General features: G+C 44.3%; 8 protein-coding genes across 14 annotated transcripts in view; 1 reads left to right on the forward strand and 7 right to left on the reverse strand.

Moving 5' to 3' along the window:
- Positions 1–480, reverse strand: part of sh2b1 (SH2B adaptor protein 1) — a 9,064-nt gene extending 8,584 nt beyond the window's left edge. Inside the window, exons 1-2 of one of the 2 annotated variants that reach the window (XM_082530250.1) lie at positions 445–480; positions 291–366 (exon numbers count right to left, since the gene is read on the reverse strand). The gene's annotated coding sequence lies outside the window, so the exon portion shown is untranslated. Of the gene's footprint in view, positions 1–290 lie in introns of both variants that reach the window. The other variant, XM_082530249.1, reaches the window with a different exon arrangement.
- Positions 481–9,870: 9,390 nt separating this feature from the next.
- Positions 9,871–19,353, reverse strand: LOC309705223 (ceramide synthase-like). Of its 2 annotated transcripts, none has more exons than XM_082530884.1 (6): positions 19,159–19,353; positions 18,570–18,653; positions 16,512–16,737; positions 15,532–15,627; positions 12,702–12,811; positions 9,871–11,339 (listed from the first exon to the last, which is right to left on the reverse strand). In XM_082530884.1, exons 1-6 carry the CDS (start codon positions 19,275–19,277, stop codon positions 11,102–11,104), a joined length of 873 nt encoding a protein of 290 aa, XP_082387010.1. In that variant the 5' UTR covers positions 19,278–19,353; the 3' UTR covers positions 9,871–11,101. The 2 variants fall into 2 exon arrangements, with proteins under 2 accessions (XP_082387010.1, XP_082387011.1); XM_082530885.1 differs by having other exon boundaries at positions 16,512–16,649; positions 19,159–19,319.
- Positions 19,354–21,443: 2,090 nt separating this feature from the next.
- nlk1 (nemo-like kinase, type 1) lies at positions 21,444–37,947 on the reverse strand. Of its 3 annotated transcripts, none has more exons than XM_082529544.1 (12): positions 37,411–37,947; positions 36,512–36,919; positions 35,002–35,131; positions 34,859–34,914; positions 34,435–34,541; positions 33,530–33,615; positions 32,593–32,802; positions 32,099–32,200; positions 31,525–31,611; positions 28,374–28,572; positions 26,497–26,590; positions 21,444–25,725 (listed from the first exon to the last, which is right to left on the reverse strand). In XM_082529544.1, exons 2-12 carry the CDS (start codon positions 36,817–36,819, stop codon positions 25,677–25,679), a joined length of 1,428 nt encoding a protein of 475 aa, XP_082385670.1. In that variant the 5' UTR covers positions 36,820–36,919; positions 37,411–37,947; the 3' UTR covers positions 21,444–25,676. The 3 variants fall into 3 exon arrangements, with proteins under 3 accessions (XP_082385670.1, XP_082385671.1, XP_082385672.1); XM_082529545.1 differs by lacking the exon at positions 37,411–37,947 and adding an exon at positions 37,085–37,396; XM_082529546.1 differs by lacking the exon at positions 31,525–31,611.
- A 1,166-nt stretch (positions 37,948–39,113) lies between these two features.
- maza (MYC-associated zinc finger protein a (purine-binding transcription factor)) lies at positions 39,114–47,941 on the reverse strand. Its single transcript, XM_082529547.1, has 8 exons — positions 45,621–47,941; positions 43,838–43,988; positions 42,333–42,724; positions 41,788–42,044; positions 40,859–40,922; positions 40,496–40,667; positions 39,935–40,409; positions 39,114–39,830 (listed from the first exon to the last, which is right to left on the reverse strand). The coding sequence occupies exons 1-7, from the start codon at positions 45,651–45,653 to the stop codon at positions 40,084–40,086; spliced, it is 1,395 nt and encodes a 464-aa protein (XP_082385673.1). The 5' UTR covers positions 45,654–47,941; the 3' UTR covers positions 39,114–39,830; positions 39,935–40,083.
- A 94-nt stretch (positions 47,942–48,035) lies between these two features.
- cdipt (CDP-diacylglycerol--inositol 3-phosphatidyltransferase (phosphatidylinositol synthase)) lies at positions 48,036–52,797 on the reverse strand. Its single transcript, XM_082529548.1, has 6 exons — positions 52,635–52,797; positions 51,872–52,006; positions 51,154–51,307; positions 50,906–50,987; positions 50,739–50,820; positions 48,036–50,138 (listed from the first exon to the last, which is right to left on the reverse strand). Exons 1-6 carry the CDS (start codon positions 52,675–52,677, stop codon positions 49,996–49,998), a joined length of 639 nt encoding a protein of 212 aa, XP_082385674.1. The 5' UTR covers positions 52,678–52,797; the 3' UTR covers positions 48,036–49,995.
- Positions 52,798–55,436: 2,639 nt separating this feature from the next.
- taok2a (TAO kinase 2a) lies at positions 55,437–84,046 on the reverse strand. 3 transcript variants are annotated; one of them, XM_082529200.1, is made up of 20 exons: positions 83,540–84,046; positions 74,106–74,246; positions 69,026–69,097; positions 68,704–68,805; positions 68,169–68,214; positions 67,978–68,074; positions 67,743–67,856; positions 67,215–67,306; positions 67,049–67,142; positions 66,875–66,956; positions 66,622–66,792; positions 66,125–66,334; positions 65,913–66,041; positions 64,322–64,558; positions 63,987–64,115; positions 63,064–63,267; positions 62,742–62,981; positions 61,738–61,950; positions 60,401–60,583; positions 55,437–60,310 (listed from the first exon to the last, which is right to left on the reverse strand). In XM_082529200.1, exons 2-20 carry the CDS (start codon positions 74,235–74,237, stop codon positions 59,456–59,458), a joined length of 3,402 nt encoding a protein of 1,133 aa, XP_082385326.1. In that variant the 5' UTR covers positions 74,238–74,246; positions 83,540–84,046; the 3' UTR covers positions 55,437–59,455. The 3 variants fall into 3 exon arrangements, with proteins under 3 accessions (XP_082385326.1, XP_082385325.1, XP_082385324.1); XM_082529199.1 differs by having other exon boundaries at positions 61,729–61,950; XM_082529198.1 differs by having other exon boundaries at positions 61,573–61,950.
- A 1,691-nt stretch (positions 84,047–85,737) lies between these two features.
- LOC309704533 (heat shock 70 kDa protein 1) lies at positions 85,738–89,487 on the reverse strand. Its single transcript, XM_082529738.1, has 2 exons — positions 89,360–89,487; positions 85,738–88,571 (listed from the first exon to the last, which is right to left on the reverse strand). The coding sequence occupies exon 2, from the start codon at positions 88,546–88,548 to the stop codon at positions 86,626–86,628; it is 1,923 nt and encodes a 640-aa protein (XP_082385864.1). The 5' UTR covers positions 88,549–88,571; positions 89,360–89,487; the 3' UTR covers positions 85,738–86,625.
- Positions 89,488–96,286: 6,799 nt separating this feature from the next.
- Positions 96,287–104,348, forward strand: LOC309704537 (trypsin I-P1-like). The gene is made up of 6 exons (XM_082529742.1): positions 96,287–96,417; positions 99,836–99,856; positions 100,379–100,541; positions 100,631–100,896; positions 101,770–101,912; positions 102,494–104,348. The coding sequence occupies exons 1-6, from the start codon at positions 96,369–96,371 to the stop codon at positions 102,761–102,763; spliced, it is 912 nt and encodes a 303-aa protein (XP_082385868.1). The 5' UTR covers positions 96,287–96,368; the 3' UTR covers positions 102,764–104,348.
- Positions 104,349–109,137: the final 4,789 nt, after the last annotated feature.

Raw genomic sequence — 109,137 nt, forward strand, 5'->3', positions numbered from 1 at the left:
ACTAGCAGTGTGCTCATTCAGCTTCTTTAAAGACGTGCAACGTTAGCTGGCCACCGTTAGCCCCACAGACTCGACGTGCCCACGCACCTGCCCCTCAGTCGCGCCTGTGTTCAGTCAGCTGTTGCTGGTTTAAGTGGTCAGAGAGAGGACGACCACACACTGAATCATCCCACAGCAGTTGTAGCCAAACATTCCGCGAGCTAAGCTAACCGTTAGCCAGCTAGCTAGCTAGCTATTAATAAACCTAGCTATCAGTGTTTCCTGAGCACAGCGCGCGGCGTCTCGTGTACCTGCAGATCACAGTCCCGTGTCTCCATCCGTGTCTTTGGCTGAAGCTGGCACCATGCGTTTCATCTCTCCTCCTGCCTACATAACCGGACAAACTGCTTGTTATTATTGTTGCTGCTGCTCGTGCTGCTAAATATGAATATTGCTATGCCTTGCCTGGACCCGTTCTTCTCGCAGTGGCCTCAATCTCGCGATCGTTGGCAGGTCGAGGAGTGCAGCCTTTATATGACAGCAAAACAGCTGGACTCAATAATGATGATTATTTTCAACAACAACAACAACAACAACAACGTTATTGTAGTATATTAATACGTTAATTGTTCTAAATCGGAATTAGAAAAAAATAAAAAGCGATATTAAAACATTAGAAAATACACGAAATACAAACTCAATATTTTAAGACATCGATAAAACGTTATGGAAAAAAGCCAGTCTATTGAATTTATTTTGTGTATTTCTTTAAATAAAAAACTGCTCTACTAGTAAGAGGAAGATTTGCCATTTACTGTTACTGTAGAAGTGATATTACTATAAGAGTAATATCTATAACTATAATTTCCCCATATTTCTGAAAGACCTGAATCAATTACCCTGTAATTACTGACATATTGCCTCTGAGATTATCCCACAATATGCTTTTGATTTTCTGAATAGTTCCAAATTTAACATGAGAAAAACTGTACCTTTGACTCACCATACAGCCACTAGATTTTCATCAAACAGCTGATTAAAAAAAAAACGTATAAATAAACGTAAAAAGAAAAAATAAATCAACGTCTTGATGCATGCTCAATCATTCAGGTAAGGAAATCCCAAAAGGTTGATTCTGTTTATCTGCACGCAGCGTCACTGAAAACATTACATTACATCTTTTTCCTGCTGTTTTTAATCAAGTCTTATGAACACTAAGCAATAACTAGTCAATAATTTAAAGGAAAGCAGCAAATCTTCACATCTAAGACCTGAGAATAATTTGTTTCAGGCATCTTTTACAGTTTTTTCTGATTGCTTAAGCACATTTTTTGTAACTATTGGCTAATTTTGCAAAACTCTTCACACAAATAAGAAAACCTGTCACCCAATCATCAAAACATTGTAGTTCTCTTGCAAAAGCAAACACAGCTAGATTAACTCTTCACACCTTCGTAAAAATGGTGTTTCCGTATCAAACAGTACACACAAGCCATCATCTACTAAGCACACAATGCGCCAACTGCACACTGATGGTATGAATACAAAACACATCTGGCTTTTGCTTTCTCTGTGCACAAGGTAGGCTATGTCAGTTTGAGCTCATACTTCTGTCATAGATCCATAAGCATAGAGGGATCCAAACTTCAAGTACTGCTGTTTATTCAAACACATCAAAACAAACACAAGTGTTTATTTCCAAGTATAGGATTATTTGCAATCGCCATAATGACTCTATGGGTTACTTGGTCTGCAGTGAACATGCTTCCTCTGCCCCAGCATCTGGTCATCTAGCAATTCTGTAAAGTAACAATTTCAGTATTTTTACATCAATGGTATTGGTGTGTTTCTCATTGGCATATGGCAGTGCTACAGATCTTTGTGCGAAGTGACTGTACTCACCGATTCTCATTTCAAGATGTCCTTATGATGCTTGCTACAGTGTAGCGGCTCGAGTTAGGCTGGACCCGTTGGCCAGATACCCTCAGGGTCATTCCACGGTTGATGACATGGTCCACTATTGTAGCTCTGATGTTATCAGCAATTCTATTTCTTACTCTTCCTACCCTTCCTCTCCCCCCTCCTCATCTTCCTCTTGCTCCTCCTTGTCCTTGTCGTCCTCTTCATCCTACTTCTTCACCTCCACGTCCTCTTCCTCGGCCTCCTCTTCTCACTCTTCCTGCTCCCTCCATTGTACTCCGCACACACAGCTTACCTGTATTATAGTGCTTAGGCTGATTGCAAAGTGAACGAATTATCTAAGAAAGTTTTCACATGTGAAAGTGTGCCAGACAGTTGGCAAGTTAGTGTTAATGATAGCCATACATGTGTATACTTTTGCTAGGAGTGTGTTGGAAATTTGGTAATTGAGTGTTGTGCAGTGAATTGTGCCTACAGTTTTGCAAAGTGTGTGTTACAAAATTGCAAACTGAGTGCAAAGCAGTTTTTGTGCTTTTAGTTTTGCAAACTCAGTGAGTGGTTTTGCTATAAGTCTGAATAGTTTTAGAGATTGTGCTACAGGAATCACAGTTAGGGTTTAAGCATTCAGAAAAAACTGTATATTTCACTCTCACTTTATTGTTTTGGCATGTTTATGCCAGATAATGTATATATTGACAAATCAAAACATATGATTTTTTTCCAGTGCAAAGAACAAGTAAAAAAACATGAACATCAAATTTAAATCAGTATTTTTTTTATTATTATTATTCTTTTTTACATTGAAGACATTTGTGGCTTTAACAGCTTATATCATAAATAATAATCAAACTGGGGATCATCAGACCTCCAAAAACAAAACAAAACTACTAAAAAGTCTGTCTGTGTCCGTTTAGTGTCGTTGTGTGTCTGACTGCAGCCATGAAGCTCTTTGGAGTCGTGTGGTGTCGCTCTGTGGGCCTTTTACATTATTTTGTGCTAGTTCAGTGTTTTTATGATTTTCAGTTTCTTGTGCCCATCACTTCTCTTCATGGTAAATTTTCATCATGTTTTACTTATTTTGTGTCTTTTACATTTGTTTTTATCTATTTTCTGGTCTGTTTTCTCTTTTTTAGCCCTCTAGTATCTGTTGTGTCGTTTTACACTCCTTCATCTTTCTCTTATTTCTTTGTCTTTTTATGATGGTGTTTGGGTGGCAGGGTGTTATTACAGCATCACAGTGAGAAGGTTCTGGATTTGAATAGCTTCATGTTGGGCCTCCTTTTAGCCGGTTAGTTCTCCTGTACAGAACTTTGTGGTCGCTGTGCAGGTGCTGCAGGTTTTCTTTGGGCCATATTTGGTGTTGTCTGACAGTCACTGGAAGGACAATATAAGACCTAAGGCAGCAGACTCATCGAGCTCAGATGCAGCACTGCAGCGAATATGCTGCAGGCTGGATTGCAAACATCACAACACACCTGACTCTGTGAGGTGGACCGGCGGGGGAGCTGAGCATGAAGAGTCCTCCTGAGTCAGCGCTGTTTTGATCTTTACTTTGTGTCATCTTGGAAAAATAAAATACTAATAAAAAGTCTCTCTGTGTCCGTTTGTGTCTGTTTCTGATTATTTTATCAAATGTCATACAAAGAGTTGGTCAAGGTTCTGCGCACAATATCCATTTATGGTGTTAGAGGGAAAACTCACCAAGCCGTCATCTTCTGACTGGATTTATGTGAATGACGGGATTCACAAGTAAAATCTTGTGATTTTTAAAAGCAGGAGTAAAGTCTGTGCTTGTGGAATAATCCTGAAATCAGGATTTATGAGAACAAGAAAATATTGTTAGAATTACAAAAAGGTGGAGCTCTCTGGAGACTCAGGGAGCTTCTCCACCCCTCAGAACAAAATTCAGAGATATTTAAACTGGATTAAGTGACACGGAAACACTTCAGCTCCTGCTACTCAGAGATGTTGTTTAATTATAATATCTGTAGTTACCTTCCAGAGTAATCTTAGGCATGCTCCAGACTCGTCCTCCATGAACTGCCATAAATTACAGCATGAATAACAAGCAGGATATAGACCTGCAAAGCCCAGAGGGATGTGAGCACACTTACAGACGTCAGTGTTTTGTAGGTTTGCTGTTGAAGTGATGGTTCTCGGGCCTGTGGGTTTAGTCTTCCTGCATAAAATCACTTTTCCTGAAAGCTTTTTTGGCTCCTCGCTGCAGGTATGTCAGCTGTGTGACTGTGGTGAGTGTGCTCAGCCTGAAAGCTCTCATGCAGCAGGTGAAACATCTCTGACTGGGTCAAACTGGTGAAGCTGAGGTGTAAATATTTCCCCGAGTGCGGCTTTCCCAACTCTGTAAAGGCGGTGAGCGTGACGAGGCTGACGTCTCTGATGTTTGAGTTCATTTCCTGTCCTAATCTCTGAAACGTGTTCCAGCTGCTGTGTCTGTGTAGGCTGTTTTATTTACAAATGCTTTTCCACATCTCTGCACTGACCCGCTGACGGCCTTTCCACCTCCAGAGTCCAAACTGGGGTTAAACTGGTCCTGATGAAGGACACCAGGTCACCCTGCTCTTTTTTAAGGTTGTGACTTTAAAGACTTAAAAGACCAATGAGAGGGTTTTTTTCCTGCAGTCTGAGGTTCGAAGGTAACTTGGATTTTAAAAGGACAACAAACATGGTCACGTGACTGAACTGGGAGAACAGGATTTGTGTACAAAGAGCTGAATTGATGTAAGTTCTATGAATGCTGTGGTTTCTTTCTGGGAAAAAAATTAAACTACAACAAACAACAATTTTGCATTTTTTGTATTCATTTAACATGGATGACGTGTGAGGGGGCGGGGCTGAAACGTTTAATGAGAAACTGCTGAAGGGCTGAAAAATACTCCATTACAATTATTTGTTTCTCTGTGTTTAAAGATCTTTGAGACTGAATGATTAAATCTGATTTACATTCGTTTTAAAATGTTCAGCAGTCTGAGGGCAGAAACTGACCTTTACTCTCATTATGAAGATGCTTTTATTCCTTCATGTGAAAAAGTCTTAACAGTGTTTGTATTCATTTATTTGGGACAAGTAATAATGAGAGCATCGGTTCAAAGAGCAGGGAGGATACAGGACTCAGTCACAGCTGAGCTGGAGACCTCATCCCTGATTGGACCTTCAAGAAACAAACTGTTAGATGACCCCAAGTGAGACGATGAACCTGTGGTTAAATAATAAATATTCAATTACTGATGAGTCGTGATTTTAAAGTCCTGTCAGAAAAACGGATCCTCTTTGAAACGTTGAGTTATTAAAGGGGAAAATACAGCTGCTGGTTATAAGAAGAGAAATCCTCATTTTCTGTGTTTAGGTTAAAATAATTACGCTGGTAAATGAAACCTGTTATTAATCTTATTACTTTAAAATAATCTGCAGATTAAATCTAGCAAATGCCCTCTGCTAACCTGAAGTAAGACGTTGACCACCGGGGGGCAGCGGTTTCCTGATCAGGGGATCTGAACGAGTCTGCTGACACTGCTCCATCGTGTGGTTAATGTTGGTATTACATGACTGTAACCTGGCCCAAGTTGAGGTTCAGTCCACCTTAAATACAGATGTTTGGGGCATGAGGTCAGCCTCAGTTTATTTACAAGGTTTTAAACAGGAGTTTACAAAAGGATCAGTCAGTTCTCACAAGTTTAAACTGTTCAATAAAAAAATGTACAAGTACAACAAATATGAAGTACTGGGTGAAATGCAGAGCTGCAGAGAAACAGGACTGTCAGTGAAAATGTGACGTTTGTAACTTTAAATGTGAGCTGTGCTGCTGACCAACAATCTCTCAGCTGCTGAGGCCAAAGGTGCAGTTGTGTTTATCCACAGAACGATTTCTTCTGATTTCTGAGAACATTCGACTTTAAATCCGTCATGTTTATCTGACAGCACTGATTCAAAGAGGATCAACTGAAAATCAATAAATTGTCACAGTGATCAGTCATCTCGTTTCAGCCAAATCTTAATTTACATCATTTTATCCTATAATTTGTTTCCTTTCTTTCCAGCGATCATTTAAAACTGAGGTCAGGGTTGAAGCTCAGCTTCATATGTTGCTGAGTGACATGGTTTAAAGAGCAAAGCTGCCAGTCTGTCAGCTGGAAACGTCTTTTTGATCAAATAACCCGAGTAAAGGTGTTCGAGTTATTTCTGCTGAAAGCAGGAGCAGGGCTTCTGATGCTGAGGGTGTCGCCACTTTGAGGAAGACCTTTGGATGTTTGCCATGAGGAGCTGAGACGTGTCCTGCTGGTGTCTACTGAAACCAGAAAAACAAGCATCACAGATCGACAGGTGTTCAAATTCAGGATGTTCAGACTTGAACCCTCTTTTTTAAACTGTGTCTGTGCTTCGTGTTGACTGATTTCACGTTTCATCATTAATAACCAACGATGATTAATGATGAAACTGTGAAATCAGAGCAGCGATCATGTTATTAATGTGGGAGGCTCAAGAAACTGTGCGTGTAACTCGAACTCCTGTTTGTATGTTTACCTGAAGCTTCAGAGGTCAGCGTGAGTGGGCCGTGTCTGTCAGTGTGTGTCCCACTTTATTGTGCGTTGACGCTGTGATTGTTGTCGTCATCAACAACCTCCCGCGTGCTGATGTCTGATGGTTTCTGCGGTCGTTCACGCGCTGAGATCTACTGACCAGGGGGCTGGCTGTTACAGTTTTTTCTGAATGCTTAAACCCTAACTGTGATTCCTGTAGCACAATCTCTAAAACTATTCAGACTTATAGCAAAACCACTCACTGAGTTTGCAAAACTAAAAGCACAAAAACTGCTTTGCACTCAGTTTGCAATTTCGTAACACACACTTTGCAAAACTGTAGGCACAATTCACTGCACAACACTCAATTACCAAATTTCCAACACACTCCTAGCAAAAGTATACACATGTATGGCTATCATTAACACTAATTTGCCAACTGTCTGGCACACTTTCACATGTGAAAACTTTCTTAGATAATTCGTTCACTTTGCAATCAGCCTAAGCACTATAATACAGGTAAGCTGTGTGCGGAGTACAATGGAGGGAGCAGGAAGAGTGAGAAGAAGAGGAGGCCGAGGAAGAGGACGTGGAGGTGAAGAAGTAGGATGAAGAGGACGACAAGGACAAGGAGGAGCAAGAGGAAGACGAGGAGGGGGAGAGGAAGGGTAGGAAGAGTAAGAAATAGAATTGCTGATGACATCAGAGCTACAATAGTGGACCATGTCATCAACCGTGGAATGACCCTGAGGGTATCTGGCCAACGGGTCCAGCCTAACTCGACATAAGCTTCACTGGATGCAGCCTTGGTGAGCGCTCACACACAGGAATCACTGTAGCAAGCATCATAAGGACATCTTGAAATGAGAATCGGTGAGTACAGTCACTTCGCACAAAGATTTGTAGCACTGCCATATGCCAATGAGAAACACACCAATACCATTGATGTAAAAATACTGAAATTGTTACTTTACAGAATTGCTAGATGACCAGATGCTGGGGCAGAGGAAGCATGTTCACTGCAGACCAAGTAACCCATAGAGTCATTATGGCGATTGCAAATAATCCTATACTTGGAAATAAACACTTGTGTTTGTTTTGATGTGTTTGAATAAACAGCAGTACTTGAAGTTTGGATCCCTCTATGCTTATGGATCTATGACAGAAGTATGAGCTCAAACTGACATAGCCTACCTTGTGCACAGAGAAAGCAAAAGCCAGATGTGTTTTGTATTCATACCATCAGTGTGCAGTTGGCGCATTGTGTGCTTAGTAGATGATGGCTTGTGTGTACTGTTTGATACGGAAACACCATTTTTACGAAGGTGTGTAGAGTTAATCTAGCTGTGTTTGCTTTTGCAAGAGAACTACAATGTTTTGATTATTGGGTGACAGGTTTTCTTATTTGTGTGAAGAGTTTTGCAAAATTAGCCAATAGTTACAAAAAATGTGCTTAAGCAATCAGAAAAAACTGTAAATTTGCGCGGACAGGAAATGCAGAGGGGCTGATGATGTCACGTGAAGCTGCTGAACGCTGCCACCTGCTGTCTGTAAATGTCATTGCACCCACCTGCCCCACTGTGATGTGTCTTTGTCCTGTGAGCTCATGTCTCCTCCGACCGTGGAGCGACTGATGCTCCCGTGAGTCTGGTCATGTGACATGTTGTATTTCGTCACTTCCTGCTCCTTCGGTCGAACCTGCATCCTCACATCAGTCTGACTAAAGCTGAAGTTTCCACATCACGCATGAACCGAGGCCCCAGATTAGCGAAGCCGTTAGTCCCGATAATCTCAGAGCAGTGGTGGAGTGTAACTGAGTACATTTACTCGAGTTTAATAGACTTTATTGAAGTACTATGTTATGCTCTGATTCTACTCAACGGTATTTCTGCATTTAAATATGTGACTTGTACTCCACACCACTTTACTTCTTATGAAGCTGAATGATTCTCCGAGTGGTGCACGACTCATCCAGACCATTAGAGTGAAATCCACTGATTAATCAGTAAATATGATCCAATAATAATCCACTCTGCCTAATGAGTCATTTTACTTTAACGGTATTTGAAGCTCAAGCTGCGAGCTGAAATGTTTACATTTGTAACACAAAGGAGGCTGCGTTACAGTGATTCCTGTGTGTGAGCGCTCACCAAGGCTGCATCCAGTGAAGCTTATGTCAAGCAAAGCCTTCACACGCAGGTTTGAGTCCACGTCAAGTAAACGGGGCGTCATGAACAGGACTGCTGCTCTTAAGTTAAAAAGAAAACGAAGTACAGTTAGTTTGTCTAAGAACGTGTTTCTACTTCATCTGCCAAGATTTGAGAGAAGCAGCAGAAAGCGAATGCTCCAAGCTAAAGTAACAACACCAAGAACCAACGAAACAAATACAAAAGCAGCAAAAGATGACGAGAGAATCAAAAAGATCACGAGGAGAAAAATCGGCCACAAAGGAAACTTCAGAGGATGTGAAACAATTAAAGTGACAAACCAAACAACTACAACGAAGCTCCAAATGAACGAGTGAAAAACAGGCTGAAGGCCTGAAAAAAATAAAAGACACAAACGACAAGAAATAGATACAAACTTACATCAGAGACGAGATGAAGCTGCAAAAATGATCATGAAAAGATGAAAAATAACAGCAAACAGCTGCAAAGAAAGACAAAACAACTGAAGACGCACAAACACATCCTAGTGAAATGCAAACAACTAAGACTCAAGAAGACAAGAGACAAACTGAGAAGACGTGAATTGTCCAAAGGACGACAAAGACGTCCAGGCCTGCTAGAAAAGACCAGAATAACCACAGAGACGCAAACTGCTGATGATGACATAACTACGAGACTTTTATCAGGATGTATTAAACAAAACTGACTCAGAAATAAAGACGAGTAATTCCAATTTCATTTTATATATTATTATTATTATTATTATTATTATTATTATTATTATTATTATTATTATTATTTGTTTATTTCTAAGTTTGGTGATTAAAACAAACCTGAGATGTGCTTTGCTTTATGATTAGCATTAAATTTAAAATTCAAACAGAAAACTATAATTCCCAAACTTCCTGAAGTCTGAAGCACAAAACTGACACCTGTACAGGTAACTTCAACCTGCGACCTTTACAAAGGTTTATTTACAGAAATGAACTTTGTTAAAGAAATGAGTCTGATTTAGTAAATCCTGATGGACATTCAGATGTTCTTAATGAGATTTGTCTATAAACAATAAATAAATAAATGAATTTTAAAAAGCAGTCGTCATCCCCAGCAAGCTGGGGGGGGGGGGGGGGGGGGAGTGGCCAAAAAACAAACAAGTTAACTGTTGTCTCTGAGAAATACCTGGAAACTAAATAACAATGAAACATGGGTAAATGTCATTCTTGGTGCTTCATAAAGAGATGATCAGTGCAGAAAATTCATGTCAAATATTCAGTTTGAAGTCAAATTTATTAATTCAGGAAGATCTTTGATCAACATGTATTTTGTAGAAAGACATGAGAACAAACTATATGCTGCAAAAAAATCAGACACAAGATTCAAACGAGCCGACGTGAAACTGAGTCACGTGAGTGGATCAGAAAACAAACAAACATGCAGGCCTGTGGTTGTTGTTGTTTATTAAAAGGCCTCGGCACTGTCAAACACACACTGGTCAAAATGCTAATGAAGTCGTGAATCCTCAAGATGGTATTGTCAGCATAAACAGTGCAGATGATGTTGTACGCAGGAGCAGGAAGTCCTTTCTTCAGCTAAAAGTGACACAGAGGTGAGGGCGACTGTAAACACTTGAATAGCTTTGATGTTGGATATCGACGCAGGCTCTGTGGTGCTCGTGGGGGGAAAGGAAGAGCTATCATCAGCTTCAAAACTGACTTTGCAGAATGAAGCTGGACAATATTTACTGTTGGAAACAGTGGAAAAACTAAGGCACCTATTATAGAACCACTACAAACTTCAATGAACTTGACTTAACGAATATACGGAGGGCCAGTGTAGCTCACAGTGTGACCACAGGCTGAATGTCTACTCCTCTGCACCTACAAATATGCTATTTAATAGTCCCCCAAAATAATGATCAATAACCTGTTTGATAAATATGTAATACTTTGATTCCTTAATATATTCTTAATCAGTGGTTAGAAAATCTGGTGAAGCAGATTGGATCCTGACATGATCAATGTTCATGTGCAGAGTGAATAACAGTGGGCCTGATGTTGATCCCTGTGGGACTCCTTAAAATGAAGCTAATCCTAGAGGATGATTTCTGTTCCCTTTAAACCGATTATCATCATCTTCACACAAAACATTTCTACCTTTTTATATATAGTTTGATCTTTTGTCCTTACAGGTCGGGTACAGGTTTGCTCCTCGTATGATCTCGTAAACGTCAGTGTGATCGGTAAATCCTGATTCTTCTTGTGTGGTTTTACTACAAACAGCCGTCGTCTCCCGTCTGATTAAACTTGTTGACACTTCTAATGTTCATTTCCTCCTTTTTCCATTTAATAATGGATCTGCGTCTGTAAGCTTTTCTGTCACTACGTTCACTCCTTGGAACTTTTACCATAAACGAGAAGAAACACTCATCTGTTTGTAACAGTCACCGCCCCCCTGGTAATCTGATTGGCTCTGAAGGCAGACGTCACTGATCAGATTACATTACTCTCCTCTTCCTCCACCAGCTGTCTGATTGGTTGTGCAGCTGTTAGCTGGGCCCACATTGCCGTCGGCTTTAAGAATCGCAGGTGGTGAATTTGAGCGTTCGGTGAACAGGCGCAGAGCTCCTCTGCAGATCAGCGTGAACCAGTAAAGCTGAAGAGGCCAGAGCAGGGCCGTCCCCAGGTTACACTGCCATGGGGCCACCAGGGGCACCCGGTACATCGGCATCGATGCATACCTGAAACACAAGGCAGGGGGCGCTGTGATCAAAGTTACACTGACATTTTAATACTTTTTTTTATCAAACATTCCCTCGTGTCGAAGACGAATACTTAAAATTGTAAAACATCGAGAACTATTTTGAATGTTTCTGGTTGTGTCAGGTCATCATGGAGTTTTATAGCAGCGGCCTTATTTCTCTGAGGCCCCTCTGCTGGCTTCCAAAAGTTAGTCTGAACTATGAATCATGCAAAGCTGCGATGAGATGTGGCTCAGACATTCATGAACAACTCGAAGTCAGTTCAAACGCAAAAGATTTTAATACAAGAATAATTACACGACAGCGATTAGTCAACGAAGTAGAGTTCAGTTTCTCTGCAGTGTGACAACGAGTCATCTTAAAACATGTTTACGTTTTCTACATTAAGTCAAACGAGTCAAAGACAAGCAGAAAAAAGTTTTACATAAAAATATAATCTGTAAATTTCAAAGTTATTTGGAAGATTTGATCATTTATAAGATTTATAACTGGATAGAAAACAGATATTATTGGTTTTTGAGGTGAGCCAAACTGAAATATAAGTTAGACATTTAAAGAAAAATAAAATAAGTACTCTGATATTTTTAACCTTCAGAGAAAAAAGCAGCTAAAAAGTGTAAATCTTAACTTCTCACGACAGAAGAATCTTCAGTTTGTCTGATTCACAGTCACACAGCGTTCTGGATGTTTCTGAGGAGTCAGAAGATTCTCGCTCACAAAGATGAAAGATCAGAATCTTCTTTCACCGTCACGCTGCGGATGTTGTGGCTACAAGTTTTTACGTACTTGCACTGAACTACGTGTCCTTTGGGCCCGACGTCGAACACTGTAACGTGTTCGGCTCACGCGCCCTCAGCTCAGAGTAAACGGGCTCATTTTTTATTTGATTATGTTGAATTTTACAAATATCTTAAAATGAAGTCGAACTCATTTCATTTGATTTGCTACATAGTTTGGTTTTATAACACAAAGTAAAAGAAAGTTACGCTCAGCTCAGCCTCTGAAAGGAAGCAAACGTGGGTCGTGTTGCTGTTTGACAGTTTTTATGTGAAACCTGTTTTTCACTGAACACTGAGACACACACAAACCACGTCCACCTTTAAATTAACTGATAACTAAATGAGATATAAATCCTTATAGATCTGTAATGCTGGGTCATCTTTTCCACAATAAATCAATAAATGGCCAAGAAATATTTTTGTTTGTTTGTTTGTGTTGTTTTAGAAGACAAAGAGGAAAATCATTAAACAAATATTGATTCATTTTGGGGGCTTTTGTGTTTGCAGACAATCACTGTTGTTTTTGATCATTATTACAAAAGCAGAGGTGGGCGTGGCTTACCTGCCGTAGGCGTAGTACAGGTAAGGAAAGAGTAAGACCCGACAACCGAAGAAGGTGAGCAGCATGACGACGCCGTTCACTTTGTGCAGCAGCGTGTGCTGCTTCTTATACTGAAGACATCATCATCATCATCGTCATCATCATGAAGAGAAACGAGACAGAAAACAAATAATTCACTTTAACAAATAATGACAGGAGACGTCAAACGTTGGTTCTGATTAGAGCTGGAAATGTTTCAGTCAGAGTTAATTATGTAACTGCTGATCTAATACTTAACATTCTGTATGTGCTTGAAATGATTTTAGAAGTCAGAGCTTTCATTAAACCAGTGTACTTTATTAAATGTGAGCTTTTTAAAGTCTATTTGCACAGGTGATAGAACACAAACGATTAGAAATCTGTAAAATAGAAATAAAGACAAGAGCGCTGTGTGAGTAACTACAGTGTGTTTTCTGTATTTTCACGGTGAAAAAACTGACCAGTGTGTCTCGCTGGGACGTGATGTGTTGTCCAGCACGTTATTAGAATATGTTGGTTTGCCAACAGCAGCTGGAAACGACAGTATTTACATTTTATATTGAAAAATGAAAACGGTTCCGGTTTAAAGCTGCAGTTATTTAACCACCTGAACTCTTTCATGGCATGCTTTTGTAATTTCTCTGTGATATTTGGGCTGATTGGGACCTGATGATGTAAAAACAAAGAATTACCAGATTTTATTTTTTTTTACCTGATTTTTGTTTCTGAGAAAACTGGGATCCATGTATGAGGAGGTTTGTTTTAAATTTCGATAGAGCGGTGGCAGTATGCTGTCCTCACAGGTGGACATCGGGCCCTTGTAGAGACAAATTCTGTATTTTGGTCTAAATAACCCAAAATGTGACGTCCACATATGTGGTCCTAGGAGGTTAAAGTGTAGACGACAGAATAAAAATGCTTTAGTTTAAAAAAGAAAAGAAAAAAAGAGACTATTTTATCCCAAATCAATTTTAAATTATCTGCTCCACAAGCATGGAGAGAGTCCCAATGAGCATGTGCAGAGAAAGCACAGTGCTCAGCTTTTCCTGATGTTAGAAATTATGGAGATTATAGATTATAGTCCCCCTCAGGTTTCCCCAGAATCAGTCTAAACATCAGCAGACTCATGCTGCTGAGGGAGACGGTGGATGGAGGCATATGCACTTAAAAAAGCAGCGGATCAATTTAGTGTTTAGATTATTACACATTTGGTGCCAGGACAGAGATTATATAATCCAGAATAAACTCAAATGTGTTTCTGAAGTGGGTCAGGGAGACGATACACTACACATGCTCATGATTTTAATAGCCGTGCTGCAGAACAGAGAGAAATATAAAACATCCTCATCCTTGAACTTCTATACTTAGAAAACAAATAGTTTGCTCAGCGCTCCAAATGTGAAGGAAGCAAACGGGGTTCATGGTCAGACTGTCAGGGTGAGGACGAGGCGCCATCACAGCAACGCCCCCAGTTATAACCCGACACACTGACTGAGTGTGTAACTAAAACGTAGATTAATGAATCAATGAGTTAATTATTTAATGAATAAAAAACCAGCCTGGTTCTGCCGCAGGTTTCTTCCTGTTGAAAGAGAGTGTTTCCAAGCGCTTGCTCATAGGGGGTCATATGATTGTTGGGTCTTTACCCTAAAGCCCCCTGAGACGGCTGCTGTTGTGACTTGGTGCTATATAAATGAAATGAAATTGAAATGAATAGTCCAGTGTAGACTGGCGACCTGTCCAGGGTGTACCCTGCCTCTACAAACAGCTGGGATAGGCTCAGCCCCCCCGCGGCGAACGACAAGCGGACGAGAATGGGTGGATGGATAGTCCAGTGTGGCGGTAGAGAGACGAAAGAAAGAAGGAGAATGGAAGGACACCGAAAAGTGCTGAGAACAAATGATATACAAGTGACTAAACTAAAGAAATGCTCAAGCAGCCAGTGCAGCACGATGATGGCTGCTGGTCACTCAAACACGAGCCACCATTCGCCAATCTTTCACTCCTTCACATCTTCTAAAGGCAAAAAGGAGCCGGTTCATTTTCCACATCTGTGATTCTTTCCTGCCCATTTCCTTTGGGAAAGTTCTCCATGATGAACTCTGAATGTCCTTCTGGTTTCCAAGTCCTCTCTAAGGGCTCACACTTGTTTTCGCTTACGTTTGTATCAGAGGTGACCCGTCCCTCAGCCTCGTCCCTGTAGGAGCTGACTTTCCCTTCAGTGTCCGGCACCGTGGCTTCAGTGTCTTTTGCGTGGACGCCCTGATCTCTGACTCACCCTCCTGGGTCCTCATGTGCTCCGCTAATAAAAGCATCCGTGCTCGTGCTAGCGTCAGCTGCTTGTGGTTTTAGTGTCTCTTTAGAACGAGGAGTTTTCTGATTTTCTCGACTGAGCATCAAGGTTTCACATCCAAGCAGCAGCCTGCTTGTCTTAATGTTAACGTATAAAGTTGGTTTCTATTGGAACGTTTGACGTCATGTGTTTTCTTAAATCAATCAATAAATCTGTTTGATCTTTTTTTTTGGTAGTCCAGATCAATACTGAACACTGAATGAGGTTAGGTATCTGACACACACACACACACTTTCACTGACTAGCCGTGTACTCTAACCGTCAGAGATGAAAGCCTAACCATAACTAACTGTAACCCTGACACTAAAACCACATTTAAGCATCAAAAATGTCTTCAAACTCGTGGGAGCTGGTTTTGGTCCCCATAAGTATAGTAGACAACTCATAAAGATGTCTAAATATGCACACACACACACACACACACACACACAAGTAAAAGGTTGGAGGGAGGCGGATTACCTGGATCAGGACTTTCCCCAGAGAGACGGACGGGGTGCTGAGCTCAGCCAGAAACAAGACGCCCTGGAAGTAATCACCTTTACCCTGCCTCCACAGCTGACACACACACAGGAAGGAGAAACTGTAATTTAATGTACACATGTTTTACTATAATAACAGACTGTACAAAGACGATGGATGTAGCCACCATGATGTCACCCTCACACTGGAAACCCCGCAGTGTTAGCATTTTGGAGGTGATCACATTTGGACCACAGGGTCTCAAGAGCGCTAAGTTAGCAGCTAATTCTAGCTAGCTTGGTTATCATAAACTGTATGGGAGCATCACACAGATATTTGCCAATAACAGTCAAGTTACATCCGAATAAAATCTTAGAATTCCACCTAAACTGGAGCTCAGCCTCAGACGGTCTGTTAGTACAGCAGCCTCACAGCAGACGTATTCTCAGTCAGATCATTAAAAATGCTCCCAAAGGCCCCAACAGCTTAAACATGGTCTAGAGGTCCAGTTCAGGGACTTCAGTTAGCTGCAGATACAGCCAAAGAGGCCACGCCCCTAAACTTTAAGCCTTAATACGTTTTAAACAGTTTTTATAAAGGAGCAAATGATCTGTTGAGACTAAAGTTTTTCGTAGCACTCATTGCCACTCGCTGGGACCTCCAGTGGATGTCAGAGGAACTGCAGCTTTTGGCACTTCAGAGTTTGTTTGAACCTCAACAAGCTGAGTCCTACTTCCTGGGGGTTTTAGCTCCAAAATGACTCCATGTTTTATTCAGTAAGACCTGAAACCAGCGACTGCCACCATCAGTTCATCAGGAAAGTGTTCACTAAGCTCAGACAGATGAGCTGAAGGTTAATTTTCTCATAGACTTCTATTCATGAGTCGCCCAGAGAACAAATGCAAAGGTGTCCATCTTTGTGTACAGTCTATGATCAGGGTGGATGTGTCACTGTCAATGTTTGCTGTTGTCATAGTTACCAGAGAGGCGGGGAAGCAGAAGGTCACCATGAAGATGTGGTGCAGCACCATGAGGAACTCCCTGCGCAGGTAACCAATCACAGTGGCTCCCATCAACCCAACGCTTTGGCCCGCCTCCTCGTGACCTTTGACCTGCAGCTTGTGCCGGTAACACAGAAACATGGCGTAGATGTCGTAGGCAAAGTAAGGCGTGGCAAATAAGATGTAGGCATCAGTCAGCCAATGTCTGAGCAGAGAGGAGATGGAGAGAGGCTGAAGCAGCGTCATTACTTTGATCTCAGATTTAAGACATCAGGTTCATTTAGGCCAGAAACATCCAAGACACCGCCCTGTGCTCCAGTTTAACGTTATCTGACCCATACATCCACCCGGGCCTCCTCCCTGCACTCACTTCATGGCTCCAACACTTTGTCACCCGACTTCCTTTACTGCAGTAAGCATGGGCATCCACTAGTGGGCGCTGTCACACTGAAATGCAAGTAGAAGAAGCTGCAGTTCAGACATAAAATGTCTGAGCCTCTTTGGGCACCTTTTCCTCCGTCTTCTAAGCAGGTGTTCACAAATGAATAATTAAAACAATCATTTAGATCTGATTAGACTCCCAGACTCTAAAACAAACTGCACCTGCGTGTTCAGCTGTCCTTCTCTTCTTATTTCCAACTCTAGATTTTCTGTCTTGGAGTCTTCTAAAGCAGCTTTGCACGAATCACACTTAAAAGTAATCCTTCTTTGTCTCACACTGGAGCCTCTCAGGTCATCCTGAAACTAGTTTTTCCTCCCTGTGAGAGACCTGTCTTTTGATTGGCTGCCCCTCATACACAGCATGTGGGTGAGGCTTCTGTATTATCCCAACTTTGTGACATCACACTGATCCAACAGTTAGAAAAAAGAGCTTTTGTCATTACTGTGCATGCTGTAACGTGCGGTGGAGAGCGAATCAGCAACGGCTTCTGACTTTCCAGAAGTACTCATTTATTTAAAGTATCAAAAATAAAAGTACCACCTCTACCACACATTTCCTGAGAGCACACTAGCCCACGTACACACAGAAGAATCCATCGCAGAGAGACTGCGAAGAAGAACAAAATGGGGGCGCCGCCATGTGGCGACACACTGCATTACAACAGCAACTGTTACAATACACTGAGCTCATGGTCATGTTTAATATGAGCATCAGGAGCAACAGGAGATGTGATGGAAACAAGGAGAACAACATTTATTATGTGGCTCCATCCGTCCACTCCGACCTCCACCCTGCATGGACAACCAGCAGCACCTTTTCCAAAATCACCCTGATACTCCTGATACTCCTGATACGTGTGAGTGGATGAAAAGCTCAGCTGTGCAGGCAGGAGCCTGAAGGCTGAATTGTCAGAAGTGTATTGGAGGTTTTTAGGATACTTTTACTGTGGTAAAGCACTGAAACGCTTCCTTCTTTCCTATTTTTGAGGTAAAAATGTATTTTCTAAACTGAACTTGCTGCTGAGCTGTAGGTGTACGAACTCCCAGAGTTCCTTGCTGCTTGTGGAGCGTTGTGATTTGATAAGCAAATGCAGCTCAGACTCAGATTCAAACCTTTGCTCCACTTTGACTGGGAAATGAGAAACCAGCTGACCACCACGGCGCTCCGCTGTCGTCCCTCTGCTCCTGGACAGAGTTTCATTTCCCATCATGCTCAGCGTGCAGGATTAGTCTCAGACTGAAATAACCCTGCTGCTGCTGCACATTAGGCTCAGATTGTTAATGAGATTATCGGCTGAGCTTTGCTTCATACTGAATCCTCACACTGAGGCTGAGGGCTTTACCTTTTCTATGCAGCAGCAGAAAAAAAGCTTTAAATATATTTTTATTCCTGGATAAAATAATAATTTTCTTTGGGAGAATTCAGCTGAATGTTAAAATCAAAAATGTCTAAATTCAAAATAATCTGGGAGCAAATTTTGATGAGAAAAGAATACATAACAATGACACTGCTGATAAATGGACCACAAAGAGGGAAGGTTTAATTGTATGAAGGTAAAATGATGAAGAGACAATAAGAACCAGAGGAGTCCTCACCGGTCCTCGATGACGTCCCTGCAGGACGCGATGATGATGCATCCGGCTGAGGAGGCCATGATGGACTGGATGGATGACACCAGGCTGAGAACACAAGCAAGATAATAATCAAAGCAGCTGAAACAAGAGAAACAAACAGCTGAACTTTAACTGGACATGTGTCGTATGTTTGCGTAATGCATCTAAATCTTCAAAAAAAGAACTAAATAAAATAAAAGCTTCACATTTAGGTCTCATAAAGCATGCAAAGGCTCCAGCGAGGAGCTGTTTGAGGTGACAGCTTCCTTATTGTTGGAAAGTAAAACTAATACTCACATGGACACGTAAAGTCATTAAACCAGTTACAAACAGTGCAAAAGATACAACCACAGATACACAATAACTACAAAGAGACACAAAGTGATGAGGGACAGCAAACAAAAACAGTCTTGGTTCATCTGCAGCAGCTTCAGCTCACACACCGCCGGGTCAAACTGAGGTCAGGATAGGACTGGGACTCACTCACTTCTGGGGAGGTCATCCTCCGTAAGTCAAACTGCGTTTAAGAGAAAGACAAGTGTGATGTCCTCTGAAGTGTGTGTGTTCCTACCGTGTTGACACGACAGCGGCGTCCCCCTCGCTCCATCCCATCAGCTGTTTGAGAGCCTGTTTGGACAGGAGGAAGAGTCCTGGGAAGAAGACGGACCCGGCAGCCACGAGGCCCCACATGGCAACACACTTCTCAGAAGTGTGCACGTGTGTGTGTGTGTGGCTTTACTCTCCCGCTCCCGTGGATGTGGGAGGTTAGGAGAGCACGGGTTGGTAGGAGTGGTTTGGGGGAGGAGCCTCCTGCTGCCACCTGTCAGAGGTGTGGTGATGGGAGAGGATCTGCAGGCCGGGTCAGCAGAAAGCAGGTTCCCTCCAGCTTATTCATGTCATTTGATTATTTGCAAATCAGTGTGAAATACGAGCAACGCTTTATTCACAGGCGGGCCCTCATCTCGAGGAACGTCCTCGTAATCTGCTCAGAGTAACTAGGAGCACCAAGGGACATAAAAATACATTTCAAATTAAAAGTCAAGGCTGAGTTTGCCCCCACCACCGTGGGTGTGTGGGTTCCTCCCACAGTCACCTGCAGTTAGTGGGGTCAGGTTAACTGGTGCCTGTGAACGGTTGTTAGCTGGAGACCGGACCCCCGCCTCTCGCTCTGGATGGAAGTTTAAAGGAATTAAAGTATTACTAAGTTATTTTGCACATTTTGTAGTAAAAATAAATTTGGATTTGAATGTTTGCTTCTCTTATTTTGAGACTGAGTTCTCCATAGAAGTTAGATTTTCTGAATGTGATGCTTTCATCATCATTAATCAAAACTGAACTACAAGCTTGGACATCACTTTGTTTTATAGATAATAATGAAGAAATAGTTTTCTTTTCATTAGAAGTAAAACGATGTGAATTACATGTTGTGTACTCACAGGGAGATAAAGTCAGTTATTATAAATGAAAGTGTGCACGTCTTCATTTTGTGATGTTCATGTGAGAAGTTCTTAAACACCAGATGCAGATCAATCAAACAGCAGCAGCTGAACGAGTGATTTGACTTCATTAAAAACCATCAGTGCTGCAGTATTAAAACACTGCTGACACACAAACTGAAGCCAAATCTGAACCAATCTGACGTCCGTCTGCTGCGACTGTAGAAGCTCCAGCAGGAAATACAAACACGTTCCTGTTATCACCGTTTAATGAATGATGAAGCATTTAGTCATTTTTAACACTCTGATGCAAACTCTTTAGTTTGACATGAATGACTCCGACACCGGTGCAGGGCAGGTAGATGTAAAGCAGAGAGGGCGGAGCTTTCAGGGCTGTGGTATCGGCCTAAAGGTTAAAGTTCAAAGTCTGTTTCCCTGAGTTATCCCATATTTGTCTGAAGGAGCAGATAAGAGACTGGCAATGTTTAACTTTTTCTTATTTTAGTCGATTTGTGATGATTATGGATATACGAGCCTCAGTTATTCAACCATAACTGGGGCACAACAGGCCGAGCACGTTTAAGGAGTTTATAGCTGGCGCCGAGTAAAGTTCATGAAACTAGAAACGAGAGGCGATTTATTTTACTGCCAGACTTCTGTGGCTTCAACAGATGAATTCTTATATTATTAATGATTAATGCGAGCAGGTGAAAGGAGGAGAGAGTCAGAATAAATGAGTGTGAATCAGAGGGAGGCGAGGAAGGTGGAGGAGTTTAAATACCAGCCACCAGAGAGGTGGAGACGAGTGAGAGCTGATCTGTGGAGGAGAGCAGCAGGAGGGAAGGGAGGGTTTAAAGACCTGCTGGGGTGGTTCAGAGACGGAGGAGGCCGAGCTGAAGATGTTGGACAGCAGGGACAGGACCAGAAATGAGTCCATCAGAGGGACAGCTCAGTCAGGGAGGCTGGGACAGTCTGAGCGTGTGCAGAGGAGGGAGGATGAAGAGACCTCAGGGGAGGTTTGTGGATGATCCTCTGTGGCGCCACCTAAAGGAAGCAGGTCGTGACTACTTTGTGAATTTACACACACACACACACACACACACACACACACACACACACACAGCTCAAAACATTACAACAGGGGAAGGGAACTCCAGGCCTCGAGGGACGGTGTCCTGCAGGTTTTACACGTGTCCTCAACATGTCTCCAAGTTCTCCAGAGGCCTGGCAATGAACTAATCATATGATTCAGGTGTGCTGACCCAGGGTGAGATCTAAAACCTGCAGGCCTGGAGTCCCCCCCCCCCCGCTGTAAAGTGTTTCTTTAATTTTTTGGAGCAGTCACATGACTGAGGAAAGCCGACATGAGATCATGCGGTGGATGCAGCGCAGCTGAAATGAGCTGCAGAGGAAACACGAGCCAGAGTTTTATCCAGTGTCCATTTATTTGTGTATCTGTCATTCACTACTTTAACTCTAAACATTTTTTTAAGAAATTCAAGTATTTGTTGGGAACACAAGTCAAAAAAAACCAAAAACTTTGCTAAAACAAAGACAAAAACATCTTTTTAAAACATCATATTTAGAATAATCAACACATCAAGTTTCTTTTCATAGAAGAAAAACGAGTCTAATCTCTACAGCAGAGCAGCCGCCTCGCTCCGCTTCACCCGACGGCTGATCTGAGAACAGTGCAGGGAGGGAAAGACCAAACACGGGTCGCCTAAGCTGGAAGGACCGCTACGACCACGACGACAGAAACGAGGAAAGAGACGAGTCCGGAGGGAAAACGGCCGAGTGACCGCGCGTCTCTCTGAAGTCAGAGTTGCACTTTTAGTCGCTGCGAACATCTGCTGAACATCTGCAGGCTGGAGAAACGACCCATTCATCATCGACCTTTAACAGAAACTCACAGAAATAGGATTTGTGACCCAATCTGCAGCAGGAAACGTGCTGCATGATATTTACATCACATGATGGTCGCTTTGTTTACCTGCAAGCAACCCGAGGCTGCTCGGACCTGATTGGTCAATACAAACAAAAGTGTGAGTCTCTGGACGAGTGACAGGTTTACCTGACGAGCCTCACGATCACACCGCCAAAAATAAACTTCGTTTTTTAAGAACACAAAATTGTTTCCTTGACTTTTCTTTAAGTCTCCTAAACGGCCGTTTTCCACAGTTGTTATTGAGTTTACTGTAACAACCTGCAGACGTCTGCGGCGCTCAACGCTAACAAAGAAACGAACCAATCACACGACCTCCTGACGACGCTCCGGTGCCACCAATCTGTCCGTGCTCGTAATTTATAAGGAGGCCAAGAAAGAAGCTTCATGATGAACAATGTCGTCACACAGCCGAGCCTGTGCTGAGGAAAAGTTGGGCGTGAGGTGGAAGGAAACGCCTTCGAGGTTAAGGTCAAAGGTCTTCACACAGAATTCCTCTGCAGGACAAACCAACCAGCAGCAGCGTTCCGGTCATGTGACTGAAGTCAGACAGAGCTGTGCAGGGTTGTTGTTGTTGTTGTTGTGTAAACGTTCTCGTCTCCGGACTCGCATAAAAACAAAGAAAAACCCCAAAAAATCTAATTCGATCACAACAAACAAAAACAAAATAAAAGCCTGCTAATAAAATCACTTCCTAAAGATGAATTAAATAAAACGACCACAAAAGGTTTTCGTCATCTTCGACAAACTCAACCATTGCACAGCATTCAGACCCAAACGCTCTCCGCGGGGTAATAAATATACACATGCAGATATACAAGTCGCCCTCCGCGTTTCCACGGCGACGCAAGCTGAGGTTTCAGGGGTTCCAAGAAAGTTTAAAGAAACCAGGAGGGCGCAGGAGCGGCGCGGACGCCCGGCGCCGATCCCACCGAACCCAGGAAGCGAGGCACCGCGAGCTGTGGGTTCCCGCCGAGTCTTCACATCGCAAAGTTCGTGAAACGACCAAAAACAAACAAACTTGGGCTGCTTCGTCGACCCTCAGAGATCCTAAAAAGCTTCTTTGCAGTCACACGGCACTAAATAGGTGGGGGAGGGGCTGCCAATCTCCAATCAGAACCAGGCTGATGGATGACACGCCTGCTCAGCCACAGGTGTGATCACAGACGTCAACCTGCTGCTTCCTGATGCGATTTTTCCTTTTTCTTTACAACATGAGAAACTGAAATTATTCATCAACTACTGAGAACATCAGGATGATTAATCTGCTGATTTCACACACACAGTAAAATCTGCTTCCGTGTTAAACAGGCGCCTCTCGCGTGTGAAACAGCGGCTAAAGCGGCGTCTGCTTATTTTCAAGGTGAAACCTTCAGTTTAGCGCGTTACCAAAACCACCAGCGGGCCCCTCAGACTGAAGGCCTGCAGGCTTGCGACCAATCACACTTCAGGAGAGCCGTGAGCATCAGGCACCGCTGATCGTCGACGCTTCAACGTTTTTAATGGTTTTGAAGCTACAAACATACGACTCCGCTTCCTGTCTGCGGCCGACACAGGATGGAGCGGTACAAGATAAATCGGGAGCTTTTACTCTGAAAATCCTCGTGCATATTTTCGGTCTTGTTCCCACCGCAGGACCAAAAGCCTTTTGAGGAACTGGGATCATTTATCTGCGTTTCCTCCACAGGAGTCCAAACAAAGCCCAGAAACTCCCTTCAGCCACTTCCTGAAGATCCCAGCTCCGAATCCTCCATCTGATGTTTTTGTAATTCTCATTTTGGCCACAAGGAGACGACGAGCACACTGCATTTAAAAGATGGATGTTGCTGCTGCAGACGCCGTTTGGTTAGTGAAGTCCCGTTTTTCACTCGTGCTTTTAGGCGGGAACGATCTGACTGAAAACGGCACATCCCGCTGAGCCTCAGATCACCATGACAACCATAAACTACGAATCTCCTTCATGTTTTATTCAGACGAGAAGCTGAGACCACAAACAGGAAAATGTTCGCAGAGCGACGCGCTTCTCTACAACTAACCCTTCCTGCAGCTAGGAGTCGCCCCCTGCTGGCCATTAGGAAGAACGCAGGTTTAAGGCACTTCTGCAGCGCGTTTTACACCATGCACAAGTGCCATTTAGCGCAGCACTTCCTGCGGCTGAAAACAAGTGTTAGAAAGAAAAAACTAAAGAGGGAAGCTGGAAAGACTCATTTTCATCCTGACAAACACTTCAGATCACACTCAGGAAAAACAAATCTGAGCTTCCAGAGTTTAGTAAAGGAACTGAGTTCTCTCAGATTTAGACGTGGGAACCCGATTACAGGGCTGAAGGACGGTTCCTGGGTTCTTGGGACCTTTAGGCTCCTGGGTGGTGGAGGAAACGCACCGCTGCCGTCCCGTTAGCACACCGGGGTAACACCGCCGCCTCCTTTTGTGGTTTCACGCAGTTCATCTATGAGGACACCTGAGCCTCCGCCTGACACGGGAAAACACAAACAAAAAAAACAAAAAAAACCCAGCAGCATTTCACCCACAGCGTCCCGTCCACACCGACTCAGAGCGAGCACGAGGTAAAAGTCACTGAATCTGGAGGAATGATGGGGAAAGTGGTTTCATTTCCCCTCCAGTTTATTCTTTTTATAGAGGCTTTTATTTTTCCTTGGATTGAGGTAACCTGCCACGGTGGAGACACACCCCTGTCAAACACTCAATAAATTAAAAGAAAACGTCACCGTCACTTCCTCTTCCTGTTAGCGAGGGCGGAGGAGGCGAGCGGGGAAGTGTCAGAACACACGCTGAGACGGGAGGGAAAAGTCCGCATTAGGGGAGAAGCTGCCACATATCTGCAGATATCTCTTTCTGATCAGAACACCGCATCAGACGACTCAAAGCAGTCACAATTTCCTGTCGTCCTTTTCAAAATAAGAGTCTGCCACCACACAGCCTGGAGAAATGAAACTGAGGACGATGAATTCCTGATTAAACTCCTGCTGGACGAGGGAGAAGGGTGGTCAAACACAAGAACCGAACAGCTCGCTGGGGGGTTGGGGGGGGCAAAGGTAACCGTGTGTGCAGAAACACCTGTTGGTTAAAACCTGCTACATCTGTGAAATTGCATTATCATCACCACGCGGACGCCATGAAGACGCCGCGAGGTGAAAACACAGTGAGTGATGTGGTATTTATAAAGAAAGGAAACAAAGACCTTGGCGATGTTTGGCGGGCGATGTCATACCGACCAACCCATTACATTGTAGGCAGCCCCGCCCCCCACCGTGTTTATCGCCTTTTCGAATGAATCCGTATTGCACAGGGCTGGAATGACTTCAAACATCAACTAAGCATCGAATCTACCAAACAGTTAAAATCTTTAAAGTCTCTACGAACACATGAAAATCCAAATCCAGTCCACTTCCTGTGTCTCACGTCAGCAGCTTTTTTTTTTTTCTTTTTTTTTTTAAAGTTCAGCACCGAAAAACGCCGAGCGTCAGAAGTTTGGGTCGAATCACGGGGGAGGAAATATTTGAGGTTTTTCACGAGGTCCTGGTGTGGGCGGGTGTGACGGTCTCCTCCAGGTGAAGGGAAAAAAACAAAAAGGAAGAAGGAAGAAGAAGAAAAGATGACCCAAACTCTTCAGTGCTTTCAGATGCCACAGCCAATGAAATCCCCTCTCAAACTGCCGTCGCTCCTCGAGATGCAGAGGAGCGCCGTTCATCTCTCCTCCTTCCTGGACACCTTAGAGGAGTGCCACGCAGTGGACCTGTGGAAACAAAGACGGTGAGTGTTCACCAGGCCAGGGCGACGTCATAGTCCTCAAAGAGACAGACGCTCATTTTTCTGTTAGAGACAATACTGAGGTCACCTTATTCAATGTAATGTATACAGCACCAAACCACAACAGCAGCCTCCTCAAGGCGGTTTATATTGTAACCCCAACAATCAGACGGCCCCTACGAGCAAACACTTGGCAACAGTGGGAACAACAACAAAAAAAAAAACACTCCCTTTTAACAGGAAGAGAGCTCCAGTAGAATCAGGCTCAGATGTGGAGGAGAGATTAATAATTAGATGCAGAGGTGTATAAACAGGGATTAAGGAAGAAGTCTGAGGAGCTTGGAAAGAAAAGCGTCTGGACTTCTTTAAGTTGCTTGAAGACGTTTCACCTCTCATCCGAGAAGCTTCTTCAGTTCTAAGGTCAAATGGTGGAGGGTGGCAGGTTAAAGCCCTGTGGGAGTGCCCCCCCCCAAGAGGGTCAATGGGATCTGGGACTCTCCACCATTTGACCCTAGAACTGAAAAAGTGTTTAAGACTTAAAAGTTGAATGAAGAAAACGCCTGTATGAGCTGCACTCGGTGACAGTAGGAATAAAGAACTCCTAAACAGGAAGAGACCACAAACAGAGCCGGATCAGGCTTATCTTGTAGTTTTGCACCGAGTCTATGTTATCAGTTTCAGCACAAACGCATTGATTTTAACGTCGCCTTGTTTTCCTCAACCCACCCTGAAGTCCTGCCCTCCTCATCCTCCTCACCTGATGAAAGTCTTGAAGGCAGCACTCTGAGGATTGATGCACAGCGGCACCCGTTTGCCCTGCTGGTGCTCCGTGATGAAGCGATGGATCAACTCTGAGGACAGAAATGGGATCATCAGCCGCAATCAGTCGCAAACATCACAAAGGAAGCTTACAGCTGTAACCTCCAGTTATGGAGGACAAACTGCAAAAATCGTTATATATAAAAAAAACAAAACAAAAACCCCACAGTATACCACACACACCACAAAGAATAATAAAATATCTAAATTAAATACGGTATTATAGAAAAACAAATAATTTCAAGAGTTTCAAATCATCTCGATGATGATTTCACCAGGTTTAGACCTCCACACTCCACTTTCACAGTGAAGGCTACTGCTCTCTCTCAGAGTTAGTGTTTGTTTGTAGGGCTTTTATTATGAAAGGTAAAGAGGATGTTTGTCAAAGACTTGTTTGACTGTGCGACATCAATCACCTACTGCTGGGAAAATTAAAGTAAAAACCTGTAACAAACATTACGTGGCTACGGCTCGGCCATATTATACCGTTCACAGTACAACGCTACAACGTTGGGCAACGATAAGAAAATGAAATATCGCGATAGAATATGGGTAAAACGCTCATGCGCAGTGCCTTTGTTTGCGCACTGCGTGGTGTTTGTCCGTCAGATACACAAATTGTTTTGTAGAACATGCAAGCGGCCGTCGTTATTGCCGTATTTGTCAGACTACGGTGCTCGTAAATCTGGGAGTAATCTGGGTCCTAAACTCAGTTTACTTCAGGTCCTAAAGTCAAACGGCCACTGCAGCATCACTGAGAGTTAAACTGTCTAAATTCTTTCATCTTTAATAAAATGATCAGCGTTGCTGCTTTACCAGGTGTAACTATGAAGTTTAACATCCAGGCATCCATGAAAACAGAATTCATTACATTTAACGGAGTTAGACGTTAGCAGGAAGTTAGCGGAAGTTAGCTCGCTAATTACTTAAACACGCACACTTTACTTTTATAGCATGTTCTGACAGAGATTTCTGAAGCATTCAAACGTACAGCTCTGCTATCACTTCCAACATGAATGAAAGCAGAAAACTAAACAGCAGTGACGTTTGTAGGGTTACTGAAGTTGGACTAGCTGCTATATAACGATGTGCTACGTGATCGCTAGCTACACAGCTATGTTAGCATAGCATAAACAGTGAAGCTGCAGGATGAATGCTAACTTTCTTCCACCCGATTAAAGTTAACGTGAAGGTTCCTGATGGTTAGAGACAAATGCAATCGCATGGCAGGATGCTGTAAACGGACCAAACTTCAGTCAGGAGAACAACTGAGATAATCCATCCACAATACGAGGTTAGTCATTAATATACTGCAACAACATGGGAATAGAGCCGCTGTGATAGAATTCAGCATTAATGAATCAATGGTACACAAGTGGAGGAAGCAAGAAGAATGAGCTGAATAAAGTTTGATTTATCTGACTGCTTTGTTTTGCTTAATGTGCCTTATAATCCCGTGCAGCTTGTGGTCGGAAAAGTCCGTATTTGACTTTTTCATTTGGCACACTGCAGTTTAATGTTGCAAAGCTCCTCTTTTTAACTTCAGTGGATATTATACATGGTTAACTCAGGATATGTCAGCACATTTCTACTGGAGATGCCTTTGGTTAACTTTCATCAAGGAATTTGTATTTGCACTGTTAAATGTTGTTAGCCAATTATATCGTCAGTTATATCGTTTTCACAAATTTTCAAATATATATCGTGATGAATATTTTTGCCCATATCGCCCTAATCTATTCGTGACCCAGAGCGAGTCGCGCTTTCATGCTCAGACTGCCGCCAAAGGAAAGCATCACGGTGCCGCCGGCGTACCTTTCCCCTGCCACACTGACAGCAGGCTGTTCTCGTAGCTGTGGCTGAACGGACGCTCAGCGACCGGCTCAAAGTCCCGGGTGTAAACTCGCCCGCTGGGGACGGAGTAGCAGCACTGACACATGCAGGTGTGGTAACGCAGACGCCCTTCATCCAGGTAAGGGTGGGAGAGGGCGTCGCTGCCCGAAATCCTCTTGGCCTGAAGAGAAGAGCAGAGGAACAGTGAATAATTCTCCAGCTGACGGATTCAGGTGAGACCATACCACCATACCACCTTTATTTATAAAGCACTTTAACATAAAACCAGAGTTCACAAAGTGCTGTACATGCTAAAAGCATAAGTAAAGAAAATTAAAATGAGATAAGATAAAATAAATAACTAAAAAAAAAAACTAAAATAAATTAAAACATGTCAAAACAAATTAAGTCAACCCCTCTAATCAATGCCAAAGGCTTCAGCGAATAAATATGTTTTAAGAAGACTTTTAAATTCAGAGAGAGAAGAGGCCTGCCTAACATGCAAGGGTAGATCATTCCACAACTTTGGAGCAGCTACAGCAAAAGCACGATCACCTTTAAATTTATACTTAGTTTTCGGTACCTTAAGGAGCTGCTGATTGGCGGACCTAAGGGAACGGGGAGGTGTATATGGTTGTAGTAGCTCCGAGAGGTAAGGGGGGGGGGCCAGGCCATTAAGAGATTTAAAAGCAAATAAGAGAATTTTAAAAACAATCCTGAAATGTACAGGTAGCCAGTGGAGTGAAATTAAAATTGGGGTAATGTGCTCAAACTTTTTTGTTCCAGTTAAGAGACGTGCTGCAGCATTTTGCACAACCTGCAGGCGCCTAATGGACGCATCACTAACCCCAAAATAAAGTGCGTTACAATAATCCAGCCTAGAAGTAACAAAGGCATGGATTACTGTCTCAAAATGCTGTTTCGATAAGATAGCCAAAATAAAGCCTAATTCCCTCAAATGAAAAAAAGCTAGATCTTACAACAGCTCTGACCTGGCTTTCAAGTTTAAGATTTGCCTCTATTTTAACTCCCAGATTAGTGATGACTGGTTTAACATACTGTGCCAGTGAACCAAGATCTATAATAGTGGCCTCAGAAGCACCACCAAAAACCATCACTTCTGTTTTCTGTTCATTAAAATGTAAAAGGTTCAAAGCCATCCAAGTCCTTATTTCATCAAGGCATCTGAGCAGCGGGTCTACTGAGAAGCCATTTATCTTTTTAAGTGGGAAATAAATCTGGGAGTCATCGGCGTAGCAGTGGAAAGAAATCCCATGTTTCCTGAAAATAGACCCAAGGGGTCGGAGATCTAGAGAGAAAAGAAGCGGGCCTAAAACTGAACCCTGTGGGACCCCACATTGAAGAGAAGCAACAGAGGATACAAACTCCCCGAGTTTCACAGAGAAAGTTCGCTCTGCCAAATAGGATCTGAGCCACTGCAGTGCGGCACTCCGCATACCCACCAACTGCTCTAAACGGGAAATTAAAATATTATGATCCACTGTATCAAAAGCAGCAGTTAAATCTAACAGCACGATAATAACACAGTCACCTGAGTCATTTGCCAAAAACACATCATTAAAAACTCTTAAAAGGGCAGATTCGGTACTATGTAAAGCTTTAAAACCAGATTGGAAAACTTCTAAAATACCGTGTTCTTCTAGGAAGGACATTAATTGCTTGTAAACTACCTTTTCAAGAATCTTTGAGATAAAAGGCAGTTTGGAAATAGGTCTGTAATTCGCAATAATATCAGGATCAAGAGCAGGTTTCTTGAGTAGAGGCTGAATCACCGCATGTTTGAGATTGACAGGTACAACACCAGAGGACAAACTACTATTTACAATGGATTGTACAGCTGATGCTATAGTGAGAAAAACCTCTTTGAAAAATCAAGGAAGGAGAGCATCATAAGGGGAACCTGAGGGCTTCATGTGAGCAACCAACTCCTGCAGGCAGAGCAAGGAAACTGGCTCGAACCTGTCAAAGACAGCAGAGCTAGGGACAGGGGTAGAGCCCAAGTACTGAGCCCTGTGCAACACCCTCAAGGAAACTACCAGTCACACACATTCAGCCGGGTGTCACGTGAACATCTGTCCTGCTGGACTAAAACCAGCGCTCAGCTAACGAGTGACACCTGAGTTTGGCAGTGGATCAACAGCTGTGCTCGATCGTGTCACCACTTTCACGGAAAGGCCGTGCACGTGCTGCTTTTCATACAGCACAAATATCCACAGATACAAGGCGCAACCCGGGCACAGAGTTAAGGTCTCGGTGTGAGCAGAAGATTTAAAATGTCAGACGAGCTGCATTAAATCCACTCTGAGACGAAACGCTAACAAAACAAAAATCAGTCCAGTTCCTCGAATGAAAGGTGAAAATCTGCACTTCAAGCATCTGTTTGGTTTTTAAATCCACGGTGTTGAGAGAGACAACAGCTGTGACAAAAGCACAGCTGTGGAAACATCTGGGCTGCACCGCCCAGAGTTCCACCTTCTGGCTGCAGTAGTGAGTTACATCACAATGGATACTTATCAGTGGGACAGAAACCTTTTCTGTGCTGACGTCACCGAGTCGCCTCAGCTGTTACAGCTCAGCGATAACTGTCCAGGGTTTCATTTCCTCAGCAGTAAATATGATATCTGGTAACAGCAACAGTACGTGGCTCTCCTGAACCCCAAACTGTGACGAGGAAAAACCCTGAAGACCCATCAATCAGCTGGTGTTACTTACAAGTCCACAAGACCCGCTCACCAAATCACTCGCCAACGACTAAAAACCCAGAGATTTACCGCCGTCATGCTCGCTCTCTTCCGAGCTTCCTGCCAGGGTCGCCGACTCCTCTTCCTTCTTCTAACATCTAGAGACTCGTAGCCAATGGCGTGTGCCGCTCACCAAACTTACACCCTGAAAGAAGCGGCGAGGGCACCGAGCGGGAACGAAAGCCGAGCAGACCTCGCCGTTACAGGCGATGCGACTTAAAGCTGTTCGTTGGAGTAAAACAGCTGCAGCGTTAATTCAGACCGAGGTGTCCACGTTTGGGTCACAACAGCAAACATTAAACAGAACGAGCTGAAGGTCAGAAGACGACAGAGCGCCGGAGGAGCCGGACATCAGCTCAGCATCAACTCACCGGATCAAAGACCAGCATCCGGCAGAGGAGGTGCACGGCCTCGTGGGTCGCTCCGTCAGACAGCATGTAGAGCACCGACAGCGACGGCTGAGGACCAGAAACAGCACGAACAACAAGTCAGCACCGGAGACGCTGAGACGATCAACACAAAGAATGAATGCAGCAGAGTCACAGTCAACGTTTTTAAAACTTTAAGACTTCCTGGTTCAAGTGTTTGTGATCGTCTGCGGTACAAAAGTTTCAGACTTTTCAAAAACATGAATTGTGATTGTTTGTGCGAATGAGAGTCTGCAGCTGCAACGCAGCAGAACTTCAGGTCAGATCTGATCTTCCATCATCACTCTGTCCCACATTTCCCAGTAAACCCACCTCATTACCTGGCAGACATTTTGGATGTGTACCGTGTCTGTAAAGCGTTACACAACCACCACACGTTAGCGGGAGCTGCGGGGTGACCGAGTGGGCGGCTACTGTGAACACACGTGTGTAATAAAAGAAAGCAACGCGGCCTTCTTCCAGAGCAGAGAGCGGCGTGCTGCTGCTCAGCTCACGAGCACACCACGCAGTCACGTACCGGTTTGTGCGGCCCCCTCAGGATGTGGGCCCGGGCGCCCTCGCAGGCCGCTGCCAGGGCCGACAGAGGCGGCGTTCCCAGCAGGTCGGTGATCAGGTCCAGCTGCGACACAGAGACAGACCGCTTCACATCACAGAAGACCAGACAAAGGTTTGGATTTGTGGATCCTCAGAGCTGGAACAGCCGTGCCGCCATCTTTAATCCCACTTTCCGCGGCACGACTCAAACACGGATTCTACCTGAGCCGAGTCCACAGGTGAAACATTTTAACATGTTCATATAAACTGAAATCAAAGCTGAGAGGTGGATGTACATCAAAAGTTCAAAGGTCAAAGTTACGCATACATACCTGAACATCATCTTAGCCACACCTCTGAACTAACAGGAGGAGGAGCTAACCCTGTCACCTGACTGAACCTGTTATCAGCAGCTCTGCAGGTTTTTTTGTTTTTAAATGAATGTGTTGCCGGTTGCCGTGGCGCCCGGCGTCTCACCTGCTGAATGGGACTCTGAGCCTGGAAGAGGATGCGTCGCCCCAGCAGCTCGGCGAAGATGCAGCCCACCGACCACACGTCGATGGCCGAGCTGTAGTGCCGGCAGCCCATCAGCACCTCCGGCGCCCTGTAGTACTGAGTCACCACCTCCTGCGTCATGTGACGTGACGGGTCGGGCTCCTCCACACGCGCCAGGCCGAAGTCACAAATCTGAGCAAAATGGAAAAAACGTCAACAGCTCTATCCGAGTCACTCGAGCAAGCAGCTGATTGGTTTCCTCGTGTTTTGGAAAGGCGGCAACTTTTGTCCCTCCCACAGCGCAGCGTCAGGCCCAAACGCAGCAAAGACGTTTCAACACCACGAAAATCTGAGTAACTTCCCAACGAGTGGTTTCCTCAGACTCATCGGCTCCTCCTGCTTGGTGTAGCTACAAACGCCGCTGTGAGAGCATCGCCGTCTCTGAGCCTGGTACAGGTCGGAAAAGTATCTGTTGTATGTGTTAATTATTGCCACAACGATCGTGTTTTAAATAAAGCGCGCCTCGTTTTTGCCCTTAAAAAGCTCAAACAGACGCCCTCGTCCAGTCGCTAAACCCCGCCCCTTTTCCACTCCAGTTTCAGCTTTAACTGGTGATTTCATGAACGGGAGCCATGCGTCTCTCTGCACCACGCCTGCCACAGACTGGGGATCTGTGACCCCCCCGCCCCCCGCTTAAACAGCTGTGATAGGCTCCACCCCCTGGATCATCAGAAAACCGTTCCAACGTTTTAGCCGCCAGCACTGACCGCGGTGGTTTTGCAGGTGTCGATTTTGCATCTCGACCGTAACGCAGAGCAGCACAAGTTACCATGGCAATGTACTTGGTAACAAGCGAACCGCCTTCATAACCCCGGTAACCAGGCCTCGCGGCCTCTGATACAGGCGAGTGCGGCGTTACCTTGAGCAGGCAGTTGCTGTTGACCAGCAGGTTTCCGGGTTTGATGTCTCTGTGCAGGATCCCAGCGGAGTGCAGGTACTTCAAACCTGGACAGGAAACAGAGAGGAGGTCAGAGTTTTAAGCCTTCACCTGCTGAACCTCGATTCTGCACCGTCTGTATCGATATGCGCCGAGGTCGTCACCTTCATGGAGGAAAGAGTTAAAGTCGTCCTCCTGGTGAGCGACGACAACGTTTAAATCAGCGGTCCCCGCCGTCCGGTTTATGCCCAACAACATTTTCACAGGCCGGCCTTTAAGGTGTCGCAGATAAATACAACAAAATCAAACCGGCACCAAAAGAAGATTTATTCATAACGCAGGAAAGACCCGGAGAAACCGAGTGAACGATAGAAACGAGCCTCAACTCTCGCGGCCCGGGACTGGTCCGTGGTCCGGGGACCGCTGGTCTAAACCACCAGCATCACTGTGACGACTTCTTTCACTCTCCTCCGTTTCTGCTATTCTGCTTCCATCTCGAGACATCACACGTCACCGACCCGCCCGGCGAGGTGACGAAGACAACTAACTCCCAGAACTACAGCAGGAAACTCACTTCCTCCAGTGAAGTTTAAAATTTCATTACTAATCTGAGATTTAAAGGGAAAGATGGAGCCTGCAGTAGGACACGCTGCTCGCTGCAGCTTATGAGACCGTCACAGGAAAGTAAACAAAGCGAGGCAGCGAGACTGAACGACTGTTTAAATATAGGCCGAGACATTCGGAGGCGGATGATGATCGGCAGCTTTGCCTCTTCAGGAGAAAGATGGACGTGTGCGTTTGAAGCCGGCGGTGTATTTAAATCTCGTACTGAACGCGATCATGTCGCTCGGCCCGTGTGGCGGCGGGACGCGAAAGAGCCGGCTCACCTCGGAGGATCTGGTAGAGGAAGACCTTGATGTGGTCCGTGGTGAGCGGCTGAGGAGACACGATCACTTTGTGGAGGTCGCTCTGCATCAGCTCTGTTATCACGTAGCTGCGGGGCGGTGAGCAGTCAAGGAAAAAAAATAAAATGCACACGCTCACACACGGACCGACCTCCGCCTACACGAGCACGACGCATCGCCCAGCACCGGCCTCCGAGGCGGGGGAGCGCCGGGGCCGCTCAGTGAAAAGTGCCGATGTAACATTTTTTAGAAATGATGCACATTAAATATTCATCAGCAGCCTCGTGCTTCACATCTGCGAGGAGCTGGATTTAGACCGGACACCGGCGGCTAAATTAAGCGAGTTAAAGGAGGACGTGAGGGAGAACTAATGAGGAGAAACTGGGACAGAAGGACTGAAGGATACATCTCCTCAAAGCAGTCGATCTGCGGAGGCTGCAGAATGTCCAGAGCCGACAGAACCTGCACGGAGAGAGAAAAACGGCATCAGCTCAGCGTCCACATCCAAATAAGAGCCTCTTCAAAATAAAAGCGCCCGCAGGTCGTTACATTGTCGTGTTTGAAGAAGCACAGCATCCGCAGCTCTCTGAAGACCCTCTTGCAGGAGACCAGGTTCTGGAAGACGTTGGGCATCTTCTTCAAAGCCACCTTCCGGCCGTCCCGAGGATCGGTCACCGACCTGTGAGGAAACGAGGCGCACGCTTCCTGTCACAGCTAGAAGACAGTCTGACGACACAGTTTAGGGTCGCTCGGTCTGCAGACACACAACAGCTAACTGCTGCTCAAAGTGAATAAAGTTACAGTGAGTCACAGGTTCAGCGCAGCGACTCTAGTGCTCAGGCCATGGCGGGTTAATCCTTTAAGTTTGGGCTGAAAACGCTGCATCTAAGAGACGAGACGGTGCTGCTGGAGGACAGGTGCAGTTACCCAAGTGTGGGGCTCACGTCACACACCTACATCAGCCTCACTGTGAAGCAGAGGCCACGTTCATATGGATGCAACTGCAAATGAGCCGTGTATTCCTCATATGCTGATGCCAAACCACATACAGGGACGTGCACGCCCACGGTACCAGAAGATCAGGGCCAAACATTTTTACTATGACTGTTTAACCAACACGACTCATGAACGTACACAGGAAGCAGAATTAAAGCTTCACAGTAAATGTGCTGGCCCCTCTTTGGGCTGCAGCGTCTCTGGTGGACGGCGCTAATCTAAAGACGAGGGAAACAAGCTGCTCGTCTGCACACGGCTTCACCTGGAAAACAGACATTTATAAAAAACACTCAGTGAGGGGGAGCTCTGATTGGTCAGTTACATTAAAATGAATCCCTGTATGAGGTCTTTAAACCTCCGATGTGATTATTAAAGTAAACTGAACAGAGTGTGGAAGACAAGACGAAGAGCAGCATCAGCTCCTTTGACCTTTGAATAAATCTTGTTTCACTGAGCCTGATTTAGCAGCCTGTCACAGACCCACCCCCCCAGCAGCAGTGAAGATGATGCTGTTGTAGTTTGCGGTGGAGCCTCAGGCGGCCGTGGTTTGGTCTACAGTAATGATGTGCAGTTCTCACAGACAGTTTTACTCTCCAAACTCCAGCTCCTATACCAGCTGGGAAGCAACCGTGACGTTTACCTGTCGTGAATCCAGCCCGGCTTACATAACAGCAAACACACATTTTCTAACATGTTCTACACGACCTGTTGACTTATCGGCCCACTGACAACCAATCACACGGGTTCAGGCTTTATCCAAAACACACAACCCTGAGGACAGCTTGGCCAGGTTACAGCTGGGGGGCAAGGCCTCAGGCTGCAGCTGTGCAGAGCATCAAAGGTCTAAAACCACTCAAACCAGCTTAACCAGAAATGATCAGAGGCTGGTGATGAACCCAGATGGCGATGAGGTGATGCCATCTTGTGTGGTGACAGTTTGAGCGCATGTAAACAAAGATGGAGCTGAGTTTCAAGTCTGCACAAACAAGATGGAAGTCGGAGCAGAGGGAGCTTTCTGACAGCAGGGATGTGAAGCATGATTACGATCACAGCGTTTTCTTACCAAACAACTCCAAATGCGCCATAACCGATGGGTCGGTCTGGCTCCATCTCTGCGGGGCTCGGCACCTCGCTGGCTGGGTTGCTGTAGGGCTGAGGCACCGCCGCGCCACCGCCGGTGCTTCCTCCGAGGGCTGTGGGGTGACGAGGGGTCCCTGCCGGGGCGGTGGGTCCGGTGAGGCACGGTGTGGCGCTGAGGCCCGTGGAGGGGGCTCCGCAGGAGGAGCTCACGCAGAAATACTTGTGGCCCAGCTCAGAGCCCGGAAATAGGTCTCCACACACGGTCTGCCGGCCTGCGCCGTGAAATGCCATCCTCCTCCCGGAGCACCACCCGGACACGGTCGCGTTATCTGCCGCTGCCTGCTGCTGCTAGGCTCGGAGGACCCGCAGCTCCCCGCTAAGCATGCCCAGCCTGTGAAGGAGGCAGACACACGTCAACGCGCTGTGGCTTGAAACACAAACACGTTCACAGGCCGAAGTGTGCTAGTTAAATCCAGGCTAAATCCAGGCCCGCGGCGGAACGGACCTCCGACACAGCCGAGCCGAGCCACCTTTGTTTGTATCAGGCTGCGCTCACCTGGTTAGTGGAGCAGCTAGCATCCCCCGGCTAACTAACGAGTCAGCGTCCAAAAACAGAAATATAAAATAATCCACCCGCTGCTCCATCACCCAGCTCGGCTGCACAGAGACCACAGCACCCACTCAAGCACACGCATCGATATTCACTCTTATTTTTCTTCTAAAACCAATAAAACAAAAACGCGTCCGCAGCTAACCAGCTGTTCTGGCTAACCAGTTAACCCCCCCGATGACCCACATAACCATCACCGGCCGGACGAGCTGACCTAGATCGACTAAGAAAGCGAGCTTTCCCCCGCGAGGTCCAAAAATGAGCCTACAAACCTGACTCGGTTAAGCAGCCGATAGCATGACACGGAAACGGGCTTAAAGAAGGCGAGAAAAGCCGAGTTAAATCCTCGAGCTAGCCGGGATGGTTAGCCAGCGGAGCCGCTAGCTGCAGCTAGCTGCGGGCTGCTCACTAGCTGGCCGCGACGCCGTCACAGGCGGAGAAGAAGCGTCCATATAGGCGGTTTCTCCTCTTTTCCGGGTGGAGGTTCATCCAACGGCAGGTTCCGAGCGGGGCTTCGACCCAGCAGGGCTTCGGCTCCGGACTACAGCGACAGCTTAGCCCGGCTAGCCTGTAGGAGGAGCAGGTGAAGCCGGATGGGGAGGGTGGATGATTTTTTTTTTCCCCACTCTGCTGTAAACACTGGGTGACAAATTAAAGGAAAAGAAAACCCAGAATAAACGAGGATAAATGCAGGTGCTTCCTGACACAGGTGCGCCACATGGTAACAGCCAATCAGCATCCAGCCCTGTTCTGCACAGGTGTGAACACAGCAGGCAGGTTCAGCGGATTCTGGAGGCGTTTAAAATGGATCAACAGGGCTGATTGTTGGCGACCATTATTGGTGCAAATTCTGGTATCGGTAGGACCCCACGTAAACACACGGCCGCTATCCCCGATAACAATGCCGATACTTTCATCCAGCTAATGTAGGGGAGAGGTGAATCCTCATCATGTTTGCAAATTCTGAACACATTTTAATGAGCACTACATCACTGTTTTTACTTTCCATAATAATTAGATAACACAACAGAAGATATTTCAGAATATTTCATTTTAAAACTTTGTTGGAGTCCTACGATGTAAATGTGCGTCTCTAAAGAACTCAGAGTCACCATCTGCTGTCTGTAAAACAAAAGACATCAATACAAATTCTATATTTATATATACATTTTATAAAATGATCTTTTTCCCAATTATTGGAGTAGTAGTATTTTTAATGTATTTTTCCATGACAAAAAATTATTTAACTACGCACTGAAACAATGTATCGATCTGACCGTTTATACGCAGCCAGTATTTGGATTATTATATAACACTCTTGATAATCGGTCATCATTGGGTTATATGGAGGACTCAAACTGCCACAGTTTAACATAAATAACTCAAATACGTCAAAGTATATTTAAATTAATTGAAGTAGTATTTTATAAAATGTGGCAAAAATGTATTTTAACCTGAATTAACAAATACAAAATATAGAAGTTTACAGGCAAAATAAACCCCATAAAATAAAATACTTATCATCTGATTTATACTTTTTAAATATTGATTTGATATAAATTTAACCCTGATTCATTCTTTTTTATATGGACTTTGTTTTGAAGCCTTTCCTTACACAGAGCCCAGTATTACAGGAACTACTCTGACTGTTTTAATATGGAGGACTAACAAATACTTATATATTAAAAAAAAAAAAAGTACTTTCTATTAAAGGCAAACACGGGGGACGCAGCAGACAAATGGATTCATATTTAAGGAAGAAAAGTCCTGAGCATAAGTTAGCGCTATCTCACCTCAGTCTGAGGCTCAGACTGAATAGAAACATTACGAGCTGCTAAATCGGAGCTAACGGGCCCGTTAGCTTTTCTGAGCCGGTTCACCGACACCTTTAACTTGTTTCAGTGCTTCAGATGAAACATCCACATTCAGCACCCACTCAGACACTGTGAAGATGACCTGAACTCGAGTCCACACGTGCGTTTTACTGCCTTTTAATACAGTAACAGTAACGAGGCGCTATGCACTATGCATCAAGTACAATCAATATGCACAGCCACAGAAAATGTGTCACCAAGGTAGCTACAAATTACATGGCAAGTTCAAGAGTTACAAATCAGCATCCAGAGTAAGAACGAAGATCATACGAAGCAGAGAAGTTATGCACATTCAGTGTTCAGGGGGAATATCCACAAACAACTATCGGTCTGCCGTTATCTGCTTTATAAAAGTGTGTATGTACAGCGTGGGCCGTCAGAAACACCCGCTCCCCACTCAAAGGCAAACCGGACACCGCTTGGCAATAAATTAGAAGAGAAAATGAGATAAATGGTGTTACTGAGGTCTCTGGGCCAGTTTCCTGGTGTTAAACACGGATATCATGGATCAGAAATGGTGTAAAAATGGCGACGGCGGCTTTACAAAAATCAAGAGCGGCTGAAAATGAAAACAATGAAGTGATGATAACAGCTAAGCGCCAAGCCAGGAGAATAAAAACACACATTAGTTAATAACTGATGGGTCCTCTGTTGTGCAGGACTCCAGAGTCGGTAGTGTGAACGCAGAGAGCGCCTCCCAGTGCTGGAGGCCGGTCAGCTGACAGAGGTGGGCGTCGCGGGAACAAACCGAGGTCGCCGTCCTCACAGAGCCACGGAGAAGTCGTGGCACTCTCCATCCAGATGTGGCAGGAAACAACCTGAGACAGAAAAATCAAAGCTCACCTCATTTCATAAAAAAAGGTGCAGCAGAGTCCAGGACTACAAACATGGCGCCATTAATGAGCAGAATGGATCCACACACCTGCTCCGGTGGCTCCTCCTACGTGTCCTTGCTTCCTTTTGCCTCGACTCCTGCGACTCCCCCCTCGACTCCACCCCACCTCCGCCCCTGATCCCCTTCCCTGCAGTCCCACCCCAGCTCTCCCCTGCCCCCACTCGCCCCCCAGCGTGCTAGCTGTGGGGCTGCGGGGCGATACCGGAGCAGTCAGTGACCAGCAGTCCCACTGTGCTAGCACTGGACACCGTGACCGCCACGCTGGTGGTGCCCACGGGCCCCGTGCTCGTCTGGTCGGGGGTGGGGTCGCCCTGGTTGGCGTGGGTGCCCATGTGACCCTGGAGCTGCGTGGCCGTCTTGCACTGTACCCCGCACAGCTGGCAGAGCAGCACGCCGCCGGCCCCGGTCCCGCCGAAAGCCCCCCGCGCCCCGCCGCTCTCCTTCCACTCCTGGCCGTGGTGCTTCTGGGCGTGGACGCGCAGGTAGGTGAGGGTGGTGAAGCCTGCGGGACAAGAGCACACAGACACGTGAAGGCGGGGTGATGGTGGACTGTCGGTGGTGCTTTCTCGTGACGCAGCCGTGTCTTACTGCGGTTGCAGAGGTGGCAGGCGTGGTGCTGTGATTGGTTGTGGACCCGCATGTGGTCGGTGATGTAAGCGGCCGACAGCAGCTTCCCGCAGATGTGACACGGCACCTTCTCCTCGTGGCGAATCAGGTGAGCACGGAGGCGATCCCGTGTGGCAAACGCTGACGTGCACGTCTGCAGAAAACAGGAAGGCGTGGATGAAACGAGTGAAATTTTCAAAATAAGACGTAGTTGCTTATCAAAACACTTAAGAGGACGAAATGTTCTAAATGTAAAATTTGATGCTTTTTATTGAAATTTTGATGTTGTGGTTTTCTGAATGCAGGACTGGCGGTGCTGGTTTAGAAACAGGAAACAGGTGTTACCGTGCACTTGAACGGCCTCTCTGTGGAGTGCACCTGTCGCACGTGACTGTTGAGGTGGTCCGGTCTGAAAATGCAAACAAGAATGAGATTCATGTTTTTTACTAACTGTTTAAATTGTATTAAGGTTTAAAGCATTATTAGGGGCGGGGCCTCTTTGACTGACAGGCGGCTGTAGCTGCTAACTGTGTGCTAGGCTTCACCTGAACTGGACCGTGTTTGTGCCAATGGAGCTTTTTTAATGACATCATCTGACCAATCATATGGGCCGCTCTCTGAGCTCCAGCTTAGGTGAGATTCTGGGATTACGATTGGATGTTACTAATCGGCAGGTGTCTGTGTGCTGGCTACAAACAACCAACATGACGGCAACTATAAAGCTAAAATCCAGAGTAAAGAAACTGACGGATGACATCATGGTGGTTGCAGCCATCTTTTATTTACAGTGTGTGTTTGCTACAGGAAGTCTGGCTGTATAAAGTCTGGTTATGAAATGGTTCTAACTTATGAGCTGTGGTGTGTGGGGACACTGCTTCAGTTCACTTGGACGAGCTGAGTGAACAGCTTCCTGATGACTTCACAGGTTCAGGCACTAAAGTCGTGAAGCAGCATAAACTGTATATAGAAGAGGGACGAGGCAGCTGTGAGCAAATCAAGTCGAGCTGTTCCCATTTTCTCTTTCGGATGTTAGGACTGAAACGGGGGGACTCAAACAACTCGTCTTTGTTTTCCTGTTCTCATCAGTTTGTGTTCAATGAGACTTGAAATCAGAGGCTAAGATCAGAAGCTCATCAGGACATAGAGTCCTAAATAACCACAAAACAGTCACATCTACATCTTTCATGGTGTTGCAACTGCTAAATGTGAGCGGTTACATAAACGAGCTCTCTGTGAGGAGTTAACGCTGCCCGAGGAGCGGATGGCGCTCGTACCGAGAAAAGGCCTTGGCGCAGTGCGGGCAGATGTACGGCTTCTCCACGCCGCCCTGGTGCGAGCGCACATGGTAGCTCATCCTGTCTTTCCTCTTGAAGCGCTGCTGGCAGATGGGGCAGGAGTACGGCTTCTCGTCCGAGTGGGACAGCCGGTGGCGGTTGAGGTGGTAGACGTCCCTGAAGGCCTTTCCACAGGCCTCGCAGGCGTGGTTCTTCCTCACCTGATTGGTGCTGGGAATGGGATTAGGATTGGGATTCTGCGGGAAGAGGCAGAGAAGTTCAGTCGTAAATACACTCTGAAGTCTTTTCCTGCTGTCAGAGGGCCTCTCTCTGCTCCCGGCATCAACACTAGCTGATTATGATGCTCGTCTGAGGTTTTCTGATGTTTTGATCCACAAAGATTTAATTCAAATTGTGTGTTTATAACCGTGAATGTCAGCGGCCATGTTTCTGGACACTTCCTGCAGCTGCCGCTGGCATCAAAAGGCCCTGAATGGTCCTTTAATCTTGGCCTTACTCTCTGGCTCTCTTCCCGGTGAACCCACCTGCTCCATGGACCCAACGACAACAACGGCTGCCTGGATGGGCTGAGGCGGCGCAGCCATGGTTACTGTTGCCGGGGCGATGGACACAGACACCGGCTGGCCCTCCTGGTTGACGTGCTGGCCGGGCTGGGGGAGGGTCTCTTGGCCGGGAGCCGCGGGAGGGGGAGGAGGCTGCTGCGGGGGCAGGGCGAGGTGGAGGAGGGAGAGCGGGACCGTCTGCTTCTCCACCCGGCCGGCCTTCGCTCCGTCCTCCTTCTCCCGGGCCGCCCGATCCTTCATCTTGATGCCCGTGTGCACCGACTGGTGCCGTCGCAGGTTGTAGCTGTTCTTGAACTCCTTGTTGCAGGTGGCGCAGATGTGGGCGGGCCGGCTCGGCTTGGTGAGCGGTTTGACTGGCGGACATTAAAGTCACATTTTAGTCACAGTCAGTGCACTCTGAGTTTAACATTTGTCTGAAGAAACGTCGGTAATTTACTGACTTCAAACTAATCCTGTAACACTGGTTTGTAAACTGTTAGAGGACAAACTGAGCTCTAACACAACAAACACAGACAAAAAAAAGATAAATTCCTCAAGTGTTTATTTCTTTGTTGATTTACAATCTACGGAAAACTGAGCCGTACTCATGTATGGGGGACAAAAAGTGTCAACACAAATAACTGGCACCATTTTTAACCATTATGTGAAATATTGTGCCATAATACAGGGAAACCCTGCTGCTTAGCAACAAATCAAACCAATCAACTGCTAAAAAACACAATGTTGTGCAGAGTGTATGGAGGACTTTTCTGGAGAAATGTAAATAATTTTGATGAATTCTGCAGATCTGAGTAAAATCATTCAACATTTTTGGGCTTGAATAATGTGACCAAATGTGTCACTTTTTTAATATTGTTAAATATACTGTATATTTAACAATTTAACAACTTTGTACTGCACGTAACATTTGCAGCTGTAATCTTCAGTCATAACAATAATAATTATTATAATCATTTTTCTGTTACCACAATAAAAAGAAAACTGTTCCTGTTTCTGGAAGAGAAAACACGTCAAACCTGATAAATATGAAAATGAAAAACATGCGAGTTTTAATGAATGTATTTATTTTGCAGCTCTAACCTCAAAAATGTTCTTTCTTGTGTTTCTGTAAACAGGCTGATTAGTGAAACTTTTGGGTGTCTGGTTTCCCCTCACAGCTCAAACGTCTCCTGTACATCCAGTAAAAACTGTCTACACAGAAGAGCCCAGCGTGCTGCTAAAGTCACTGATACTCTGAAGTAAATCAGAGGACATAAACCACAAACATGAAGCCTGTTTTCTGCTCGTGAACTCTGACTCTGTGATAAGCGTGCAGAAAAATAAAATCTCCCACTGATAACCAAACTGCTGACGCTGCAATAAAAGCCCAGAGTTCAGAAGATAACCTTTAAAAACGTCAATATCGGCCTGTTTGAACAACTTCAAAACACGTCAGTGACGAGGTTTAAACCCCGCCCCATCCTCACCTGGCAGCGGCTCCTCGCTCAGGGCGGCCGTGTCGACGGTGGACGGCGGTGTCACGATGTGCTCGCCCGGAGGACTCTGAGCCGAGCCGGTCAGCTCCGGCAGCAGCTCCGACTGTAGCGGCGTCTCGGGCTGACTCTGAGTCGGAGGCGTCTGCCGGAGGTCAGTGAGAAACATCTGAATCAACACACAGCCATTTACACCTGGAACATCCAGGCTCAATGGAAGCTTATTTACTGTAACAGTGTACACAGGGCAGGTGAGGGCGTGGCCCTATGGAGGACCAAAAGTGTCTACAAAGTAAACCAACATCTATAAATGACTGAATGTGTCATTAAATGCATCAAAAAGGACATTAATGATTAAAGTTTTGATGACAATGACGACAGGTGTAACATCAGGCGTAAGAGGGCGAGCTGAATGCAGAGGGAGAAGGTCCTGGCCCGAAACAACATAACATTTTCTGAATGATCTCCAGGCTGACAGCTCTGTGGAGGACTTCATCGGTGAGACGTGCAGAGTGCAGGAGAGCGCTCGGCTCTCAGTAAACCACGGCACATCTGGAAACACCAGCTCCGTCTGGAGCAATGCAAAGCTCTGTGACCCGTCTAAGCTTTGAAGGATGACGATAAGATCCCCGAGGTTCTGTGATGGGTTACAATAACCTGACGTCATGCAGGAGTCTGACAGCCCAAATTTCTTTTGCTTACAAAAAGAGCTCAGTATCGGTCAGCCCTGTGCAGCGCCCTCTTCAGGTCACCCCACAGATTTCATCTTCAGCTTTCTAGCAGACGCCCGGTAGCACGATGGTGCCACCACCGTGCTTTGCCATGGCCGTGCATTCGTTCAGTGATGCACGGTGTTGTTTCTGTTTCTGCAGCTTTCACAAATACGGCCAAAAAGTTCAACCTTGGCCTCATCAGACCACAACGACACATTTGCCCACATTTTTTAACAGTGCGCTGAAAAGTTTCTCTCCGTAAGAGAAACAGCTCAGAGCTCAGACGTGGGAACATCCGGCCTCTCAGAACGGCTTTCTTCTCGTCTTTTTGTTTTAGCACTGCCTGGCTAATTAGAAACCAGCCTTCAGAGGTTATAGGTCACAATCAAAGTGCGAAAAATATTTCGCTTGGCCTAATTTGTTTTTACTTCACACAAACCTGCCACAGCAGAGCTGCAGAACCAGTTTATGCTTCATGGGTCTTATGGAAGCATGAGAAGAAGATGATAGTCTGTCATGTGCTTCAATACTTTGGCCAAAAGTAAAACACTTTTACTTACACTGTTGTTCAACATGAAGTTCGATTACAAACTAAAGCGGGTCGAGGAGTGTTTCTAAAGGGGGCAACGAGTATTTATTTGCCCCCTAAAGGGTTCATGCAGAGTGGCTGTAGCTCAGGAGGTAGAGCAGGAAGGTTGGTGGCTGGTCCTCCTAGTCTGCACCCCAAGTTGCTCTCCGGTGTATGGATGTGTGTGACTGTCAGTAGGCGCTTGTGTGAATGGGTAAAGCGCTCTGAGTGCTCCAGGACAGCAGAAGAGTGATATATAAGAATCAGTGAGGACAAACACAAATCCTTCTCTCACTTTCAGGGGACTGACAGGTTAAATAAGGAGGCAGTGCCCCGGGTGAGAGGTCAGCAGGATCAAAGTGGAGACAAGGGGATCCACACCAACAACTCCCCCCTGACCCCTCCGTGACCTCCCCACCTGCAGCAAAGCCCAACGGCCCCCACCCGCCCTCAAAAAGCCCAAACCACGCAGCAGCCACGGGAATTTAGCACTCACCTGAAAGAGGAAATTACTCCAGGAGGTGTCCATCCTGAAGGAGACCCAGCTGGGGACCGAAGAGGAGGAGGAGGAGGTGGAGGAGGGGGAGGTAGAAAAGCTCCGGGAGCTGCTGTGAAAACAAAACGCGAGGCCTGTATGGCAGCTCCCCTCCACCGACAGGGGAAATGAGTCCCAAAGCCCTGACACTTCTTAGAGAAGAAGCCTCCGAGAGGCAGGAGTTAATATGGCAGCTAAACAGTCACTGAGCAGATGCTTCTGTAAATGCGACAGAATGGTTGGTCTCATGCGTACTTGCTTTAATGGTGCGGTTTAATTTAATTTGCTTATGTCGACTGGAATAAAAATCTGCATGCAAAGTATTTTAATGGCGAAGCCGAGCAGTCGAGACGTGCTAATCATAGCAGCGGCTGTTCGGGACTCGTTTATAGCTCCGACAAGGCCGCAGCGTCGGCTTCCGAGCCTCGGAGTTGCGTAGGGCTCGTCCCCCGGCTAGAGCGCTCCCGGTCGGCCGCGGTCCGTGGCTCCGCCTCGGTGTCTGAATCGACAGGATGACATCTTTCTGTTTTTTTCAAACCCGCTCCCTCGCGCTCCCTCTCGCGCTCCCTCTCGCCCTCCCTCCCTTCGCTCTTTCTTCCTTTTCTTTTTTTATCTCTTCTTCACCCCCTCTGTCCCTCTCTGCTTTAAAGGGAAAGTATTTGGCGTATGCACCCTCCTCGCGGACCCCGTCTCGGCTCGTCTCGTGCCGCGCCGTCCCTCTCGCCCCCGCCACTTCTCGGTAGGCCGACAGATAATCAAATCCGACATTTATGGGATCAGCTCGGCCGTTAACTCCGCCACTTCGCTTAAAGGAACCCGAAAACTGGCGCTGCGCTGCGGGGAAGAGGTGGCAGGCGGTGATCCGAGCCGCGTTCGCGCCAAACTCTCCGGTAAAATGGTGTCGGGTTCGGCTAAAATGAGCCTTTATCCTCGAGCATCTTAAAGGTAACGATGCGCGCAAGTGCAACAGCTGGATGTAACCTCAAAACACATGACGTCCGTCCGTGAACGGGCCACACCGCGCGGCCCGCCAGACTCCATTCAAACGACTCTAAATTCCCGTCTCCGGCGGACTTACTGCACGATTGAGTGCTGACAGTAACACAGCCACGACACGAAGGACATCCCCACGAATCCGCTCGACCTTAAATGAGCACAGCTGGATTTTATTATTTTTTTGTTCAGCCATTGTAGTGCAGTTATCCTCAGCTCCTGTAACGCTAAATGCCATTTCCTGCTTTCTTCACACTTATTAAACTAATTTTATTCTTTTATTTTGATTTACTTCATTCATTGAGGTATTTTATTTACTTTTTAAAAATTTTGTTTACCTTGTTTATAAAATTGTCACTTCCATTTTATTTAGTTATACTTGTGCTGACTGAACTTTTATTTGTTCATTTTGTCGTTGGCTGGTGTAACAGGAATTTCCCGCTGTTGTAATAAATAACGTTGATGTGATTTTCTCTCAAAGTGAGGAACGTGTCAGCACTAATATTCAGATGAAAACAGCTGTTTTATTTTTAATGTCAGACTGAATGGAAGGTGAAGGCGGGCCCTCGGGTCTCCAGGCTGAAATACAGAAAAACAATCGCAGGCAGCTGCACTTCTGCAGACGTTTTAAAGAGAAGCCCAGCTGTCCCGTGGCCCTGCAGGTCCAGGTGGAGTGACCAGGTGCCCCTCTTTAAGTGGCTGCTCAGCAGTTTTATTACCCGTCCACCTGCAGGGACACTCCCACATTTTGACCGTTTCTGGAATATAAAAGAAAAACGATGATCTGTGGACGAATCACAGCTTAAGTCAACGTTCAGCTTCTGTTCAGGACTTTTAAGAAACTGGTTTTATATAAATTACAGTGGTTATATGATCAAGCTGCAGGCTGGTTACTTCCCTCAGCTCTCTTCGGCCCACACCGGGTCTGTGTTTGTGTCTCACCATGAATCCAGATGTGTTCAGGCATCCATAACTGTGCATCAGCGCTGTCATTCAGAGCTGACGTGCAGATGTTCTCGCGATCACGTCCCCACAGCGTCAGTATGAACATGCAGTATTATGACAGCATGAATTCATGTTAAAATAAACCCAGTCTGCTCATTTCATGCTCGGCTCCTTTATTTCACACTTTTAGATTCTTGAGCTGTTCCCCGTTTAAGTCGTTCAGGTTGTGTTAAACTCTTTGGCTTCAGTAGAACAAGAATTTACCAAAAAATAAAGATCTGATGTGATATGGAACAGGAAGAAATAACTGAAGGTCAAAGTGCAGAGGACAGAACAGCAGCTGTGGAAGCTCTGCACTCGTCTTCAACGCTGAAAAGCAGAACCAATCAAACCGACAGCTCGTGGAGTCCAAACTGACTCGAAGGAGAAAAGTTTAAATACAAATCTGAATTTTTTTATTGAACACAACGTTTTTCTTTTGCAACTTTTTTTAATTTTTTATAGTAAATTCAAACCAAGCAAACAAAACCAGCATCAAATATTTAAATTACAACATTATTTCCTTTTAAATAGAACATCAAACTTTGCTTTCAGGTCGAGATATATATTTCATATTAATACATTCTAGCAAATACAGTATGCGGATTTCAGCACGCTCTCTGATTGGCTCCGTCAAAGCGACACACACAGGTAACACTTGGTGCTCCTCAGGTGAGGTAAACGTACAGTTTCTGACAGAGGAGACGCTTCCTCTCCTAGCACTAAAATAAAACGAGCCCAGCTACTGCTCAGCCTCCGTCTAATCAGCCAAGCATCAGCAGGAACAGGAAGTGAGGCGCAGGAACAGAACGAAAGGTGAGAGGAATATTTAAGCTTTTGGTCGTGTCATCATTTCAGGGACGGTTTCGTCTTCACAAATAAAAAACATCTAAATAAGGAATAAAAAGTGGATTTTCAGAGAGTGGAATAAGCATTAGAATTTAGATTTTACCATTAACGTGTCGGTAACCAGCCTGACGGTCACGGTGGAGGCGACTTCGGACGGTTAACGGGCGCTACACATCGTCAGCTGCTCCTCATTCATTTAAACACACCTGGAGTTTTTCCTCCGAATAAAAAAGTCGGTGTCCAGGAAAGCGCCTCAGGCCTTCTGACAGACACCACTGAGTCATGACATCATCTACACGCACACCTGCACAGGTGCGTCCAGTCAGACCGAACGGCCCGCCTCCTCTCAGCTTCAGACTGAGCCTCCCATCAATCATCTGTCAATTAATCACAATCACTGAGCCGACGACCTCGACCTAACAACAGGCAGAAGTCTGTCCTCACAATCCTGCTGCTACACACCTGGAAATGACGCATAATTACAACAATAATAATAATACTAAAAATAACAGCAATAATAGTAATTACAATAATCTGTATTTGATCTGTATTTTCATTTTTTCATGTTGTTAATAGTTTGGTCAGTAAAATGGGAAAATAATAATAATAATAATAATAATAATAATAATAATAATGATGATGATGATAATAACAACAACAACAACAACAATTTGGAACATTGATATTCAGATACGGAGGACTAAGAATGCCCTCCCCTCCCAAAAAAAAGGTTGAGTTTTTGTTTACTTTTGTAATAATTATTTATTTGCTTCTTTATTTACATATTTGTCCTTTCAGATCGCGCCTCATTTATTTTGGCCGGACTTTAGTCACTCCTCTTATTTCTGTATTTACTTTTCTTTCTAGATTTCAATATTGATGGATGTATAAACACATTAGCAGATAGCAGCAACATTATTTTTCCTGCCTACAGTCATTATTAACATTACTTCTTATTCTTTTAGTGATTTTTAAATTCCTTTTTGACTTTTGGTCCTCCGTTTTTGTCTGTTCAAACTTAAATATTTAATTTAAAAATTTGTTGTTGTTTTTTTAAAGCGTTCAGATGTTTTTTTAATTATTGCTATGATGTAAAACTGAGAAAGTGTGGCAGTGAGAATGAGCAACATTTGATTAGGTGTACTCGATAAATCTGATACGAATCGTCGGCTCGTTTCAGCTTTAACGGAAAAATAAAGAACACCTGCGTTAGCTCTCGCTGTCATCACCGACGGACACGCCTCTCACGTTAGCGTAATAAAACAGGAGAGCGGTAACCGGGGACCTGTCCGTTTATCATACATGTAACCGTGCGTGTCGTCCTTTAAGTTTGCATTATGAGCTTATGTTGTGATTTAAAGGCTGCGCCGTGGATTCGGAATATTTTTCTCCATATTTGGTCAGAATCCGTGTCGGTCTGACAAACTTTCCCTTTAAGAAAACAACAATAAGTGAAAGCGCGACGGATCTGCTGATGCTGTTGCAGCTCTCGCCGCCTCCCCGTGACCTCTTACTTCATCTTCAAGGCCTTCTCCCGCTCGGCGGCATCAATGGCGGCCATGTTCTTGGAGGCGGTGATGAGGTGCAGGACGCTGATGCCGGACTTGAGCAGGCAGATGATCCCGCAGAGCCCCTGCAGCCAGTAGAGCCAGCCTGTGGAGAAATGCAGCGACTCAAGTTTAACATCAGACTCAGAGGAACGATGAGTTTCCTGTTCAGCACCTGAACACGTTAACATTCCCAGCTCTGGATTTTAACAGCAGGACTCTGCTAAAGAAGCTCAGCATGACTCACAGCTTTAATTAACCAAAAACGAGAACTCGACTAACACTCGCGGAGAACAACCACCATGACATTTATCAACACTTTCATCAACAAATAAAAAATAAGATGAAAATGTTCTGGAAGGATGAGATCCAATCAGAACTAATAAAGGTGTGCAGAAAGGTGGGATGAGTTTGGACGTGAGCCAATCAGAAGCTAGCTCCCACGATCTCTGCTGAACACACAACAAAACAAGGACACTCGCGAGGAAGAGACGAGCAGACGTACGAACACGTTCACACTCGATGTCAAAGAAAATAAACCGAAACTCTGACCAGCAAAAACAAACTTTACACTTTAACTGAATCCACATTAGATTTTAGTCGACAAGAATCTTAATCGACTAAAACAACTTTGATCCGTAAACACTGACGTCCAAACTCAGTCTCACCTGTGAAAGTGAGGAAGACGAGGATAATAAGCTCTTACCTGCCGGCTCCTCGATGTGATAGAGAAGGTAGAGCAAGCAGAAGAAGAGCTCGTTCCCGGCGCACATCACAAACAGGACTGGCTGCAGGACACACACACACACACAAACGTTCACTGACTGTTCCTTTAAAATTCACACGGACACGTTTATCATACGACACACAGACCTTGGAGGTGTAGTAGAGGCGTAGGATGGCGTTCCCAGAGAGGTCGATGGTTTTATGGCTCGCTGATCCCTTTACAGTCGAGCTGAGGAAGACAGATAAGAAAACACGATCAGCCGCAGCACAACACCTCGTCCTTACACCTGTCATGGCTCTAAAACAGGTCACTGGGCAACATGATCTGATTCAGTCTGTTCAGGCCACACAGCTAAATATGACTTCACCTTAACAACCACAGAAACATCGCCCACCTGTGCAGGTGCAGCCAGTGGCTGGCGATGTCCAGACACATGCTGAGCTGGAACAGGAAGGCGTAGGAGGGGTAGAGCAGGGATAGGTTGACCAGCAGACACATGGTGGCGCAGCGGTCAGTCAGCATGTCCAACATGGCGCCGAACTTAGTGGCTGAAACAGACAGAGAGCGGCCCGTGAGACCAGAACACGACCTGCTGCAGGAACCGTCATGGCTGCAGTTCCTCTGACGTCCAGCAGAGGCTCCAGCAGCAACTGAGTCAATGTTAAAACTCTACAGCAGAAATAAACACAGCCTAAAGCTCCCACAAAGATTGTCTCACGAGACAGCGAGCATAAAAACGGCCTGAGACGCATACAGAAATCTACTCAGGGGCGTCCTCCTACATCAGCGGGTGTTTCTGCAGATATGGTAGATGTTGCACCTGACTGGACAGCGAGGGATCCACCTCACCACTGCGTGCTTTTAAGGTACCACACCGACCCACTATGACTGTGAAGCAGTGAGAGTCGTTAAAATGACCCAACCACACTCCTTCCATCTTTTATATACAGAGTGTGGTTATCACCCAGTATAAACATCAGGAAAACAAACACGTCCTCCATCCAACACAAAATCCACATTCAGTCAAATCCTGCCTTCAGGAGTCAAAACTGGACGTCTGTCTCACACACACACACACACACACACACACACACACACGTGTAAATACATACACTGATTGAGCGCTCGCGCTGCATGGCCGTCAAAGGCATCCAGCAGAGCGCTGAGCAGGTAGCAGAAGACGGCCGGCCACGGGCAGCAGGGCATCAGGAAGAAGGAGATCAGGGCCAGCACCACCCGGGCATAACCTGCAGGATCCAACCAAGGTGAAGAGATTTATTCAGAAACAGAGTGCGTTTTAATGATTTCAACACTGATTATCTGTGATGAGAAAATTCCTTCTTATTGCATACTATTTGTCATTTTTCGCAAAAACAATGCACTTTGTTATGTCTCTACACTTATGTTACTGCTACCTATTCCAATAAAATTTATTTTAGAACAAAAATGACAAGATAGAAGCTTATAAAATACTTCATTACACTGGGTACAAACTAGTCCACATACGATGAATATCTTATGTTATTTTCATAATTGAAGGCATTTAAAAGCATCATATTGAAGTTGTAAAAACCCATCGCTCAATGGCCTGATCAATCTTTTTATCCACAATAAAACCGGACATATTTCAGGGGAAAATGCTTATTTATTATTACGCAAACAACTACAATACAATAACACAACGTGCCGTCCTTTCCCATTAATTTCGGCTTGATTTGGCTTCCACTGTGACGTTACTCAGCTCACTTTGCCCAGATAAAGCAGATGAGCCGGATTCTCTAAATTGGACGTTTTTTGAATGGAGTTCGGTGAATTTTACATTTCGCCGGCTAAAGCTAAGCTAGCTCCGCGTCGCTAAAGGCGGGAAAAACTCACCGATTAAATTAGGAACGAAGAGGAAAATGTTCTCCGTCTCCATGTCTGCGGCAGTTTGTACGACAAACGGAGCGCCTGTTCTGCGTTTTTATCCGCAACAGGATCTTTGAAGGAAACTGCAGGCGACTATTTGAAAAGGTCACTTCCTGTCACCCAAAGGGCTCTTCACCGGAAATAACAAGGTTACAAATTCCGGTTGTTTTCAGAATAAAGGTGGAATGTTATGACAGCGTTTTGTTGTTGTTTTGTCAAATAAAAGTACAAACTTATAGAAAAACTAAAGGGAGCTTATGCCGTTACATTGATGGAAAAAAATAATTAAGAAAAAGAAACTTTTGTGTGTCTTTAAGTTTGCATTGGTAAGGATCTTCACCTTTTGCTCTACCTCATCTCACTCTGAAAAAGGAAATAAAACGTACATTAAAAAAATATGTATTTTTACCAACAGTAACCATAACATAGACTAAAACACATATTTAAAACCCATTTACACGGAGATAAACCCTGTAAGCAAAACTCACTCTTGGTTGCGTTTTAGTCTTGAATGCATTTAATTTAATTTTAATTCTAACACAAACTGCAAAACTTTCTAAAAAGACAAGCGTCATTCTTCTTTGCACTTCCTTCTGGAGCGCAGCAAGGAGCTCCCTCACACAGAAGACATGTTCATGCTGAGGAAAGTCCGTAATGCCATACGTAATGAATCTGAACCAGAAAGTCTGCGCTGCAGTTTGATGGAGCATTGGTTGTATCCCAATTCAGGGTCTGCAGCCTTAAAGGCCGCATTTCAAGGCCGATTACGTCACAGCGGCGCGCCGAAGGCTCTCCCAATTTAAAGGCTGCTCGAAATGCGGCCCTGAAATGAGTCCTTCATTTCCCTGGGGAAAAAATAAAATAATTCCCCTGAATTCTAAGGATGTGGCAGTGTAGACTTTGTGGCCCAACATATCCCAGAATGCATAGCGCGGCGGTGGGTGTGGATAATTTCGCCGAAAAAAACAAAAAAAAACAAAAAACAAAACGGTGGATGAGGGGCGGCCGAAGAGTAAACTTTAAGTAAGTGCTGAATATTATGTCACTTATTTATGTGCAAATGTTTAATAACGAAGAACATTAAACATTACTGTTGGCCACATGTCGGCAAAGTCATGTGACATTAGTGACGTTTGTACTAACTTGGTTTTAAAGCCTTTACTTTAAAATATACGCCGTTCAATAGCTGAGCTTAATCTTACAGAGAATGATCAAAGCTCATGTAGCAACAAACAAATGAACAAAAGATTTTCTCCTTCATTTCTGTCAAACAAAGCTGTATGACACAGCTGTATGACAGCTGTATGGCTAGGCAGCGCCTGTATCACGTACGACAACTGAGGAAGTTCAGGGTCTCTCCAAAGATCCTCAGGATTTTCTATACAGGCGCTGTGGAGAGCATCCTCACACAGAACATGACATCGTGGTTTGGGAACAGCTGTGTGAAGGACCAAAAAGCTCTCCAGAGAGTGATCCGTACAGCAGAACGCTGCTGCAGGATTGCTCTCCCCCCGCTTCAGGACACCTACACCAGGAGATGCCGGACTAGAGCAGCGCAGATACTGAAGGACCCGTCCCATCCTGGCAACAAACTGTTCCAACTTCTGCAATCTGGTAGAAGGTTCCGCATCTTCCGGGCAAGGACAGAGAGACTCAAGAGGAGCTTCTATCCCCAAGCCATCCGTGCCCTAAACACACACACCCGCCCTCTCACATCATCTATAACTGACTGAGTCAGGACTCTTCCAGACACTAAACCAAGGCACAATGTACATTTCAATTCCTTAATTTTAAATATGTTTATATTGTCTATCCTGTAAAATAGTCAGATGTCTATTCATATTAATGTACAGAATTCACCTGCTTGCTGCTACTACTGCACATGCACAATGTATATACTATATGTATATATATATAATGTTCTTCCTCTACAACCCCCCCCCCCCCCCCAATTTTTGCACATGTCGAGGAGCGTGTCAGCCTACATTTCACTGTGTTATACTTGTATAACTATGCATGTGACAAATAAAGAACCTTGAACCTTGAATGACACATTTCCAGCTGTTAGTATCATGGTTGCTAGGCAACCTGGGCAGCGCAACGGAGGCTAGACCGTCCCATTTCACAAGCCTCGCACTTCCGGCCTTAGCGGTCTTTGAGTACGCGGCCCTTGAGGATCGTTGAGGCTGCGTACTTTAAGGCTGCAGACCCTGAATTGGGATACAGCCAATGTTTGACTTCGACAATACCGACACGTTCCTACAACACATGAAAGCTCTTTGCTTCAAACATCCGAGAGCATGCAGAGCAAAACTGTCTGAACCCAGCCTTTGTGGTAGTTAGGTGTAATACAGAGAACCAAAAGTGCCCAATAAAAATAAAATAATTTTTGCAGAGAAAGAAAATAAACATTTCATATTTAACAGATTCATTGCAGCAATTTATTTTTATGTTAACTTTGAGTGGAAATAATGGTGTTATTTCTTTCTTTTGTCTCATTTTTACACTTTTGGTTCTCCATACCCTGAAGTACTTCAAAAGAAGTTTTTAAAATTTGTGTTTAAAGACTTTTAAATCTTAAATATCCGTATCCGGAACAGAATTTTCAAAAGAACTCAAAAAGTGAGACGTCAGCAGAAAATCTAGAACAGCTGAAATCTGAAAACATTAATAAAAACATCGCCCCCTGGTGGTGAACAGTTCAGTCTGATTAAAACAAATCTTAAATATTCACGAAACAATTTAATAAGAAAGGAAATGACAACAAAGCAGCGTTTCTGTTTTTATTTCTCCAAAATTATTTGATTACGTTTCTGTACATCTCATTTTTCCAACGCTCCTGAAACACAACCTGAACATTTTCACTTCGCCCTCCTGTGACATACACACACCCTTCATCCTGCTCTGCACACAGACAGCACTCGACTCTGCCTCCCCCTCTTCCTCCTCCTCATTACGCCGATGGCCTTGAATGCTCCTGGGGATTTTCTTTTTCCCCCCCTTTTTCCTTGAAAGTTTAAAGTTGTAGGAGGAAATGTGAGGAATTGAACAGAAACATTTTGTTTGCCATCGACTCTTGAAATCGGTAACTTTGCGCTTTCAAACAGAGTGAACCTTCAGTTTTTAAATGTCAAACTGTCCTTGAACACAGCACAGAGCAGTCTGAGAAAATAAAATAAAAAGTAGAAAAAGTGAAAAATGTGGAGCTGAAACAGTAAATTGATTAAGATTGAAACTTTTGCTGCTAAAGACATCTTTTTTCTAGTTCCAAAAATTTGTTTTATACGACTTTAAATGTAATTCATTTGTGTTTTTAGGACTTTTGCTGTAATTTAGCACATAAAAACTTTATGGGAAAGAACAACCAGCAGAAGAACGATGTCATTTTATAATAATATAAATTTTAAAGAAATTTCCTTTGTGAACATCTTTCCTCTTAAAGGAGACGAGATACTTAAAAATGTCAGAAGATCCAACATGGCAATCCAACTTTGTCCAATAAATTTCCAATCAAACCGTTCGATTGACCGCTTTCAGCTCCTAATATAAAGACGTCACATTTAAAAAGCATTTTAAATGTTTTGTTGACCAGAACATGAAAACATCTCAGTAACTGTCGCTAAGAATAGCAAACATGAACACGTCCTATAAATTGTGACCACGTGACAATACACAGAAATCCTGCAGTCAGTAAACTGCTCACGGCTGTAAACGTAGATGAAGATCTGGACTCTTCCTCAGTCTGCAGCTTTAATTGGCAAAATAACACTTGAGGAATGGTTAGCATTTCACAATAAATGCTATTAAAAAAAAAACAAACAAAGTTGGCAAAATGAAGTTTTTTTGTTTTGTTTCTTTTTGGGAGGAAGGAGGAGCACTCAGTCCACATTGCCCCACCCCGCCCCACCAATCATCTTCCTCAGCACAGCGTCTCGTGTTTTTTAAGTCCAGCATGTCCTGCAGACAGCTTTCCACTGAGCGTGACGTTAAGTTTGTCCCTTCCTGCTTGCACTCACTGTCCCGTCAACATTTGCACAAAGTGAAGGAAAATGAAAAAAAGCCAAGAAATGTTTGTTTTTCCTCTTTAGTCCACCTGAACATTCGTCTCCTTTCAGTGCAAATGAGGTAGACGTGACAAAAAGATGATCTTCTACCCATTCGGACTGTGCAAAATGAAACAGAGGTGTTTGTCTGGAAAACACACAGAGTGGAATTCCTGTACGGAGGCCCAAAGATGCCAATATTCATCTCAAACGCATATAATTTGAAGTTTAGCCAAACAAACTTGAAACTCTTTAAAATCTTAAAATGTAACTCATTAACACCAAATGGGTTTTTTTGTTTAGAAAGAAAAATGGAGTGACTGAAAGGTCGTTTTAACAGAAGTCTCTTTTTGGCTCTCATCTAATTTAAAAGTTTTTAAAATCTCAAATATAAAAACCAATAAATAAAAAAATGTATAACATTAGAACTAAAGGGAGGCAAAACAAAGGATGACAGAGGTGAGTTGCTGATGTCTGATTAATTAATTGGTTCAGTTACTTTGGGGAAAATACTGTGAAGAAATTAAAAACAAAATGTAGAAGTGGTTTTACTCTAACTTTGAAATAAAATTATAATTTCCGCTCTGAAGTCCACTGCCAGCTCAAAACACACAAAACTGGAATTCTTTAGGGAATAAATGTGAATCTTTATTTAAAAATCTAAAAATAAATAAATAAAATTCTTAGTGTTAACCTGCCTTTAGTTATTAAAGAATGTATTAATAATAGGTTGACGTTTTAAAACCTGCTTATGCTAATAAACACTATTATTCTTTTTTTTTTTTTCTTTTTTTCAAAAGCCTAATATTGGACACCTTTGGGCTTCCGTATTTGGAGGTGTTCTTGCAGATGTTACAGTGTTTTTGGGAAAGTCTTTCGCACCATAAAGACGATGTGTAAAACAAAAAAATGATAAAGTTATGGCACCAAAACGTAGTGAAAGATCTGGAAATATGTCCATACGTCATGTGATAATACTGGCTCAAAACAAAACAAACGAAAGCAAACAAAACAAAAAAAACCCTGCAGCCCTGCCCAGAACTGGAGACTCCCACCCTGAGACCTCGACAGGAATGCTGGGAAAGGTAGTCCTTTTGTCCTCCTTAGAAACGTGAATATTATTTATAACTCTATCACAGTAACATTGCGCTTATTCCCCACCTAGTGGTCAAAATTGGCAATCCACATTTAAAAATTAGCGTACAACATAAATATTCCAGCTGCAGTAGAGGTAATAATAATGATGGCGTCTATTCGTCTACAAATCAAGTCACGTGACAAAATAGTCATCATTATTACTCTAACACAGCCTCAGAGTTATTAGTGCTTCTATGTACAAGTCAAGAGTTTTGGACAGTGAACAATCGTCAGTTTACCTGCTACCTGTACACAGGTATCTTACATTTATAAGCATTTATATAAATAGGTAGTGTGCATGTTTATTCATACAAACGCCGCCTGTACACGAGCTCCATGCACCGCACTACTCTGTGACACACATGTACACCTTATCTACAGATGCAGAGTTTGGGGGGGGGGGGGGGTCAGATGTGGGGTTAGCAGTCGGCAAACACGCAAACACACACACACACACACACACACACACACACACACACACACACACACACACTTTCAGCTCTAAAACTCTGCGGCAGCGTCACTTTGAAGGAACGAGTCGCCCAACATCGAGCTCTCAGATTAAGCACAGGCAGGTTAGCCTAGCTTAGCATTACAACAGGAGAATGACGGCAGGTAAACACACCTTTAAGTTACATTTACCTGCAGAGTAAAGGCGCAAACAACTGACCAGAAGCTAAATTCTGCGCGGCGTGCTGAGAGTACGAACGTGGCACAGATCGTCCACAGGCAGCGGACTATCCTCCTGACGCCTGCTGGAGTTATCGTTCGGAAACGGGTGTCATCTAAAACCAGCACGCATGAGCAGACGTTAGCGATGACGGGAACTAAAATAAAACGTGCTCTTTCAGTCTGCTCGCTGACCACTCACAGCGCCCCCTGCTGACCAGTAGATCATTCCCGTACGATGGGATCAACAGGAAGTAGAACATCTGCCTCAGAGACAAGTGTAAACTTCACTACGCAGAGATCTCGTAAACTTGGTTGTTTGAACACAAGAAAAACAAAGATGGAGGGGCTTCCTGTACGGAGTGCGCTGACGCCGAGGCGACTCGCGGCGACATGGGCGTGTTCCTTTAAGTGGCTTGGAGGGCAGTGGTAGGTTGGTCTCGGGTCAACAGAAAGATGGCAGTGTTTGTTTTTATTGTCGTGTACAGAATCTTAGCACTACAAATAAAAGTTGATTTTAAGAAATCTTCCCTCGGTCGCCGCCTGTACACCGCCGCCTTCAAGCCCCGCCCCCCGCCCTGAATGTTTGAAACACTTAGGAACCAGAAACGGCGTCTACAGTTCAGTTATGTACATAGTTACAGTGGTTTTTAAAGCACTGCGAGCCGAGTGGAAGCTCCACAGCCGTCGCTCTGTCTCGGTCGACGTGTTGGCGCCGTGGTAGCTGGACGTGTTGTTGGCTGATTGGATCGCTGCCCCCGTGCAGCTGCAGTGACTGCGTATAAAGGGCACGTTCAAAATTGATTTTTTAAAACTTGTGACATGTTTGTTTTTAGGATTGAAGCGCTGAAGACCGAAAAGGTCAAAATGGCGCCGTTCTGCTTCTGTGTCCCCTGAGAGAAGCAGGACGGCGCCCCCAGACTAAGACTGGCGCCGGATTCACGAGTAGGAGAGGTGAGAGCCGTTGGAGATGTGCGAGGTGACCGATGTGCTCCGGGTTAACCCGCCGTCGCTCCCCCCGCCGCCTGGCCCCCCGGAGGCTGTCCGCCTCAGCGGCTGAGGGCTGTTCCTGAGCGCCATCAGGCTGGGGCCCCTTACACTCAGACCGCCGCCGCCGTAGCCGCCCTGTGAGGAAGAGGACGAGGAGGTGGAGGAGGGAGGGGAGGAGGTGGAGAGGGCGATGGGAGGAGGCGGAGGTGGCGGAGGCAGGAGGGCCAGGGACTGCGAGGAGGCGTGGGAGGAGAGGTGGTGGACCTGGGAGTGATGGGCGTAGTGTCCGCCTCCTCCCACCCATTCCCTGGAGCGGTCCCGCTCCCTGGAGTCGCGCTCGTGGGCATCGCGGTAGAGCTGCGGCGTGCTCTGGTGGTGTTGGTAGTGTTGGGGGAGGTAGTGCTGCTGGTGATGGGAGGAGGAGTGGCCCCGGCTCTTGCTCATCTCGCCATCCCTGCCAAGGACGTGGGACGAGGCGATGGACTCGGCGCGGCTGAAGCCTCCACCGCCGTGATTCTGGCTGCGCCAGGATGGAGTCGTCACAGAGTTCTGCACGCTGTGGCTCCAATGGCTGCCGGAGCGCGGTACGGGCCGCGACGGCCAGCCGCCGGAGCCCGAGGACGGGCTGGGGGTCGGGTAGCCCTGGTTGAAAGCCTCTGCCGGGATGCCGGTCAGCGCCATGTTGCTGAAGCCCAGACGCATGCTCTCCGAGTCGAAGGCCTCAATCTCGTGAGCCTGGCGCTCGAGCAGCGTCCGGATTCGCTCGGAGCGCTCGTTCTGCAGAGTCAGCATCTCCTCCTCGATCTGTTGGACAAAAACGCGGCGGTTAGCTCGACCGGGACGCGGCCCGCGCGCTTTCACAAGCTTCGACTGTCAGAGTGAAGTCGGCCTCACCCTCTGCTCCAGCAGCGCCCGGCGGATCGACACCCTCTGCTCCAGGTCCTTCACCTCGCGCTCGTGCTGCGTGTCCGTGTGGATCTTGATCTTGCTCTGGTAGGCGTTCAGCAGCTCGAGCTCCTGCTGCAGCTGCATGCGGAGCACCTGATACTCGGCCTCCTGCGTCTCATCCAGCCGCAGCTGTGGGATCAAAACAGAGCCTCGCTATCAGCAACAAAGTCAAGCAGGTGAAAAACAAGTGTTTGTGCTGCATGTGCGCGTTTCTTTCATGTCTGGTTTTTAATTTTAGAAAATAAAAATCATTCAGCTGAAAACTACAGACAGGAAATGACTCTTCATCCTGAAGACGAAGGTTTCAGTCGATCTGACACAAAATTCAGACGCTTTCAACTGTAAGTATCAGCTGATGTCCACATGTGCGTCACATGTATCGGTGCACACAGACCAAAGGTGTGACTTTTATGATGAGATAATGAGCTTGTTAATAAAAGCAAACATTAAATCATAAGTTCAGCCCTGAAATATTACTTAATGCCTCCATGTTTACATATATTTAATAAACATGCCATATTTGAGCTTCTCTAATCTAAAGCTGCTCTGACTTGAGATATTTTTGGCTGAAAGAAATTACATTTAAAATCAGTTGTTTGGATAATTTAGAATGTGAATAACATTCGTTCAGGATTTCATAAACATTTCTCCTCAGCTGGTTTATTTCCTTTAAACCGAGCTGAGCTGCAGCGCTCAGGGCTCTGTACTACGAAGCAAGTTCAACATATCCAGGATATTTTACTCCAATCTGGCGTCCTTTAAATCTGGCAATCAAGCTTTAACAGTCCAGCTGTGAGCACGTTCACATGGGAGAGGCGGGGTTTGCAGCACGTGACCAATCAGAAACATGGAAAGCTGATCGTTCAAAGGAAGATAAAAAGGGGGGGAAAAAAATCAGGTGGTTAAACAGAGTGAAGGTAAGAACTGCTGCAGAGGGAGCAGGGGGGGCTCTGCAGGAAGCTGGAAGAGCCGCTGTATTAGTAAAGCTCATCTGAAGCATGATTTCACAACCTCCCTAAAGCAGGTTAGAGCTGCAGCTCAAGTTGCCATGGCGATGTAAGAAGAGAAAGCCTCTGTGTATACCCGGGCTGATCAGCCAGGGCTCATCCTGAAGTTACCTGGATAAGACCAAATCCTGCCTTGTAGTACAGGCCTCTGGTTCTAAGGTGCAGGTTGTCAGGTGTGCAGGTGCTGAAGTGTGGGAGGTTGTCAGGTGTGCGGGGTTTCAGGTGTGGGTGGTTGTCAGGTGTGCAGGTGCACGGAGGTTTCCTTGCCTTACTCACAGCCTGAGAGGACAGCATTTCGTTGATGGAGTGGTCGTACTGCTCGGCCAGGATGGCCAGCTTACGTGTTTGCTCCTCTTTGAGGCGTTTGAGGACGGCCTTGTGGTCGGACTTTGGAGTGCTCTCCAGCAGGTGGTTCCTCAGAGCTTTGTACTGACGGGTCTGGATCTTGCAGGTCTCCTGGAACTGACGCTTGACCTGCAGCTCTTTGGACTGAAACAGAAGGAAACGTGTCGAGTTCATGTAAACTGCTTTTACACAAATAAAAGCATTACGAGTTCTTCTGATCAGTGAAGAGGTCAAAGTTCTTTAAAGTATCTGCCACATCCTTCCCCTTTTCCCCCAAAGTTCTGCTGATATTGGAAAATTTATGTAGTTTGACTAAATTACATAAACATTTCCCAAATTGGCATAGGGATAGCTCAGTGGGTAGAGTGGGCGCCCCATGATCAGAAGGTTGGGGGTCAAATACTGCTACCCTGAGGTACCCCTGAGCAAGGTACCATCCCTAAACACAGCTTTTATAAACTGCAGGAAAAACTGAAATAAATATTGTTGTCAATTCGCAAAAAAAACAGCATCACAATTAAGCCTCCCATAAACTATACAGAAAGGCACAAAGTCAAACAGGACTACCAACAGCACCAGTAAACCTTTGAAAGGCCCTGTAGGGAAACAATTACATTTCCCATGAAGAGTGACGTCCCTTCCGATCGTCGCAGGTAATGCGACAGGTCGCGCTGACGTACGAAGTGCCACGAACAGCTGAGCGGATCAGCAAAGTGCGTTTCTGGATTATAATGTTTTTATTGTTGCAAGTGCTTTTTACACGATTTTTGCAAAAACAAACGGCGAGCTGGGACGAGCTGAATGCACGTTAAGAACGCAACTCCTCCAGTTTCACATGCAAAACAAATTATTGCGCTAGCTTCTGTGGTTGCATTTCTACTGGGATTTAAAAATAGTAACGGAAACCAGGTGGTGCTGTGATCCTCCTGAGGTACCTTGAGACTCTTGGGCTGCTGCCGGACCTCCATGGCGTGCTTCTGCCGAAGCTCCTGCTCACGCCGCTTGTTGTACTCCATCTGATTGGTCAGCTCGGTCTGGTGCTGCGTTCGGATCAGCTCGGCCCGGGTGCGCTGCATCGTGCCCAGCTGCCTGAACTCGAGCTCCTGGGTGGACTCGTGGTGCCGCAGCAGCATGGCGCACTCCAGGTCCTTCTGGGTCTGCTTCTTATTCAGCTCCTAAAGGACGGAGAAAAGCAGGAATCACAGCGAATCATGGCCGGAGAGAGCAGAGCAAAAACAAACGCAGCTGCTGTCCCACCTCTCTGAGCAGGTCCTGCTCCAGGTTGTGGCGAGCCAGCAGCATCTTCCTCTTGTACTGGCGGCACTGCAGCTCGTAGTACTGCCGCTGGCGCCGCAGCAGGCTGGCCTCCTCCTCCGCCTGCATCTGCTGCAGACACTCCTTCTGACGGACCAGCCACTCCTGCTTCTCTCGCTTTGGAGTCGACTGGTTCTCGCTCAGCTCCTGTTCAGAGTTCAGAGTTCAAGTCAGGTCAGGGCTGTGATCTCTTTATTTCATAATAATAATAATAATAATAATAATGGATTGGATTTATATAGCGCTTTTCAAGGCACCCAAAGCGCTTTACAATGCCACTATTCATTCACTCTCACATTCACACACTGGTGGAGGCAGCTACTGTTGTAGCCACAGCTGCCCTGGGGCAGACTGACAGAAGCGAGGCTGCCATATCGCGCCATCGGCCCCTCTGGCCAACACCAGTAGGCAAGTAGGGTAAAGTGTCTTGCCCAAGGACACAACGACCAGGACAGAGAGCCCAGGGATGGAACCGGCGACCTTCCGGAAGGTATCTGTAACCTTCCGGTTACAGATACGCTTCCCAACCCCCTGAGCCACGGTCGCCCATCACCAGTCAGCTCATTTATGTTCGTATCACAGATCGCTTCTGCTGCTTTATTCTGAAAATCCAGGTGCAGTCAGACGCCAGCTGTAACTCAGCTGCGCTGCCTTTTATTTTACATATTTTACTCTTTATTTAAACAGCTTCGTGTTTCAGCTCCTACAGGAACTTCTCCGTTTGTGGGAGAGATCCTGTTTGGTTTTGCTGTTTCACAGAAACCTTTAAATTACAGCCTGTCGGCACGCACGGCTCCTTTAGAGCAGCTACGTTCGGTTCAGCCTGCAGGGCACGCGCAGCTGACTGTGGAGGAACTCGCTCCGACCTCTTTCAGCTGCTCCTTGCGCTGGCGGTACTGGCGTTTCTGTGAGTCCAGTAAACTGGTGAGTTCCTTCTTCTGCTGGCCCAGGATGTGCTGCTGGAACTTCTTCTCCTCCGTCAGAGCAGCTTTCGTCTGCACGGGCACACAAACAGGATCCTTACGTTAAGAAATGAACTCATAACTCACATTAAGACAGAAAAAACTTTGATCTATGAAATGATGCAAAAACTGAATTTAAAGAATTCCTGTTAAAAACACTGAAACCTGTTTTCGCTTTTGGATTTTGAATTCATCAAATAAAAATACTCTACAAAAGATTATCATAGTAAAAACTGCACCTCCTTCTCCAGGATGGCCTGGTGCTTCTTGGCCAGCTTGTCGGCCTCTGTGGAGAACGTGTTCCTCTGGTTCTCCAGCTCTTTGTCCAGCTTCAGCTGATGCTCGTCCATCTCCGCCTTCAGCTTGTTTTCCAGGCTCATCAGCTGCTTCTGGTGCTGCCGCCTCATGCGCTTGTAGCCGGACATCTGCTCACGCAGCGCCGAGCCCTGCTCGTGCTCCTGGATCTGACGGGTCACCTGGAGGAAGGCGGTGGTGAGGTTCAAGGACTCAGCAGGTCAGCTCGAGTATCAAAAAAACGATCATTTTTAAGACTTTCTTGCTTAATTCACATGATTATTCACAACTTCACAAACGTGATGCACGTGTGAAGACATGAGCCCGTTTTTACTGAGAACTGTTAAAGACTAACAGGGAAGAAAGGTGGAGGTGGTGGAGACAAAAAGCTGCCTGTTAATCCATCGCTCTGTCTGCATCTCTGAGTGCAAACGGTGGCAAAAAGACCGGTCACTACTAGGGATGGGTACCGGTATCCGTTCTGACATAAACCGTGGTAACCAGACCGAAAAGCAGCGCACATTTCGGTGCTTTTTTTTCCTGAGCTGTGATACACTTTAGATTCTAGCCAATCATTTTACGTTTCCGAGGATAGTAGGCGGGGCCAGGTACGTACGTTCTTTTAGAGCAGAGCTACAGATTAAAAACGCCCAAGGCGAAGCGGTCAAAAGTCTGGCTGTACTTCACAGCAAAAGATGCAAACTCAGCAGCAACAAGTGCTTTAAGCTGATACTGTGATACTGTCAAAGGAGGTAACACCAAGAATCTGATGAAACACCTGGCGACGCATAGCGTTGTTTTAAAAGCCGAGAAATGCGCCGTATTTGATAGCTTGCTGCGAGACCTCACACCGAGCACATCTACTGCGGGTGTGGTGCCTGTTATCGACCCGGAGTTAGCAACATCCCCCAAAAACCCGTAGAGGAGAGTCCTGGCCCCTAGCCCTGCCAGTGTAGCAGGAATGATGAGGATGATGCAGCAGCAGCCGTTCTTCTCTGCGTGAGTAGCTTAATGTTGTTCGTGTGTAATTTACGTTGAGTAGGCTAACCACGTTATTACATTAATGCATGTAAGGTGAACTAGCAAACATCATCATAGCTACATGCGGCTGTCTTCTTGTTTGATGGCAGATGCTCCCTTCACCCTGGCCAAAAAGGCTAAAATGACCATAGAAAAAGTGGAAAACAGTTAAACATGAGGTTTTTGGACAAAGTTTGTGTTTTTTTTCCATTGTTTAAGCACTGCTTCCAGCCAAGAGTGATACCATATATGCTCTATAGCTGCAGAAAAGGCTAACATTGTTATCTTTTTACAAAAAACAGCTGAACATGAGAGGTTTTTGGACAAAGTTTGTGTTCTCCATTCTTTAAGCACCGGTTTGAGCACCGTTTCAAAAGTACCGTTATCGGATAAAACCTAAACGATATCCATCCGTAGTCACTACTGTCTGTGGACAAACTGAGGTCATTTTACTCCACTACAGCTCCATTCATAGATATCTGTAGAACCTCCATCTCTATCTGTGACGGATCTTACCAAAGAGGCCGTGCGGATGGTGGCAAAGTGGTCACGGTTTCGATAGAAGGCTCGCCGGCGTCCAGCTGAAGGAGCCTGAGGCTGATCCATCTCTGGCTGGTACGGGTCATCGTAGATGTTGTCCTGACCCTGAGGAGGAGGAGGGAGAATCAGGATGGTGAATCCAGAGGAGGCGAGCTGGATGTCAGGTGAGCTTTAAGCCAAGCACTTACCGTGGGTCGGTGGATGATGGAGCTGTTGGAGGTGACCGTGTGCTCGCCCTCCTGCATCATGGCCATCTCGTTGCTGCTGTCGTCGGAGGCGTCGGCGAGGCTGTTGACCGAGCTGCTCTGAGAGCTGGCTGAGATGGACATACTGGGAACAGACTGGGAGCTCTCCATGCTGTTAACGGTGCCCGTCTGCAGCAGGTACGGCTCCACCTCCTGAAACACACAAAACAAAATCTTCTTTCACACATGAATCCTCATCAGGAGTCCCTCCCAGCCCGATCACATGACAAGACCTAAAGCTGAAACGGAGAGGGCGACAGCTCAGGCGGCCCGCCTTCGGCTTTCTCACTATTTTTGTGCACACAGTCAAGTTTCCAGTAACACTCCAACATTCCTGCTTAAAGCCAGTCAGAGGAAAATGTTCTGACGTTAGTTTCCTCCTTTTTTGGTATTTCAAGCCAAAAAAAGCACAAATCTCCTGATCTGTGCTCCTTCCTCACCTCCTCCTCCTCGCCTCCCTCGGTGACGGGGCCGTTCTGTTGGGTTTCCTGGAACAGGATCTTCTTCATCTTGCGGTACTGCAGGTTGTCGAGCTCCCTCACCGCATCCTTGGTTCGTGCGATCAGGTCCATGACGACGGTCAGCGGGCGCTCGTGGCACAAGAAGCGATGCTGCGGGAGGAGGGATAGAAATGACAGGTGAGCACACAGCAGGGCAGGTTTAAAAAAACTGTCCTGGATCAATAACGCTCACATTGAGAAGCACGTCCGAGGTAGGCCGGTCCTGGGGAATCTTCTGTAGGCAAGAGTCGACAAAACTGCGGAAGGAATCGGACCTGAAACAAAAACACAACATCAGTTCACTGCAGTGTCTCCGAAGTGGACAGAGGGATACACGGCGCCGCAGGAAAACATGGAGGCTGCTCACCAGTGATTGGACTGCAGGACGGGGCTTTCATTCTGAGCGATGTGGTATAAGGCACTCATAGCATTCATGTTGAACAGGGGGGGTTTCCTCTCCGCTGCAGAAGAACGACAGTTAGCATCACAGAGCCCCAGGCTCACAGTTTAAGAGCACAGACAGCAGCTCATACCCAGCTCTATGCAGGTGATGCCCAGGGACCAGACGTCCACCTTCCCGTCGTACTGGCCCTCGTCCATGGCCAAGATCACCTCCGGAGCCATCCTGGAGAAGACAGAGAGAATGGGCCGAGTCATCCGCTGCTGCGCCGCACGACGTGCAAAATGTGTTTCAGCGAAACAACAAAAAAAGCTGCACTACGAGAAAAAAACTCAGATGTTGTCCACTTATTTTATTATTCTGGGGTTAAAACTGAACATCTGCAGACAAATAAAGCTACACTGAAGCTGTTTAATCAACAGCTGGTAAAAGTAAAATCTCAGAGGGCAGCGCTGATGATCCTGAATATGACCTTTCAGCTAATATTAGGCTAATTTTGCTGTTGAAAAGAGACTTTGAACAGATCCTGGGTACAAATTCAAGAAGCTTTCAAATGTAAACGAAGGAGATCTCATCTGTGGTCCGGTCCTATTCACGCTCTGATTGGTCGTTGGTGTTGTCTGTTCAAAACATGGACTGAACGAGCTCCATCGATGCTCACCAGTATGGCGTCCCCACGAAGGAGTTGGCCGGCGACACGATGGAGGCGGAGCCAAAGTCCCCCAGTTTGACCTGACCCGGCTCCGTCAGCAGGATGTTTCCTGCCTTCACGTCCCTGCAGGAGAGAGGAGAGTGTGACCCCTGCTGGCGGTGGGCTCTAACTGCATCTACTCCACACGTCTGTGCGTTTGCAGGTCTTCTTGGTTTAAAGGAGCTGACGGACAAACAGATCTTACCTGTGAATCATATTGTGAGAGTGAAGATATGCCAACCCCTGCAGTGCACCGTGGGTAATAGCAGCTATTTCTACTTCCTGGAGCGGCTTTTTGTGAACTGCAAGGAGAAAGAAGAGTTTATTCATCAGAAAAACCAGAAACACAAGAACGACGAATAAAAACGGGTGAAGTGTTTGCAGCACTGCACGAACCTTCAAGGAGGTCTGAGGCCGAGCCGAGGCAATACTCCATCACCAGCTGAGGAGGAAACGACAGCGATTACACATCATCAGTGAAGGAGCTCACACAGCCGACCTAACATGATGAACTCCTCCACCTCTATGTGTCACAGCTCGGCTGAGACCGCTTCGACCAACAGAAACGTCTCCATTTCAATGTTTTTCCACTGTGAGGTGATGTCACCGAATAACAGTTCAGTTACTAAACACTTGTTCCTAATAAAATGACATTTCCCCCCCTATAATAACCAACAGGAGACAGACTATGGGCAATTTAGAGTTACCACTTAACCTAACCCCAATAACTGCGTGTTTTTGGACTGTGGGAAGAAGCCGTTGTACCTGGAGTGAACCCACACAATCATTGGGAGAGCATGCAAACTCTACAAAGACCCCGGCCTGATAGAGGAATGAACTCAGGACCTTCTTGCTGTGATTCAACAATGCTAACCACTGTGCTGGCCCTAGGTAAAACACCTCCCCGTTAACCACGCGTTACAGGACGTACCCATGCCGTGTGCTCCTTCAGGTAGCAGCCCAGGTACTCGATGGTGTTGGGGTGGCGAAGCTTCTGCAGGAACTTCACCTCTTTGATGATGTCCTGCCATTTCTGCACAGCAACAGAAAAACACTCAGCTCTTCTTTCTAAAGTGTCTCACAGCACATTTAAAATGTAAAGAAGTTCGAAAGAATTTAAATCTGTAAAATAACTTTTCTGGCACACAAAATCCCAAAATTAGCTGCTTAACATCAGTGCAACTGTTTCCTATCAGAGCACGAGCAGACGAGGGCAGGCAGATCTTCAAATCTACGATCGTTGCGCTCGTTACCTCGTTGGTCTGCTTGCCGCTGTACGACATCTTTTTGATGGCCACCACTTCATTGTTGCTGACATCTCGGGCCTGTTGGACGACACAAACACAATCAGCCCTCAGTACATTTCAGTTCTGTTTCAGGAATCGAACCCGCGATCTGCAAGCCTGCCCTCACAGGCATGCATCCACCGAGACTGTGCTGATGAGGAGCCAGTTCTTATTGTGCAACTACACCAGAGGGTGGAGTAATCTCTGTGTGAGAAAAGTAATGGCTCGGGCCCAGGAACGTTACGCTGCTGTGGTGACAGGTAGTTGGCATGGCGCCGCGCTTGACTTTGATGGAAAGGAGTGGAACCGGTTTTCGATTGGGGACTGCGTCAGGATGTGTGAGCAACCGGTTTGTCCCCTCTGACAAACTGCCGGCGAAACAACTTCATAGATTTATTTAAAAAGGTTTCTAATGAGCAACATTTAAAGAGAGAAAAATATTATTTATCTCTCTCTCTCTCTAGATCTATATATCTCTATCTATATCTATATTCATGAATTATAATCAAGCTGAACCAGTGAACAGAGAAAGATTTCTCTCAGACGGTTGGATAATAAAAGGTTTCAATCCGACCTCCTGACTTTACTGTGAAAGGATTAGCTTCTTATTCCAGTCTTTAGACTCATCCAGCATGCTGCTGTTCTCTGGAAGGAGGTGGAGACTGCAGTAAGTAAACTGTGCCCACTTCGTTATTTTTAAAGTAATGTTTGGTTTAGGAGACAATAGAGTAAGCTTTCTTCCTCTTCCTGTTTATTTAAGACTGATGTATTTATGCTTCTAGGTAACTGTGTCATGTTTGATTTCACCTCTGACAGAATCCATCAGAACAGAAAAGGAAAGTGTTTTCTTTGTGCTCGTCTTCGTTTGCATTTAAAACAACGAAATTGTGGAAACGTGACCTGGTGCACAGGAAATGCACTCCCTGGAGAAACCGGCTTCGTCTAATCCCCAGTCCTGATTACAAACGTTCCTTCGCTTCTCGTCTGCTTTGCGTTCAGGAAAAATCAGCTTACTGTGAAAGCCGACAGTAACCGGGTCACGCGTGTGTAAATGACACGACTCGCTTTGTTACAGGATTTTCTTTTAGAATAACATCTAAAGACACGAAGGGGAAAGAAATAAGAGGTTTACTTCTGTAACCGAGTCTGCTCCATTTACTCGGCACAATTAGTCTGTTGGAAAAACGTTTCTTTACATCAGTTTTCCTTTCCTCTTTTTCCCCTCGGACTCAGTGTGCAGGTTAATTTTAGGACCACTCGGTGGAGCCAAACGATCGACAAGCCCTGCTCGGTGAGGCGAGAACAGAGCTGGACACAATGATCCATTAGTCATCCAAACTACATGATTTATTTTTGAATCACATACTCGATGTTCTCACAGCTGTTCAAAGTGTTGGATCCTGATCCTGAGAGAGGACGCTGCTTACAGGCGCCAGATGAAGTCGTTCTGCATTCTCACAGTACTGATAAGACCCTGTGATGCAACAGCATCACCTCTGCTGTCAAGAAGACCTGAAATGAGCATTAAAATACAAAAAACTAACATCTTTGGAGTCCCAATACAGCAGCATTGTATGATTTACTGCTCATCATAATTTTCCTTTATCTTATACTGAGCCTTGGAGCAGACCATCAGTTCACCCTCGACACAAACAGGAGGTTTAAAAGCAGCTAGGTTGTTGTTTTGGGTTTTTTTGGAGGGGGGGGGGGGGGGGGGGGGGGGGCAGAGATCTCAGTCATGTCATCAGTGGAAGCCAAAATCCTAACCGATAGAATTGTGACTCAATGGGGGACAATGTGTGACGCAGCACATAAAAAGCCAGACAAACACCCCAGAACAGCCGAGCAGCGATCAAACCAATAATAACTGTTAGTTATTGTCACCGTCTGCTAACATCGCTCTCAACTACAGCTGAAAGATGTTGTTTATCGAACGATTTCTGATCCATAACCTGCAAATAAACAGCCACGGCCAGCAAACGTCTCAGCAGGTTTTTCATGAACAAACAGAAATAAACTTTTTCACCGTTAGCTGTGGCGATAACGCTGCATAGTCGAGCAACAGTTTCGTACAAAGTGCAGCTTTTAATCAATTATCGTTCCTTAATATACTGCTAATAGGAGGGCTGGGTATCGCCACTGATTTCTAGAATCGATTCAATTCACGATTCGAATCGGGAAAATTTTGCCTCTGTCAGAAATATTATAATTCTGATCATGCATCAGTACATTTCCATATTTTTATATCTATAAAAAGAAAGCTGACACTTGTGAGACTTTATCACAGGTGTGAGCGTCACAGCAGAGGCCTTTGTGTCAAAGCAGCTGAGGATAAAACAGAAAAACATGAAGCAGATTTTCCTGTTCTGGGATTTTATAACAGATAACCTTAAAAACATTCTGCAGTAGATCAAAAACAAAAGAAAGTCATTAATCAACACATGAATGTTACCTGACGGAACAACTGATGGACAAAGTGTGGACTTTATACCAGTTTTTAAACTGTGTTGATCGGCCACGTAAAACCAGACTTATGATAAAATATCTGCAATGTTTGTTTTTCTTCCTGAATACTGTCGTTGTTTATATTTACTGCGGGAAGAAACGGTAAAAACGGCGTTTTATAAGGAAAACGCTGGAAAGCCTGTGAGCAAAACCAAAACCACGCGGACCCGCCGACAGATCAGAGTCAGCGAGCTGTCGGCTTTCAGCCCCGACCGTGTCCGTGCCGTCGGTGAGAAAGTCACAGCTCACTGATTCTGATGCGTCGGCGGGTCGAGCTTTGTGTTTACGTCTCTGTGCAGGAGCCTGTTCCTGCTCTCAGTTACTGTTTTAAATGTTCGGTGGTTGTTGAAATTTTGTGAGGTTTCACCGGAGATTCTGGCGTTTCTGGCAAAATAAAATTATATTTAAAAATCGATTCAGGATTTGAATGAATCGATTTTACGTTATTCAAGCCAGAATCAATTATAATCGATAATTAAAACCCAGCCCTAGCTAATAGGGTTTTTTTAATCAATATCAAGTTTTCACAAAACCTTTAATTTACTGTTATTATTTATTTCACTGCTTAGAAATCGTGACTACTAATTAGAAGCTCTTAGTTGCCACCTCCCTCAGTTTAAGGCAGCTTTCTTTTGATTGGCAGCTCTTCAGCTGAAGGTCTGAAGAGTGAGTGGGCGGGGCTTCTGTGCCTGGGATGGTCGCATATAGGGGCTCAACTTTGACCTCACACAGACCCAAAAGAATAAAACAAACAAACAAACAAACAAACAAAACAGCTTGAGGGTCACCTCTCAGGGATTACTGTACACGCACCGCCCTCGCTACTTCAACACGAACATCCACCGCTGGAACAGGAGACAAGACAGGAAACGCAAACACTTGAAGCTGTTGTGAGCGACAGTTTCAGAGACGCTGAGGGGCGCCGCGTGTGAAACGTTCTTTTTTATCTGATGCAAATTGCTGCGCAGCGTCTATTTCTGCAGCTCTTCTCTAATGGCCTTTCAAGGCTCCTCTGAAACTCAGACATGCAGTGTGGAGGTGTGAGTCTACCACTCAGCCTCAAGAATATTTTACAGGTGAAATGAGATGCAGAGGCGCGGCGCACACACTCGTCGTGTTCCCACTGTTTTCTAATAAGCTGGGGGACATTTTCAGATTCACACTCTCTTTATTAATGACAGATAAGAGTGATTTTAAAGAGAAACCCACACAGATCCACGCGGTGGACAGCTCGGCGAGTACATCCAAGAGACACTCTGACAACAATCCAAACTATTTGATTTGGTTTAAGATAAGCCCAGCGTGCAGAACGCCGTGCTGCTGTATGTCTGCACCTATACAAACATGTGCAGATGCAAGCTTCACGTCTGCTCTGGTCCCACACTTCTAAACTGGTTCACACCCATCAGTCACCGACTGCTGGAAAAACGTGATGATTCGCCGTCTAGCCGCAGAGCTTCCTTGTACTAAGAATAGCTTCAAGAACATTTTCTAAGAATTTCCCCTTAAAGTCAGAAGTAAATCCCGGCAGAGATAAAACTTTTTCATAAAACATGCTCAGCCTTTAAAAGAGCTTTGAAGCTGAAGTGTTTGAAGCAGAGAGGAGCAGTTAAGAGGTTTAGGAGTTTCTTAAGGACAGGAGGACGTGGTGGAACGATGCTCGTAGGTCACACAACCCCATGTGTTCACGTTCCAGAGGATCTGATCATTGCTACAATATGACGATCAAAACAGCCACTTAACTCGTGCACATCTTTGTTCTAGATGTAAGAAAACATGCTGCCTTGGAGCGCCACAGCACAGAAACAGGTTGCACCAATAGCCCGACTGAGGTTTCTGCATCAGGACCAAAAGCACATGTGGTCCTTAGCTAGTCCTGTATAAGACCTGAGGACAGACGACCTCACACTGACTCTGGAACACTCGGGTTTACAGACTGGCCGATATGGCCTGAAATCCATATTGCGGTATAAATTGAAGCATGTGCGGTAACGATATATATCGCGATACATTCTTTTCTTCTGTGTAATGAATTCTCCGCACTATAAGGCCACTTAAAATCCTTTAATTTTCTCACAAATGAACAGTGCGCCTAATGTATGAATTCTGGTTGTGCTTACTGACCTTGAACCGATTTACTGTGCTACACGGCGCTCAGAAAAATTTGTGGGTTTTTCCTTGTTTGTTTGTATTACTTGATCCCTAAAGTGTTCTCCAATGAGACGACAGCGACTCACAGCTCATTTAAGTTTGAGACCGCTGCTTTAGAGGCCCACACCTTTATTTTTGGTGGGTACTGTAGTTATGAAGGTGCAGAGTCCAAACAAGCTGTGGACTTTAGTAAATCCAGGAGCAGACAGGATCGGCACATGTGACTAACTTTCTCTGAGGGATCATTTAACATGTAAACAACTTCACCTGATGTCTTTGTTTTAAACTCACACCTGGAGAGAGAAGCTGCTCACACTGAACAACATTAAAACCAGAGAGTGAGTTTGTTACTGACACGGTCAAAAGCGGACGCACTTCCGATGTTACTCACAAAGTACACCGCTCCAAAGCTCCCGTGGCCGATCTCCCGGAGGTCGGTGAACAGCTTCTCCGGGTCATCTTTGCAGAACAGATCAGCCACCTCGGGGTCCTTCAGATTGCCCGCCCGCGCATTCGAGGGCATGGCCAGGGCCTGGAGGATGGAGAGAGTGCTCAGGTCAGTGCTGCAGATTGAAATCAGGGTGAAAACATGGAGGTCAGAGGTCAAAGCTTTTTCTTGTTAACTGGGGTTTTGGTCATAATCAGATTTTCTCAGATTTTCCCCTGGAGGCAAATAAATCTTTATGATCTGTGGATTCTGACCTCTGTTCAGACATTTACAGGTTTTTTTATTAGTTTTCTTATTAGCGTGAAACATAAAATATAATTACCATTATACAAACAATCACATAGCTATGTCCACACATACATATTTATGTACCTAAATGAGTATATAAAGGAGGGGAAAGAGGTTTTCTAAGTATCAATGATTCGGATTCAAGTACTGGAAAAGCTGGATCAAAGTTTTGCTATATGTTGGCTGCCCCTTTAACTAAGACAGCGGGTGCCTGTGTTGCTTTTGCAGCATGTGATTTGCCCGTTTATACTTCAGCTGGGCTGAAAACCATCAAATTAATGTGCCAAACATGCTGGGAAATGCGTTCCTGCACTCTTGTAAAGTGACCCACTTCCAGTCTTCCCTCACAGAGACTCCATCAGCTTCCCTGATGTTCCCAGCCTGTGCTGCACATCTGTAACGCTGCGTATTGCACCAGGAATCCCACGACTGGCTGCTGCTGACGTTACCGTTCACAGTTAACATGGATCTGCACTTCAGCCGTCTATCTGGGAACCGGCTGACAAGTCGAGGCTTGTGAAGCGTTCCAGGGAAAATCGGGCTGTTTCACCGTGGGAGTGCCAAATACAAACAATGCAGGGAGGGAGAGTGACACGGACCCATGTGGGCGAGACAAAATGGCAGCTGCGTTTTCACAAAGTGCTCTTCACCATGAATGGGCTTCAATGAAGAACTGTTCGGCTCAGATCGCTTTAGTGACGGCAGCAGCGTGACGCGAAAGGCTGACAGCTTCCAAAATAAGGACACGCGCTCGTCCTTCAAATCCGCTCACCCAGTCCGAGCAGTCACGTTCAGCCTCTGTCTTCTTGTTTCTACGACGACAGCGCTGCTGAAAAACATCAGAGGAGATCCACTCGTACCAAAACTAACAACGCCGACGATGACCAGCCCGGCGCTTCGGTGCAGACGCTTCGAATGTTTGGCTGTCCAAAATGGATCAGGTGTTCATTTGATGCACTCTCGGTATGAACAGTGCCGTGTTCACCTCCTCCCGCTGATACACAACTTTAGAGCTCCTGCAGACAGGTATGCACAAGCTCCTCCCTCAGCAGGTGAGGAAATTCAAGTGCACAACAATGAACAACGCTTCGAGGAATTCCAAGAGATGGCGTTTCAAAAAACATAAATGTTAATCATTAAGAATAACCTGATACACAGACAGCAACGCGCCCGATACCTGCAGCTCCACCTACCGTGGCGACCACTCCCACCTCCTCTATGGGAAACAACAGCGCAGCCGTAAGTCGGTGGTTCTTCCCGTGTGTAACGTTAACACCGCGTTAATTTAACAGGATAAAAACTGAATTTATACAGCACCAAATCCCAGCGACTGTCACTGTCATACATGCCTACCATTGTTAGGGGCGGGTTTTGATGATCGATTTATCGATTAAAATCGATTCTGGCTTGGATAACGTGATATCGATTCATTCAAATCCTGAATCGATTTTTTAATATAAATTTATTTTGCCCGAAATGCCAGAATCTCAGTTTCAACAACCACCAAAGATGAAAACAGTAACTGAGAGCAGGAACAGGCTTCTGCACAGAGACGTAAACACAAAGCTCGACCCGCCGAAGCATCAGGATCAGCGAGCTGTGACTTTCTCACCGACGGCACGGACACGGTCGGGGCTGAAAGCCGACAGCTCGCTGACTCTGATGTGTCGGCGGGTCGAGCTTTGTGTTCACGCCCTTTTTGCGCTGATTCTGAAGCTGTTAGTTTTAACTCTCTCCAAACAACATTGACCGAACCAGCAGCAAAAGAAGATCCAAACTACGCTTCACACAAACATCGTCATGAATTCACTCTGACTTTTGCTGTTTTGCTTCCACCAGGATAAAGTCACACTTCCTGCACAGCTCCCTCTCTCTCTCTCTCTCTCTCTCTCTCTGTTTCCCGTCTAAAAATCTGTTTTCTTCATTATTCGCTTGCTTGTTACGCACAAGTCTGCCGTTGTTTACAGGCTGTCGGACGCTGTTTGTTTCCTTTTACTTACCGTATTTCCCGGACTACAAAGCGCACCTGAATATTAGCCGCACAAGCTAAAATCAGGGGAAAATCCTGTTTTGTACATACATTAGCAGCACCTGACCAAAAGCTGCAGGTGTTTCAATGTTGACTTATCATATGTAAGAGAATATGCACAAAGCGAATTGTCAGGAAAGAGATGGCTGTTTGGAGACACACCCCTTTTATTAATATTTTGAAAAACAAGTTATGGGTACATATTTGCACATGTAGTACATAACAGTAGCCTACAGCACACCAGAAAAATAGATTCAGACTACCTTTTAGGCTCAGGTGCAGTGACACGGCTTTAACAAGAAGAAAAGTCAGTCATTCACCATCTTTCTCTTCTTCCTGCGCACTAAAACCACCAAAGTCCTCTTCTCCAGTGTCAGATATGAACAGGCTCAGGATGGCTTCGTCATCCACTCTCCGCTTCTCCTTCGTTGTCACTTTCAAAACCAAAGAAATCCTCGTTGTCAGTGTCGGAGTCGAACACCCTCAGAAGGGCCGTGGCGGTGTCCTCCTCTCCATCATGCAGCAGTCCAGCCCTTCAAAATCCGTTGGTGATCGTGGATGTTTTCGCACTTTTCCACGCTGTCAGAATCCACCGGTGGAGTTGAGCATAACTTGCTTTTCGCAAGTTTATCGCCGCTCGTCATCCACGCCTCCCGCTGAATGCGTAGCGCTACTTTGAAGTTTGTTTTTCGCGCTACTTCGTACGGCACTACGTTGCCTGGCAGACGGACATGTGACTAACATACCACTCTTGAACCCCGATCCTTCCGCCAGGCAACGTAGTGCCGTACAACAGCGGAACAAACAAAACAAATCGTCTTACGATATGACAAAAATCATGGAAAATCCATAGAAAAGCCGCACCTGACTAAAAGCCGCAGGGTTCAAAGCTTGTGCAAAAAGTAGCGGCTTATAGACCGACAATTACGGTACTTCCGAAAAGAAAAACCTAATTTCTGTCGTTCAATACTGAACAAATTTAAACGTTTTAAAATTATACAAAATGCAAAACGCTGTGTCTGTAATAAAACCGCTGTAACTTCAGAGGTGATGTTCATGTGCTGATTAATGGTTTTCTTCCCTTTTTGATCGACTGCAGAATATTTTTATAAAATCCAGAACAGGAAAATCTGCTTCATGTTTTTCTGTTTTATCTTCAGCTGCTTTGACACAAAGGCCTCTGCTGTGATGCTCACACCTTTGATAAAGTCTTGCGTGTGTCAGCTTCCTTTTTATAGATACAAAAATATGTAAATGTGCTGATCTGAATTATAATATTTCTGACTGTCTGAGGCAAAATTTCCCAGATTTAAATCGAATTGAATTGAATAGATTCTAGAATTATAATTAACAATGTGCGCTGCTACGTCACACGACACATTTGTTTACGTCTGTTCTTCTTCTTCATTTAATTTCTCTGAGGTGTCTGAGGCTCCTAACATCCATTTGCGTTGCCTCGGCCACCGTGGTCGTTCCCTTTGCGTTGCTGGTTTGGAGAGGACGGGCTTGTAGCACGTTTGTAAAGTTTTTTTTTACTTTACACATAACTGCCACTCCCCTTAGCCTTAAGTTGCTGCATCAGTGTGCATTATTAACTGTAACGGAGAAACTCCGCACGCGTGCGTGTCGCCAACGAAGTAGGTCACAGTCATGGTGCTGCAGCTTCAGCAGAGACGATTGTGATGTTTATCTAACGCACTGCCTTCTAACAACAGCTCTGAATATGCGACTCTGATGGGCCTCACATTCAGTCAACAACCAGAAAACAATCTGATGATTAAAGGATGCGATTAATCGTTTCAAATACACATTAATATTTGTATGAAGGTATAAGCTTAGTGTTCAAGCTCAGTTTGGACCGATTTCTTCCTTCCCATTTAAATAATTCATAAACAGGTCATAAGGGAAGCCGTTACCACGTCTTAATGCAGACATAATGAAATGTAGATGTTTTAGCTTCTTGGCACAAATTTCTCCATCAAATTTTCCAACTCGACTCAAAGCTTTAAGCTATTTATAGCTGCAAGAACTGACAAATTCCAGCTCGAGCAGAAATAAGAAAATGAAAGGAACTCCTCAGTGATTCAAATCTACATTCTGCCATGAAAATGGGTCTGAGGGAGGAGCAGAATCATGACATGCATTTAATGAAATGCCTGGCACGTGTTTTGGCTGCTGTATGTGGAGATCAGTGTACGACTTCGCTGTTACGCTCCGACTCAAATCAACGCCGATTTAAATAAATCCACAAAAATCCAAAGAGAGAGGCCGAATCATCAGAGCGGTGGATGTAATCTGAGGCTGCACACTGAGCCGTGCTTATTGACATCCTTCTGTAACGGGGTTAATGTGGCGCTCATCCTCTGAGCGTCAGCTGCAGCCCCGAGAAGAGTCGCCAGCTTAACCAGGCCTCTGCACGCCGGCCGCCGGATTCCCGTTTAACAACGCGCCCGCTCTGTGCCCGAGGTGGAGACAGATTCCCACCATCCTGCCCCCCTGACCTGAAAGCGCTTCTAAACACAGTGAAGCAATTTACAATTATGTATGGCGTGGCACTCGACAGCCTGCCGCTACAGTCAGAAGAAACACTACCCGTCTGAAAATATGACAGCAGAGGGGAAAGCAGCACCTTAATTTGCCTAAAACTTCACCGTGGTATCAAACTAGAGGCCTTTATCGTGTCAGTCAGCCTTCACTGCATATCTGAACACCCTTTGAAATTCTACTTTAATGCTTTTATAGACCTAAACTGAAGACTGAGTTCCTTCAACACTACAACAACTGCACAATGGGTTTAAATCTCCACATAAGATCCAACAGTAATCATTACTGCTCTATTCTCTGCTTTACTGTTCAGCGCTAAATAAGAAATCAATCACACGTTTAAAACAAAACTTAAATATGTCATTTTAGTCTCCGTTTACTGAACAACTGTAGATGTGTAGGAGCAATGTTGGAAGTATTTTGTAGCATTTCAATTTAAAATGAGACAACACTGATATCAGTAACAATATAGTGTTATTTCTCAAGTTTTTCCAGGCGAACCCGCCTGATAAACCAGATGCTGGTATTAAAGTATTTAAAAATCCACTTTGATAAATATTTGGCTGTGAATTTTGTGCATCTATTGGTTGGAAAACTAAGAAACATCAATGGTAATACCACGGTTAAAGGGTGTTCATTACTGCATGTGCATCATTTTATTCAGAGATTAGTTTATTGATTCTGGTTAGAGCAGGGCGATATGGCCAGAAATATTTATCACGATATATATTTGAAAATTTGCGATAACGATATAACTGACGATATAATTGATGCGAGACAAAATACAACTCCACAACTTTACTAGCGCAAAAAAAAAAAAAAAAACCCATCCATTTATTTTCACTTAAATAAGCTGCTGTTTTTATGTGCATTAAAGTTATATAAACATTTAACAGTGCAAATGCAAATTCCTTGATGAAAGTTAACCAAAGGCATCTCCAGTAGAAATGTGCCGACATATTCTGAGTTAACCATGTATAATATCCACTGAAGTTAAAAAGAGGAGCTTTGCAGCATTAAACTGCAGTGTGCCAAATAAAAAAAGTCAAATACGGACTTTTCCGACCACAAGCTGCACGGGAATATAATGCACATTAAGCATTTGTCTCTAACCATCAGGAACCTTCACGTTAACTTTTATCGAGTGGAAAAGTGTTAGTGTTCGTCCTCCAGCTTCACTGTTTATGTCATGCCAGTGGTTCCCAAACTTTTTTTGCTGGGCCCCCCTTGTTTTACAAGAAAAATGTTTGCGCCCCCTCCCCCTTCTCGCGCGTGCACGCGCTCACACATCCTCCAACCACACACACCCATATTTTGTCCCCCCACCCCACCCCTCCCCCGCAATGGCTCTGCGCCCCCCCCTAGGGGGCGGGCCAGACACTTTGGGAAGGTCTGTGTTATGCTAACATAGCTGTGTCGCTAGCGATCACGTAGCACATCATTATATAGCAGCTAGCCCAACTTCAGTAACCCTACAAACGTCACTGCTGTTTAGTTTTCTGTCTTCATTTATGTTGGAAGTGATAGCAGAGCTGTACGTTTGAATGCTTCATAAATCTCTCAGTCAGAACATGCTACATCATGTTTGGGTAACTAGCGAAGCTAGCAAGCTAACTTCCTGTTAACTTCTAACTCCGTTAAATGTAATGAATTCTGTTTTCATGGTTGCCTGGATGTTAAACTTCATCGTTATACCTGGTAAAGCAGCAACGCTGATCATTTTATTAAAGATGAAAGAATTTAGACAGTTTAACTCTCAGTGATGCTGCAGTGTTCGTTTGACTTTAGGACCCAGATTACTCCCAGATTTACGAGCACCTTAGTCCAACAAGTACGGCAATAACGACGGCCGCTTGCATGTTCTACAAAAAAAATCTGCTTTGTTGTGTATCTGACAGACGAAAGCTAAACCTGAAGTTGCAGCATTTTTACAAACCAGTTCTGGTTCATCCGTTTCACTCAACGATCCGCTTTCTCCTTCTCATTCTCCGTCGCCGCCATGCTTTTTCGGCCGTTAGTTAGCGTATGAAAACAAAGGCACTGCGCATGCCCATATTCTATCGCGATATTTCATTTTCTTATCGTTGCCTAACGGTATTACCGTGAACGGTATAATATGGCCGAGCTCTAATTCTGGTACTCTTTATTTCCTCTTATGTTTGAGGTTTGACTTTCTGATGGATTTTATCTCACATTACCTCGGATGTCATCAGGAAAGACATTTTTATTTATTTTAGCTGAGCTCATGTCTCTTTTTTTATTTTATTTCTGTACACCCTTTGTGAGTAAATATTTCCATTATTAAAAGCTTGTTGAACAGCAGCAGTGTTGAGGCATCTCATCTGTTGGGTCCATAAATCTTTATTTAAAACAATTATGCTTTTTAATTTTGTCCATTTCCCCCCTTGTGGTAGTGAAATCGGATAGTACAGAGTTTGATTTCCTAGTATTCTAACAACCCTGAGCATTACTGTATTTTTATAATCACGTTTAATTCAAATTGTTTTTATGTATTCTTACTGTGCTCACAGACCACTTTAAAATGTAACTGATGTTTCATCTTTAAGCTGTTTATCAACTGTTCAGCTGAATTACATTTTGAGCCTTCTCATTGGCTCGTCAGTCACCTGTGAAGCACTAAGATAAATAAAAGGTGTTAAATACAATGACTGCGTATGTGACAGGGACATTTGAGAAGCAGCTCTCCACAGTGTGGCTCAAATTAGCATCAGACTTGGTTTTGATGGCGGCTGAAAAAGCCAGACTCAGAGCGGACAGGAAGAGAACCAGGCCAATTTCCAAAATAAAAGACCTCGTACGATCTAAATGTTTCTGGTGTGGTCTGAAGCTTTACAGCTTTACTTCCCGTTAGTCTGACAAAGACCTAAATAAAAAAAATGTTTAAAATCCACTTAAAACTGCACTGATTCTGTTATCTGTGTATAATCCACAACAGATGACATCTCCAGGCCTACTGCCACCTGCTTCAGGTAACAGCCTCATGTGGACCTCAAAGACAAACGTCTCCACAAATTTCTCTTTTTAAACCTTTCGTATTACTTAAAAACACTTCAGACATTTGGGCCCTTTACAATCTTTTTTAACGCATTTCTGAGGCTGTGCAGATGCCTGACAAAGATGATCACAGTAGAAATAACAGCAGCATTCAAATGGGGTCATGTTGACTCTGTTGCATAAGGTCTTTGTTGTGTTCATGGCTAGGTAAAATTTTATGAAACATCAGACTCGAGTTTTGGGACGCATGCTGCTGCGTGTCGAGTAACAAAGGTCGGTCGCCATTATTGTTTGACTTCTCAGGTTCACGGTTAACTGCAGCCATCGTTTCTGAGGCGAGAAGACATCTCATGGTTTCTATTTTTGTCCCTGTTCTGAGGAACGGGACCGCTCCCGCAAGCTTGAACATGCAAGACTAGGAAAGCAAGTTTCCTCAACTTCCTACATGGAAAAACAAACTCACACTAGTTCAGTCAAGTTACATTTTTGTTTGGCAATAAAATCAAGAGAAAGGAAAAAGGGAAGCAGAGCCACAGACTGCTCTTTTTAAACAAAGCATGATGTGAAATGTTGTGCGTCAGTGGTGCTGAATGACCTCAATCACATGGCTGAATTTTAGCTCGAAGCTGCAAACAGTTTTGCATAATTAAAGCCAAGATGTTGCGAGCCTTGTGCAGTCATGTGGAGGCCAATGGCTCATATTTAGTCAAACGTAAGAGGTTTGATACGAGTGTGTGGCCCAAACTTTCCTTTGGGACAACACAAACATGTAACAGTTACACAAAGTGAAAGCTGAATGCTTTTCCGTGACTTGATGCCAAATCTCCTGAGGCAGGAGGAGGAGAGTTGGGGTCTTTATAACAAACCCAATTTCTCCAATGTTATTTAGGAGGAAATAAGGACACTGGAGATGTGTGGCTCTGATTTTAAGGCTTACATAAGCACTGCATGGAGAGCTGGTCCAAAACGGAAACCTCACATCCATTAAGATAGTTTGATTTGGATACAGAAGCTCCAAACCGGCCTGCACTCCACCCTCACAGATATCTTATCAGCTGCTTTAGTAAGCCGGTTATTGGCTGTTTTGTTCGGCATTTAAACTCAGATCGTTTCTCTAAAAACACTGATATACTTTCAGTTACACGAACGACTGCTTGGAGACTGCTGGGTCAGATTTAGATGGCTGCGTGTCCTAGCTTGGATTTGTTAGGTTCGCTCGTAATTATCAATTATCTTACTAAATACACCTGAAAAAAAAGAAAAGCAACAGAAAAATGTAGGACCGTAATTTAAAAACAACTTCAAAAAATACCTGCAGCTTTACTGCGCCAAACTCCCAACTTTAACATCTCTCTCTTAACGGCTAAAAAATGATCACAAATACTTTAACTACGGTGACATTTTTACTATTTTTCTTTACGAATATCTTTAAAAAAAAAGCACTGGCACATTAGGGGCCCTCCACTTAGCCCGTGTGGAGCCGCTAACTAACGGTACTCACCGCGGCTTATTGTGGTTCCGCTCTGAACCGAAAAACAACCGATAGCAGCCGAGCTAATAGTAGACCTCAATCCTCATAGCCCGGAATCCCTCTCCGCAAACAGTCACCACCACGTCCGGGGCATTTCCACCCAGGTCGCTGCTGATATTTGTGAAGTTAATGCGGGGTTTCCAGATGTCACAGACCGGCTCAGACTCGAGGCTCGCCTTCGTCCTGCGATCTTAGCCGCTGCTAACTGGTTAGCTTAGCTCGGATAGCCTGAGAGCTAACATTAACCGGAGCCGTCCTGCGGGGTGTGGCTGCTGTTTCTCCACGCCGCTGCTCCTCCGAGCATACTGTCCAGCTGCACCAACTTTTCTGAAAAAAAAAAGCATAAAAAGCAGCCTGAAAATCCGCGCCCCGTCCCCGGGCCGGGCGTGTTTTCTTCCCCCGTTTTTGTTCTTGCTAAACACAAGATGGCACGGGCTGGCGGGGCGGGACTCAGAGCGGTGACCGGAAACCGCTGTCTTCTACTTCCGACAAGGGTCCCGCTTCACAAATAAAAGGGTATAAATAAACCGACCTACATGATATTAATAATCTAGTACAAACGCTCCAAGGCTTGATTTCATGATTATTTTTACGAGACTGCGGTTAATATCCAGAACTTATAAATTCAGCCGGAGAGGGAGAGCTTTAAAAACGAAAGATTATTCACACGATGAACTACAGCAGGGATTTATGTAGAAATCTCCTGAAGCTAATAAGATACTGTAAAAATATTATAATAATGAATGTACAGGAAATAATATATATGGTGTACATGTATGTTATGTGAGGTGGTGTGCTGATTTTTTCATAGTGATGGACAGCCTGATAGATGAGGTCTAGTCTATGATATTTGCAGATAACACTCAGATCTGTAGTGACAGTCGGGAGTAGGTAGAGGAGAGCTTTAAGAAGTGGAGGTATGCTCTGGAGGGAGAGGAATAAAAGTCAGTGGAAGCAAAAGGTGTTGTGTGTCATGTGTCACAGGTGTGTGAATTTGTTTATAATGGAGCACTGTAACAAAAAATAATTTCCCCCAGGGATTAATAAAGTATTCTGATTCTGATTCTGATGAGAGGTAGACTGGTGGGAAAAAAACATGCAAGGTGCAAAGGTGGCGAAAGTATATTGGTTTAAATACCTGGGGTCAACCATCCACAACAACAGAGAGTGCACAAGAGAGGTGAAGAAGAGAGTGCAGCCCGGGTGGAGTGGGTGGAGCCAACTGTCAGGCATGATGAGAAACAGAAGGAGAGCAGCAAGAGTGAAAGAGAAGGTTACAGGATAGTGATCTTCGGTCTGGAGATGGTGGCACTGATAAACAGACAGACAGAGCTGAACATGTTCAGATCTTACAATATAGAAAATATTTTGACCTTTCGTATTTTAGACATGTTAAAGATTGACCCATTTGCAGCCATTTCGGACTCTTGGTTCAGCAAAAGGAACATTCCAGTTGTGCCTAATCAGACTTTTTTATGCATTAAAAAGTAAAAATCATAATATTAGGCATTAAATAGTAACATTAAGCTGCAGTCCTCTGTCATAAATTTCCTCCAGTTACTCAGTATTTTCTCATCGACTTTCAATACAGGACATTTACTATCATTGTGGGTTACCAATGTCTTTATTCAGCTAAATTATGTAAGTAATATAAAATGTCTTGATTGATCTGTACTTATTTCTTCAGCTTGTGGCAGTTAGTCCTGTGCATACTTTTTTTTTCAATTTGTTCAAAATTAAAAGAAACCAATTTCACCGTACACTAATGAGAAAATTATGTGAGTTTGTCTTTACCGGGAAAAGAAAATGAGAGGTGGTGGCAGTATTGATTGTTGTGCATGAATGCTGTAAAGCTGCTCAGTTCTGATAAAAAAAAAAAAAAAAAGTGTCATTCAGGCTCTGAAAGGTGTTAAATAGTGACATCTGGTGGTATTTCTGCGTACTGCAGTGCCTGTTTTCATATATGCGGTGCCATGCGTTCTTGATTTATCCTTGTACAGAGATGGTTTCCTGATCCTCTTTTTACCTAAAGGCCTCAAACAGTTTGCACAAAAATTCAGTATTAATGATCTCTGGTCTAACCGGATGACAAAATTCAGATGGAGAAATGTTTCAAAATGCAGTGATATGTATGACAACATGGTAAATTAAACGAAGAAAAACATAAATGTATTTAATGACTGTTTTTATTGCAAAATCCAGCATTGCAAGAATATTAAAATTCATAAACACAAGTATAGCGGTTCCTTCACCTTTTCATTTACACATTATAAATAACAAAAACTAACATGAGGCCAATAGTTTGAAGTCAAAAGCTGTGTCCCAAAATGTCGGCTGCATCCTTCGGAGGACCCGGCCTTCGCGGTGTACGTGGGCCGGGTCCTTCAAAGACTGAGAAGGCCGGAAGTGCGAGGCTGTGAAATTGGACGGTCTAGCCTTCAGATTTGCGTCACCGCTGTGTCGGTGGAGTTTAATAAACTCGGCCGTCTGCTCCTTGCTATCTAAAATATATCAGGACACTGGCGTAAATTCTCGACCGTCTCACACTTCTGTTTAATCAGTTTTCTGTTTGACGTTTATTCAGCTGTGAGAAAATCCCGGAGGAACCCAGTCGATGGATTATTAAAGTTTATTTAATCTAATAATCTAATAACTTTGATCAACCAAACCGATTTACTCCAGAACAAATAAAACACCCAAAAAAGGCAAACAATTACATTTTTAAGTTATCTGAGTGACTAATATATCATGTTTAACCTGAGTAGCAAAAGAGCGGGGGTCTGAAAACGATGAAGCCGGGAGTCCGCTGCCGGCTGGAGTGACCATTGAACCCCCCGGCCTGCTATCGAGCGGGTGGGTAACAGATGTCTCCGAAAACGTCGGCACACTTTTGCAAATATACGATTTCTTGATAAACCAAGCAGACATTTGTAATTTACACAGCTGCTTTCTCGCCTTAAAATATGTTAAAAGTTTATTTTGTGGCCCACAGCTAAAGAGTCTGATGTGAGTGTTCAACAGTCCCAGTGAGCTCAGAGTCCATCTTCAGGGCCTCTTTAGTCCACCTCCTCAATAGTGGGACCCTGGGAGCCGGCTCGTGCCTGCTCTCCACAGGTAGCACCAGTGGGCATCCCTCCCTGATACAGCTTGCTGATGATGGGGTTGCACACTTTCTCCAGCTCTTTCTGCTTGTGTTGGTACTCCTCTTTATCAGCCAGCTGGTTGTTCTCCAGCCAGGCGATGGCCTCGTCACATTTCTCGACCACCTTCTTCTTGTCCTCCTCGCTAATTTTGCCCTTCAGGTTGTCGTCCTGCATGCTGCTCTTCATGTTGAAGGCGTAGGACTCCAGGGAGTTCTTGGTGGCGATTTTGTCCCTCTGAAGGTCGTCCTCGGCTTTGTATTTCTCTGCGTTCTGCACCATCCTCTCGATCTCTTCTTTGCTCAGTCGGCCCTTATCGTTGGTGATGGTGATCTTGTTCTCTTTGCCGGTGCTCTTGTCCACTGCAGACACGTTCAAAATGCCGTTGGCGTCAACGTCGAAGGTGACCTCAATCTGCGGGACGCCTCGCGGGGCGGGCGGGATCCCCGTCAGCTCAAACTTGCCCAGCAGGTTGTTGTCCTTGGTCATGGCTCTCTCTCCTTCGTAGACCTGGATCAGGACGCCGGGCTGGTTGTCGGAGTAGGTGGTGAAGGTCTGGGTCTGCTTGGTGGGGATGGTGGTGTTGCGTTTGATCAGGGCCGTCATAACCCCTCCGGCCGTCTCGATACCCAGGGACAGAGGCGCCACGTCCAGCAGCAGCAGGTCCTGAACGTTGCCAGAGGTGTCACCCGAGAGGATGGCGGCCTGGACGGCGGCGCCGTAAGCCACGGCCTCGTCTGGGTTGATGCTCTTGTTCAGCTCCCGGCCGTTGAAGAAGTCCTGCAGCAGCTTCTGGATTTTGGGGATTCGGGTGGAGCCTCCCACCAGGACGACATCGTGGATCTGTCCCTTGTCCAGTTTGGCGTCCCTCAGGGACTTCTCCACCGGCTCCAAGGTTCCCCTGAACAGGTCGGAGCATAGCTCCTCAAAGCGAGCCCTGGTGATGGAGGTGTAGAAGTCGACGCCCTCAAACAGAGAGTCGATCTCGATGCTGGCCTGGGAGCTGGAGGACAGGGTCCTCTTGGCCCTCTCACAAGCTGTGCGCAGCCTCCTCAAGGCTCTTTTGTTCTGGCTGATGTCCTTCTTGTGCTTCCTCTTGAACTCCTCCACAAAGTGGTTCACCATACGGTTGTCAAAGTCCTCTCCGCCCAGGTGGGTGTCTCCGGCCGTGGACTTCACCTCAAAGATACCGTCTTCGATGGTCAGGATGGACACGTCGAAGGTGCCCCCACCCAGGTCAAAGATCAGGACGTTCCTCTCTCCTGACTTGCCTTTGTCCAGACCGTAGGCGATGGCGGCCGCCGTGGGCTCGTTGATGATCCTCAGGACGTTGAGGCCCGCGATGGCGCCCGCGTCTTTAGTGGCCTGTCGCTGGGAGTCGTTGAAGTATGCCGGGACCGTGATGACAGCGTTGGACACCTTTTGGCCCAGGTAGGCCTCTGCGATCTCCTTCATCTTCACCAGCACCATGGAGGAGATCTCCTCGGGGTAGAAGGTCTTGTCCTCCCCTTTGTACTCCACTCCGATTTTGGGCTTCCCTCCATCTGAAATCACCTTGAAGGGCCAGTGCTTCATGTCCGCCTGCACCACAGGTTCATCAAACTTTCTTCCAATCAGCCTCTTGGCATCAAACACAGTGTTGCTGGGGTTCAGAGCCACCTGGTTCTTGGCTGCGTCCCCGATGAGCCTCTCGGTGTCTGTGAAGGCCACATAGCTGGGGGTGGTCCTGTTGCCCTGGTCGTTGGCGATGATTTCTACTTTCCCGTGCTGGAAAACCCCCACACAGGAGTAGGTGGTGCCCAGGTCGATGCCGATCGCTACGCCTTTAGCTGAAGACATCTTGATTACGTTGACTTAGTCTCCTAAAGAGGAGGCGAAAACATCAGAGAGGAACATTAACAAATACTGACAGAGGCAACAACAACTTCTGTTTATGGAGCGCTAAATTAAGTCAAACTATGGGTCTTTAAAATAACAAAGTTGTACAATTTGTGCAAATGTTGAGATTTTAAGTTTTAAATATAACTAAATTTTTTTAAATCATGCCTGCCTCTCGCCCTATGACAGCTGGGATAGGCTCCAGCGCCCCCCGCGACCCTGAAAAGGATAAGCGGAAGCGAATGGATGGATGGATTTTTTAAATCTTGCATTAAACATTGCTGCATTTAAAAATAAATCAGTACAGTCTTCCCTAGTCCAACTGAGTATATATTTATTATTGAATATGGTCTCGTGACTCTGCACGATTAATACTGTATTTTCTAGAAGGCAGCCATGATTTTAGGTGCTGGGTACAGATATAAATCCACCTCATGTCTAAACCTTATTTAAAAATCAGTAGATTTTTAAATAAGGTTTTATTTAAACATTTTTAAATCAAATACTGCAGTAGTTATCTTTTATAACTGACACTTTTCCAACACCGGAACAACACTGAAACACTTAAATAAAAAGTTAAAAAATAAAGCTTATTTCATAAAGATGTAGAGGAATTGTAATTTTTGAGTTTTCGTCCAGCCACTAATGAATGAAGCTTAATTAAATAAACTTTAAAAGTATCCCTGAACATTATATTTCTTAAGCCTAATATTTAAGAAACTAATTTCGTTGAACAGAACATTATTTCAAATAAACTATAAATGAAACTCACTCTCGCTGACAGATGAAGATCGTTTAGAAGATGAATGAAGCTCTTGTTCTTCTCCTCTGTAGCATTTGTCTCGTCCAGCTCCTGTCGGTGGTCTGATGTCAGGGTCTCTAACCGGCACAGTGACTTTATACGTTCCTCGCTGACTTCTCGTGAGTTCTCGAGCTTTCCCGTGACTCTCGTCCAATCAGAGTGCTCCGCGGTGAGCTCTGCGTGGTGACGTCACCGGGAGAAGTTTCTACCAGCTTCTCCGAGAATCTCATAGAAGAAGGTCAGAACGTGGAAAAATGATAGATAGATAGAACAAATCTGAGTCAGCGGATGTGGGCAGGGGAAAAGGCTAAGTTCTGTAACTCTGAGTCACTAAACATGAAACAAAGCAAGGTTTTTCACCTTTGAATACGATATTATCACCATCATCGACTAAAATCCGTTTCGTTGCAGCGATAATTAACTAGAATTACCTAGAATTAACATAAATCCTTTAAAATTACACATTTTGGGATAAAGTTCGCTTGATAGAAGAAGAAAATCGCTGAAGTATAATTCATCTAAGCTCTCTCGGTGCAGTGAAACTGCCGTCTGCTCCTTGCTATCTAAATTATAACTATTTATAAATTATAAACTCTCGACCGTCTCACGCTTCTGTTTAATCAGTTTTCCGTTTGATGTTTATTCAGCTGTGTGAAAACCCTCCCGAGGGATTAATAAAGTTTTATTTAATCTAATCTAGTAACTTTAATCACAGCCAAACCGATTTACTCAGGGAAAAAAAACACTGAAAAAAGTCAAACAATAACATGTATGAGTTATTTAAGTGACTTATATATAATGTTTAACCTGAGTAGCGAAAGTCCGCAGAGATTTGAAGACGATGTGACCGGAGTTTGCTGTTCTCCCCGGCTCAGATATCTGAAGTTTACATTCTCGCCTGAAAATGTGTTAAAAGTTTATTATGCGACCCAGAGAGAGTAATAAGAGCAATATTAAAGCTCAGTAGCTGCAGTAGTAGTAGCCATTGTTGGAAACTGGAATTGGCTGGGCCAATCTGGGATATGGTTTTTCAATTTTGTTGTCCGGGTGGAAAATCGGGAGAAATTCGGGAGAATGGTGGCTCCGGGAGATTTTCGGTAGGGGCACTGAAATTCGGGATTCTCCCGGAAAAATCGGGAGGGTTGGCATGTATGCAATATTTTTGACTATTTTAAAGAAAAAGCAGTAAAGATGAAAAGAATTAGAAAGAAAGAAATAACACATAAAAATGTTTGTGACTATTCTGTGAGGTAAGTGGTGGAAGAAAAAAGTTTGATTACGAGTTAATAAACAGAAATATATAAAATGCAACTTTACAGGTTAAAATCAAAGAACTATTTCACTCGGAGGTGTTATTCTCATTTCATTCCACTAGATGTCACCAAAGTAAGGTTTAAATCAACAGAGAGCAGGAAGTAAGGACTGCGGTCAGAGAGGAATGATCCAGGGGCGGTTTTAGCCCATTTTAATCAAAATTCATCAAAGCACCCCCAAAGATTTCTTACTTTTTTGACAATATTTGGTACAGGATAGTGCCATATTTTTTGTGTGATACACTACAAAAATATAGAAACTTGGTTGAGATATTTTAACAACAAAGATACCCCCCCCCTTCCCAAAATGGTTTGTTCCAGCTCTCCCCTGCTCTGGCTCTAGCTACTGCCAGAGCGATGGCGGCTGAGACGCAGCAGAGGGAGGTGGAAGAGCCTGGCTTAAAACAGGACATGTTAGCTGCCTTTAACCTTGCGTTACTCTTTGTACAGTTGGTAGGAGTCAGACCATGTTTCTTTTAGCTGAAAAACATGACACCAGGTAACCTGCAGTGTGGGAAACGTGTTTCCCCACGATGTTTGCTGCCCTACAATCCGTCCTGCTCTGTAGTGAAATCAGTGATATTTGACCGCCCTGTTGCTCCCATTGAAATGTATACAGCCTATTTAAAATCTAAAACGTAACATTGTCTGTAGCCTGCTGTTGTTACCACTGTCCTGTTTGAAAAGGAATGAGAGAAGCTGCTTATTTTGTCATATGTGCCGATATTAAACCCAAGGTACTAACTAGCTAACTGACTGGATTCCCATTAACCTTATAACTGCTGTTGTTTGTGTGTGTGTGTGTGTGTGTGTGTGTACAGTGAGACAGCCAGGTTCATAATGCATATAAGGGCGGAAGGTCAGGAAGAATGAGGTAAGGAAACAGACAGGGAGCAGTGACAGGCACAGCAGAAACTCTTAAACTGCTTGAGAGAGTTGATCACCAAACAGTGACAGATTTGCCAACATCAAGCTGAGGCAACGTTAAAATAAAATAAAAAATCTGCAGAGCCATATTAGTATCTGCAGTAAAGATCTTTTCATACATTGTACCATAGGCATAGTTGCCTCCATTTTTATAATTTCTTTATTAATATTTTGTACATTTCAAGGACTCTTCTATTTTTGGAGTGTATTTTTATGTATCTGTATTATATTATACATACACATTAAAAGCTCACTATGAGCATCATTCATTATTCTCCCAGTAATTAAGGTTAGGATGTATTTTTATTCCGATCCATTCTTCTTTTGCAGCATTTAAATAACCTTGATCAGATTTGATGGTTTTGTTAAAAACTTTTCAAAAAAGCGTTTTGCTTTTCTTTCACAAATGTGGGTTTAGAATTTTTTTTTTAGAATTGAGTATCGATTTATTGATTAGTATTCAAATATCTCGGTGAAAACAGAATAAAGATCTACCACAAAGCAAGAAACCACGAGACAAGGCTAATCAAAAGGTACTGGCTGAAGCATGTGCTTATTAAATTGTGTTAAAATGTACAAAACAGTGATGTCATGTTTTGTGACGAGGACCCAGGCACAGAGAGACTTGATGAATTTAAGAATCTTATGATTTAATAAAGAAATTTGCAGACTTGCACAGAGATTGTAAAATTATGATGACTGATAACGGAGACGAAGACAACAGACGATGAGGACAGAGAGGAACAGAGGGAACTCGGGACAACTGGAGACATTTAAAGATGCAGGGACTGACAGAGACGGGGAAAACGTCTCATCGTGATGAGTAAAGTTGAGCTTGCCTGGCTGAGCAGCTCTCTGGGTGCTCAGCACCCCCAAAGCTCTGATCCTAGAATCGCCCCTGGAATGATCTGCTGCTGGGAGGAGCTGATCAAATCAGAAGGAATCACATCCATGTCTGTCCTGGGACGGGGTGATGGTGCAGGAGCATGAGAGCATCTACAACGACTACTGACTGAACCTGAAGACAAACACAGAGGTTGTATAGAACAAGAGTAAAATCTGCTGAGGCACACAAACTGACTACAAGACACAGAGGAGGCAGAAAACTGAACCCAGGGAAATAATCAAACCAACACCATGAACAGAAACTAGAACACAAAAACAATTACACTCCAAATGCAAGGTTACCTGAAAAGGGGGATGGACCATAGTGCAATTCGTCCTGATTGGTGATTGGTCAAAAGTCTAGAGTGAAAGAAGGGGACTTCTGATTGGTCAAAAATGTGCAATGAAGAACACTTCTGTTCTTCATTTGGTCCGTTGTCTTTTTTTCTTTATCAGGTGATGTTTCCAGCTCCTGATGCCTGGACTGCTGTCTGTGGTCTTCAGCGTGTTATTTATTGACACAACAGTAAGCATTATCAGTGTATATACAATAAAAGCATCTAGTTTTTACTCCAACGTTGATGAGGATTTTTCTTTGGCTCTTGTGAACCAAGAGGTTGGAAAATCCCCTGAAATTACTCTTGACATTTGCACGAAGAGTCAGTGTTGGACTTTGCTGCTGCGTCGGGTCCCTTTGTCAAAGGGGAAAGAGTTTTAAAATCAGTGCAAAGTTGCTATGAGAGATGTTTTGTATTTGAAGAGGGGTCACTGAATAGTTGATTATGAAAATGGTGTGATCATACACCATGGCTTTCACAGTCACTAGATCTCAACCAGGACTATCTGGGGGAAACTTGCCTGACATAAGAGATGGATAATAGCTCTGTTGGTGTTTCTGAATCAATTCCAGGAAACACTGAAGCTGTTGGGAGGCATTTGTTGTACAATTACTTCAAAAACCGGTGTTTGCCACCTGCTTGTACACATTGCTTCTTTGTTTCTGGTCTGTTGTGTGAGCCTGTTGGCAGAAAACACTGTTTGTGTGTAACTTAATAAAAAGCATATCAAACATGTTTCTCTCTATAGATTTTATTTATTTATACGTGTATGTTTTGTCAGTGACTTCGGATCTTTGTGATGCTGATTCAAAGAAGGTCAGTGAGTCTAAGGCAGATTGAAGCCCAACTTAGGCGTTCATTAAGCGAATCCACAACTCAGTTACTGTAACACAGGACACTTTATTAAAGTGGATGAAACAGGAATACAGGAAAACGGCACTGCAGGGTCGTCAGTCAGTGAACTTGATTATGAATGTAATGCGAGGAGCTTTACAAATTCAAAGTGCCTGTCGGCTGCGCTGGAATCATACACGTTACCATCAACAATATCATCGTGAATGTTACACGGAAAGTTTACAACGAGCAACATGTACTGAAAATAGCCGTACACGGGTAAATCTGCCCAGTGTGATATTAAATATATGATACACTTCATAAATCTCACATCATTTGTCATGAGCCACCAAAACACCACTGAGCACTGCTGATGTGAAGGCGCGTGGACTCTGCTCCATGAAGCTTCTGTGCGTCGGTGAAGGCAGCGACTCGGCTGAGCAGGTTCGTCTCTTCCAGCTCCAGACTTTGCTTATGGGAAGCTCATGTGTTTCGAAACACCGCGATCACGTGACCACAACCAAACCAGGTGTTGTACCTGCTGCTACGATAAGGCCAGGACAACGATTCACATTTTGTATCACACACAGTCATTTGGGCCGGGCCTTGTAGTTACTGGATGAGTGCTTTGATTGATGCCACTCATTGTTTTTGCTGTGGATTGTGATGACTAGTATAGATTATTCAGTCAGTCAACAGACTCCAGTAAATATATTGATATATAAATAACATAAATATCTCACTGGAATGATTAACAGCGTATAGATGAGAGAAAGAGAGACAGGTGGATGAGCTCCATCCACTCCTATCAGCAGAGAGCGAGAGCGCCACACTCAGCTGCAAATTCATTAAAGTGTCAATAAAAAGTTTTTCTCTGCTCAACAGAAGTTCTCAGCTCTGACTCCGTCTGTTCGCTACCTTTTTCTACTTTCAACAGAAAACTGTATTTGCTGCATTAGATGACATCATCCTCACAACAACACACGCCACCATGAAGAGTATATTCATACTGTCAACAGAGAAACACTCATTAATTACAGGCAATCTTTTTCTTAACATATTTTCTTGGCAGATGAGTTTTGTCTTTCCTTCTTTCGTTCCCCCGACGTGTCTGTTGTGAATATTTCATAAACAACAGCAGTCGTGCTGGGACGGCACGACCAAAGCTCCAGTCTCAGTAAAACATCATGTAGGTGTTACAGGACGAAGCATCGCTCAGGAAAGTTTATTCATGGTTACAGGTAAAGATGTGACGATTGGTCAGAATCAGCCCCTGAAAATGTGATTAATTTGACCTTTTTATTTAAAAAAAACAAATGTTGTCAGTTTTTAAAATTTAAATATACATGGTTAGGTAAACTAAAAACTGATCATCCTGTTGGATCATCGCTGGCCTGACGTGAGAATCATAGTTACTGACAGTCTGGCATAAAAAGAGCTCACCTGCATCACTGTTTCACAGAAAAGCATCCTCGAGATGTAGAGATAACAAACTGGCAGCAGGAGTCACAGCAGAGATGGTTTCAGATTGTTCTGGCACAAAAGCTTCGTATGTTTCAGTGTTTCACTACCTTTATCTCCTGGGAAACGAAAGTCCAGAAACGTAATTCAATACACAAGCGAACGAACACAGGCATGACGAACAGAAACAGAAACTCTGACAGGGAACAAAGGAAACCACAGGCTGTATGTACACGGACACAACGAGGACTAACCAGGAGCCTGGAACTAAAACTGCTGAAACTAATCAAGACAAGTAAATAAGACTAAATACAAGACACAAGAAACAAATGATGACCAAAACCAGACAGGAAGTAACTAAATCAGGAAACCTCCAACTTCACACAGGACTTCACCTCTAATATACAACGGCAACCAAGAACTCACGACAGAGGATCAATAAACGATCAATCATTAAGCTCAGAATCAAAAAAGAAAATACTTCATAATAACAGAACCTTAAAGTCCAAGCCGAGCATGGCCATCGCGGAGCTTTGGCTGCTCCGTGTGTCTCACATCACTTCCATGAATGAGATCTCACTGAAACGATTTGCATCTCCATCGCCCTGCACCGATCTCTCCATCAGCGTCACATCTGACTTTACAATTGGTCTGTGGTCTCAGGTGCAGCGTTAAGGCCAGCACAGTCGTTAGTAACTGGGGCAGAGGTCGATCGGTGCGGAATGAAATATAAAATATAAATATAAAGAAAAGTGTTTGTGACTTTATTTGTCGGTGAAGGTTCTCAGTCATCCAGGTCATCGTCGTCGAAGGAGCTCTCTTTCCTTAGACGACTTTATTTGTCAGAAGAAGAGTGAACATAAAAATCTAAGTAATAATATTTGTAAAATAAAATACAGAAATGCTTTTAATATTTGACATATTTTGTTGGCAAATTAATAAAAATGAAACCATTTTCACAGGAAAACTGGTGGAAAATCTGTATGAATGTAAACATATCAATAAAAACAAATCAGGACAACAACATTAGCACCGTGAGCAGTGCGGTCTGTTTGCATCTGTGTTTGCTTTTGGTTTCAGAAGAAGAAGGTGTGTCAGGTGTGTTTGTGGCGTGTGCTCAGCTGACTGACGGTCAGGTATGATGCAGGCGGTCACGCCCTCGTGCTTTACAGACTCCTGCCGTTGGAGTTGGGAGACACTTTGAGAAGAGACTCTGTGGGGATGGAGCTGTTTTCATGTGGAGTCCTGCTGTTGGCCTTAACGCTTACAGGTGAGTCTCACCTGAGATTTAAGACTCACAATCTCATTTATTTTGCAATTTAAATGATGATACAAAGAAATTCGGCTCGTCTCTTTTTACAAAATTGTAATAATTTACAATATTGTAAGTTATAAATGGCCGTGGACACATTTGTTCAGGTTGTAACATCAAACAAAATTAAAAGTCTGCTTTTAAATCTGTAAATTTCCTGTTTTCACTGCTACACGAACACGAACATCCAGACGAGTCAGTTTGACTCCGTGTTTCTCAGAGACCTGAGCCGGGCTCTTGTGCTGCTTTTACTGCTCATTACAGAACAATACAACAAGCTGACTCATGATTACCAGAAATAAATGAACAAATGAAAAGAGCCACAACAATACCAGCTTCAACAACCTGAGATCTTAAAGTTAGAAGGATCGTTTTAATACTTTGTACTTTATTTCACTAAATTCAGAGATAAATGTTAAATGTATAAAGTTTAGAAGGATGTGAAACATCACAAATTTACTCAACTAATAAAATTAACAATTCATGTACATGGAAATGTCTCAGCATCAATAAAAAGCATACAATTTGTATTGCTGTAGTTTATCCTTCTGCTCACACGTTTACAGGTTTTTTTTAATGTAAGTTCTCAGTAAAAGTATCTTTTAAATATCTGAACCCTTCCTCCACTTCACTGCTGACAGTTCCTGCTCTCAGGCGACTGTCCTGTAAGAGATCTGTGGTAGTTTCAATTGGCAGTCATGGGAGTGAATTCTTGTAAACTGTACCAGTTTGAAGATAAGATTTTACAGACCCCACGGCTCAGGTACAGATAACAGAAGAATGCAAAGAGTGCACCAGAATATAAACTCAAGAAATACAAAATAAGATAATCCAGTATATACAACGGTAGGTTCTATGAATGTGTTATGGATAAAGGGTCGTGGAAATATGCAAAGAATAAGTCAAATATTTTGAAGTTTACATTTAGGTCGGCACGTGGCTTCTGACAGGAATATTTGGGGCTATTTTGGTGTAAATACTGAAAACTGCAGTTCTCTATTTGCTTGAGGCATCGAGTCAGTCCCACAGACAACTGTAGCCTTTAGATGTGTTTTCTTAAAGTGAGGGCTGCTGTGAGTGATGGATACAGACAGCACGGCTGCTAGCTGTCGGCTACCGTTTGCCTTCACTTTAGTTAGTTATTCTTCGAAGATCGTTGTGTGAAGCTAGCCGAACAAAGCAGAATAAGAGGAAGTGAAATAAAGTTCACCCGCAGGAAACAATCTTGTGAACTTTGTCCTCTTTCAGTCTGAACAGAAACCATCAGGAACTAATTAATATGTTCAAGGTTCAAGGTTCTTTATTTGTGACATACATAGTTATACAAGTATAACACACAGTGAAATGTAGCGGGGGGGTGTAGAGGAAGAACATTATATATATATAGTATATACACTGGGTGAATGTGCAGTAGTAGCAGCAAGCAGGTGAATTCTGTACATTAATATGAATAGGCATCTGACTATTTTACAGGATAGACAATATAAGCATATTTAAAATTAAAGGAATTGAAATGTACATTGTGCCTTGGTTTAGTGTCTGGAAGAGTCCTGACTCAGTCAGTTATAGATGATGTGAGAGGGCGGGTGTGTGTGTTTAGGGCCCGGATGGCTTGGGGATAGAAGCTCCTCTTGAGTCTCTCTGTCCTTGCCCGGATGATGAGGAACCTTCTACCAGATTGTCATAGTGATGATGCCAGAGCACATTGTGTACATAACTATGAGATGCCCGCATGCACTGGTAGCATCGGGCACACTGAATGAGTTTCTAAAGCGTGATGACAGCGCCGCTGTGCTTTACTGATGGTGACAGTCAGCTGCTCAGCCCTGAGGGCCTGATGGATGGGGGCTTCCTCATCTCTGTCGAGGACTGAAAGTTGATTCCAATAAAAGTTTTTAAGAGTATTTTAATTTAACATTAATTACAAAACAAGGAGAAATCAGCTGAGAAAAACAAACAAACATGATCACGCCATCATGACTTCATCATAAAATAATAAAACAGATCGTCCCTGTAATCATTTAAAACATAAAAAGCAACAAAAGCGTGTTTTCCTGCTTCCTCTTACATCACAGGTCAGAGTTCAGACGGAGTCAAGCTGTGAGTAAAGAACAGCTTTAATTCATCAAATAATGCAGTTCAGTAATAATAAAAATAATACATTTTATTTTAGACATGATTTAAAAGAATCTTCCTGCTAAAACATTAAAAGGAACCAGAAAAGTGCTTTCACCATAAAGTTCTTTGGTTTTCTCACATCATGCTTTTAGACTGTAGAAGCTCCGATGTTCCCGACGTGTCCCACAGAACAAACAAATTCTTGGAAAAGAAAACATGATGTCAGCTGCTCATTTAAGAGCTGTAGACTAAAGTAAACAAGTCAAAGAGCTTTGAAGTCATACAGGTTAAAGGAGCTTCAGGTCACGTCAAAGCTTTTTTCGGTTTAAAAAAACCAGGCTGGCCGGTTTGATTCTCGGTGTCCTGCTGATGATTCATACTGAGGTATCGACACGTGGGTGGGTTTTACCTTTCACTGAACGCTCTCGTCTCAGAGGACGTTCTCTCACACAGGTTGGATCAGAAACAATAATTATGTCACTGCAAGCAGAAATCAGCCATGGTTACACTAGCATGGACCCCATATCGGTATAGACCGAGCATCACTGGTAAAAACCAAATGACCATAAAAACAGGAAGTACTGTAGAGAAAAAACACCGACTATGGAAATACAAAAGTTCATTGAAAGCTTTATTTAAACTTTTGTATTTCAGTGATGTGTTAAATGTGACATTTCCAGGGTCGTTCTCCTCTTAACACCACGCTGGTGAACAAAGTGTTTATTCAACGACTTCCTGTTGGGTTCGCAGATGAGTAAAAAAAGAAAGAGTTGCCCATGTCGGCCTGCAATGAGATCGAGTTTTTCATTCTTTAAATTTAATGTTTTTGTTGACAGTCTTTTAAAATCTCCACAATGACAGGAAGTAGCTGATTTCCCTCTGAAATTTAATGAAGCATAAAGCAGAATGTTTTGTAAATGTTCGCATTCAAAAGTAGGCTGGTAATAGGGCTATTTGTTGTCAGTCAAACCATCAACCGTGGAAAGATAAAATCTTTAATGCCGCGCTTCTTCATACCACAACCTCTCCGTACATTCGTGTTCTTACTGTGGCCTCCTGATATGTCCTGTCTTTCAAGATCATCGTTTTCTTGTCTCAGACAAAGACAAAGACATCGTTTTCGTCTTTTGTTTGGCTTCGTGCCGCACATTCCAGCCCCACCCAGAAACTCCAACAGCACGTTAAGAACAACCAGCCTGTTCAGTCCACGGAGATCTAACAAATACATCATGTCTCTGTCTCTATTGTCTCTAAACAGGAAGCAACGCACAGCTCGATGGTGAGTACACACACACACACACACACACACACACACACACACACACACGGAGTTTCTAATAAATAAAATGCAGATTGAATTTCTTTTACTGAGATGCAGTTTGGGACAAATGGCCAGGACACAAACCTTGCAATATAGTAGGTAATAGTAATGGATAAGAACATGTATGAATAAAATGCTTTTCAGCTGTATTATTCTCAGGGTTTTTTTTCCTTGCACGGCAGTTCTTCATCGTTAAACAATAAGAACAAGTAGTCTGATGTCCCGTATTCCTCTATTCATTATGAAGAGGAATTTGAAATACACTAAGTTTTGATTTTGAATTTTCCAAAGTCTCTTAAGATGTTCCTGAAATTTGGGCTCATTGAAACGGGACAGACTGATGAGCTTTCATTTGTTGACCTCTGGATTCACTCGTGCTTTGTTTATGGGCCGACACGGCGTTATCTGGTCTGAAGCTGCTCTCCAGCTTTGAACGTTTGAGAGTCATTTTTCTTTGTGCATAAATGTCTTTGCCTACAGTTTGTGGACAAGCTCCACTTAACACCAAGATTGTAGGAGGCCAGGATGCTCCTGCGGGAGCGTGGCCCTGGCAGGTCAGTCTGCAAGCATCCGGTCGCCACTTCTGCGGAGGCTCCCTGATCAACAATGAATGGATCCTGACTGCTGCCCACTGTTTCCCCAAGTAAGCTCTCACCCTGTCATATGACCCACCCTCTTCACCTGTCAACTATCAATTAAGCACTAACAGTCAGTGCTTCTTGCTATTTTCAGCACCCCATCAAGACTGACTGTTCACCTCGGATACGAGTCACTGCAAAGCACTAATACTAATGGGGTTTCCCGGTCAGTGTCACGGATAATCATACATTCACAATACAACTCCAACTCCAACAACAATGACATCGCACTGCTGCGGCTGTCCTCAACTGTTGACTTCACGGACTACATCCGACCTGTGTGTCTGGCGGAGGAGGGCAGCGTCTTCCCTGCAGAGACGACCACCTGGGTCACCGGCTGGGGCAACATCCGAGACGGCGGTAAGAACTGGAGCAGCGACAGTTACTAACCTTTACTGTTATAGTCGGATTATGATCATACTCAGCTTCTGCTTTTCTTCATTTCCTGGCGTATCCATGTGATCTTAATGAGGTCAGTGTTTGCGGTAACTCCTGTGCGCCAAAACTCTTTAGAGCAGTTTTTTCCTACTCTTGGATCTTTATGATGCAGTTGACAGCTGATATGCTTAAGGCTTGAAAGCTCACCTCTGGTGCGAGCAAACATTTGCTCATGGCGCTCCAAAATTGCTGTCAAGGCGGCGAGGATAGGAGCGGAAGCTGCTGGGTCTGCTGAGTCCATTTCATTGGCTGGATGATTCTGTCACATTCAGGGGAGGAACCAAGCACAGAGCAGAGTTCAATACAAGGAATGATCTTATTTATATAATCACCAAGTGGAGATATATACAGTGGGGGAATTGCGGGGTCCAAGGGAAAAATCTAATTTACACTCGCCCTCCTCTTCACTCAAATTCACACAGCGGGTACCCACGCAGGGTCCGGGAAAAGAGCAGGTGTGTGAGCCAAGGGCGGGAGCCCGTAATGAGCTCCGCCCCGGCGGGGAGGTGAGAGGAGAAAGTAAACAGAAACACATGTGGCCTTGTGGAGCCGTCCGGGCAGACACGGGACCATGACATTAGGTCTCTGACTTTGCAGGAAATGTAAGTAAATACATTTTGAAGAGCAACTCTGAGGCTAACTAAAACAGCAAGTTTAACAGAAGTGAGTGAATGAGTGTACACAGGCTACAACTCTAACGATATCAAAGATAAATATATGTCAGTATCCAAGCATCTTCTTCACACGTGGTGGATTCATGCCTCAAACTGCACATTTCTGTTTGGTTTTTTTCAGTTTCCCTTCCTTCCCCTGGGACTCTACAGGAGGTGAGCATCCCTATCGTGTCCAACACCGACTGTAACGATGCCTACAATGGTAGAATCACAAGCAACATGATGTGTGCCGGCGTGACTCGGGGAGGAAAGGACTCCTGCCAGGTGAGTGTGGGTCCATGTGAACACCTACAAATGAGTCTGAAGCCACGACGTAAAGCACCAATCACAACGCAGACAGTGGAACCTCTGAAGGACCCAAAATATGAAACGTATTTGTTCACACTTTTGTCGTACTGTGAAGATCAGTTTGACTTGACTGAGTTTGTGTCCAGATGTTTTCATCACATTGAAAAACTGGCTCAACTTAAACTGTCTGAGGAATTGGAGTATTTTAAAGTTATTAACATAAATTAGATAAATGAAATTAAGTGTAAATGCTAAAAAACAGCGTAAAAAACTATGTTATATAAAAATGAACACAGTAACAAGAACTACAACAATGTTTACCATTGATTGATTGGTAATTGATTTATTTATCTTTTTCATACAGAATTTAACATTTGTGCTTTTTTTGGTGAAAATTGTGTCTCGCAAATGTTAGCAAATTCATTTGGCAGACTGATATTTACACACACACACAATTATACAAATATAATATTGTCACTTTTGAACAGATGTAAATATATCCATATATGCATCCACATGGCTGCTGGTGCTATAACCACCATGTCTGGTGTGTGCAGGGTGACTCTGGAGGCCCACTGGTGGTTAAAAACAGCTCCGTTTGGGTCCAGGCTGGAGTGGTGAGCTTTGGGATAGGCTGCGCTCAGCCCAATTTCCCAGGAGTCTACACTCGGGTATCACAGTACCAGTCCTGGATCAACAGACAGATCACCTCCAACCAGCCGGGCTTCATCACCTTTGTGCCCTCCTCGGCTCACTTCATCTACCTCTCAGTTCCTCTGCTGCTCTCCCTCCTCCCCATCCTCTTCTCTCGCTTTGTCCTCTCATAGGAATGCATCATTTCTGCTGAACATCACTGGAAAAACTGTATTTTCATCATCAGTTTCTCAGACAACAGAAAAATGTTCCCTGAAGGCTCAAAAGTTCACACTTGTTTCCAGTTCACTTTGCTGTTTTGATAACATTAGACAAACTGGGAATCCTGGGAATGTTTGGTTTTATTTCTGTTTGTCAAGTCATTAAAACAGCTTAAAAAACAACAAATCCCCCCCCAAAAAGATTGATTACTTCCTTTAAAAACAATGCTTACATGAACTTAACTGCAGAATAATGACCCTTAAACTTTTAAGTATCACTGATTAACAATGCATATTTATAAAAAATAAAATATTTTACGTCAATAGAGCCTGAGCACTGTTGTAAATACATTTATTTTGAAAAAGAAAATCAGTCTTTAAATGATTTCAAAGAACAATTTGAAAAAAGCTTTAGCAGAATTATTTTATATTTGATTAATGTTTTCGTTGAATTAAAACTGTGCCATCCATCACTTTCTATTTATATATATATATATATATATATATATATATATATATATATATATATATAGCAAATAATAATTTAATTTAAAAACCCCAGTATGATAGACTACATCAAAAGGAAGAAATTAGCAATGCCGTATAATAACTACAACAACTCTTATCTTGAATATGTTTGGATAAAACACTGGTGTAAAAAAAACTATTAAGATTAAGATTTTAAAATATATTTTCACAATTTAAAGACAGAATATATCAAATATAAATTGACAAAATGACATTTTAAAATGTAACATTTAAAAAAATCTTATTGTTGTATTATTTGATTTTTAGAATTTAATATATAAAATCAACCAATGATTATATTTAGAATAATAATATTAACAATAATAATAATAATGGATTGCATTTATAAAGCGCTTTACAATACCACTTTTGATCCACTCTCACATTCACGCCCTGGTGGAGGCAGCTTGTAGCCACAGCTGTCCTGGGGCAGACTGACAGAGGCGAGGCTGCCATGTCGGCCCCTCTGGGGCACATTCTGAAACGATTTAATTCACTTTCATCTTATTTGGTAATTGGCCTGTATTTGTATAGCGCTTTACGTCATCCACACATTCACACACTATTTACATTGTGCTCAATCAAACACGGACTGTCTCAGAGCAGTCGAAGCAGAGAGAAACACTCGGAGACAGCGAGGAGGAAAAACTCTAAATATGAAGGAATCTCAGACAGAACCAAGCTGATCTCAGACCTGCACAAACACAAATCAGTCTTTGTACAACCATGATGAAGAAACTAAAGCCATTTTATTGACTTTATTATCTCTTTTCATCTCTCTTTTTGTTGATTAACATTAATGTTTTAAAATGTTTGAGCCAAGTGCCAGTAACTGTGATTTTCTGTTTAAGTCCAATAAACAGGAGGAATATTTACTATTATTAACTTTTGCACATCTTATTAAAATAATCGGGGATATTTGTGTGGCCTGTGTTTAAACCTGCTGCTGTTTGTTTGGTATGTTAGTGAAAAACTGTCTGGCGTGATATCTGTGCTCTTTTATTCTATTGAATAAAACATATTTTCCTAACGTGCAGGATTCTGTGTGCAGCTGTAAAATAATGTATTGTAATCATTTCATTCTGCATGATAATCGAGAGGATGTGGGACTTTGGCCTTCATCAGACTAACTAATGTTACCTCGGAAACAAAGTCGACCATTGGTGACATCATCATGTGAGCGGCTCCTTAGATAAAACCTCACCCATCATAAAGTGACGTGCAGCAGCAACAGTAACCAAAAAGTAGTGGCTGACCCTGAGCTGTGCTCCGCCTCCCTCAGTGTTTCAGTTTTGCATCTCATGACAGTCACAGTAACTACAGTCAGAGGAGGAAGATGCTTCCACTGAACACAGCTAAGCCCACACTGCCACACACCCGCTATGTGTGGAACCAATTTTTAGTGAACCCTCGTTTTTCAACATGAGGCCCTGTGGCCAGAATTGGCCCCGCAAAGCCTCTTGGGAAGGACGCTGCTATCTTGAGAAAATGTGAAGCAAAGCATCAATTTTGGAGTTTAACGGCATTTTCATGCATTTCACAGTTCCTTCCATGCAGGCATTCATACATGTCACACAGTTACATGACCGAAAAGTTGCTGTTTTGTTTGTTTGTTTTTTAGACCATGGGTCTAAAAATAAAAACAACAACAATAAAAAAACAACAATAAAAAATAAAATAAAATTGTGAATCAAGAAAAGCTTTCTGGGCAGCTGTCAGAACTTTATTAATAATTTCACACATTTCTGCATCATGTGGAAAAACTGGGACACACTGATGAAATGATGTTTGTCAAACGGAGACATGTGAGGGATTAAATGTGCAGTGAAACGTCATCACACTGGCAGGAAGAGGAAAGCATCACTCGCCCAGCGAGCGTCAGCTGACTGGGTCCTCCATGTTAAATGAGTTGAACCTCTCTCTGCAAGTAAGATACAGCTGCTGACCTCAATCTGAAGTAAGGCTGCAGCTGTCCATTATTTCAGTGTAATCCATCGATTATTCCATCGATTAATTGAGGAATCAAATAAGAAATGCTTTTGTGTTATTAATGAGCAATATAGGATTATCAGAGGACAAAACGCAGGTCTTTGAAAATGAACTTCTAACTGGTTTCCAATTTAAAAGTTTAACTGAAAATAAAATCTTTCAAAACATGCTTTGATTGTATGTACATGTCATATTAAAATAACATTTATTCTTTTAAAGAATTTTTTAAAATGAATACAGTATTTTATATTATTTGACTTTTAATCTGAAAAATGTTGTGAAAACCCTAACATTGGTCTAGTACACCTCACGACTCTCCCTGTTTGCTGCTTCCGTGTAAATATGCCGTCATTGAGCTGTATCATCTAAACATGAATCAGCTTTAATAAGCTCCTGGAGCCTGGTGCAGATGTTTCTCTGTAACAAACAGCGATGGATGGAAGTTTGTTTTCCTTCATGTCGGACTTTGTTCATCGGCTGCTTTGATGAAGGACGCGCGGCAGTTTTTCCCAGTAAAGGTTTTAATGGTGATCACAGGAACAACTGCTGTTTTCTTCCACCACACCTGAGTTTACCTGTTGTAAAAGGCTCCGCCTCTTTGCTGTTCTCGGTGTGTACTTGTTAAAGACTTGTTAAACTGTGGGTTTTTGTGTGGCCTTCATACTTTGATACCGTCTGTGGCTCCCTGTTAAATAAACTGATGTTTTGCAGATCATCAAAATCAGATAAACGTCATTATCGATCACAGAGCTGTGAAAATGTGTCTGAAATGTCTCTGAGTCTATTCAAGAAGCTCCACACAGAAAGATCAAATGTCGTTTCGAGTGGTTAATCACGTTAACAGCAGTTCTTTATGGGTCCAAGCTGCAGGGACTCCATCAGGGTCCTGATGAGGTGAAAGGTCACGTATGACTGTGCTGATTTATGATTGGCTGGTTATTTTGCTCTGATTTGTTTTGTTTTTTTTCTATTGGAAAGCTGCTGTCAGCAGGGAGAGGCGCTGCCAGGTGTTTTTGTAGATGTAATCACAGTTTCTGTCTGTCCACGGCAGGTTATGAAGGTACGAAGATGTTTAGATGACGTATGGCCCTCTCTGCTGGCCGTTAGCAGAGGTTGTCGAGTTGTTGAATCAATAAGCAGAGTGAGAAACAGAAAAGCCTCTGTGTTGACTGCAGCCTGGAGGCAAGATGCACGTCTTCCTGTGAGCACGCAGGTGAACACTTTCTCTGCAGTTTTACTTTCACTCTTCTTTTCTTTTACTTTTCTTTTATATTTCCAATTTTTCTTCATTTAACAGACTTTGTTCTTCTACAGCTCGCATCATTTTAAGGAAGATGTTTCTGTTGGTCCTCAAAGATTTTAACTTTCATGGATGTTTCAGCTGTGTGATGACGACAGGCCTCACCTGCCCATCAAGTGCTCATCGCTCAATTTTTCATTCGTGTCCGAGTCTCTGAAACGGTGCTGCGTATAAAAATGTCTGTAACTGCTGAACATTTGTGTTAAAGCTCTGAAGCTGAAGGTCTGAACTTTAATCGCATCCTGAGTGTAAAACTCAAAAGCTGTCCCTGTCCACACATTCACGGCTCTGACTGCACTTACAGTCCTGAGTTTAATTTGCAAGCTAAGACTCTAGAAATCCTTTTATTTATTTGAGTATAATAAATATACATTCCTCTGTCATCAGTACAGCTACATGTTGTTTAACTCATTTAAATAAATAGTGACATGGTAATAAATATAGAATTATGGTTCTTGCTTTGGTTTTGTATCCTAACAAGTTTGACTCTGAATCATGAGACATTTCAACTGATGTGTAATGTGTTTAATTTCATTCTGAACAGGCGGCTGATGTTTAAATACTGCAGTCTGTATTTATCAGATGTAAAGCAGGTGTATTGGAACAACACAATACAAGAAATACAAAATGCAAATGAGCAGCCAGCAGGAAACAGATTATAGAGGAAGAAATTAGAGGCGTGCAGTCGATGGTTAGGTCTCAGATTAGAAAGCAAATTTTTTGTTTAGTCAAACAAGAATGCAAATAGATGTGCTGCAGTTTGTGCTGTTTTGCATGAGAGCAGCAACAAACAGCAGGACTTTATCAAGGCCAGGTGGGTCACAGCTAGGGTTGCCAACCGTCCCTTAAAATACGGAATCGTCCCGTATTTCGAAACAAAAGCACACGTCCCGTATTGAGCTAATAAGGGACGCACTTTGTCCCGTAATACAGTGAGAATCAAAAGTAGTCTATAAATGTTAATGGAATTAACACTTTGTTTGAAAACATAATTCCCAGCCCCTCTCCTGCTTTGTGACCAATGAGCTGACAGCACACTTATGACAATTCGAGTATGACAATTCAGATTACCGCTCATCTCATTGGTCGAGGAAAGGTCGCTTGCGGAGAAAATACCGGAAGACAACAGATGACCACAACAAGAAGCATGGCCAACAGGGAAACAAACGCCGACACGGCGGTGCAAGTCTCGGACGACAGTACACCTAAAGCTGGGCAGACACTGTGCGATTTTTTTCAGTCACGTTATTCAGCTCCTGCTCAAACTGCACGATTGACTCGCAGGGGTTAGAAGTTCATATGTCACGATGCAGGTCTCACACTATACCGCCCGATGCTCTGATGCGACCCGAGTGCTCACACTATGTAACAGAGTCATAAATAACAGAGTCATAAATAACATTGTTATAATTACACAAAATGTGTTCTAAACCCCCAAACTTCTCCTTTTATACCTGACTTTTAGGACCTCCAAGCCTGTAGTTGTGTTCATTATCAGTTAGAGCCCCTCCTCATTCTTTTCTTCTTCTTTGGTGCAATACTATAAATACAGTGTACCCCTTTTGCCTCTCCCCTTTTTCTACAATTCCCCTGTGGGAGAGGTGGGTGTCATTTCTTTCCAGCACCTTAGAGCACACATAATTCATATTTAACCACCCTGATGTTTATGATTGCGATTTTAATTCAGTTATTGTCATTATTGAGCCTGTTTTTGTAAGATGTTATAAGTGTGTAGTATGTGTGTGTCATAAATGTGTTTTAGGCGCCATAAATGATAGCATGAATATGTATTCCTTGCTAGCTTGGGAGCTGTGGTGGGTTGAGCTAATCCTCTTCCCCACTGTCTGTATTTGGTCGTAGGAGCTGGAGTGGGCAAATTATTTACTTGGAGGTCTTTCTTTCTTTTACCTTTTTTATCAGGTATGTCAGATTTCATGTTGTTTTTGTTTTATCTTATGTCAAATATGTTACGTGTAAATGCATATTTTATGTTTAATGTAAAAATAAATGCCAGCCCTTTTTCTACAATTCCCCTGTGGGAGAGACACAACGCAGAATCACACCGGTTACACCTCCATAACATGAAGGTTATAACAGAAAATCTGTCGCTCGCTCTCTCTGTCTTTCACTCACACAGACACACCACCATCAACTTTGCTAAATTGAAAAACATGATCAGCTGTGATTAAGCAGCAATGTAAATCCAACTATTTTCACGGTTGTTGTGGTTGTGATAATTTTGTGATGCCACATCGAAAAGGCTCGGATGAGCTTTCCAAAGTTCTACAAGTTGTGCCTCCATCGCTTGTGTCCAGATCACACGCTGCACAGCCGTGCTGCTCCGTCTTTTTCACCGACGTTTACGTGTTAGCGCGTGAGCGGCTGTGTTGACACCCTCACGACCGACTGATGATCGGGAGCTGCTCGAGTTGTTAATCGCTTCTCGTTACCCCACGTATACTACACGATGCACGATGAAGGCCAAAATCGGGCCGATCACCAAATCGGTCGCACGACTCAAAAATCGGCT

This window comes from Aulonocara stuartgranti (genome assembly GCF_965226115.1).
Source record: "Aulonocara stuartgranti genome assembly, chromosome: 4".
Taxonomy (NCBI): Eukaryota; Metazoa; Chordata; class Actinopteri; order Cichliformes; family Cichlidae; genus Aulonocara; species Aulonocara stuartgranti.

Coding starts and splice junctions, on each gene's coding strand:
- cdipt (XM_082529548.1), bottom strand. CDS start 52,677: ATGGAGACGGAGAACATTTTCCTCTTCGTTCCTAATTTAATCG. Junction 50,988..51,153: donor CACTGGCTGCACCTGCACAG/GTGGGCGATGTT, acceptor TGTCTTCCTCAG/CTCGACTGTAAAGGGATCAG. Junction 50,139..50,738: donor TCACATCGAGGAGCCGGCAG/GTAAGAGCTTAT, acceptor ATTTCTCCACAG/GCTGGCTCTACTGGCTGCAG.
- nlk1 (XM_082529544.1), bottom strand. CDS start 36,819: ATGGCATTTCACGGCGCAGGCCGGCAGACCGTGTGTGGAGACCTATTT. Junction 31,612..32,098: donor TGAGGGGGCCGCACAAACCG/GTACGTGACTGC, acceptor TCTGGTCCTCAG/CCGTCGCTGTCGGTGCTCTA. Junction 28,573..31,524: donor GGATGCTGGTCTTTGATCCG/GTGAGTTGATGC, acceptor TCTTCTCTTCAG/GCCAAGAGGATTTCGGGCAG.
- maza (XM_082529547.1), bottom strand. CDS start 45,653: ATGGACACCTCCTGGAGTAATTTCCTCTTTCAG. Junction 42,045..42,332: donor TCGTTGGGTCCATGGAGCAG/GTGGGTTCACCG, acceptor CTCTTCCCGCAG/AATCCCAATCCTAATCCCAT. Junction 40,410..40,495: donor CTGCCACCTCTGCAACCGCA/GTAAGACACGGC, acceptor CTTGTCCCGCAG/GCTTCACCACCCTCACCTAC.
- LOC309704533 (XM_082529738.1), bottom strand. CDS start 88,548: ATGTCTTCAGCTAAAGGCGTAGCGATCGGCATCGACCTGGGCACCACC.
- LOC309704537 (XM_082529742.1), top strand. CDS start 96,369: ATGGAGCTGTTTTCATGTGGAGTCCTGCTGTTGGCCTTAACGCTTACA. Junction 96,418..99,835: donor GTTGGCCTTAACGCTTACAG/GTGAGTCTCACC, acceptor GTCTCTAAACAG/GAAGCAACGCACAGCTCGAT. Junction 100,897..101,769: donor GGGCAACATCCGAGACGGCG/GTAAGAACTGGA, acceptor GGTTTTTTTCAG/TTTCCCTTCCTTCCCCTGGG.
- LOC309705223 (XM_082530884.1), bottom strand. CDS start 19,277: ATGTGGGGCCTCGTGGCTGCCGGGTCCGTCTTCTTCCCAGGACTCTTC. Junction 18,654..19,158: donor GCCGCTGTCGTGTCAACACG/GTAGGAACACAC, acceptor TTGTGTTCTCAG/CCTGGTGTCATCCATCCAGT. Junction 12,812..15,531: donor TGGGGAAAGTCCTGATCCAG/GTAATCCGCCTC, acceptor TGATGTCTTCAG/TATAAGAAGCAGCACACGCT.
- taok2a (XM_082529198.1), bottom strand. CDS start 74,237: ATGCCCTCGAATGCGCGGGCGGGCAATCTGAAGGACCCCGAGGTGGCT. Junction 66,793..66,874: donor CCTCGGACGTGCTTCTCAAT/GTGAGCGTTATT, acceptor CTCCTCCCGCAG/CATCGCTTCTTGTGCCACGA. Junction 66,335..66,621: donor AGGGAGGCGAGGAGGAGGAG/GTGAGGAAGGAG, acceptor TGTGTGTTTCAG/GAGGTGGAGCCGTACCTGCT.